Here is a 144179-nt window from a genome sequence, read left to right as displayed (position 1 = left end):
GCCTTGGCACCACATAAAAATAAAATAAAGATATTGTGTCCACCTATAACTAATAAATAAATATTTTAAAATGTACAGGCTGAAATACTGGCTCAACATGTTTTTTTTAAAGATACATATTTTAAAAGTTAATCACATAAGATGCTAATTAGAAATTCTAAGTTAACAATGGCAGATGCTTAAAAAGGTTTAGAGATAGTTCCAAAAGTTACACAAGCAAAAAATGTCTGTTACACTGACACAAAAATCTCACGCTTAAAAGTAAAAAGTTGTTTCTATGCAGAAAAAACAAATGCCATAAACCATCACAGTATAAAATTTATTTTCTGAAACTTATCTGAATATTCTTTAAAGAATAAAAATGTAAAGATTCATTATATATTTGACTACGATTGATTTACTTGGCTTACTGAAATTATCCTTAAACCTTTATTCAGAGGATACTGCTTCTATCAAATATATTTCTGAATATTCTTTAATTCTTAAACTGAGCTCACTGGTAGGAAATCAAAAGCATAAGAAACACCCCAACAAAGAAGCATACAATCATATTTACAGAAAACAGATAGTAGCTACTTAAATAGTATTTTACACTTACATTAAAAAAGTCTGAATACTTCAGTGGACTTTGCCAAGCCCTGAAGGCACAAATATTTTACAATCATTACAAACATTAATTATACTTGCTGGCTGTTCTCCACCTTAAATTTTTTTGGGGGGGGGGGGCGACTTTACTACTGAGCTAGATTCCTAGACCTTTTTACGATGGGGTCTCAAAAGTTGCTGAGGCTGTCTTTGAACTTGAAGTTCTTCTGTCCTTCCCAAATCGCTGGAATTACATGCATGAGCCACTTTGCCCAGCTCTCTGAGTCATTTTTAAAAGGAAATCTTTGAAAGGCATGGTGGTGCATGCCTGTAATCCTGTAATAGAAGGTTCAGGAAGGAAGATCATAAGTGTCAGCAATTTAGTGAGCCTCTTAAAAAAAAAAAAAGCAATCTGGACCCTCTGTGGCTCCCAGAACCATGGGAAAGAGCCAGTGACTATGACTGAAGAGGCATTTGACAGTTTTGGCTGGTGTACTGGCAAGAATGAAAGCATGGTTCCAGTCAGGTGTGGGCAGTTTCCATAAACTTACCAAACACTGGCTCTAAGATTTCCTGACTTTTGATACCTTTTCTACTAGTCCTGAGTAGATACTGTGAACTAGGTTAAGTAAATGTGAAAATAAATCACTTTCTTCAACCAAGACCTACAAAAATCTGACAAAATAATCTCTATTCCTAACCCTACTAACAATATTAGACAAGCAGAGACTTCATGCTATAAGGAAAAATAAGAACAAAAATAGCATTAATAATGACAAATAAAATATTGAGGAAGTAAACGATAGTGGGGAAAAATAAAAAATTAGAAATGTGGGTAAAAACTTCAAACCATTCAATACACATACCAGGAATTTAATGAAAAATTATAAAAACAATTAAGTGGCAAAAATAAAAGGCAACTTAGGTCTAATGGAAGGGCACATCAAATATCAAGCAAAATTAGTGAAAAACCAATACCCTGGATATGTGCTAGTCAAAGTTTTAAATACATAGGATAAAGAAAAAACTATAATATTTAAATAAAAGAAAATTCACATAAATGTAATAATTTATGTAAACAATATGTAAGAGTTTCTATTTCCACATCCATTTGTCATTATGGAGGATGTCACTTTGGTTTCTTAATTCAGAGCTGACTCAAGCATAAAAACCATTTACCTCTTTATTGCTTTAAATTTCATTTGTTTCTTCCCCCTAGGAATTTATTTTCAAACTACCAGAGATAAGCAAAAACTTAGCTAGAAAGTTATTTATAGTAGTGTTTTTCCTTTTCTTTTTTTTTGGGGGGGGAGGGCGGGGGCAGAGGTGGGAAAGGTTGCTGGAGTAGAACTCAGGGACACTGAGCCACAGCCTCAGCTCTATTTTGTGTTTCATTTAGAGACAGGGACTTACTAAATTATTTAGTGCCTTGCTTTTGCTGAGGCTGGCTTTGAACTCACCATCCTCCTGCCTCAGCCTTCCAAGTCACTTGGATTACACTTGTGAGCCACGATGCCCAGCCCAGAGCAGTGTTTTTCAATAGCAAGAAACTGGAAGTAATATAAATGTCAAAATGTGATTTAAAGCAATGTTTTCAACAGCAAGAAAGAGAAAGAAAAACAAATGTTATGTTAAATAACAGGTAAAAATACTATTTCTGTAAAACAGAATATAACTTGAGCATTAAAATGAGACCGATATTAGGGCTGGGATTTAGCTCAGTGATACAGTGCTTGCCTAGCATTCACAAAGTCCTGGAGTTAATCCTCAGCATTATGAAAACAAAACAAAACAAAACAAAAAAAAAAACCAGACTGATGAAAAAAAAAAAACCCTGCAAAATAGTCATGTATATTATAATTCTATTCCTCTAAATGTTGTCAAAGATTGAGGTAGTATATGCACCCTTACCAAAGGGTAAACTTTGATAAACACATATTATTCTTCTAATTAAAAAAACTACAACATTTCACTGCTATTGCCTTCTATGGTTCAGGGCTTTACTGCCTGGCATATAAAGGTATTATTAAACATTTCCATTCTATGAAAGTGAGCAGGCACAGAGGGCAATTACAGCTTAAATTCCACTCTCTTATATACTACAATGTGAAAGAAAGAACACTGGCTTAAGGATTCAGATTTCATTTACAGCTCCAGTTCTTCCAGTGAGTGGCACTGTTTGTACAAATTCAGCACTTAAATATTGTTGAGTACTGTTCACTTATTGCTCATTTCTGTATAATGTTAATGTGTTACTCTCTTTTTGAAGGGGAAAATGGGGATAAAATAATAACATAATTTTAGCATTTCAAAATATCTATTTACTCCTTTCAAAATGCTCACCTGACATTCTAGATACTGCCTTGAACACACAGCACACTTTTTTTTTTCCCTAAAAGTACAGTAGTTCCTTTATTCACAGCTAAATTTGTGCTTTCTGTGGTTTAGTTACCTTAAGTCACCGTGTTCCAACAATAGTACTATCACACAGTGAGGAATTAAGATTTTTATTTATTAATTTTTTGTGGTGCTGGGGATTGAACCCAACCAAAGCTTTGTGCATGAAAGCAAGCACTCTACCAACTGAGCTATATCCCCAGCTCAGGAATTAAGATATTTTGAGAGGGAAAGAAACCAATTCACATAACACTATTACTATATATTGTTATAATTATTGTTTTATTATTGTTGTTAATCCACTACTGTGCCTAATTTGTAAGTTAAACTTTATCCTAGCTATGTATGTTTAGAAGGAAAAAAAAGTATTTACAGAGGTTGGTACTATCAGCAAAATCAGACATATCTTGGCTAATATCAGCTATAGGTAAGGGGGAGACTACCGAACTGCACTATACTAAGACAACTTAAAAATCAATTAGACAGGGCTGGGATGTAGCTCAGTGATACCTTGCTTAGCATGATCAAGATCCTGAGTTTGAGCCCCAGTATTTAAAAAAAAAAAAAAAAAGGTATGATTCTATCACAAAACCTCAAGTATTTCCAATCACTTTTACTCATTAAATTCCCAATAAACTACAAAATAAGTTATAATTTAAAATATATATTTTATATATCCCTTACAGATTACATTTCTAGTGTCATTCATTTATCTATCACTGGAAGGCCAAATTTTACTTATTCATTCAACATAAACTCTAAATGCCTACCAAGAAAAGGGCATTACCCTCAACATTGAGGATATGGGAATAAATACAAATAACAAAGAGGTTCTTCATCTCAGAGCTCATATGCTAATAACAGGTACACATGATAACCAAGTACACAAAGCTTTAAATTTTCAAATAATGGTAAGTACCACAAAGAAAAAACAACGCAATTCAATGGCGGGGGGCAGAGAGGAAGCAAAAGAAAGGAACAGAAGACCCTCTGAAGAGGTCCAAGTAACAGGACCATGTAACTGAATAAAGAAGGAATTAACTGGCTAAGAAAAACTAAGAAAGCAAGAGCATTTCAGCCACGGTTAGAAATTAGTAAAGCAAAAACCCTGGTAAGACAACAGGCTTCACCAACTTTAAGAACAAAATATAAACCAGTGAGATGAAAATGAGGTTACAGGCTCATGACCAGTGATCTCATAGGTCATGCATGAATTCAAAACAAGATCCAAAAATGTGATGAGAAACATTGGAGAGTTTTAAACAGGTGTGCTGGGACCTAGTTTCTTCTTCTTTTTTAAAGGGGGGGGAGGGAAAGAGGGAAGTTTTTTTTAATATTTATTTTTTAGTTTTCGGCAGACACAACAGCTTTGTTTGTATGTGGTGCTGAGGATCGAACCCGGGCCGCACGCATGCCAGGCGAGCGCACTACCGCTTGAGCCACATCCCTAGCCCCATTTATTCTTAAAAGATCCATCTGGCTGCAGTCACACAGGGAAATTTCAGAGGGATCAGGATGATCAACTATTAACAATACAGGCAATATATGTATGACAACCACTTAGGGGTGGTGTGGCAGGAGGTATGAAATGTATATATTTGTGTTTACTAAAACATAAAAAGTTTTCCATTATATGACAGATGGAATTGTTCATCTGCTCCCTCTCAAAATGCCAACAAAATAGTAAAACAATTTATACAGGCAGAAATCACAAAGAAAGAAAGGGTACCACAGTAAATGAATGTCAAAAAAACTTTAAGACTGAAAAAAAAAATGCAACACAAAATAAACAAAAGTAATGCACTTCATCCAGAGGAACTCTGAACTAGCTCAGGATTTTGAACTTACGAGTCCCCTAGAAATGTAATGGTGAGTTTTAAGGTTCACAATAAGGACCAACTGAAACTCTTTACATAAATCTGTTAAAACCTTTATCCCACAGGAACAAAAAGATGAGAGACAAGAAACTGAGCAAAAGATCTGCATTCAGGAACTCAACTCACAGAAGTTAAGAGGTAAAATACTATTCAGAAAATAGATGCCCTCTGTCATGTACCTGAGGCACTTCTCTCTAGAGAAAATGAATGGCCTAGGAAAGAAGAACTATAGATAATAAAACCAACTACAATCTTACTGAAAATCACATTAGTAACAAATATCAAGTCTTTAACATGAATCAGTAATTTTAGAGATTTATCACAAGAAATAATCCTACATGGGCAAGCAAGTTAATTAAAGAGATGTTCCCTGAAATGCTGTTTATAATACTAAAGCAATGGAATCACAAAAAAGAAAAAGAGTAATTAAGTAAACTGTCATATATCTATACATTAAAAAAGAAACAATGACATAGTAAAAAAGCTCATATTATATGAAAGGGATATAAAATAAATAGAGCCAATATCCAGGGCTGTCTTTTTGCTCATATAGCCTTTTCCCCTATAATTAAAATAGATTACTTGCCAGTCAATAAAAATGGCTAAAGATTACAGTTCCTGAAATACCTGTATAAATCCTGAAAAATTTTAGAAAGATTTCAAAAATATTTATTCAGAAATTAGTAACATTTCTTTCTTTTAAAAAATCCATAGCTCCATCTTACTTATAATATTATTTCTAAAATTAATCCATTATCAGTTCTCCATATCCTTACCACACTATCTTTGAATAACATATCATGTGATAAATAACCAAAAATGTGGTCTCTTAAAATATTAAGTATGAAGGCAAAACAGTGAATAAAGAGAAATTAGTCAAAATTATAAACATGAATATTAGAAATAAATATCAAAATCTGTGCAAGTAGAAAAGGAACTACATTACTAAATGTGGGTATACATAAGAATTAAGTATGACAGTGGCATTTAACAAAAATAGAAAGTTATCACTCAGTGAGTAAGATTTTGTAGGAAAAAATGCACCCATACTGTAAGTTTATACACTTATATGGCAAATTTAAAGAGACAGAACCTGGTTTTGCTCAGTGGTAGAGCACCTGCTTAGCATGCATGAGACCCTGAGTTTGATCCCTAGCACTGTGTGTGAGTGCACTCGAACACGCGTACATGCATACACACATTCCCTTTGACCCACCTGTACAGTACTCTACTGAGAATGAGTCCTGCATATATACAGTTATGTAAACCAGTATTACCAGTATTTTCTCTGCTGTCCTACCTACAATACACAAAACAGTGTAATAATAAATGCAAATAACTTGAGGGCAATCTTACATCATTGGAAAAGGGGCAAGCTTAAACAATATTCGTGCAATGAGTACTGTGCAGATATTTTCTTCCATAACAAGTTAAATTATTTTATGTAACACTTTCAATGGTAAAATGATTTATATAGCAATCCATGAGGGGCAGGGATTTTGGCTTAGTGGCAGAGCGCTTGCCTAGAACATGTGAAACACTAGGTTCAGCACCACATAAAAAAGAACAAATAAAATAAACGTATGCTGTCTACTTATAACTACAAAAAAAATATTTTTTTAAGTTACCATATAGCAGTCAATGAAAAAGATCTTATAAATATAAATGAAATTTACTGGGTCCATTCTAACAGTTATCTGCTTACTTTTTATTTTTTACCAAAGTAAAAAGTTTCAAAAATCATGACTACTGATTTCCAAAAAATGATTAAATTTCCAAATATTTTCATTCATTACAAATGCTTTAATAGTGACTTCCTTAAGAAATATTAAATAGCCAATTCATAAATGGATACTTTCAAATTTATGTACCTTTTTCAAAAAAAAAAATAATGACACCCAGTCAATTGCACTTCATGTTCAAACGTGCATGAGAACTGTCAACTCTGTGGTATCACAGCTGATAGGAAAAATATAAATCTTCACCTCTGTCTCAATTTCAAAAGCAATGTCAACTGCTTAGTACAAAGAATGTCTAAATTACCTCAAATCATTTTCAGGTCTCCTAACAACAGAATCCCTAATTTCTAAATTATGATTTACAAAAAGTTCTGCTGAATTAATTCCAAGTTTATGTAAGAAAGTTCATTTCTCTACTTGTAAAAACGAAGTTGAACATAATTGAGCTAGTTTCTTTATAATACAATAAAATCCAGTCATTCCAAATAACAAAAATTCCTACAACGCTTTCTTTCATGACAGTTATTATCTCTGAGGAGAATGGAATCAGAGTTAGAAAAATATGGCTTTAGCTTTTGCTGTAGTCTTACACTGCAGCAAAATAGGAAGTAAAAAATTTCTTTTTGATTAAGTACAATGACTCCTGAGACAGATTCCCTGGGTCCTAATAATTTACTTTCTGTGACGGTGAGTAAGCTACTTTATCTCCTTCTACCTCAGTTCCATGTTTATGAATTGTGGATAATATTCTATCCTGCTACATAGGAGTAAATGAGCCGACTATGTTAAATGGCTAGAACAGTATGCCTAACACATGGTAAATGTTATTGTTGTTATTATCAGTCTCACCATCTATGAATATTAACTATGCAATCTGGCTGGAATGAATTGGGAAAAGAGTGAGTTGTTGGGGGAGGTGGTATTTGCCATATTTTCTACACTTTTAAGACATAAATTTCATTATTTATTTATTTGGTACCACGCATTGAGCCCAGGGATGCTTAACCACTGAACTACATATCCCAGCCCTTTTTCATATTTTATTTAGAGAAGGGTCTTTGTTAAGTTTTTAGGGCCTTGCTAAATTGCTGAGGCTGGCTTGAACTTATGATCCTCCTTCCTCAGCCTCCCAAGCAACTGCATAAATTCCATTTTTGAAACCAGTGATAAATGGCCAACATCTTAAGTGAGAAAGCAGTACAAAGGAGAATAATAACAAAGTTTTAGTCTTCCCTTCAATTTTCAAAAACATGAGACAATACAAGCTTTGGAGTTTGATATTTATTTTTAGCAGGAAGAATACGCTAATGGTGAAGACATCATTAGAAGATAACGCCCATGTCCAATATCTGCAACAGAAGCTCAATAGAAGTTAAAGAAATGTTACCAAAAGACTAAAGATAAAAACTGTATATTACTTACCCTTAATTCTGCAGACAATAAAACAAGTAACAATATATTTAAAAGTGAATTTCTACCACAAATCAAAGACTAACAATTATCAAATTCATCATTTTCAAAATTCCATCTTTTCCTTTCCATGTAGAAGTGAGCAACTTTTTCAAGGGCAAATCACAGTGCTAATAATCCACTGTGTTTTATGTGAACAGAAGAGGAGCAAATTTGAAGAGACTGTGCTAAACTAAAAGCTAAGAGTTTTGGGTGGAAGCAATCAAGTAGCTTTCTCATGGGTAACAAATGGCAAGCCAGTCTAAGCACCTTTTGGGCCCAATTAGAGATTGCTAAACTAAGAAATAAATTAAAATAAGTAAAAGCAACCTAACAGAGGCAGTATCATGCCGTACCTATAAATTTACAGTAAATTACCTGCAAATAAGGGGACTCAAACAAATTAGAAATTCTCTTACATATTAGCATAAGAAACTGGTACATCAGTAAACAATTTAACAACTAGTCAACTGGAGGACTTAAATTAAACTAAATCTAGCTCATCTATCCCTGACAATGCCTCAAAGGAAATATGAAAATATTTCTTTTTATCACCTCCTGCACCCCAAATCTTCTCATCAACAGTACCAATCACTATTTAAAAGAGCAATAACTTTCTAACTAACAGTGTTTGCGGGCCAGAAGGGTGTGAATATGTTAAGCATCAGAATCAGAGGTGGAAAAAAGAGGTAATTTCTTTTTAAAATTTGAAACAGCTCATGTTGCCCAGTCTGGTCTTGAATTCTTGGCCTCAAAGAGATGGATTAATTTGAAGACTGTATGGTATAGCTGAAAGACTGTATGTGCTCAGAATAGGGACTGAACAAATCTAATCCAATTTATTGCAAATAAGGCTTCATGCCTACTGTTATTTTTCTATTGTTTTTGTGCTTGAAAATAAGGATTTAAGTTGATAAACTTCTACTATCGCAATGGAATTTCACAAAAATAATTTTTCAAGTGCAATCCTGCTAATTCTAAATTTCAAAGTTTACTTAAACAGGTTGATTTGGTTAAAGTAGAAGGAAATCCATTGATGTTGAGGAAGTTACTTGGGCCACTGCCTAAAAAGGTCTATTTCCCAAAAATGCATGGTGTGCAAGAACTGAGATATGTTAAAATTCCTGCCCCAAAGTAAATGAAACAAATAAGCACTAAAAAGAAAAAAGTTACGCACTTCCAATTTATGCTCTTTCTCTGCAAGGGCTTCTTTTTGACAACGAAGAAAATCTGCTAACATTCGAGTGAGTTGCTTCCTATCATCTATTTCTGCCGCCAATCTGCCATTGTAATCTGCCAGCAACATACAAGCATCCTCTACCATTTTAGAAAGCCTTTCTCCAGATTCTTTATCTAAGAAAAGCACAGGATAATAAAATTATTATACAACAGAAACAATAACATATGTTGTTCCCAAACCCACCTCCTAAAAAAGTTCTGGATCACATCTTTTTCTTACCTGTTATTTTATCTAGCAGGGATACTTCTTGGACTTCGACAGGCAAAGAAGCTATCCTCTGATGAACTGCTGCATCACCTGAAGCTGCATTTTCTAGATCTTGTAAGGCTCTAACGAGATCTAGAGTCTAAAAAGTTGCATAACTTCAGAACCAAAATAAATAAAGCTTAATTTTGTTTTTGGTTTTTTTTTTTAGTTGTAGTTGGACACAATACCTTTTTTTTAAAATTTATTTTTATGTGGTGCTGAGGATTGAACCCAGCATCTCACACATGCTAGGTGAGTGCTGTGCTGCTGAGCCACAACCCCAGCTCAAAGCTTAAATTAATAATGACTTGAATCTTTTTTTCATATCCCTAATCCTTATGAGTTACCTACTAACACAAAGTTTCCAATACAAACTGCTTCCACAGACAATCCCATTTCTTTTATATACTAAGAAGCTACTGAAAATGTAAATGAGATAACGCCCTAGACCTTGAGGAGCTCACACTCTAGTAGTGAAGGCAGATGGTATAAAAATATTTATGAGTTTCAGACAAATGAGGTAAATGACTGATTTATATATATGGCAGATATCTATCTCCGTGGTAAATGGGAAAGTAGGCTATAATTTCAGCCAAAAGAATACAAGTTTTATGTATAATATATGCATTATATTATCATTGCACATTATATTATCACTGTAAAATTACTGAATTTTAAATTAAATTGGTTATTGCGGAAAGGGGGACACCAATCATCTAATACAATATAGAAGAGTTTCTCAAATTCTATTTCTAAATGCTGTAAGTAAAACATAAAAGAAATGTAGTTTTGGTATTATGTTCAAATATGATATCTTTTTTTAAATATTTATTTTTTAGTTATAGATGGACACATATCTTTATTTTATTTTTATGTGGTGCTGAGGATCGAACTCAGTGCCTCATGCATGCTACGTGAGCACTCTACTTCTGAGCCACAATCCCAGCCACAAATATGATATCTTCAACTATCCTATGGTTTGTTAATCAGACTATTAAAGTATTTAAAAAATTCCATGCATCTAATGACTAATATGTCCATGCTGATTAGCCAGGAAACAAATGATTTTATCACCTTTAGTAATACTATTTTTATACAACTATAATCAGGAGAAAAGGACAATTAAAATATTTTCATACTAGTTAAAAATAGAAGGAAAGGGTGATTCTTTGTTATTGGAGTTACTATTCATAAATATAACTTACTCCAAAGAAAAATAATTAAGTTTTATTTTTACTAGTCTCTATCCCCATCCCATCTTTTCTTTTTTTTTTCTTTTTTAGTTTTTAAGACTAGATTCAGAGACACTAAAACATTACATATACTTTTAAAATACTGCCTTTACTTTTTTTTTTTTGGTACTGAGGATTGAACTCAGGAGCACTCAACCACTGAGCCACATCCCCAGCTCTATTTTGTATTTTATTTAGAGACAGGGTCTCACTGAGTTGCTTAGCACCTCGCTTTTGCTGAGGCTGGCTTTGAACTTGCAATCCTTCTACCTCAGCCTCCCAAACTATTGGGATTACAGGCGTGTGCCACAGTGCCTCGCCTAATTCTGTCTTTATCAGGATCACATTTAGTCTCAGCTACTCAAAGAGACTGAGGAAGGAGGATTGCTTGAGCCTAGGAGTTCAGAATCAGTTTGAGCAACATAGAAAGACTCTTTACTTGAAAAAATAAAAATAAAAATAAAAAATGACATTGACAGCAAGTTACTAATGTTTATTAGCTATTCTAATTTAAAAGCTATCACTGAGGTTTAGCACACAGAAAATAAAAATATTGGGCTGGGGATGTGGCTCAAGTGGTAGCGCGCTTGCCTGGCATGCATGCGGCCCGGGTTCTATCCTCAGCACCACATACCAACAAAGATGTTGTGTCCACCAAAAACTAAAAAATAAATATAAAAATTCTCTCTCTTTCTCTCTCCTCTCTCACTCTAAAAAAATTTTTTTTAAAATAAACAATAAAAATATTAAGACTGTATGGGGAGGCTGGGGCTTTGGCTCAGCAATAGCACACCTGCCTGAGATGTGTGAGGCACTGGGTTCGATTCTTAGCACCACGTATAAATAAATAAAAGATCTATCAACAACTAAAAAAAAAAAGAATGAATGTGGAGCCAGGGTTGTGGCTCAGAGGTAGAATGCTCGCCTAGCATGTGTGAGGCACTGGGTTCAATCCTCAGCACCACATAAAAATAAAGATATTGCACCCACATAAAATTAAAAAATAAATATATTTTTTTAAAAGGCATGTTAAAAAATGATTTTTTGTCATAAATTATGAGCAAATAGGGAAAGATGCACATTTAGTGCTTGGTTGGTCCAAATGTCATGTTCTTACTACTTTTCTATTCCAGTTCTGTTTCATGATTACCATGAGGAGTTCATTATTCCTCATTCCTGACTGAACCAAGAGGTAGCTTGGCTCTGATCCTGACCGAGAGCCTTGGTCTGATTTTTCTTCCTCCTTAATTCCAAGACTGATATAAATCCATAGTCCTAGGCAATCATTTCTAAAAAAAAAAAAAAAAAAAAAAAAAAAAAATTTTGTTTTTTAGTTGTAATTGGACACAATACCTTTATTTTATTTATTTTTATGTGGTGCTGAGTAGGGAACCCAGGGCCTCACATGTGCTAGGTGCTCAAGCGCTCTACCGCTGAGCCACAACCCCAGCTCCTAGGCAATCATTTTTATCTTTCTTTCAAGCTCCTTTCATGAGGGAAAAAGCCCTTCCCAGCTTCCAGTTTTCATACAGTAAGTTTGGGTTCAATCCTCTAACTTCCATAAAGTATTGACAGTTCTTGTTACCCTACAAGATACCAATTCTTGACACCTCGTGTCTATCAGAGGAGAATGAAATGAGCTCAGGAGAAAACAGTCTCTGGCTCACACAATGAGTTGTACTTCTGTATTATTTCTAGCTCTTAAAGCTATTTACCTTGGGCTGGGGTTGTGGCTCAGTGGTAGAGCGCTTGCCTAGCACGGGCAAGGCCCTGGGTTCGACCCCCAAAACCACATAAAAATAAATAAATAAAGATATTGTATCCAACTACAATTAAAAAATAAATATTTTTTTAAAAAGCTATTTACCTTGTTTTAAGGCTGTCTTCATTTTGTCTTTTGAAATTTTATCTGTCCTTCATACGTATTTCAAACAGAAGAAGGAAATTTAAAGACTCAATGCCCACATTTAAGTTCAAAATGTCTTTCTAAAATTCATCTAATGGTTAAGAAGTGCTATGTTGTACCATCCTGGGAGGACTCAGGGTACGAAGATAATGATTTGAATTTATCTTACTTCTCCATAGACTTACATTGTGATATATAGTTTTAGTGAATGAATACATACTTACCACTCTAACACTCTTTTTTTTTAATATTTACTTTTTAGTTTTCGGTGGACACAACATCTTTATTTTATTTTTATGTGGTGCTAAGGATCAAACCCAGCGCCCTGCGCATGCCAGGCGAGCATGCTACCACTTGAGCCACATCCCCAGCCCCATTCTAACACCCTTATCTTTCAAAAGAGTTTTACACATTTGAAAGAAAAACACAAGAGCAGTGTCCATCTCTAAGAATGCAATTCTCTTTTTTTAAATCTAAGAATGCAATTCTTAATAGCATTTAAATCCTACAACAAAATATGCTTATCACATAATGTTTTATCGTAAAATAAACTCTTTAAATGGTGGATATCTCACTGTATCTAATCATACTTAGCAACTAGAAATCCTCTTAAATTAAAAAAAAAAAGAATTAATCAGAAGAAAAAAATATTTCTATGCAAAATATTATTTCTATAAAAAATATACAATATACAACATCCTACAAACATAAGCAATTTGTGGAGCAGAAAATAAAAGATATTTGGGCTGGGGTTGTGGCTCAGTGGTAAAGCACTTGCCTAGCATGCATGAGACACTGGGTTCGATTCCCAGCACCACATAAATAAACAAAATAAAGGTATTGTGTCCACCTACAACTAAAAATATTTTTAAAAAAAAGAAAGAAAGAAAAGATATTCATGTAGTTTCTTTCTTGTACCCAAAAACAATTAAATAATAAGGCTTGGTAATCACGCAAAGTAAAATATAACTCTTATCGGTGAAAATTTTTTACCTGTGGTGGTTCACTTGGAGATCCTAGAGAGGAACAGTTTTCATTTTCATCCACCTTTATTTGTTCATAAGTTCTCTTCCTAGGCTTCTTATCACCATCTATATTGAAAAAATATTTAAATTTTAATAAAAGAATATTTTAATGAAGAGATAATGATAAGAGATTAAGATTATAGGGCTGGGGATGTGGCTCAAGTGGTAGTGCGCTCGCCTGGCTTGTGTGCGGCCCAGGTTCGATCCTCAGCACCACATACAAACAAAGATGTTGTGTCCGCCGAAAACTAAAAAATAAATATTAAAAAAATTCTCTCACTTTCTCTCACTCTCTTTTAAAAAAAAAATTATATACTCACACAGAGCTTGCTTAAGTTGTTCTAATACATCATTTTCATATACAGATCTTTCTTCCCAAATAGATAACACTCTTCCAAGGTGCTTCTTACAACTTTCATCAGTTTCACTAAAGAAAAAAAAAATTAAAAATACGAACAATAATACATACTGCACTGGAAAACAATGATGATTTTAAATACAATCAAATATTCAACTCTTGAAAAAACTATCTAGATGTTTACTGAAAATCCTATGTGGCCAGCAATTCAGAATGATGCAGTCAAGACATATTGCTTAAGGAAAAAATTACAAAAACTAAACAAGTTTTAGGACTAGCTCCTATGAGTTTACAAAGAAGATGCCTGAACCTAAAGAGAGCTGAATGGGAGGCTACGAGAGATATTCAATAGGTGTCTTTAATTTACTCACCAAATAATTTTTGAGCAAGGAACTACCTTTGGCATGAAGATCAAACGGAGCTTTAGAGTAGCTATTATTTATAGGTGTTATGGAAGAGAACAAGGCACTAAAGACAGCAAAGAGATCTTGCCCAAGAGAGACAAGGAATAGTATTTGCGGAAATGATATCTAGTCTGAGATACGAAGACTGAATGTAGAGAGAAACGAGACATAGATTACTTCTACCCATTTAGAAGTAATCCTTCATCACAACTATCACAGACTGAGCCCCTATTATCTCTTGCCTGAATTTCTGGAACATTCTCACTAGTCTCCCAGCCTGTACTCCTTCACTCTACAAAATTTAAATCAGATAATATTGTTCTCAATCCTGTAAGTACAAACAACCATGCCAAGAATAAAATCAAAATTCTAGCACTGGGCCACAAGGCCCACATGCTCTGCTTCCTGACAACCTCATAGTCCACATTCCCCAATACTTATTTCTCCCATACAAATCTCCTTGCTGATCCTCAAACATGCCCAGCACATAGTTGTCTATTTCTGCCACGTATTCTCTCTGCCTAGAATCCTTTCCTTCTAGACAAATGGCTTGTTTCATCCTCTTTTTAGTCTCTGTTCAAATAGCCATCTCTCCAAATTATCTTATACTATGACTGGATACCCTCATACTCTCTATTTCTTTTTTTCCTGCTTTATGTCTCTTTAAAGCATTTGTCATCTGGCATTATAACAAATATTCATTTATATTCACTTATCCATGTAGCTACTACCTTTTGGGGCCTAGCACATAGTAGGCAGTTAATAAAGATTTTATTAAACTCTAGGAAGAGGCAATATATACAAAAGCCTTGGAGGTAGACAGAACTTAGAAAAAGTTGAGTTAGCTAAAAGTGTACACTACAAGCTGTTTATCTGTTAGAATAAGTCATAAGTCTGAAGGTAGGAGGTGCCATGAAGGAAAATCTTAAGTGCTTAGGCTTGATCTCAAAGGCAAGAAAATGTAACACTAGCTCTACAACGCTGGCTACATGTTCCCATAGGAATTAAAAAATAATAAAGGCCATTATAAACATACAAAAAAGACATTATAGCAACTAAAAGGAAAAGAAAGCAACTAAGGAAATGTGTATGATATGGAATATGGAGAGTGAAGGAGAAAGAAGAATTGGACATTTTAAGTTCAGTAATAAACAGTGTGAGATACTTAAGATGTACCCAAGCAGAAATGTAAAAAGACAACTGGACATACAGGTCAAGAACAGAAAAAAATTTGGACTGAAGAATAAGATTCTAAGTCATTAGGGTATAGATAATAACTAAATACACGCAATGTACAAATCACCAAGAGGCAAGTGAAGAACATGGCCCCAGAAGGCAGTGTAGGACTTAGCTCTAAGAAACACCAACATTTGAAAAGAAGGTAGAAGGCAGCATCTAAATTGGAAGGGAAATAATATCTATGTAGAAAGCAACATACAGCAGCATTTGACACTGTCATGTTTTAAAAATGTGTCTACTATGACTAAAACTGCATGGCCTGAGGTGAGCAGATTTTCACCCTTATATAAATCAACACAGACCACCACCATTCACCACTGAATTATATAATTTAGATGAAATTAATATTTATCCCAATGTTTGTCTGGTAATCTATCATACCTGCATATAATGTTCAGAAATAAGTCTTTAAAAGACTATAAGCCACAATATAGATTTCGTCCTTCAGAATTACCTTAGCAAAATTTTTCAACATTTTTGATTTTCTTAAATAAATACTCTTTATTTCCACAATATTTGGAAATGTTAAAACACACATCCAAATACCTAAAAAAAATCTTAAAATCATTAAAAATGATATAAGGAAAAGGAGAACTAAGTGTATCCAGATCTCCAGTTTATAGCACACAAATTTTCAATTCAATACCATCAATCATTCTCAATGAAGTTCATTCCAATACAGCAGTAGTTTTGGTCTATTAAAGAAAAGCTATCATTTAAGTACTCAAAATGTCTACCCTAGCAACAGTTGAAATTTCCTTCACAGTAAGCATTTAGTACATTTACAAATGCCAGTTAGAAGTCTTTCCAAATGAAAGCTTCAAAGAAATATGTGGTTTTTTTTATTATATGGATTAAGGCAAATCTTAGCAAAAGGAAATATTGTCCACATTTAAAACAGATCACCTAATACCCCCCAAATTGTCATACCTTGAAACATGCTTAAAAGCCTCCACTATAACTGGTGCAAAATCTTTTGTAAACTCCGGCCCCTTCCTTTTGCTGTTCTGAATGACATCATTGGCTAGGTAGAGAAAAGTAAGCTTCCTGTTGGGTTTTGCTGAAAAATTCAAAGAAAAAAAATTGATCTACTTAAAATATTCTCATTCAACTTAGACAAACTTTATCAACCCATAATTAAGCAGTTTGAGAACTACATAAGTCTACTAACCTTCAAGTATCATGTTCAACTCTAGCTTCTCATTTTACTACCAAACTTATCAAGTCACTGCTACTAACCTCACCAGGTTGACTACAGCTTCTAAAAGATAATCATTTGATGAAAAAAAAGAGAACCTAAGAAGCAAAGATAGATCAATGACAGATCTTTTCATCTCCTTGTAGTTTTACTAAGGCATCCAAACTACTTAACATATCTGATTCCTGGTCTTATCATCATTCCCAAACTAAACACCTTTATACACTGAAATCCTTATGCCTATACATAAATGCATCTCTATAATTCCATCTTATATTTATTTAACTGTATTAAAACCATTACCAACACTGTGAAATAGAGCCATTTAAAATAAGATGGTGACTATTCATGTTATTAAGATGGAACCCTAAATCTTACATTAAATTTAGAAGTGTTTTAATATCCATGTTGATTCAAAATCAATGTTAACTCATTGTGAAACAACAGAATACAAATGTAAAATAGGCTGAAAGAGGTACCGCTTCAATAAATTACATGTTTTTATTTATGCAATAAATATTTGCCAAGCTAACAGACTGAATGTTAGGGACACTATGCAAAGTTTAGATGTTTCCCTCTTTGGATTACATGACCTTAAATAAATGAACTTGTCTTGACAAAAATATTCCCCTACTCACTATATTACATGGCATAGTCACCTGAAGGAAACACAAAATTCAACAACTGTGGGTCATAGTACATTTTCACTAGGTACAATGTTAGTAAGAAGCAGAGTAATTCTGAAAATGACTCAAATAAGATTCATACACACATGGGCTAGGGTGTGTTTCACATGTAAGAGCACTTGCTAGCTTTGTGTGAGGCCCTTGGCGCAATATATATATACACACACACACCAAAAAAAAAAAGACATATGCATAATAAGAAAAAGTCAATGCTTAATGTAAATTTATGGACTATTTTCATGTTACAGTTTTACTAGAATTAAAGTTGAACCATTCATGGTAGTGCAATTATATTGAGAAGGAAAAGAGCTTGTGACAACCATAGTACAATGGTATAGAGAACCTATGATAAAGATCAATTATCCAGTGTTTATTCATGAGACTAGCTGATCAGGCTGCACTTACAAGATTTAAGTATTTAATTTATAAATTTAAGCCTTCAACGTATTAAAAAGTGGGTGGGGAGGGGAGGGGGGATAGTAGGGGATAGGAAAGGTAGCAGAATACAACAGTCACTAATATGCCATTATGTAAAAATGTGAGTGTGTAATCGATGTGATTCTGCAATTTGTATTTGGGGTAAAAATGGGAGTTCATAACCCAATTGATTCAAATGTATGAAAGATGATATATCATGAGCTTTGTAATGTTTTGAACAACCAATAAAAAAAAAAAAGTCACTTTAGAGTTTCACATCTTTCATGAGGGCAAACCAGAGCCAAACTTTCCCACAATAAACAATACATTATGAGAGAGAACAAATCAGACTTCACAAACTCAAGTCATGCCACTGTATATATAAGCTGATCTGCCTGTCTAAAGTTGTTGCTCACCTCTTTTCATGCTTTCAAAATTCACTGGCATGGAACAAAGGAAGAAATGGCTATAATAAAGAACAACTTCTGGTTCTTCTGGTCTCTAGTCTTGTTTATATAAACCACAAAGTCTAAATGGTTAAGAAGATATTCGGACCCTTTCCCATGAAAAGGATTATAAAGGCCAATGTCCCAGTACTCAACCCTGTCTCGTTTTTACCTACCCCAACCCTCTCAATCCCACTAAGAAAATGCTGGTATCATTCAAATCAGGTTTTCACCTTCTCAGCATCAAATCAGTTTAGAAACTCTAAATTTTCTTATTATCTAATTGAGAGACCACCTGCAGTACTTGGGTACCTAAACCAATGGGCTCCTTTTCCTAGTAGTATAATATTTATTCAACTTCTGCTACAGGCCACACTACTCTAAGCAATTTACATGTATTATCTAATTTAATCTAAACAATGTAAGGAACCATTATTAACCGCATTTTGCTTCAGTGCAAACAAACATGGAAAAGGTTATTTGCCAACAATAAAAGAGCCAGTAAAGAGCGAGCCAGGATTTGAATCTATAAAGTCCAACTGCAAAGGATTCCTTAATCAACTAAATTATTCCTTCTGTCATAAATGAAAGAAATTATCTCCTGAGATTATTAAGTAGCAACTCAAATCAAAATGTTTTAGAATGTTAGCAGCATCACTCCCAATAGCCAAAAAAAGGGAAGCAATTCAAGTTCTACAGATTAGCAAAATTTATTATATATATATATTCAACAGAAATTATTCAGCCTTAAAAAGGAAATGCTGACACATGCTACAACATGGATAAACCTTGAGGATGTTATGCCAAGTGAAATAACCTAGTCATGAAAAGATTAACACTGTCTGATTTACTTACATGAGGTACCCAGAGGAGTCAAATTCATAGGATGGTTTCTGGGGTTGGAAGGTGGAGGAAAATATTTTATTTAAATTGGGAATTTATTGTTTAATGGACAGAGCTTCAGTTTTGCAAAATGAAGAGCTCTGGAAACCCACTGCACAACGATATTAATGTACTTCATACTAATGAACTGTTCATTTAAATTGCTAAGATGGTAAATTTATGTTATGCTATTCTACCATAAAATTTAGAATATTAAAAGATTCATGAATAATTAACCTCTCAAAAATAATTCAGAAGTGCCTCTATGATGCATACTAAAATAAAAATTTACAAGACTTCAAAATGTATTTCCTAACAAATCTCAAAGGACATTCTATACTAGAAGTATGGATTCAGTATAAGGTCCAAATAACAAGATTTTTTTTGTTTTATTCTTTGTAGAACTCAGGCTAGAAATGAGAAAACTCAAAAATTATGACCTTACTTGAATTTTCAAGGAGGGGGGAAAAATAGAATGCTTCCATTTAAAATTACACAGAGCGAATAATTAATGGAAATAATCACAATAAACAATGCTGTAAATGACAAAAAAAAAAAAAAAGATTTCTCAAACAAATTCTGGTTAATTTGTTATAAAAGAAAAGGCACAAAGTTAACAAAAAGGCAAAGATTCCTTAAAAAAACTCTCTGTTGGTAACAGAATATAAGGTCAAACAAGGGGTGTGAGCTAGTAATTTCCTGTGTTTCTGTTGTTCACAGGGTTTTTCCCAAAGATATCTATTTTGTAAATCTTCCGTTCAATTCAAATAACATTTATTCAATGTTTGTTATATGCCAGGACTATGCTAATCATAGATCAAAATTAATCTTTCCTAGTTAATCAGTAGTTTGCAAGTTCTAAACAAAGTGGCAGATGCTAGGTCTCATCACTAAAATGCTAGTTAGGGGCTGAGATACCTATAGTTCAGTAGTAGAGCACTTGCCTATCATGTGGCTTCAATTCTCAGCACCACATAAATAAGTCAAACAAAGGTCCACCAACAATTAAAAGAAAATTAGAAAATAATAAAACATTATTCCTTCTTTCTTCTTTTATTTCACCTCTCTACAAATAAATCACAACACGAAAGCAATTATAAATATTATATCCTGGGCTGGGGTTGTGGCTCAACAGTAGAATGCTTGTCTAGCACGTGTGAGGCCTGGGTTGATCCTCAGCAACACAAAAAAATAAATAAATAAAAACAAAGGTATTGTGTACAACTAAAAAAATTAAATATTTTTAAAAATAAAATAAATAAATATTATGTCCCACTGCTATATTTATATAAATAAAGCACAAGCCAAACTAGGAAGAGTGGCCCACATTTGTAATCCCAGCTATTCTGAGGTTTAGGCAGGAGGATCAAAAAATTCAAGGTCAACCTGGGCAAAACAGCAAGACCCTGTCACAAAATTAAAAAACAAAAACAAACAAAAAAACAACTAAAGTCTGAGGATGTATCTCAGTGATACAGCATGGCCCTGAGTTCAATTCCCCAAATCAGGGGGAAGTCAAATAAGTACCACTTAATATTTATATTACAAAGCACTATTTTCTTATAGCCCACCTCCCTGAACTAAATCTTAACACTTCCTCCTCTCACCCCAGGGCCTTTTATTTTTTATTTATTTTTATTTTTTTTAAAGAGAGAGAGAGAATTTTATTTTATTTTATTTTTTTAAGAGAGAGTGAGTGAGAGAGAAAGAGAGAGAGAGAGAGAGAGAATTTTTTTAATATTTATTTTTTAGTTTTTGGCAGATACAACATCTTTGTTGGTATGTGGTGCTGAGGTTCGAACCCGGGCCGCACGCATGCCAGGCGAGCACGCTACCGATTGAGCCACATCTCCAGCCCACCCCAGGGCCTTTTATAACACCAGACACACAAATATACAAAATCTGTTCCACTAATATATGGTAACATAACATTACCTAAAAAGCTGACCATAGGGCTGGGGCTCAGAGGTGCGGTGCTTGCCTAGCATGTGTGAGGCACTGGGTTCGATCCTCAGCACCATGTACAAATATATAAAATAAAGATCCATTGATAACAAAATATTAAAAAAAAAAGCTGAGCATATTCCCCACAAGGGCCTAGTATCTTAAATTCAGTTCATCATACAAGTGGTTATATAATGTCTCACAAATATTTCAAATAAAAGATCAAACTATTAAGCTTTCAGAAGAAATCAGTATGCACTATTAGATAATATGAAACAAACTTGGGCAGTAAAAAAAATTAAAGAAATGTTATCTAGGTTCACTAACTCATAATCAGTTCATAATCTGATTTTATTTGGTAACACTGAGAAAGTGGGAGGAACATTACTTATTTTCTTAAATAGTAAAGACTACATGCCTACTCGTTTTCTATGGTCTACAAGATCATAGTCTAAATTAACACCCATGCTTTTATGAAGATTAAATTTAAAACTATAGTAGGTGACAATGCTCATAAATACAAAAAATGGCTAAAAATCTTACTGTTATCTATAAACAAAAGAACCACCTTTTAAAGAGAACCATCTTTTCTGTGTCTACACAGAAAACAGCAAGAAATGGAAGCAAATACACACACACACACATATATAACCATTGGAAGGAATCAGTATTACTACAAGTCTTACAGAAGAAAATCAGGAGAAAAGTCATTATCTTAAAACAAAAATCCATTATGTGGTTTTACTAACAACTGTTAGGACTTGGGGGTGATAACTTGGTGGCAAAATAAGGCACTTACCTAGTGTATAAACAGCCTCATTTATTTTCCTGGCACACAGAATTACTATAGACAAGAATGAAGTCACAGTAGGTACACAGTATGGCTTAGATATGAGGTATTCCCCAGAAGTTCATGTGTGAGACAATGCAAGAATGTACAGAGGTGAAAATGATTAGACTGTGAGAGCTACCTAATCAGTCCATTCTAGTGTGAATGGACTGACTGGGTGGTAACTATAGGCAGGTAGAACATGGTCGGAGGAGGTGGGTCACGCACAGGTCTTGAAAAAATTGTTCTTCCTGTAGCCCCTCCACCCCACTCTGCTTCCCAAACCCACCATGAGCTAAGCATCTTTCCTCTTCTGGGCCCATCTTCAACGCCATGCTGCCTCAACCTGGGTCCAAAGCAATGGAGGTGAAGGTCTAAGAACTCTGAAACTGTGAGCTCCAAGTAAACTTTTCCTCCTCTAAGCTTTTCTTGGATATTTTGATCACAGAGACAAAATAGCTGACTAAAACAATACATATTAAATGCTCAAATGTTAAGCATAATTTAATCATATTCTCTGAGTTGGGTGGAACCATAAACACATTTAACCAAAAGATATTTATGAATGATCAAAGTTTCATGCCACATATTCACTCACCAGATAATTATTTAATATATACCATATTCACCAACACTGCATCAGGTACTAAGTATAAAAGAAAGACAGGTTCACAAAAGCCTTTTTAAGCTCTAAGTGTAAAAATGCAACAGGATGTTCACAAAAGAATTATTCAAGGCAGAAGCTCTGGTACATGATCCTATCAGTACACTTGTTCATTATGTATGAGGGTAATGGAGTATGAAGCTAGGAAAAAAAACTGAGGATTTTAAATGAAATACCAAATTAATAAGGCTAAATTTCATTTTGTAAACAAAAAGCAAAGTTCTGAAGTTTTAGAAGTTTGCAGGAGGAAGGGGGGATGCAGACGGGACACCTTCAGGTACATTAGGAAAGCTCAAGTAGGTAAGTCTGAATACTGAGGAAGACCAGGAAAGAGAGAATTCAAGAGTAGAGTTGTAATAACAGAAAATTTGCCTTTTATATTCCTATATAGTCCCTCCTTGCCCATATCTAATCACTTGTTAAGGATTGCTTTGTAAGAAAGTGGAACTTATGGAAAAGTTCTATTCACTGACAGCAAATTTCTATTCTACAAAATCTTGGAATTGCAATTTCTCGTTTTTTTGAACCTCCATTCTAGTTCTCATTCAGAATGAATCAGAGATGTTACTCAATTTTAGGTGGGAAAAAAAGATTTGCATATTAGAGCTTAATGTAGAATGCTGCCACAAAAGCTGAGTGAAATTCAAGTGAGACATGAACAAAGGTTTTGTGCAAAATCTTCAATGTACTGAACAATTAATAAAAATAAATTAATTTAAAAAGCCTGTTCCAAACTCTGGATAATTTCCCACCTCTACCATTTCCATTTTTAACAATTTTTTTAAATTATTTTTTTCTTAATAATCCCCAGTTCTCTCTTTTGAGACCAAGGAAGGAGTCAGTTACACAGCCTACCTTCAATTTACTAGATTCTCTCCCAAGTAAACCCTGATTCTTTAGTTCAGGAAAACTTGGAGATAGATCTAATTCGGTCCTTTAACCCTTAAGAGATAACTTAATATTTAAGAATTCATAGAATTGTAGTATAACAAACTGAAAGTTAAAATAAATTTTCATAAATATGAAATTTTTATTTCTTGAATACTTTTTCTTTTTGGTACTAGGGATTGAACCCAGGAGTTTAACCACTGAGCCACATCCCCAGCACTTATTATTTCTTGAGAGAGGGACTTGCTAAATTGCATAGGGCCTTGTTAAGATGCTGACACTGGCTTTGAATTTGTGATCCTCTTGCCTCAGCTTCCGAAGACCTTGGTAGAAATGAGTACTTTCTGAGGCAAAAAAGAAAGGTCAGAAGGCTGTAGTTGTAGTTCAGTGGTAGAGTGCTTGCCTAGCACATGTGAGGCACAGGTTCAATCCTAAGCACCACATTAAGAAAAAAAAATACATATAAATAAAATGAAGGTACTGTGTCCATCTACAATAAAAGAAAGAGAAAAGAAATATCTCCACTGTGGAAAAGTACTTGGATCCTGAGAGTGTATTCTCTCAAACTGTTTCCAAGCCTATAAGTTCTAACAATTTCAGGACTTTTTCTTTCTGCCCTGTGGCATTATGAAGACATGTTCATCATCATAGCTAGAGAGGTGGTTGGAAGGCAGAAACTGCTTTGACTGACTTTATTTTCTTTGCCATAGAAAGTACATAATCAACAGATGATTCCTGAATGAATTCCATCTGTACCACACAGGACAAAGGGTTCAAACAGACACAGCTGGCTGCTTTGCAATAGCTGAGCTGGGGTGAAAAATAGATAAAGCTAATGTACTCCTGTACTGCTGCCTACATTAACAAGATTTTAGGCACCCATCCCTCGGAAAAGATTATATATTAAGGACTCATTGTATTTCTTCTTGCTTAAAATCTTTCAAATTTTTTCTATTGTTCTTCAGGTAACATTTTATATCCTTAACATGAGTCAAAGGTCCTACAACTTCTGTAGGATAACATTTTAAATCTTTAATGTGAGTCAACAGTCCTATGACTTCCATATTCAGAAATGTTATAATTTTATGTAGCTGAATCTATTTCCTACATAAATTCTGGCCTGTATCTTATTTAGGAAATCATTTGACAATCCGAGAAAAGAAGTAATTACATAATATTTCATGCTTTTCTTCATGCTTACACAATTGATATTTTTCAGTGTTGTATCTAATTCAACTAGAGTCAAATTTATATAAAGTATTATGTAGGAATCTAAGAATAACTTATTAATATTCTATTTCTTCTCCCATGGATTTGAAGTGCCTAATTTACCATAGAGTGATAAAGCGCATAAAACTGATAAGTAAATTGCATTACAAAAAGGTATAGGATTACATAAAATGAGTCTCCTCCAAAACTGTATTCTGCTCCATATATATGTGTGTATGTATGTGTGTGTGTGTGTGTGTGTGTGTATATATATATATATATATATATATATATATTCCTAATTCTGTACCAACATCATGCTATTATAATTAAAATGACTTTACAGTCTGCCTTAAACCCTAAAATGGCATACTACCTCCATTAATAGTTTTTCTTCAAAATCATCTTGACTCTTCTTCCAAGTTTACTTTTCCCAGTGATCTCTAGAATTAGCTTTACACTTCTGGCAAAAAAAAAAAAAAAAAGGCTGGGCGAGGTTGCTATACGCCTGTAATACCATCATCTCAGGAGGCTGAAGCAGGAGGATCTCGAGTTCAAAGCCACTTAGCGAGGCCCTCATGAACTCAGTGAGATCCTGTCTCTAAATAAAATACAAAATAGGGCTGGAGATGTGGCTCAGAGGTCAAGTGCCCCTGAGTTCAATCCCTGGTACCCAAAATGAAAAAACAGCAACAACAACAAAAAAACAAATTCCTTACAGATGCCTGTGGGTTTACAGATTAGTTTGGAAGTCACTGACCTCTTTGTAATAAATTTTTACTTATCTACATTACATGTTTTTACTCTTCTAAATTTTACCAACCAAAACAAAATGTACATTTTAAATCAATAAAATAGTGAAAATTGGTGTTGGCCACAGTTCCATTACATTAAGCCTGTAGCCAGGCACGGTGGCACACACGTGTAATCCCAGCAACTTAGGGGGCTAAGGCAGAAGGATCACAAATTAGAGACCAAGCTCAGCAACTTAGCGAGACCCTAAGCAACTTACCAAGATCTTGTCTCAAATTAAAAAATAAAAAGGGTTGGGGTATAGCTCAGTAGTTAAGCACCCCTGAGTTCAATCCCCAACATCAAAAAAATTAATTAATTTAAAAATAAACTTATTAGGGCTGGGGATGTGGCTCAAGCAGTAGCGCGCTCGCTTGGCATGCGTGCGGCCCGGGTTCGATCCTCAGCACCACATACAAAGATGTTGTGTCCGCCGAAAACTAAAATAAATATTAAAATTCTCATTCTCTCTCTCTCTCTTTAAAAAAATAAAATAAAATAAACTTATTAAAAATAGTAATACGAGCCAGGTGTAGGTGGCACATGCCTATAAGTCCCAGCAGCTCGGAAGGCTGAGGTGCTATAAGCAACTCAGTAAGATCCTGTCTCTAAATAAAATTAAAAAATGAGGCTGGGGATGTGGGTCCAGTGCCCCTAAATAAAATCCCCAGCACTCCCCCCACCAAAAAATAGTAATACAACTTGCTAAGCAAGAATCCTACAATAGCAAAGAAAATACTAGTAAAAAGTACTAGTCTAAGAGTTCCAAATGAAGGCTCAACATAGTAAGGGTATCAATTCTCACTAAAATGATATATAGGATTAATGTAAATCTTATCAAAATCCCAGTAGAATGTTTTCTTACAGATATATAGACAAGATTACTCTAAAATGTATATACAAAGGCAAAGGAACCAGAACATGTTTTTTCTGCTGTTGTATTTGTTTTTGTTTGTGTTTTTTTGCGGGGGGGGGGGGGGAGGTAACCAGGGATTGAACCCAGAGATGCTTAACCACTGAACCACAACCTCCAGCCTTTTTTATTCTGTATTTTTAGATAGGGTCTCGCTATGTTGCTGAAGTTGGCCCTGAACTTGCTATCCTCCTGCCTCAGCCTCTGGAGTTGCTGGGATTACAGATGTGCACCACTGCACCCAGAAAGGAACTAGAATAGTTAAAACAAATTTTAAAAACAACCACAGTGAGAGAAATCTGTCTGATTTCAGGACTTCTTATTATAGCTATAGTAATAAAGACTGTGTGATATTGGCAGGAGAGACGCATAAATCAATAACATAGAACAGAGAATCTAGAAAGAAAACTACACAAAAATGTTCAGGCTATTTTTAACAAAGGTGCAAAAGCAATTCAATGAAGGGGGAAAAATAGTTTTTCAACAAACGGTGCTGGAGCAAATGAGCGTATAAAAAATAAAAAATAAATAAATAAACCTTAACCTAAATTTTACACTATTCAAAAATTAACTCATAATGGATCAAAGATCTGACCATTTAGAGCTAAAAGGATAAGATCCATAGGAAATATACAGAAAAAGTTTCAAGATACTAGATCTGCTAATGACTTCTTAGCTAGGCCACCTAAAGTACAGGCAACAATAACAAAAAGATAAAAGCAGACTTTGACAAAATCAAAAGCTTTAATATCAAAAACATTATTAAGCCGGGCATGGTGGGGGATGGTGGCGCACGCCTGTAATCCCAGCAGCTCAAGAGGCTGAGACAGGAGGATAACAAGTTTAAAGCCAGCCTCAGCAAAAGCAAGGAGCTAAGCAACTAAATGAAACCCTGTCTCTAAATAAAATACAAAATTGGGCTGGGGATATGGTTCAGTAGTTGAGTGCCCCTGAATTCGATCCCTGGTAAAGAAGGAAAGTAAGGAAAGAAAGAAAGGAAAGATAAAAAAGAAAGAAAACATTATCAACAAGTAGAAAGAAAATCCATAGAATGAGAGAAAACCATATATGATTTGCATCTGATATATCTCCTAAAAGATTAATAACCAGAATATATATATATATTTTTTTTAGTTCTCAGCGGACACAACATCTTTGTTGGTATGTGGTGCTGAGGATCGAACCCGGGCCATACGCATGCCAGGCAAACGAGCTACCCTTGAGCCACATCCCCAGCCCCAGAATATATTTTTAAACTACAACTCAACAAAAAATTCAAAAACGGGCAAAGGACTTCTATAGACATTTCTCCAAAAAGATGTACAGATAGCCAATAAATACATGAAACAATGCTCAACATCACTAGTCATTAGGGAAATGCAAATTAAAACCAGAAACAGATACCACTTCATGTCCATTAGGATTTTTTTTTTTTTAAGGATGGCTATTTCTATAGTTTGAATATGGTTTAAGTGTCACATGTTAAAATGTAATCCCCACTGTGAAATATCAAGAGGGTGAATATAAAGATGAGATCTTTGAGAGGTAAGGTCATTAGGATGGAGCCCCCTTTACTGAATCTTGTAAAATGGCACAGCCACTATGGAAAACAGTATGGCAATTCCTTTTTAAGGCTGAGTGTGCGTTTGTGTGTATGTATAAAAATTTCATTTATCACAAGTTCAAAGCTAGCCTCTGCAACTCAATATCTCAAAATAAAAAATAAAAAAGGCTAGGGATGTAGCTCAGTGGTAAAAGTGCCCCTAAGTTCAAATTCAAACCCCAGAACTTACTGCAAAAAAAACAAAGAAAGAAAGAAATGACTAAAATGGTAAATCTGTTATGTATTTCTTGTAAGGAAAACAAACAAACCAAAAATAAGACATGCTCAAGGGCCAGTATAAAACAAAATTAGTAATTTATGCTGCTTCAATGAGCTTAGTAAAACATTTTTAAAAGTACAATGAAAATTACAATGACTACTTAGTACAGTTTGGCATGTTTGCCTTAACCAATGATTAGGACTACTGGTTTTTACTTACCTTTGCTTCTGCATCATCAAGGTATGTGTCAACACAATGTATGGGGAAAAATCTCAGTAATATTATGAAAATAATTTTGACCTTGTGGACCTATACATCCCTAAAAGTGTCTCGTGATCCACAGGGCTCTGCTGACCACATTTTAAAGGTCATCTCTCTAAGAATGCTTACGCATGAAAAGAGTAGAATAACATGACATATTATAAAGGCTAGAAATTTTTCAGGTCTTTATCAATGAAGAAAACATTCATAACTGGATTTTACCATTTGACAGAAGAAGTCAGAAGTTCCTAAATCAAAAACTTTAAAAGGTTTTTAAATAAAAAATAAATTATTCTAAAATTTCTTTCAACTCCACAAGCCTCAGACTCCACATACTTTCCAATATTCATTCTCTTAATTCATTTAACACATATTTATTCAAATATCTATGTGTGCAAGGATCTGACAAAATAAAGTAATAGATTTAGCCCTCCAGTAATAAATTCAACACAGAACCGTTAAAAAACAATGTGATAAATTCTCTAATAACAGTAGTAAAAAGAACTAGGGAGAAGGGCATGGTAGTGCATTCCTGTATCTCAGCCACTCAGGAGGCTGAAGCAGGACAATTGCAAATTTGAAGCCAACCTCAGCAACTTACTGAGACCTTAAGAAACTTGGCAAGACCCTATCTCAAAAAAATAAAAAATAAAAATGGCCAGGGATATGGCTCAGTGGTTATGCACCCTTGGATTCAATCCCTAGTACCAAAAAAATAAGCAGCAGCAGAAAATATATTCTTTACTCTAAAAGAATACACAATCAAGGGGAAAGCAAAGAAAAAAGAAAGTAAAAGAACTGGGAATATGAGATCTTTCTTTTTTAATAAGGAAAGAAAAAAAATCGTATACTGTGGTTGCTAAGATCGACAATAAGAACAAATCTTCCACACATTAAATTGTGAAGGAGGCCTGGGGATTTAGCTCAGTCAGCAGGGCCTCGCATGCACAAGACCCTGGGTTCATTCAATCCCCAACATCACCCAAAAAAAAAAAAAAAAAAGTGAAGAAGGAAAAAGAAACTCATGCAAAGTTTTGCTGTCAGACCTCAAACTGTAAATTTCCACCAGTGCATGACAAGTGCTTAGTTAAGATTAAAAAAAAAAAAATGTGTTAAATTTGTATATACTATATATAGGAAAAAATAGAATATATAGGTTTTAGCATTATCCACAGTTTCAGGCATCCATATAGGTTTTGGAAAGGACAAGAGGAGACTAATGCAATGGCTAAAAACTCCAAAACTTGAGGAAAGACATCCGTCTACAAATCTAAGATGATAAATGACTCAAAACAGGATAAATTCAAAAAGTCCCACACTGGATCACTTCCCCTATCTCTCCTACACTGAAGATTGAACCAAGGGGCACTCTACAACTGAATACATCACCAGCCCTTTTTATTTTGTATTTTGGAATGGAGGTCTCACTAAGTTGCCTTGAACCTGGCAATCCTGCCTCAGACTCCTAAATCACTGGGATTACAGGCATACATGCACCACCAGACCCAGCTGCACAGTGAGACACACTATAATCAAACTATCAAAACAAAGACACAAAAAATCTTAAAAATAGTAAGAAAGAAGAGATTGCCAGATACAAGAGAGCATTGATAAAATTAAAAGCCATTTCTCAAAAACTACAGCACCTAAAAAACAGTGAGAGCATATTTAGAATATTGAAAGGAAAAACAAAACAAACTGTAAACAAAGAATTTCATATCTGGCAAAACTACCCTTCAAATCTGAAATAAAATATTTCAAGAGAGACAAATATTTTAGTAAATTCACCTGATTTACAAGAAATGCTTAAAGGTTTACAGGCTAAGATGGAAAAAAAACACTAGACGGTAATTTATAGTAGTAAGAAATAATGAGTATCATATAAAAGTCAATATTATTCTGTTTCTGGTTTATAAAACCTCATTTTGTATATGATTTAAAAACCAACTGCATAAAGCAATTTACAAGTTTATTGATTAAACACAACATTAAAAGATGTAGGGGCTGGAATTGTGGCTCAGTGACAGAGTGCTTGCCTAGCATGTGTGAGGTCCTTGGTTTGAGTCTCAGCCCCGCATATAAATAAATAAATTAAAGGTCTATTGACAACTAGGGGGAAAAAAGTAATTTGCAATAATAACGTAAAGGAGGGACAAAGCCTTTCAGGAACACGAGTTTTTGTATGGTATTAAAAATAAATTGATATCAGTTCAAATTAAGCTTTTATAAATTTTGGTTGTTAAGTAGAATTTTAAAAAGAACCCCACTTCAAAAAACAGAACTAGGGACCACGGATGGGTAAACAATTCTTCCCAAGAGAGAATGCAAAATTGCAGAGGAGTTGTCACTACAGCCTGGAGACTAGGGGACAGAAAAGAAACAAGAAATCGGAGGAGTACATAAAAGCACACAGATACATTAAAGTGCAAGATTTTTTATATCATTCTTGATATTGAGTTGAAACTCACATAACATAAAACTAACATTAAAGTATACAATTCAGGGGCATTTCGTGGATATTTGTAAGGTTGTATAACCATCACCTCTATCTAGTTCTGGTACATGTGCAGCACCTCCAAAGATCACATGACATCCATTACCTAACTCCCCCACTTGTCTCCTTTATTTCCTGGCAACCAATTTCTATCTTGCAGATTTATCTATTCTAGTTATTTCATATAATGGAATCATACAATGTGATCTTTTGTGTCTGCATTCTTTTGCTTTGCATGTTTTTAAGGTTCATCCACACTGCAGCATGTATCAGTACTTTGTTCCTTTTTGGGCTGAATAATATTCCACTGTATGGATATACCACCTTTGTTTATCCATTCATCTGTTTTTTAGTGGACATTCAGGTCCATAACAGAGAAAAGAATCACTAAGTCGTCAACAAACTGATGGTATAAAATAGAAATAATGACATCTAAACTTATAAACACATTTGATTTACTGACTAAATGTTAGTAAATGTTAAGAGCTCAGGTTACTTTTATTCAGATTTTACTCAGGGTTTTCCACTGAAACAGAGCCAATATGATGTCTGTACAGAGACACAGATTTACTGAATTGTTTCATGGAACTATGGAGACTGAATTTCTGAATTGGTTCATGGAACTATGGAGACGAATCCCAAGATCTGCAGTTGACAAATTAGAGACCCAAGAGAGCCATCAATGCAGGTCTAGTCCAACCCCAAAGACTTGAGAACCAGAAGTGTCAGCAGTATACTACCGGTCTGAAAGCTGCAATCTGGAGACCCCAGGTGAGCAGTTGATATTTCAGATCAAGTCCAAAGGCAGGAACAAAACAAAGCCCTGGCTTCAAGCCAGTTGGGCATGAATTTTCTCTTATACATTGGAGAGTGAATCTTTGTGTTCTATTCAGGTCTTCAATTGACTGGATAAGCCCACTTACATTATGGAGGCAATCTACAATTCAAATGTGGAATTTCATCCAGAAATATCTTCAGACACATCCAAAATATCTAACCAAATGTCTGGGTACCTTGTTGCCCAGTCAAGATGACACATATTAACCATTACAAGTTTTACAGTACTTCATAACACTCTACTAAGAAAACTAAATTTCTTGCTGGTTTGGCAAAAATAGAATCCTTGGCTACCCAAACAAATGTAATTTGTTTTAAAGAATAATCTATAAAATAGAAAACAGTGTACCTTAGATTTGAGCAAATGATAAAGAGAAGCAGACAACTTTTGGGATTAAATGTCTAAGGTTTTTAAAATACATGTATGAAGATTTGAATTTGATGTCAACATATCTAATATACAAACAGATATATGATAAATTGTGGTATATATGTGTATTAAGAATTGTAATGCAAAAAAAGAGAGTACATGTATAATGGCATAATTTGGCATGAATATACTTTATATACAGAGTTACACAAAAAATGTGCTATAAATGGGTAATAAATGAGTGGAATGCATTCCACTATTGTCATGTATGTAATAAATGAATGAATGAATGTCTAAGGTTTTTATAAGCCTGTGCTTTGAAAAACAAATAATGTGCCTTGAATTGAACCAAAATATGCTGTCACAAATATTGACCAATTCACATTACTTTTCTAACTTACCAAAAACAATATCATTTTCTTCGATTTTAAGTCTTTGGAATCCCATAACACTTTCATCTATTAGCCTGCACTACAATCAAATAAGATACTATCATGGTTTAGCTAGGAGGTGCCCCCAAAGGCTCATTAGTGAGACAATAAAGAACACTCTGAGGTAAAATGACTGGATCATGAGAGCCTTAATCTAATCAGTATATTGATTCACCAGAATGGATTAACTGGGTAGTGATTGAAGATTGTGGTTAGGAGAAACAGATCACTAAGGGCATGCCTCTGGGGCTTATATTTTGTCCTTGCCAGTGACGAGCTCTCTGCTTCCTGACTGTCAGTGTCCTGGGCTACTTTCCTCTGCCCCACCCCTTCACCACAATGCTCTGTCTCACCTTGGAACTAGAGCTATGGAGTTGACCATCTATGGATTAAGACCTCTGAAATCATGAGCACCAAATAAACTTTCCCGCCTCAAAATTTGTGCTTGTCAGGTTTCTTGGTCACAGTGGTGAAAAAACAGATACATATAACACAAAGTTGGGCAATTATTTAAAACTTAAATATGCATTCCATGATATTATTTACAGATCTTTATAAAAGCATCAAGAAAAGGATACCTGAACAAGTTTGAGAACCACTTCCATTTAAACAATACAATAAAAACACATTTAAAATAAGATTGCCCAGTTTCCTAAGAGTTTTCATCATAAAGATGTGAATTCTATTTAAATCAATCAATCATATATATATATATATATTGCAAAATAACAAAATGTTTTTCTTGTAAAGGACAAGTTGATTCTAGAGTTTATACAGAAAAACAAAAGAATACTCAATGAAACTCTGAAAAAGAACTATGGAGGGGGGCAATAACCTTTCACACATGAAAATAATAGAGTATACGCTGAAGCTGTAGCTCAGTGGCAGAGCGCTTGCCTAGCATGCATGAGGCACTAGGTTCGATCCTTTTTTTTTTTCTTTTCAAAGAGGGGAGAGAGAGAGAGAGAGAGAGAGAGAGAGAGAGAGAGAGAGAGAGAGAATTTTTTAATATTTATTTTTTAGTTATTGGCGGACACAACATCTTTGTTTGTATGTGGTGCTGAGGATCGAACCCGGGCTGCACGTATGCCAGGCAAGCCCGCTACTGCTTGAGCCACATCCCCAGCCCCTAAGTTCGATCCTTGGTACCACATAAAAATAAACAAATTAAATAAAGGCATTGCATCCATCTACAACTACAAAACATTTTTTTAAATAAAGAAAAGAATAGAGTATTATAGTAGGACATAAGTACACATACACACAGAATAACAGTATAGAAAAATACTCATATATATAAAAAATTAATGTATGATAAGGCATTTCAAAAGGATAGAAATAAAAATGAACTTTTAAAGAATGATGTGATATTGGGCTGAGGATGTGGCTCAAGCGGTAGGGCGCTCGCCTGGCATGAGTGTGGCCCAGGTTCGATCCTCAGCACCACATATAAACAAAGATGTTGTGTCCGCCGAAAACTAAAAAATAAATATTATAATTCTCTCTCTCTCTCTCTAAAAAAAAAAAAAGAATGATATGATACACTAATGCCTATCATTTCTACTAAGGTCTCTTAAATCACCAGCTGAAACCATTAAGAAAACACTAGAATATTTAGTACCATATTTATAAATCATAATAGCAAAAACTGATATATCCTAAATGTGCATCAATAGAATGGTGATATGAATTTTGATGCAGCCATAAGATGGAATACAATGCAATCCTTTTTTAAATGAGGCAACACCATATAGGTATGCTGTAAATATGTAACAATTCAAAAGACATATTAAAGAGAAAATGCAAAGAATAAGGAAATCTTTAATACTCTACAAGAAAGAAAAACATTGAAAAAAATTGCAACAAAATTCCCTCTCCCTCTTCCTTTCCTTCCCCTATCCCCTTCCTCTTTCTGGGGGTCAAACCCAGGGACCTCACACATGCTAGGCAGGCATTTTATCAAGGAGTTACATCCCTAGTTGATTTCTTATTTCTAAGTTTTTGACAAGTTCTTGTTATGTTGCCCAGGTTGGTCTTGAACATGATATCTCCCTGCCTCAGCCTCCCAAGTAGCTGGGATTATATATGATGTGCCGCCCCACCCTGTTTTGCCTTTTGAATTTCTCTATTATGTGCACATTATTACCTATCCAAACATGAGTACAGTTTAAAAACTATACCTGAAAAATCCAAGCATTTACAATATCATAATAATTTTTTTTCAATTTCTCAATTATTATAGATAGAAAGAACTAAAGAGAAGCTTTAAGAGAGAGAGTAAGACTAAGGGGCACCTGATAGCCATGAATCATCCCACAACCCAAAAACCAGGGTGCAGGGGCACAAGCCTGTAATCCCAGTGGCGCAGGAGACAGAAGTTCAAAGCCAGCCCAGCAATTCAGCAAGCCCTAAACAACTTAAAAATAAAAAGAGGGGGTAGGGCTATAGCTCACTGGCAGAGCACTTGCCTCTCACGTGTGAAGCATTGGGTTCGATCCTCAGCACCAAATAAAGGCATGCTATCCATCTACAACTTCCAAAAAAGAAAAAAAGAAAAAGAAAAAGAACTGAGGATGATGCTCAGTGGTAGAGTGCCCCTGAGTTCAACCCCCAGTACCAAAAACAAAACAAACAAAAAATGACCCAAAAAGTCTAATTCATCATTATAATCCCCTTAATACATTCTTTTTTTTTTAATATTTATTTTTTAGTTCTCGGACACAACATCTTTGTTGGTATGTGGTGCTGAGGATCCAACCCGGGTCGCACGCATGCCAGGCGAGCGCGCTACCGCTTGAGCCACATCCCCAGCCCTCCCCTTAATACATTCTTACAAACAGATTAAAATGTATCCTAAACCATTTTAAGTCTTTCCATACATCAAAAACTAAAGGCTTATCTAAAATTCATATTATCCAACCTTGCTACAAAAAGGATTTCTGAACTGAAATGTTCTACATAAAATGTCAAATGTTCTAACTAAATCTACATTCAAATGATTAAAGCAACAGGAAACACTGCATTCTTTGTGTAGCTCCTAGCAAATTCTACTCATAGTTCAAAATTAAATAAAAGAAGCCTTCCCAGATTCTCTAAACTAAACTAAATGTCCAATTATATTTCTCCTTTGTATTTCTGTACTGTTAACTTATTTAATGGTCTACTTCCCTGGTTGGTATGTAAGCTCCATGAAGATAGCTATGTCTGTTTTATCTGCTGAATCATTATTAGTCCACGACAGAGGAAGGAGTTCAATAATTGTTTTCTGAATAAAGAAAACCAACAGGAGAGGTCTAGTTATCCATTCAACAAAAAATTTGTTTAAAAAAAAAAACCTATAAAATTAAACAGCCACATTATGTTTGTTTCATGCACAAATACACCCTTATTTTTATTAGAAATTCAAGGTAATTTGCTTAACCAATAGCAAAATAACATCAACTCATATTATTTTAAATTTATGTTATAGGAAAGAAAAGTTAAATAAAATTACTTTTTTTTAAGTCAAGGAAAATTTGATAAATTCACTAAGTTTTCAGGGGAATCAATAGTTTAAAGGGAACATGGCTGCTCAAGGCAAAGCAAAATATTCTAGGTTCTTGATCTTACCACCAAGTCACAGGAAATGATCTAGTTCTCAACAAATAGTCTGTGGATCTCTGAGGGTCCTCAAGACCATTTCACAATTATGCTAAGTTACCATTTGTCTTTTTTAACTCTTGTACTCTCATACACACGCAGTGGTGTTTTTCAAAGATCATGTGATGTGTGATACAGCAAGACTGAATTCAGAAACAAACTTGAGAATCCAAGTGCTTTCCATTAAGACATTATAGAGATTTGCAGGGTCTAAGTATATTCAGTGGTAAAGTGCATGCTTACCATGCAGGAGGCCCTGGACCAACACCATAAACACAAAAAAGATTTGTAACCACTCTCTAATTTTTTTTTTAGAAAATATAATTATAATTGTTCTGCATTTGAGGTGTAGTGAAATCTTTGCTGTTCACCAGATGTAATGTTTTAGTTCCTTACAAACAGGGTTGGGGGGGGGAAGGGCGTGCAAAAACTAACATTGAAATTTTGAAACAGCAGCAGAGTGAGTGAATTTTATTTTTTGTTCATTGTTGGTGGTTTAAAAAAAAATCCCCCCATGTAATTATTGTGAGCACCTTGCTTTGTGGTCACTGTAAACATTTTGGGGGGTGGGACAGGGAGGAAAGTAACAATAGTCCACATGTCCCTGGCATCTGTTCAGAGCAGTGTGCAGAATGTAATGCTCTTTTGTAAGAAACGTTTTATGATTTTTAAAATAAATTTAGTGAACCTATTTTTGGTGGTCTTTTTTTTTTTAATTTTTTAAGACATTTTTCAATGGTGGCTGAATTTCCCAATCCACCCCTGAACTAAACACTAAGTTTGATTTTCAGCTCCTCTGTTGGATATAAATGCATCTCTTGGATATAGACAGAATATATTGGCAAATTTGGTTCTGGTGATTTCTTGGTGGTTTGAAAGTCCATTGCTTGGGAAGAGATTCCATCATACACATACTCATGCTTATAATAAGCTGGGGATTATTTTTGGGTTTTTTTGCAAATGCTTGCCCCTACTTTTCAACAGTTTTCTATGTTAGTTGTGAAGAACCAAGGTGGTTCAATACTACAAATTGATATAAGTATATATAAGTATATATCAGATGCCTGGTTGGCAGCAAGTTTTATTAATCGATAACACTTGGTTATGGAAGTGGCTAATGCAGAATAAATTCTGATTATTTTTATTAGATAATTCCTCAACTATAGACTTTAAATTGTCAACCTGCTAGTGTCTATTAGTTAAACTTTGTAAAAAGTATATATATATACACACTTGTTTTTCCATTGTATGCAAATTGAAAGAAAAGATGTACCATTTCTCTGTTATATGTTGGATTATGTAGGAAATGTTTGTGAACAATTCAAAAAAATGAAAAAAAAAGTTCCTGTGGATGTTTTGTGTAGTGTCTTGGCATTTGTATTGATAGTCCAAAATTCATTTCCAAATAAAACTCCCATGATGCTAGAAAAAAAAAAAAAAAAAAAGAAAATATAATTATTTTTCATTCATAATGTTATTTTGTTAACCTGATCAATTTAGTATTGTCATTTCTAATAAGTTAAATAATTAGTAACTATTTTAAATGTTTTAATTTCTAATACAGCAATTACCAATAGATTTAATCCACATTAAAAAAAAAAAAAAAAGACTTGAAGTGCTCAATATTTTTTTTTCTCCCAGTGCTGGGAAATGAATCCAGGTTCTCATGCATGCTAGGCAAGCATTTTATCACTGAGCTACAGTCCTAGCCCTTCTTTATTTTGAGGCAGGATCCCAGTAAATTGCCCAGGCAATTTAAACTTGTGATCCTACCCCAGCCTCTCAAGTAGCTTAGATTACAAGTGTGTATCACCATGCCTAACTTCATAACAATTTTTAAAAGTAAAGGAATCCTCAAACCAGAAAGCCTCAGAAATTCCTAGACTGGAAATTTCGATGAGATAACCAATTTGATCTTTTTTCAATGAATAAATTTAAAATGAAAAGGAGAGGCTGGGGATGTGGCTCAAGCGGTAGCGCACTCGACTGGCATGCGTGCGGCCTGGGTTCGATCCTCAGCACCACATACCAACAAAGATGTTGTGTCCACCGATAACTGGAAAATAAATACTAAAAAAAAAAAACTCTCTCTCTCTCTCTCTCTCCTCTCTCACTCTCTCTTTAAAAAAAAAAAGGAGAAAACATAAATGTAAATAGATTTAAGGAATATGGTAATAAATTGCAATAAGGAAGCTATTTGGATCCTGAATCAAACAAATGGCTAAAAAAAAAAAGAACAAAATAATAAGGAAAAAAATGCTTTTTGAATATCTGATAATATTTTTAAAAACTAAATTTTTTCAGATGTTAAAGGTTAAAATCGTGAAAGCTAGGCAATGACTACAATGGGAATTTATACCTGTTTGACATCTTTTATAATAATAATTTGTTTTTTAATCAGCCTACTGGCTGATAATTTAAACCTGCCATCAAAATGTTACAAAAATCACTTTATACTACAAATCTAATTAATGGAAAGGAATGTGAAAAACCTTTAAAAAGAAAGTAAAAAAAAATATACAAACCAAAATATAATTTGACAATTATCTTCAAAGATGCAGAAAATATGATTAAGTTTATAAAGTCAGCTTGAAAACATAAAATCCTTTTAAGTATAAAAACTTAGAAAGAAAATATAAACATTGTCTACTTGTTCAACTCTAACTCTAAAAGAGAAAGAAGTAACAGTATCAGTATAGAAGCCATGGAATTATCAATTCAGAATCTCCATTTCAATGATTTATATTGCTATATGTTTTTAAAGCAACTGACAAATATTCTTTAACTTTCTACTTTCTAAAACCAAATAAAATAAAGCAGTTAAAAATATACAGTACAGAGGTAGAATGCTTGCCTAGCATGTGGGATGCCCTGCGTTGGATCTTTAGTACCACAGAAAAATAAATAAATAAAACAAAGGTATTGGGGCTGGGATTGCTCATCAGTAGAGCGCTTGCCTAGGACTTTCGAGGTCCAGGGTTCAATCCTCAGCACCACATAAAAATGAATAAATAAAATATTGTGTCCAACTACAACTAAAAACCAAATATTTTATTAAATAAATAAATACACACACACACACACACACACACACACACAGAGTACAGGGCTGGGTCAGTAGCTCAGTGGCAGAGCACTTGCCTCCCATGTGTGAGGCACTGGGTTCAATCCTTAGAACCACATAGAAATGAAACAAATAAAATAAAGGCATTTTGTTTATCTACAACTACAAAAAAAATTTTTTTAGATATGTACAGTACATAAAAACCAGCATCTAACCTATAACATTAGTGAATATGAATTCAACAAATACCCAAGAACTTTCAACAAAAGTAGTCTGCTGGGGCTAAGAAAGCTAAAAATTGAAATAAGAAAACAACACAAAGAAGCCCACTACCTTACTTCATAACCAACATGACACACACCCCCAGTCTACAACATAATATAAAGTGGTAGTTTCCAAGTCCACAATCAGTATGTGATTGCCATTATCATTGTGCTACATGAGACTAGGATGTTGAAATTGAAAAACAAAACTGCAAGGAGGTGAAAGGACACAAAAAGTACCCTGCAAAGGTAGTCACTGTCAAGGAAAGGAAACTCTTGGTAGGCTAATTCAGACCAATATTAGAATTGCAGCAGCAGTATGTTCACCACCACCACCACCACCACTACATTCACCATCATCGCTCTTCCTAAAGCATCTATTGATATGCCTTTTTTTTCCCCTAATTATGAAGGATTTTTTTTTAAATGGAAACATCCTTAAACTCAGTTAACAGCACATTTTATCATTTTCACATATTTGTACCTTTTTAAAACGTTCTGTGGTATTGGAATTGAATCCAGGACTTCACATATTAGGTAAGCACAGTATCACTACAATGTAAATTCTTTTTCTTTTCTTTTCTTTTCTTTTTTTTTTTGGTGGTGCTGGGGATTGAACCCAGGGCTTTGTGCATGCAAGACAAGCACTCTACCAACTGAGCTATATCCCCAGTCCCAATACAATGCAAATTCTTGACTTTTCAAAGTTTACAGATACAATCCTTTTTATTTTTATTTTGAGACAGGGTCTTTAGTTGCCAAGATTAGCCTTGAACTCGTGATCCTCTTTTCTCAATCTCCCAAGTAACTGGGAGATGCAATACTGTGATGGGCTTGTTTTAAAACATATGAAATATTAGATAGCACAAATCCCATTGCATTTCCTCTCTTCCTATGACAATTACTATCTTGGAATATAGTGTTAAACACTGCTATTCATGATTTAACTATATCTACAGCTATATGTAAACAAAAAAGAGTATCATTCTTACATGTGTCTAAACTTTACCAAATGGCATTCTGGTCTATACCTAATGTTTTCTTAGCTCAAGATTTTGTTTGTTGTTTCTTAATTCAGTCATGTTCTTTCATGTAGCTCTAGTTCATTTATGAAAACTGTTGGACAGCATTATACTATACGAATATAAAAATATGGTTGCTCATTCTTTAATGGAATGTTCAAATTGTTTCCATTTTTGTTACAAAGCTGCAATAAAACAATTCTGTAGCATGTACTCATTTCTAGGATATATTCCTAGAAGGAGAACTGCTAAGTTAAAGGGTATACACCTTCAATTTCATTAAAGGTTATTAAATTGACCTCCAGAATTATTTTACCTTTTTGCATTTCCACCAAGCAGTGTTAAGCGTTACTGTTTCTCACTGGGTGTGGTGGCCCACAACTGTAATCCCAGCAACCTAAGAGGCTAAGACAGGAGGATCTGATGTTCATGTTTGGGGCCAGCCTCCACAACTAAAAGTGAGGTCCTGTCTCAAAATAAAAAGGACTGGGAAGTGGCTCAATGGTAAAGCAACTCTTGGTTCAATATCTAGTACCAAAAAAAAAAAGAGTTACTGTTTCTTTTCATCCTCAGCAGTTCTTGATACTGTCATTCATTTTAATTTTGCCAAACTGATGAACATAAAATGATATCTTGCTGGTTTATTTTTTCCTCATTACTAAGTATCATTTGTTGGCATTCAGGTTTCCTCCTGAAAAGTTTAAAAACAGTACTGTCATTTTTCTAATAATTTTTAACAGTTCTTAAGGTAGTCTGGGCATTAATACTTTATTGGTTGTAGGTGTTTCTACATACTCTCCCCCAGCCCCCAAAAGGATAAACCAGGTGCTGATTTTGAAACCTAATAGTGCAGAAACAAAGTCAATTCCTGACTTCTCAAGTTCACAGTTACTTTGAAGACCTTCATATCAGTGTTTTGCAAACGTTTTTGTCCACTCATAGGTGAATTCCTCCTTCAAAGTCAATACACATACATGTCTACATAAACTGAAAAACAGGGCTGCAACTCAAATTTCTTCTAAGGGATGACATTTCCTTAACCACAGCAATATACAAGACAAGCACAGGCGGTCTCCATTCTACACAGTCACCACCATATTTTAGCTTTCATATGAGTTAGTTAGTAAGCATCTATTTTGATTAATGTTTGTTAAGACTCTTCACACTTAATAATCATCATGTCCATCAGGATGTCTGAAACAATAAAGAAAAGTGCCCACTCAACCCAATGAATTAAGAATAAAGATACAAACTCAGACTAAGCAAGTGGAAAAGTGGAATTTTTTCTTTTCCGTTGGCACTAACATAAACTGTTTTTCACAAAGGTGCTCTGCATAAGTGAAATGATTTTGGATATTTCAGCAAGACATCTGCTCAAAAAAGTTTACTACGGTTACAAGAACACTGTCAAATATTCTACAAAACAAAGACACTGCACTAGAAGCATATACTCATAAAGCAAAAACAGCCTTTAGATCATTAGCTCTAACTTTTTCACTTTCAGATGAATTATCTACAATAACAGAGGTTAAAAGAAATTTACCAACCCATATCCTCTAAAAAAAATCTACAAAGTCAGGGTTCTTTTTACTGCATCACGCGTCTTCTTATTTTAGACTCCCAGTTCTAAAATTGATCTATTAATTTTACAAGACTTGGGTTCTAGAAATTATGGAACCAATTCCCAAGCTCACACCAATATTTTCCTTTCCATTTCCCTCCCCATCCTATATTATAACTTCAGGGGGGAAAAAAAAAAAGGAATACCGACTGCCTGAGTTTCTGGCCCCAGCTGGGTGCAGAGTCTCGAGCCCCTACTGCTGTACCTGCATTAAATTAGTCGAATTTTTTAAAAGTATCATTCCCTTCTTTATTCAATAAATAGGTACTAAGCGCGGACTTTGCAGGAAGCGCGATGCACGCTGCACCTACAAGCTCGCGGACCACCGCGCGAGGGCACGAAGACAGATCTCCCGAAGTCGGAGTCGGCGGGGCCCGAGTAGGGGCCCTCTTGGGAGCCGGGCACCGGGGAAGGGGGATAGGGGATCCCCGGAGCGCCAGGGAAGCCAAGAGGCGCAGGAGACTCACCTTTCCGCAGCTCCCGCTCCCACACGGTGACGATGGGCCGCGAGTGCTTGCGGTGGTGGATGAGCCACAGGGACAAGGTCTGCACGCTCTGCTGCGAGTTGCTCAACTCCGACAGCTTCTTCTCCAGCGCCGCCTCAGAGAAGGCGGACATCCCTCCAAAACCGCGTTCACGCCGTCCCACGCGGTAGGGCCAAGGGGAGGAGAGTTTCGCCCCCTCACCCCACCCTTCCCCACGCCCTCACCACCGACGCCGCTACATCCAAGTCCCTCCGCAAACCAGCAAGATGGCGTCCGGCCGGCAGTGACGTCACGGCTGGCCACCACGCCCCTCTCGCTACTAGCCCTGGGAAAGGAGGTACCGCCCAGAGGCGGGACCACCGGGCGGAAGGGGTAGGGCCTAAGCTAGTGCCTGGGAAGTGGGCGGGGACAGGACTGGAGACAGGGCATGTGTTTGGGGGCCTACAATCCTTTTGGGGAATACTGTCTCTGCAAAATAAGCAGTTATTACAGATAATTACACTGGTGAGCACATTGATTTAAATCGGTACAGCCACCTTGGAAGTCTATTTACATGATTCTTACTTTGATAACTACGCCATTATCTCAGCTATTCAGGAGGCTGAGGCAGGAGCATCGCAAACTCAAGACTAGTCTATGCTTCTTAGGGAGACCCTCTCTTAAAATAAATTTTTAAAGGCCTGATGATGTAACCCGGTGATAGATTGCTTGTCTAGCATGCATGACACCCAGAGTTTAATCCCCACTGTTGAAAAACAAACAAACAAAAAAATAGTATAAACCACACTGGGGCAGGTGCCTATGGTCCCACTCAGGAGTTCAAGGCCAGCCTAGGAAACACAGCAAGGCCATGTGTTTAAAAGAACAAACGAAAAGAAAAAGAAAATACACCAATAAGGGGATGGGAGTGTAGCTCAGTTATACAGCATGGTTTCCTTGTGGGAGGCCCTGGAATCAATCCCCAGAAACAAAAAACAAAAATGACCCTGGGATCAATCCCCAGAAACAAACAAACAAAAAAAAAAAAAAAAAAAAAAACCAGAAACAATAAATAAATAACAATCCACTTGTCGGTCTGTGGGAATTTGAGGTCTAAGCCAGATGCTGAGGACAATCTTCCCAAGGGGTCCACATGGTTTAAAACGGGTTTGGCTGGTTTTTCTTCTCCAGGCTCAGCACTTAGCCTATTCTCCTCATGTACATTATCCATCATACCGGTGAGCTCTGCCTTCCATCACTACTACATTGCCCTGGGTGCCTAACGTTATCGTCAACACCAAGTTTCTTGAAATCCAGAAGCCAGGCAACATAAAGTCTGTGCCCTTGACTCTGTTCATCCCTACTTCTGGGACTACTTGCCCATCTCTACAGACTATTCCTGTTTCCAGGAGAGGCTACAAAATAACAAAGCCACTTTATACCTCCAGAAACACATGGTCATGATTCTCCTGCCCATTTTCCTGTATTCTGAACATCTGCTGGAGTGTGTAGCCCCTGAGTGTTTTAAGTTGCTGAGGCTGGCCTTGAACTTGCAGTCCTCCTGCCTCAGTTCCCAAGTCTCTGGAACTACTGGCTATATTTTCATTGTTTATGATAATAATATGTTCATGTAGGGGCTGGCTCAGTGGTAGAGTGTTTGCCTTGCACAAGTGAAGCCCTGGGTTCAACCCTCAGCGCCATGTAAAGGTAAATAATAAAGATATTGTGTCCAGGGGCTGGGGATGTGGTCAAGTGGTAGTGTGCTCACCTGGCAAGCATTAGGCACTGGGTTCGATCCTCAGCCCCACATAAAAATGAAATGAAGATATTGTGTCCATCTATAACTAAAAAAAAATTTTTTAAATATGTTCATATATTACTTATATAGTTAAAAATAATTTCAGAGTGCTGGGAAGGTAACTCATGGGTGAGCAAGTGCTTTGAATGTACAAGGCCCTAAACCCAATCCCCAACAATGTAAAAAAATTAATTTTCAAAAATATCATCATTAATCCATCAAATTTTGACGTGGTATTTGCCTTAACTATGGTAATTCACAAAGGATATCAAAAAACTGAACATTATCACATTCTAAATATTAAGAAACTTCCAAAAAGATAATAAGAAACCACAGAAATTCCTAAACCAGATTGAACAGTACTTTGAGAAGTACTATTCAAGAACATTGCACCAAGTATTCATCAATATGTTTATTCATCTGTTTGGTTATAAGACAGGTTTATTCATCTGTTTCGTTATAAGTACAGTTTATCTTGCCCATTTTTCATGCAATAACTGGAGGTTCAAAGAGGAGAGATGAAGTAAGTCTCCTTTCGCCTTTTCTCACTCCAATGTCCACTCCTGTGTCATCCTTCACTTTCCCCACTGAACATCCCTGTTGATCCAGTTCACTTAGCCTAGTTTTGAAAATTAATGCAGACTGAGGTTAACCTACCTATCTTCAGAGACATGTAAATATATTTAACACTATTCCCTTCCATGAGCTCTGCAGCCACCAAAATTGCTACTTATCTTCTCCCAATTTGTGTCTTCACCTGTGATTTCAATTCTTCCCACTGTCTATTTCAATTGTACCTGAATTTTAAAAACCACCTTCCATTCCCACCCAATCCAATCCATGTAAGATTCTTTTCCTGTATTATCTACTGATTTGTATTCCTTCCTTTGCGATTAAACTACTAGTCTAAGTTATTTATAATTTAGTATATATTCTCCTCCTACCTCCAGCTAGATTTTACTCTCAGTGACTCAGTTGAAGCACCAACTCTTAGGTCTTCCTTGGTTTGCAATCTGACTTGGCTGTTTCTGATCGGAACTCCCACAGTATTCTGTACATGAATGCCTTGGCTATCTGCTTTGGCCTGTTAGATCTATACTTACCAACATTGTTTCTGATTGCTGTGTTTTCAAAATGTCTATTATAACTGTTTTTGATACTTATGGCTAATTTTCATATCTTGTCTCCAAATTAAAAGAAGACAAAATTATCTTTATTCACAGAAGACATGACCTTATTTCACATGTTTAGTATATAGAAATCTTCAGTGACTCAAGAGGCTGAGGCAGAAGGATCACAAGTTTGAAGCCAGCCTTAGCAACTTAGGAAGATCCTGTCTCAAAATAAAATAAAAAGGACGTTGGGGGTGGGGAAGGATGTTGGATGTGACTCAATGATAAAGGTCTCTGGGTTCAAGTCCCAAAACTTCCCCCCACACACATACACAAAGATATAGAAATCTTAAACAATCCACAAAAAAATATTAGATCTAATAAACAAATCCAGCAAATTTGCATGATATAAGATCAGCACACAATATACACTAGCAACAAAATTTGAAAATGTAAACACTTAAATGTACATATTTAAGTATTCCACTTAGCATGATAGTCTCCAGATACATCCATTTACCAGCAAATGCCATAATTTCATTCTTCTTTATGGCTGAGTAATAGTCCATTGTGTATATATACCACATTTTCCTTATCCATTCATCTGTTGAAGGGCACCTAGGTTGGATCCATAGCTTAGCCAGTTTAGTTTTATCACCAATTAACCAACAGGTATGAACTGACACTGTCCTCACCAGCCACCTAATTAGGTTCTCCATGATCTTAGACAAGGAGTTTTTAAGTTCTGGAGAAAATTAAAGAATAACCTTAATGGAAAGGACTTTAGCAACTTCTGTTATAAACTTAAATGGCATAAACTTGTAGAGTGTGGATATAACATTAGTTTTTCAAGGTAGAACATACGCTGCCTTAAAAGAAAAATGTTATAATTACATCCTTACAGATTTCTCTGGGCTTTTAATACCATTAAAAAGATTCCAGGAAACAAATAAATGAGGATATTAAGTATTCATTGTTACATCTGATGATTTAATAGCTCATTTTCAACAAAAGGACTATGAAGTATTGATTTGAATTAAGCAACAGAGGATATTCTCTCTAAACTTTCTTTTTTCTCTCTCTCTTTTTTCTACATGCCCTTCTGATCAAGGAACTCTTGATAATGAAATGGAATTTCACAGAATATGTCTCACGGGCTGCTCTTTAGTAAAATGGGGAATTGCAAGTAAAAAGATAACCTAAGTTGCTGACAGCTAGGCTCTATTGTTCCTAACAAAAAATATTCTCAGAGGATAGAAAAAATAGTTAGAGAAGCCTTTTCTGCAACTGCAATTGAGAAAGATAGTCAAGGCCACCCTAAAACCATAAAATTATTAATATAGTATAAATGACTGCAGTTCCTTTACCAATCACAAATCTCTAGACCCACCTTAACCCTATGGCCCTCTACATAAAAATTACCAAAGCTTTACTGAATCACCAAATTACCCTTGCTTCTGAACTGCATCAATCCAGGACTCATGCTATAATCTCCTTAGAGCCCTTCAACACAAGTTTCAATCTTATAATAAACACTTACCAATTAACTCTTTTTTTTTTTTTTTTTGGTATCAGGGATTGAACCCAGGGGTACTTAACCTCACCCTCACATGCCCAGTCCTTGTAGATGAACACAATACCTTTATTTTATTTATTCATGTTTGTGGTGCTGAGGATCAAATGCAGGGCATGGGAGGCAAGTGCTCTGCCACTAAGCCACAACCCCAACCCCCTTCCCAGTTCTTTTATTTATTTATTTGTTTGTTTATTTATTTTTTGAGACAGGGTGTCACTAAGTTGCTTAGGGCCTTGCTATTGTTGAGGCTGGTTTTGAACCTGAGATCCTCCTGCTTCAGCCTCCGAAGCCCCTGGGATTAGAGGTGTGTGCCACCATGACTTTTTATTTTTTATTATGAGACAGGGTCTCACTAAATTGGGAAGGCTGGCCTTGAATTTACAAATCCTCCTGCCTTCAAAGTAGCTGAGATTATAGGGGTATGCCACCATACCCAGCTAGGTATTTCCTTTTACAAATTGGTTTAAATCAATAAACAAAATGAAGCATATAGTATAATGAAAAATTAATCAGCCAATAGATGTTACCACATGGGTCAAAAAAAAAGTGGTATTAAAAGTGAATCTTGAAAACATTATGGAAAGTGACATAAGCCAGCCTTAAAAGGACAAATATTGTAGGATTCCATTTATATAACGTACCTACAGTAGTCAAGTTCATTGGGACAGAAAGTGGATAGAGGTTACCAAGGGAAGGGAGGAAGGGAATAGTAAGTTTTTTAATGGATAGAGAGTTGCTGTTTGAGATGATGAAAAGTTCTGCAAATACATAGTGATACTGGCTGTTAATGCATTTTCTGCCACTGCATTGTACATATTTAAATAATTAAAATCACAAATTTTATGTTATTTATATTTTACTACAAAAAAAGAGAAAAACTGATTTCATTTTTTATTATAGAAAATTTCTAGAAATATACAAAAGTTAAAAGTTCATGAAAGGCTGGGGGTATAGCTCAGTGATAGAGTGTTTGCACAGCATGCACAAGGCCGTGGGTTTGAGCCCAAGCTCTGGGGAAAAAATCAAAAAACAAAAAACAAAAATAAGCACATGCAAAAAATAAAAAATCACCAGTTCAATAATTATCAACTCCTGGCCAAACTTTCTACATGACTCTCCTGTGTTATTTTGCAGCAGATGTTGTATCATTCAGTCTATCATTCAGAATTTCAAATCCATAATAAATTCAATTTTGTTTTGTTTTGTTTTGTTATTGGCACTAAGGGACTGAACCCAGGGATGCTCTTCCACTGTGCTACATCCCCAGTCCCTTTTATTTTTTTAATTTGAGACAGTCTTGTTACCAGAAGTTTTGTCCTTATCCCCAATGTTAATCCAATAATGAGGACATGGTCTTGAGAAAAAGAAAACAACAAGTTTTACTGCTTTACTAGTAAAGGAGAAACACGGGGGACCCCTGTCCCAGAGTCTGTGATTCTGACCATCAGGGGGAACAAAGGCCTTCTAAAGAGGTGACTCAAAGGCTACATTCCAGGTGTCCCCTGTCAGAGGTCATAATTCACTTGTAGCCTTGAGAGAGCTATTTCTTGGGTCTTCTGGTGCCATCCCTGAAGTCTGAATTACTTCATTCCTGTGGTATGTGTGCTCAAGGACAGATAACTTGGCCTAGGACAGGAAGAAAGTAGGGTAATCTTGCTTCCCCTCAAGGTTAGGGAAGGGGAGAGGAAAAAGGGAAAGGAAAAAAAATATATCAGATTTAAAAAGATGCGGTGGGGCTGGGGTTGTGGTTCAGGGGTAGCATGCTTGCCTGGCATATATGAGGCACTGGGTTCAATTCTCAGCACCATTTATATAAATAAATAAATTAAATAAAAGTCCACCAACAGCTAAGAAAAAAGATTTTAAAAAATAAATAAAATAAGCTGTAGTAACAAAGCAGCAAGATTAAGTCCAGAGCATGAAGTGGAGCCCTGTTACAGCCTCACTAAATTGCTCAGGGACTCACTAAATTGCCAAATCTGGCCTCAAACTTGCAATACTCCTGCCTCAGTCTCCCAAATCCCTGGGATTACACAAGTATGACACTCACTGTGCCTGGCTTTAAGCAAATTTTTACCAGGAATTTGTATTATTCATTTAAAACCCAGCTCAGATACTACCTCCTCTGTAAAACCTTTCCCCAGCTGGGCATGGTGGTACATGCCTATAATCCTAGTGGCTCAGGAGGCCAAGGCAGGAGGATCACAAATTCAGAGCCAACCTTGGCAATTTAGTGAGGCACTAAGCAACTTAGTGAGATCCTGTCTCACAATATAAATAAATAAATAAATAAATAAAAATAAAGTAAGGCTGGGAATGTGGCTCAGAGGTTAAGCACCCTTGGTTCAATCCTCTGTATCCCCCCCAAAAAAATCCTGATCACCCCCAGAGTCATCATGACCTACTCCTTCCTATGTATCTATAATTTTTCTCCTTGCTCTTAAACAGGGTCTCTCAAATATTGATTGGCATGATTGCTGTTTTGAGGAAGATATGTGATAATTTGAGTAAGTCGTTCCCCCACAAATGTTCTTGTGTTGGAAACTCAACCCCCAAATTCATATGTTAATGGCATTTAGAGGTGAGGCCTTTGGAAGGTAAGCAGTATTAGATGAGGTCATGAAATATCCCATCTTATTATTAGTCACTTTTTAAGAAGAGAAAGTGAGACCTGGATATATGCTTGCTCTATTTTGCCATTGCATGCCCTCTGCCACACTATGATGCAGCAGGAAAGCCTTCCTTATATGCCAAGCAGATGGTGGCACAATGCTATTGAACTTCCCATCCTTCAGTACCTTGAGCCAAATAAACTTCTATTATTTGGGGGGTAGTGGGGATAGGTATCAGGGATTGAACTCAGGGGCACTCAAAACACTGAGCCACATCCCCAGCCCCATTTTTTATTTTATTTAGAGACAGAGTCTCACTCAGTTGCTTAGTGCCTTGCTTTTGCTGAGGTTGGCTTTGAACTTGGGATCCTCCTGTCTCAGCCTCCCAAGATTCTGGGATTACAGGGGTGCACCATTGTTCCAGGATAACTTCTATTATTTATACAATACCAAATCTCAGGGGTTTTGTTGTAACAATGGAAAATGAATTGAATGGGAGGTTGTCCTCTGTATTACATGCTGCTTAGCACCATCCTGCCTTCTACTGACTATATATAAGCAGCAAACTATGCGCCCTCCTTTGTGACAATCTAAAAATGTCTCCAGGCCTTGCCAAATGTTCCATGGTGGTGGGTCTATCACCCTCCATGAAAATTACTTAAAACCACCCTATCGAATTGTACTACGAGATGTTTTTTCCCACATTTCTAAGGTCTGAAAGAATTGGGATACCTATTCCTTCATCTTAATGTAGCCAATGTCTGCTTCTTGCCGAGAACATCTTGGGAAGCAGATACAAGGCCAGTGAGCTTTGGCAGATCTTGACACAACGTCACAGAAATCTCTGACCAGCCTTTCATGCTCTTAGACCCTCCCTTCTACAATATCATAACTATTATTCCTCCAACCTCTGTTAAAAAGGAGCTTCCTTTTGTCACAGTTCTTTGGTGGTAAAGCTGTTCACTCTCTGAGTTTACACAATTGTCCCATCTTCACCCTCTGAATTCTTAGAAAATGAACCTGACTCCTTGGATGAGGATGTAGCTCAGTGCTAGTGTACTTACCTAGCATGCACAAGTCCCTGAGTTCAATCCCCAGGACTGCGCCTCTACCCAAATAAGGAGCCTAACTTTACTTCCCCAAAACAGCCTATAGATGTATGAAAACCACCATTATATTCAGCCATTTGGTCCTTCACCAAAGTTTTATTTGAAAAAGGGAAAAGTAACCTCTGACAAGGAGAACTGGCCGGGCTCCAACAGCTTGCCCTCTGTGACATTAGGGGGTGGTCTGGCATTCACATGTCTGGTCACAGTATTTTCCTGATGAAAATGCTTTCATAGAACACCTACATTAGACAAGCCCACTGTGTGATCTTGAAAGTGTGTCATAAACAAAACAAAAACAAGACCACTTCCTAAGTCTTATCTAGGCACACACATACACAAAGCAAGGTGGGTATGTAAATCACAGAATTACCAAAAATGGCCTTCTCCCCACTGATATGAGTGCTGATTCTTCCTTCTTGCCTCCTTCTGAGACCGGCAAAGGACCTGTAGTCCTTGTAGATAATAATTGTAGATAATAATCGATCAGGTCAGGTTCAAAAGATAGGGACTGATTATCAAAGTAAGGGAAAGGGTTTGCTAACACCTCTGGTTGTACTTTCCTGCTCAACTGGTTGCTAATGCCTCCTGAGATCCAAACTATCAACACAAGCAATTACCTCCTGGGCTGCTCCTTCCTGCCCTTAAGCACATTTTGTGGGAGGGAGGAAGGGGAAGGGGAAATCTGGGATCTACAAAAAGGCAAGACACACCCAGCTCTGTGCCCTGCTCTCTCCAGAGAAGTCTGCCATCTCTGTTCTCTTTTTCTTTTGTTCATTCTTTTTTGGGGGGGGAGCATTAAAGTACTATTTTATTTAGTCTGTAAAACCTTAACTAAGATATTTTAGTCAGTTTTATATATTTTTAAAATTTTCTCTATTTAGCTATACATGACAGTAGAATAATTCTGACACTTAACACATAAATGGAATATAACTTCTCATTCGGTTGTACATGATGTAGGATCACACTGACCATGTAGTCATATATGCACAGAGAGTATTGATGTCCAATTCATGCTACTATTCTTCCTACCCCAATACCCCCCTCTCTTCACTTCACTCCCCTCTGCTTAATCCAAAGTACCTCTATTCTTCCCTAGTCCCCTGACCCTTATTATGAATTAGCATCCACATATCAGAGAGAATATTCAGCCTTTGTTTTTTGGGGATTGGGTTATTTCACTTAGCATGATAGTCTCCAGCTCCATTTCATTTACTGGCAAATGCTCTAATTTATTTCATTCTTCTTTAAGGCTGAATAATATTCCATGGCATATATGTACCACTTTTTCTTTATCCATTTGTCTGTTGAAGGGCACCTAGTTTGCTTCTATAGTTTAGCTCTTGTGAGTTGAGCTGCTATAAACATTGATGTGGCTGCATCACAATAGTGTGCTGATTTTAAGTCTTTTGTGTATATATTGAGGAGTGGGATAGCTGGGTCAAATGATTCCATTCCAAGTTTTCTAAGAATCTCCATACTGCTTCCCAGAGTGGTTGCACCAATTTGCAGTCCCACCAGCAATGTATGAGAGTGTACCTTTCCCCCACATCCTTTTTTTTTCCCCCCACATCCTTGCCAACACTTATTGTTGCCTGTATTCTTGATAATTGCCATTCTGACTGGCATGAGATGAAATCTTAGAGTATTTTTGATTTGCTTTTCTCTAATTGCTAGAGATGTTGAACGTTTTTTCATATATTTGTTCATTAATTGTATTTCTTTTTCTGTGAAGTGTCTGTTTAGTTCCTTAGCCCATTTATTGATTGGGTTATGTGTGTGTGTATGTGTGTGTGTGTTAAGTTTTTTGAGCTGTTTATATTCTCTTTCTTAAGTAAAACTTGCTTTCTACACTTGCCTCAGCGTTTCTCAAGTGTTTAATCTTCATTCCGATCCTGATTTCCAGGACAGGTATCACTCCTAGATAAAATCCACTAAGAATTATCGTGTTTCCTGAAAGCTTCCAATTCAGAGCAAGCCCCTTGAATCCTCCTCCAAATCTCCCAAGTTAAACTCAGTACTCTTTATGCACACTTTCATTGAGATGCTCCATGATTCCCCCTGGTGTACATGCTCCCTCATTGCAACAAGCCCCAAACCCAGTGTGTTCAGCTATGAGTGTGTTTCTGGTGATCTGTGGCTGAGAGCGATGACGTACTCAGATCTGAGCCAGGTACTGGGAAACAAAAATAAATAAAACAGACAACAATTTGTCAGAGCTTTCAGGGAGGCGAAGAATGAACCATGTATATGATAGAGGCTAGTGGTACGGAGAAAAGGAAAGCAGGGTAAGGAATTGAAATTTTCCAATTGGTTAGCCAAGGAAAGCTTTACTGAAGTGACACTCCAAGATCTGGAGGATGGGAGGCATGAGCCACATAGCTATTTTAGGATGTGCAAGCAAAGGAAAGTCCAATGTAGAGGTCCTAGGATGTAAGTGTGACTGGTGCTACTCGGGGACAGCAAGGAGCATGAACTCATGCAGCTGGAGTGGGGTGGTCAGAGAAGAAAGAAACTGGGGACAGTCAGTAAGATGGGTGGAGGGTGAGAGCAAGGTTCACACAGAGCCTCATAAACTGCTGCAAGGATTCTGGCTTTTACACTGATCAAGGTGGGAAGTTATTGGAAAGTGTTGACCCGAAAAGGGCATGGTTGGATTTATGTTTTAATTAAAAACAGAAATACTTTAGCTGATGTATTAAAATGGTGGGAGTGTGGGGACAAAGATGGAAGCATGGAGAATTATTATTGGTAACACAGGAAGTGAGGAGCAGGCAGATTCTGGGTATACTTTGAAGATAGAACAAGTAGATTTATTGATATGGGGGTAGGGGTGAGAGAGAAAGTCAAAGACCATGCTAAAGTATTCAGCCCAAGCTAAAACTGCAAGGCTGAAACCACCATTAACTGAGACAGGGAAGACAGTGGGAAGGCATGGATTTGAGGAAAAAAAAGAACAGGAATTTATATTAAATTTACATTAACCAGTGGATATGTTGAGTAAGCAAATTCAGAGAGTTCTGGACTGGAGTTGTAACTTTGGGAGTTTGGAGAGGACAGTAGCATCTAAAGTTATGAGACTGGATGAGATCACCAAGCAGGGACATGTAGACTGATGGAGGTCAAGGACTGAGCTCAGGGTTCTCCAGATGTTCAGAGGCTGAAGAAATGAGAAGAAATGAGCTTGTCTCCCTCCCCCCTCTCCCCGCCAAAAAAAAAAAAAAAGTCAAAACAACCATTAACATGGGAAGAAACCAGTAGTGTGGAATTTTGAAACTGGCAAGAATGCATTTGATTTGCTAACAGATCAAATAAAATGAGGTCTGAGTACTGACAGTTGGATTCACAACATCTTTCTTGGACCTTTTCTTTTTGGAAGAAACATCTGAGCTCTTAATAATTTTTTAAAATAAAATTTTACTTTCTTATATACCATGTAATTTACCTATTTATCTTATTTCCTGGGTACCTATTTTTACTAGAATGAAAGCTTGATGAGAGTAGGGATTTGGGTCTATTTTACCAATTAACAGAACACTGCATAGAACAGCGTGTGGTCATAGTAGAAGCCCCATAAGGATTAGTTGAATCATGGCTTTCAGATCCATCACAATGTTGACTTCACATCTAGGAACATGTTCCTTTGGCAATGTTTCCCTAAAGTGATTAGAGCATGTTCTAGCCAAGTCTTGGAGTATTAGGATGACTCTCCTGAGTTTATAGCCTGGCATTTTATGGTGTGGTTAGCAAGCCCTGCTTGTTTGACAGGCATATGCAGGCAGCTACCAAATACCTCCCTATCTGGAACCATACACTTTTCCTATGAATTGAAGAAATAAAAATTCATGGCCAACCAGTTTGGGATGAGTACTACATCTCCAGTAGTGGAACCCCACTCCTCAAAGGGAATAGAGAAAAAGGACATCAGACCTCAGACTGGGACATCTCTTTTAAGATAGGGATGCCCAAAAGGGAGGGTAGGTAGGATGGGTGTATGGGGACAGGAAAGATGGTGGATTGAGATTGACATCATAACCTTGGGAACATGTATGACTGCACATATGGTGTGATGCTACATCGTGTACAATTATAGAAATGTAAAGTTGTGCTGCAATTGTGTACAATGAATCAAAATGTCATATATACCTAGTTAAAATAAATTAAAAAATAATAGTACCTCATATTAAAAAAAAAAAAATATAGGGTTGCCCAGCCTGAGTTCCTTAATTTTTCAGCATTGAAGTCTGGAAAACAGGAGTTCAAGCCTTGGGCTGGGGATGCAGCTCAGTGGTAGAGTGCTTGCCTAGCATGCATGAGGCTCTGGGTTTCTTCCCCAGCATGTGGGGGTGGGGGTGGGGGGGAAAGAAGTTCAAATCTCATATTGGCACAAAAGTAAAAAATCTCACTGAACTTTATTTTTTCATCTGTAATATCAACCTAATAAGATCTATATTGTGATATATTGAGAGGCTGTTATCAGAATTAGAGAGAATTATGTTGTGGACTACAGTAGACCTTACTAAATGCCATTCATATATTTTAAATTCCATAACCCCTTCTAATTTTCCAAGTGTTTTATAATAAGATAAAGAAGGAGTAAAAAGGCTGGAATCTGCAATTATGTGTACATCTGTAATCCCAATGGTTGGGGAGGCTGAGACAGGAGGATCACGAATTCAAAGCCAGCCTCAGCAATTTATGGAGGAATTAATCAACTCAGTGAGACCCTGTCTCTAAATAAAATACAAAATGGGGCTGGGGATGTGGCTTAGTGGTTCAGTGCCTCTGAGTCAAATCCCCAGTACCAAAAAAAAAAAAAAAAAAAAAAAAAAGAACAACTACAATATTTGTCCTTTTATGTCTGGGTTATAACACTTAGCATGATATTTTCAAGACTCATCCATATTACAATTTTATTTTTAAATTGCATTTTTTCTCACAAGACTAAAATCCTGTGGGATTTACCATTTTATGTCATGAAAAGTTACCTGCATCTTTTTCCAAGACCACTCAATTCATGTCCATGGTCCATTTCTTCTATCAAAGAATAGGAAAATCTTTATATTTATTTAAACATTTGGATCCATCATTAGCACTTGAAGTTCTCGTCACATAGAGCTCCAATTAAATCTTCTTCTTGATTTGTAAAATATTCAAAGTTGCATTGAAATTCCACAAGGAGGCAGGCTAGTTCCATTAAATTTGGCTTCCTGCAAGATTTCAAATACATTCTAAATGTGATGTATACTCTTAATGGAATATTATTCAGCTTTAAAAAGGAATGGTTATTATGACATGTGCTAAAAAATGGATGAATTTCTTTCTTTTTCTTCTTTTGTACCAGGCATTGAACCCAGAGCTACATCCTTATTAACACTGAGCCACATCCTCAGACAGGTTCTCCCTGAGTGGCTTAGGGCCTTCACCAAATTGCTGAGGTTAGTTTTGAACTCCTGATCCTCCTGCCTTAGCCTCCTGAGTTGTTGGGATTACAAGCAAATACCACCACACCTAGCAGGTGAATGTACCTTAATGAAATTACATCAGAGGCAGTGGCACAGGCCTGTAATACCAGAGGATTAGGAGGAATCATGAGTTCAAAGCCAGCCTCAGCAAATAGTGAGGGCCTAAGTAACTCAGCAAATCCTTGTCTCTAAATAAAAATATAAGCACCCTGGGTTCAATTTTTTTTTTTTTTTACAAAATTGTAAAAAAAAAAAAAAATCACACTAAGTGAAACAACCCAGTCACAAAAAGACAGTATGTTCCATTTACCTGAGGTTTTTAAAGTAGTTAAATTCAGAGACAAATTAGAATGGTGTTTGCCAGGGTCTGTGGAAAGGGGGAATTATTGCTTAATGGGTATTGAGTTTCAATTTCAGAAGATGAAAAAGTTCTGGATATGAATATGGTGACAATTGTACAACAATGTGAATGCCACTGACTTTACTTTAAAAAATGGTTAACATAGTAAATTTTATGGTGCATATTTTGTCACAATTAAAAAGATTAAAAAAATCAAAAACAAAAAGAAATTTACAAAGTCTCCCTCTTGACTGTATATCTTCCCAGAAATCTGAATACACACCACACATCCATGTATGAATTACTTGATGTGATAAATTATATACTTAAAAGAGAAAAATCTACTTGTTTTTTTTTTCAGGAAATTTTTTTTCTTTGCAGTAGAATTCTATAAGCTTTACTTATGGATAAATTTGTGTAACCACCACTAAAATCAGGGTACGGAATGGTTCCATTACCCCATAAAGAACGCCTGTGTTACCGCTTTATAATGCTGTCCCCAACGTTAACTCTGGGAAACCACTTATCTGTTCTCCTCATTGTACTATCATTTCCAAAATCTCATACAAATGGAAATTTCCAGCATGTAACCTTTTGGGTCTGCCTTCTTTCACTTAGCAAAATGCCTGTGACAGGGACGTTGTTGCCTATACAGTAGTCCACTGTTGTTTTTTTATTTTTATTTTTATTTCTTTAGTTGTTGATGGACTTTTTATTCCTTTATTTATATGTGGTGCTGAGAATCAAACCCAGTGCCACACACATGCTATGGCAAGTGCTCTACCACTGAGCCACAACCCCAGCCCTAGTCCACTGTTTTTAATACATTGTAATGTTTCAGTATACAAACATGCTACAATATTGTTTTTCCATTCAACTGTTGAAGGACATTGGGTGCTTTCCAGCAGCTTGTGATTGTGAACAGAACTGTTGTACAGGTTTTTGTGTAAACTTAAGTTTTATTACTCTAGGGTAAATACAAGGGCCAAAACGCAGGCATGTGTTGAACTTTGTTAGAAATTTCCACATTGCTTTCCCCCCAGCAATGTATGAAAGTTCAGTTGCTCCACATCCTTGCCAGAATCAGCTTGTCTATATCTAAAAAGATCCTACTAGAATTTTGATTGAAATGGAAGCATTTATTATGTTGAGATTTTAATCAATAAATCTGATACATTACAATTTTTTAAAGTTTTCAGCATAAACATCCTGTACATATTTTGCTAAAATTACACACAAGGATCCAACCCAGAAACTTGAGCTTGCTGGGCAAACATATTATTTCCTAGCTACATCCCCAGCCCTGGAATTATTTATTTTTTGGAACTGAAAATTGAACCAGGGGTGCTTGCCAGGTTTCCAGCCCTTTTTATTTTTAATTTTGACACAGGAATCTCACTGAGTTGCTTAGAGCAAAACTAAGTTGCTGAGGCTGGCCTTGGAACTTGTGATCCTCCTACCTCAGGCTCCTGAGTTGCTGGGATTAAGGTCTACGCAACCATGTCTGGCTGGAATTTTTGTTTTTAAAATTTAGCTCCTAATTGGTAATTGCTGACTTTTGTTTGTTGACTTGATATTCTGTACAATGCTAAACTCAGTAGTTTTAGGAAGGTTTTGTTTTTTTCCCCAGAATGGGGACAAAACCGGGCCTCATGTGTGCCAGGCAAGCATTTTATTAGAGTTATATCTGCAGCCCTCCTGGGGATTTTCAATATGTCATCATGAATAGCAACAACTTTATTCATTTATCCAGCTTACATGCATTAAAAAATTTTGGAGGGTGATTTATTGGGAAATGAACTTTATCACTGAGCTACATCCCCAGCCCTTTTAATTTTTTTGAGACAGTGTCTCACCAAGTTGTTGAGGCTCACCTATAACTTGGGATCCTTGTATGTCAGCCACCCAATTAATAATTTTTTGCCTTATTTTGATGGCTAGGATTTCCAGAACAATTATTGAAAATGATTGGCGGGAATTGACATCCTTACATCTGCTTTTAGAGGAAAAGCGGTTCTCTTTTGCTAGTCTGATGTTAGCTATAGTTTACTGAATTTTATTTTTCTCAGTCATAATTGGTTACCTTTTATCAAATGTTTTTTCTGCATTGATACACTCATGAGTTTTTTCTTCTTAGTCTTCAGTTTTCTGGTCATTCTTGTCAGGTTTTTATATCAGGGTAATGTCCTCATGAAAGGAGTTGGGAAGTGTTCTATTCTCTTTATAAAGATCGTTTAATATTGGTGTTATTCTTCTTTACATATTTGGTAGAATTCAACAATGAAGTCAGAAATTTATTTTCCAGAGGCTCACTATAACTTGTTTCTTTTACTAGTTACAGTACTATTTATGTTGCTTATTCATCTTGGATGAGTTTTACTAACTTTTGGTTTTTGAAGAATTGGTACATATGATCTAAGTTGCCAAATTTATATAAAGTATGCCCTTATCCTTTTATTTTGAACTGAATAAAAATGAAAATGCAACATATCAGAATTTGTGGGATGTAGTTAAAGCAGTATTTAGAAGGAAATTTATAGTATTAAGATGCTTATTCTGCTGTCATGTACAACTAAGTAGAACAAACCAAAAATTTTAAAAAGATGCTTATATTAAATACTTCAAATCAATATTCTAAGCTTCCGGTTAAAAATGAAAAACAAATTCAAAATGTATAAAAGAAAATACAGAAATAAATTGAAAACAGATCAGAGAAAATGAAACAGCTTATTTGAGAAAAATCACTTTGATATATTCTATAGTTGAACTAATGAAAATAAACCTATTTGTTCTTAAACATATGGCCTGCTTTTATGATTGTGACTCTATTTGTCTCATTTTTTTTTTATTCAAGATATCTTTATTTGTGTCTTTCCAATCAGTTTCACAATCCCCTCTCTCCTGAATATCAGTTTTTGGTCTGGATCCTATAGCTCCTTCATCTTCCTCTCATTTTTATTCTCCTACAGAGCTACAGGAAATACCTGCTTAGGTCTTCCACATACCCATTAATGGGTTCACACTGAAGTGGGAACCATGGTTCTATTCATCTTGTTTTGGGGGACAGGTCCAGATACCCCCATCTTCAGAATCTCTGTGGACAACATACAAGTTTCTATGTTCTCCAAACTCCTAGATGAATATTTCCAGTTATTATAGGAACTTCCTTATCTTGCACTAATCTTATGTGGCACTACAGTAGGGTCTAGATGTTTCTGAAGCAGAGTAATCATTCAGCTAAAGGAGCAGATGCTTTATTTCATCCTTACAGGTGCTCCCAACCAAGTAATTATTTTATTACTCATATTCCTTTTTTAAAAAGTTATAGTTGGACACAATACCTTTTTATTTTATTTATTTATTTTTATATGGTGCTGAGGATTGAACCCAGGGCCTCACATGTGCTAGGAGAACACTCTACCACTGAGCCACAACCCCTGCCCTTCCTTTACTGTTTGGGTAACAGAATGCTCGTCTCTTAGAAGGTCATAAGTAGGAGGTGGGACATTGTTCAATTGTTGTTGATTCTCATTAGAATTTAGACAAATAATACTTCTTGCCAGGTGTATTGGTGCACACCTTTAATTGCAGTGACTTGGGAGGCTGGGGCAAAAGGATCACAAGTTTCAGGTCAGCTCTGGTAATTCAGCCAGACCCTCAGCAACTTAATGAGACCCTGTCTCAAAGTAAAAAGTAAAAAAAAAAAAGTCTGGGGACATGGCTTAGTGGTAAAGTGGCCCTGGGTTCAATCCCAAGTACGGAAAAAAACCCTTAAAAACCTCTTTTTTCTCATCTTTTCGGGCTGGCTGTTTAAAAAAAAAAAAAAAGGGACACCTGGGAAGAAACTGTGGACCAATAGTCTTTGAAATACCATTTATGATAAAGAATTTAGAACCAGAATAAGGTTACCCCTAAAATAATATATATGTAATCCAGATACTATAATCTAGATTATAATTTAGAAAAACAGATTTATCAATTTTACAGAAACAGAAAGTAGAATGATAGTTACCAGGGTTGGGGTGGGAGAGTGAGGAATTATTGTTTGATGGGTATAGAGTATATTTTGCAAGATGAAAAAAATTCTGGAGGTCCAATGCACAACAATGTGAATAGATTCAACACTACTGAAATACACACTTAAAAATGGTTAAGATAGTAAAACAGAATAAAGAAAATGTGATATCTGATATTGAGTTGACAAGAAAAATTTATTTTGTAGGAAAGAAACATCTAGATATTGCCACAGATGGCCCTGGTATGTCCACAGTACCAAATATAAAAGGACAATTGCTCACAATGACAACACTGAAGCACTGAACGATACCAAAGTACTTTCTGAAATCCAAGAAGTCAAATTACACTTAGAATGGGTTCTGATGTCCTCACATAGATCAAAGTTTAATACTCTGACATTGGGAAAACCAGATAACCAATCATTATTAGAGCTTTTGGTGATATATAACTTGGTGATAAGCAAGTCTTTTGGTGATAAACTTACAATACTCATCTGGCATATCTCCACACAAATAGTTAAAAATCCAATTTTTTGGTCAAGTGACATATTGCTTGAATTCATTAAATATATTTGGACTTCATTTATACAAACCAATGCATAATAAGTTACCATATGAAAAGTGCTCACTGTTTTTACAGGATCGTTAATACTTTGGGAAAGATGTGTATGAATGAACTCTATACTACTTTTGCCTTTTAAAACTTGCATCTAACATTTCTGCTCAATATTACAACCAATTTTGTGATTTTTTGTAAGAAATCAACAAGTCTTCAATTCTCAAATTCTTCTCTTTTCTTCCTCATCATAGCTTAAATTCAGTACAGATCAATAGGTATCTTAGGATTTGTGTACATTCTTACTCCTTAACACCAACAGTTCTTCAGAGGCCTGAAATCCAGTATAGGAATTACTGGTTACATTAAGTTCTACAAAAAGCATTAAAAACATTTTCCCTGAAATATACAGAACATGTCATGCCAAGTCTCTTTTTTATACACTAAACTGGAAGTATTGGTGATTTGCACACATTTCCAAAACAAAATAATTTAAACATTAAACCGTACCTTCTATTTTATTTTTATTTTTTCTTGCTACCAGGGATTGAACCCAGGGGGCTTAGCCATTGAGCCATATCCCCAGCCTTTTTTTTTTTTTTTTTTTTTTTTTTTTGAGACAAGGTCTCTCTAAGTTGCTCAGGACTTTGCTAAGTTGCTGAGGCTGGCTTTGAACTTGCGATCCTGCTGAGTTGCTAGGATTACAGGCGTGCGCCACCATGTCCAGCTAAACCATACCTTTATGTTATTAACATAACTGACCTTATAAGCATAACAAATGGCAATATTCAATACAAAAATCACAAAATCCACTAGCTTTAAATGCTGCATTTTGTAGCACAAACTCATCTTCCTATGACCTACTTAAACTATTGACAGCAATATTTTTTAAGCTACTCTAGCATTCATATCCTAATTAGAAATTTATACGAAACACAATTTTATGTTCAAATATGGAAATAAGTAACATAATTCCAAAACCCAAAAGTATCCCAGCATTCTGTAAAAAGAAATAGCCCCAACGGCTACATCCATGGTCACTAGCATCATTGTGCAGCATCTCAGGTACCTAAAAGAGAGGGGGGGGAAAATAAGAGTCAACATTTAAATTTTTAGAACTACAGATTAATTTTCCAAAAATTTTTTAGGATAGTATACCAACTTTTATTTGTAGTTGAATATACTATGGGCAATTCATGAAAATATACATACTAACTCTAGGTAATGTTAATAGCACTTCCTAGTAGTTTAATTAACAATGATTATTGTGTTTTGAGCAAGTGAAAATTTTTATTAGTCCAGTTTGCTCCACTGTGAAATAGAAAACTATATTAATTGTCCTGCTTCAATTGATTGCCTACATATCTGAACTAAACACAATGCGTGGCTCACCTGAGTTCAGAGACAGGAAACCTTACACTACATAAAGTTTCAGCAATAAGATTGGCTGAGATTGTTTATGTGAACTTTGGTGACAAAAGAATATATAACTCCTTTGACAATAATGACACTTTCAGCATTCTGAAATACACACAGCATGCCAACAATGTGGCTTGTTCTAGGTTTCCTACAAATCTATAGACAATTCAGTGCCTAATATCAAGATTCTACTGTAAAAAGATATATCAGAAGGGACGAGTATTTATATGTATCTGGATATACATTAGGTAGCATAAAAATGTGCCTGTAATTAATCAACAATCACTCAAAGGAATCTGTATTTTTATATCCCACTTTTAAAAATTTAGAATCATTTATTACTGCTGCATTTAACATAAAACCTTTTTGTGAATGAACTTTTACTGAATATTTCTTTTGTTTAAATAGTCAATGTCTGACTTCTTAAAAACTTACCATATCAACCAGAGCGACATACATGAATAAGCCAGCAGTAAGTGCAAATATCCACATGGAAACATTTTCAGCATAATGACCAATGAAAATTCCTGTTGCCATCCCAAGATAGGCCAGCATGGCTGACAAAGCGTTGTAAAGCACAGCCTGCTTAACGGTCATGCCAGCCTTCAATAAAACAGCAAAGTCACCTTTAATAGAAAATAGGATGAAGTAAGTGCAAAGTCATTTTTAAGATACCTTCTCTGATTTAAGAAAATTCTCCAATTTAGAGAGAAAGAAATACCCAGCGTTAGAGCAGAGTTAATCACTAGAAATCATCCTAACAGTTCTATAAACTAAAAAAATCTTTAACCAAAGTTTTCTTGAGGCTTGCACTTTTGTCAGTGAATAAATACCATGAATCTACTGACTATTGAGCTTTTGCTCTGCTTCAGGGAGCTTAGAACTGGCAACAAAGGGGGAGGAGAGGGTGGAGAGTACACATGAAATCATCAGCAAAAGATAAAAGCACAATATAATTATGAGCTAATGAGTGTAATGTTACAATTTAAAAGGCGAAAAAGAGATGGAAATAGTTCAAAGAGGCCTCATGAGGCATGACGGATCTAGAATATGGAACACAAGTGAGATATTGAGGCTTATGAGTCGAATAGTTGAACACATGCCAAGAAACAAAACAGAAAATGTTATCAGGGGTATGCGAACGAATGTGACCACAAGAAGAAAAACTAGAACACAAACTGGGATCCAAAATAACTATGAAGGTTTCAATTACCAATGACAAAGAATATTATTTAAAATACAACTCATTAGCCAAGCATGGTGGTGCAGGCCTATAATTCTAGCAACTTGGGAGGCTGAATTAGGAGGATCACAAGTTTAAGTCCAGTCTCAGAAACTTAGATCCTGTCTCAACACAAAACAAAACTAAAGCCCCCCACCAAATCTCATCAATTCCCTCTTTTTTCAGCTATAGTAGGATGCTCTTTCCCAACTTCCCTCGTTAATGGAAGATGATTCCTTTGTATGGTATAGTTTCATTCACAGTGTGTGTATGAAGACAGTTCACTGATGTCACCAGTACATGACATAGAAAAATATTTGGTAGAGGAAGAGGGTAATCAGGTACCTCTTTGGCATACCCACACAGGCAACTGTGTACCTGTAGGATTCAGCCTGAAAACAAACTTGGCCAAGGAAGAAAGGAAAGCTGACTGGGTTAGTAAACTTATGGGAAAGGATGGAAGTTAAGAAGAAGCCTGCTGGAAAGCTCATCAGCAAAATCCAGCAACACAAAGACATTTTACTCCTATGGCAAATACAGTTTACATGGTCCTCTTCTTACCTAACTCATGAGGCAACTCATGACAAAACACAGCAACAGAAGTACTTAAACCACTTGACAAGCCTTCAGTGAAAGCAGCACCTGTATAAAAATCAACCAGAAGAAAATTGCCACATGGGTTTGTGTGTCTTTTAATACTGGCACCTAAAGTGGGGTAAAAGAAATAAATTATATTTTGGCTGTACAACCTTCCTACCCTACTATCTTCTTAATAAGAAATCTAAGATTACATTTCAGTGGGTCTAAAATACCCAGAGGAGCACAAACAAGTATGACAGAGAAGGGAAGGTTCAACTATGCCTTAGAAAGAGAGGATCTTTTAAACCTGAGAAGTAACTGCTACTACATAAAACACTCAGTCAGGAATATAAAATAAGCTGATCTAAAAGGTTTGGAAGAAAAACGCTATCAAGGGTGTAAATGTTTCACTGACCTCACTCAGGACTTCACTATATAATTAGACTTGTTTATATTCATTATTTCATTATCTCACAAGGAGACTCAAATTGCTTACCCCCCTTAACAAAGCCAACATATTATACAACTGATCAGTTATCAACCACGACTGTGCATTTGGACATTAGTCCTTTGTCTGCTTACATCACATGCAACAGTTTGTTGAAGGAAGCACAACAGACTCCAGAGTATCCAGAGCCCAGGTTCCTCTTGGTCTGGCTATAAAACAGCACTGTCTCCTTGGGCAAGTGTCACCTATCCAGACTTCAGTGGTCTAATTTGTAATTACTTTTATGATTCCTTCTAGATTACTAACATTTATAAACATTTTATTATCTACCAATTGTGATGTAACAGCTTAATACAAAAATTCTGCAATTCTTCTTTGGATATATTGGTAACTGGACTTATCAGATACATGAAGATTCCTTTAGCATAAAAGAAAAGATGGAAAAGATTTTACCTTAATAAGCATAGATTTTATTACTTATAAAGGAACTTCAATGTATAAGGGAGAAAAACGTCTCACATGCTCCCTACAAGTTCTAGCTTGATGTTAAGACCTTTCTAGTGAAGAACTTTTGATGGTTCCAATTTATGCAACAGGCTAGGCACAGTTTTTAGCACTTAGTTCCGGCTAATATTTATTAAGTACTTCATTGTCAAAGTAGCCAAAGGGGAGAAAATCTTTGATCATCTTGGAAACCATTAATATCCTCATCTAAACTAACTTATTTTTTTTAAATGGCAAGATATACTTTCTTTTAATTTTTTTTCTTAGATCTTTATTTTATTTATTTATATGTGGTGCTGAGAATTGAACCCAGTGCCTTACACATGCCAGGCAAGCGTGCTACCACTGAGCCACAGTCCCAGCCCAAAACTAAACTATTTTTTGGTTCAATTTGTTTAATGTAACATTTTCTGAGTCAATCAACAAGGAACCAATATATAGATGTATACCAATTGCTAGGCCATCGCTGAAGTTGTGCAGGCCATCCCCCATTATCACCATCCAAGCCAACGTGGCAATGCCAGCATCTTTCAGCTCCTCCCGAGAGTAGCGCTGACTGTGACTATGGGGGTGATGGTTTTGGTGGTGATGGTGATGGAGAATATGATGATAGTCATGATGATGGTGAATGAGGTCATCTGACTGGCCCAGTGTATCATGGAAATGTGAATGGCATTTGTTTTTGCACCCTCTGGGTACATATTCATTATAGACTTCCTGAGGATGAGCATGAGCTATCATGACCTCTTCTTCTTCCAAGATTGCTGGCTGCTGAGAATCAAAGTGGGAGGGCTCTTGTGAGTCTGCTCGTAAATAGCCTTCAGGTCCTAGGAATCAACACAAAGGATATTGGGACAAAGTCAGAAGATTTCATTAATGCACTTGATTACATTTCAGACATTACCACTGACAATTAAGGTCAACAAATGATCTTAAAGCATGATAACTCTCCTACACCTACTGACCTAAGCATATGTATTTGTTGATAAAAGAGATTAACAGATCTTAATGAATTTTAGAAACTGAATGACTTAACAAATTAATGTATTCAAACATTAACCTTCAACAGCTATTTCTTCATTGTCCTTTAATTTCTTCTGCCTCCCTAGAGGTTAAAAGATAAAATTTTTCTGATCATTTTGATCCGTAGCACCACATATAAATAAATAAAAGTTAAAAAAGATGAATTTTTCTGATTATAAAAGAATCACATAATTATTTTTGAAAACTATATTGTTAGATATTTAAAATATATTTTATTTATTTATTTATTTATTTAAGTTTTCGGCAGACACAACATCTTTGTTTGTATGTGGTGCTGAGGATCAAACCCGGGCTGCAAGCATGCCAGGCGAGCGCGCTACCGCTTGAGCCACATCCCCAGCCCTTAAAATATATTTTAGAAAATTTTTTTTTAGAAAAATACTGTGAAATAAAAAAATATGCACAATCCTGTCATCTGACTTATTTTTTAAATAATAAAATTCAAGGAAAAACAAAATAATCTGAATTATTTCACCATCACCAAGAAGCATTTATTATGTGGGCAAAGAAAAGCAAATACCAACAATAAAGTTGTTCTTTATTTATTCTAGAATCAGTTTTTCTTTATCCTATAATCAATTTTCTTGAAGGCATCCCTGACCCCTTGGTCCAATTCTTGAGTAGCTACTTCCTCCCATTATTATACATTTCAGTGAACTCCATTAAAAAATTTGAGAGAATAGCTTCAGAAAGAAGAGTGAAAGCGTTTATCTTGATCTTTAGGAGAAAAAAACCCCAGCATGTTGGAAAATTTAGAGTGAACAGAAAGCCTTACAGACAGGCAGTAGTAACAACAGAAGTTTTTGATCCTGTAGTCAGTCAGTATCCACTGAGCACCTATATCATGCTGAGCATTTTGGCCCTGGGGATAGATTGAAGATAACAGAAATACCTGCCTTCAAGAAACTTAAATATTTGTGGGGAAAGAGCCACTTAGCTAGGAAGTACTTGTACAAACAAGTAATCTGAGGCACTGGTAAGTACAAATTAGTAAAGGGTAACATGAAAGAGAGTTATTGGAAGATCTGTATTTGAGTGATGAGGAAAGCCTTTGAGGAGGAGGCATCTGAGCTTTTAAAGGATAAGAGGAATTTATATGAAAATCTGGGAGAAGGGCATTCAAGCTGAAGGAACAGTGAGTACAAGGCCCTGAGACAAACCTCCTGTGCTCACTGTAAGAAAAAAAGGACATGAGGCTGGAGCAGAGTTGAACAATGAGAGAGATGAAGGGCATGATAGGACTTCAAAGGAGTTTGATTTAAACTATGAATCTTGGGGCTGGGGTTGTGGCTCGGTGAAGAGCGCTTGCCTAGTACATGTAAGGCACTGGGTTTGATCCTCAGCACCACATAAAAATAAATAAATAAATAAATAAATAAACAAACAAACAAATAAATAAATAAATGTATTGCATCCAACTACAACTAAAAAATAAGTAAATAAATGAAATTTAAAAAAAATTAAGGTACTATGTCCATTTACAATTTACATATATATGAATCTTAACAGTGTCCAACAAAAATGCCAAACCAACAGTCATTACAGAAAAATAGTAACTTTACAGTAGAGAAAGATGGGAGACAGAACCTGAGCCAAGTGATCAAAATTAGCACCACCTATAAGTGACAGAGCTTCATACTGGACAGCACATTATGTTACTAAAAAGGGTACAACACCCTTTGTGGAAGCGACAGAGCATCATATTGGGTGGCACATCATGTTACTACAAAGGGTACAACACCCTTTGTTGTACTTCCTGCCCAAACTCATCATTTAATCATTAAAAGACATTAGACAAACTCAAAATGAGAAGCAATTAAATGGAACATTTGATTCTGAATTGTATTCTGGACCATTTTTTTTCCCAGAAATTAAGATAACTGGAAAAAAACAAACCAAAAAACAAAACAAAACAAAACAAAACAAAACAAAAACAACAGAACAAGTTGTATAGACTATAGAATGACATTGCACCAACAGAAATCTACTGATTTTTTTAAAAAATATTTTCTTTTAGTTGTAGTTGGACACAATACCTTTATTTCTTATTTATTTTTATGTGGTGCTGAGGATTGAACCCAGGGCCTTGCACATGCTAGGCGTGTGCTCTACCACTGAGCCACAACCCCACCCCAGAAATCTCCTGATTTTGATAAGTGAATTGAACTGTGGTTATAAACAAAATGTCCTTTTTCATAGGAGACATACTCCGAAATATTTAGAGGCAAAGAAGTGTCACATCCACAACTTATTCTCAAAGTAGTTCAGGACAAAAAAATGTGTGTATGTGCATATAGACAGAAATAGAGTGAATGACAAATAAATTTAATAAATAAATAGGGCTGGGGATGTAGCTCAGTGGTGGAGTGGCTGCCTAGCATGTACTAGATTGGTCCTGGGTTCAATCCCTAGTGCAATAAACAACAAAAACCAAATATGTAATCAATAAGTAAACAAGGAATCTAAAATAGGGAAGGGGATATTAGAATTCTTTCTATTATTTTCAAATTGTTTCTTTTCTTTTTCTTTTTTTAAAGTATATATTTTTTAGTTGTTAATGGACCTTTATTTATATGTGGTGCTGAGAATCGAACCCAGTGCCTCACTCATGCTAGGCAAGTGTTCTACCACAGAGCCACAACCCCAGCCCTTAAATTGTTTCTATAAGTCTGAACTGATCTCAAAATAAAAACCTGTAGGGATTGGGGATGTAGCTAGGTGGTAAAATGTGTACTTAGCATGCATGAAGCCTTGGGTTCTATTCCCAACAAACCATCTCCCCACCAAAAAAATACAGAAAAAGAAATGTAAATATACACAGAAACAACTTACTAATTGAAAAATTTTAAAAGTATGAGATACTGAAAAAAAAAAAAAGAATATAATCACACCTCTTTCAAATAGTCTGAGTTGCCTACAAATCCCAGTGCAACCCACTCTGCCTTGTTCCTGGCCCTCAGATTCACTCATAGGGACTTACGATCATCTGTATCTACTTTCTCCTCATTTGTTGAAAGTTGAGATTCATACTTGGACAACTGCTTCTTAATCTCCACATCATCGTCATTTTCAGGTTTTTTTTGATTCTAAAATAGTAAGGAAACGCAATACTTTGAAATACTTGATTTGATATAGGAAAAGACAATACAATTAACACATTTCTACCAGAATGAAAACCATCTAAGGACAGGGCCTGTAATGATTTGCATAGTACTTACTAGTGAATCTTAGGTACGGTAGCTGTCAGAAAATTAAAGAATGCCTCAGTAATATGAAATGTAGGAAAATCACACATTAATCCTCCTGAAACTAATACTGAATGCCTCCTAGATTATCTACTCTAGCTGTGGTCTTACACAAGCAGCACATCATCCCCTGGGAACGTGGCAGAAAGGCACACTCTTAGGCCACAGCCTAGAACTGATGAGTCAGAATTTGGATTCTAATTAGATCCCCAAGTGATTCATCCCCACATTAAAACAGAAACTCTACCTTAGGTTATTAATTTAGAACCAGTTAGAGGCATATCCTTCAGGTACTAGATGATCTGCTACCCAACTAGGCATGGAAACCCCATACTTCTCATAGTTTTCATAACTGAAAAACTATACTAAAATACTTTTCCTATCAAAACACCATTAACATGTTTTCTCTTTTTAAACAAGTCTCTGTCACAGCCTTGAAATTATCACTAGGCCTTTTTTTTTAATCACCCCAAATACTGTGTTTGAGAGATTGTCCTTGAGTCAAAGCAACATTTATATTATATAAAGGTCACACTGACAATGGTATCTGTGTATTACCTACTTATGTAGAATATTTAAAATGATGAAAATTATCATACAAATAGTGAATTTCTTATTTGTACTACCTCTGAGTATGACTTAAACAATTGCCACCAAAACTGAGGTTATACTTTACGTTTAACAGCATGTAAGATATCTATACATTCTTAGGTTACAAGAGTTTTTAAACAAACATAGACCAAACTTTATATTTATCCCTATCATGGTGCCTCAGAGAAAGTACTTAGATATTTGTGAAAATAAATGAAATCAAGATTTTTTTTTTTTTTTTTTTTGATGCTGGGGATTGAACCCAGGGCCTTATGCATGCGAGGCAAGCACTCTACTAACTAAGCTAAATCCAAGCCCAAATTCAGGATATTTGAAAAGAAATTTTTTTTATAGTTGTGGATGGATTTTTATTTACTTTTTTATGCATTGCTAAGGATCAAACCCAGTGTCTCACACATGCTAGGCAAGCACTCTGCCACTGAGCTACAGCCCCAGACCAAATTCAAGACATTTTTTAAAGTTTGATTTAAAACTTTAAATCAAAGTTACTTTTTGATTGACAAATAGTAATTGCACATATTTATGGAGTGAATTAAGGGTATCTTAAATAATTTTTGTTGGTGCTTTATTTCTCATTGAATAATGACTTTAGAACTTAGAGCTTAACAAATTCTTTTATTCCTTAAGTATTAACAACTTATAAATATTTCTGTACTAAATAATGACAGCTCAACATAAAACAAGATAGTTTCTGCTGTCATGGGGCTTATCATCCATAGGGAGGGGATGTTACACAGATAATTATATAATTTTTTGCTTGCAATCTTTGTTACATTTTACAAAAGAAAAACATAGGGTGTTATTAGAGGCTATCATAACAAGACCTACATAAGTTTCAGGACAAGCTTTTGAAAAAGTATGATGATTGCACTAAGACTTAGGGATAAGGAGTTTGCCAGGGAAGGGTGGAGTAGGCAGTATTCCATGCAAGGCGAAAAATGAGGAGAGGCTCTGAAGCATCAAGGGGCCAGCATCATCCTGGAACTAAAGGTACAAGGTGGCTGGGGCCTGGTAGGCCAGAGAGAGGGTGGCTAGGGACAAGGTTGAGGCAACAGAAGTAGTTCAGACTATGTAAACCATGTTACAAGTGGTAGCCTGGGGCTGGGGTTGTGGCTCAGTGGTAGAGTGCTTGCTTAGAATGCGTGAGGCCCTGGGTTTGATCCTCATCACCACTTAAAAAAAAAAAAAAAGTAAATAAAAAAATAAAGATATTAAAAAAAAGAAAAGAAAAGAAAACGAGTGGTGGCCTTTGTCCACAAGGAAATGGGAAGTCACAGAAGGATTTTAAATAGTGGTGTATAATCTCATCATCTTTTTTGGGGGGGGGGTGCGTGTGTGTGGGTACCGGGGATTGAACTCAGAGGCATTCAACCACTGAGCCACATCCCCAGCCCTATTTTGTATTTTATTTAGAGATAGGGTCTCACTGAGTTGCTTAGCACCTCGCTTTTGCTAAGGCTGGCTTTGAACTCATGATCCTCCTGTCTCAGCCTCCCAAGCCCCTTGGATTATAGGTGTGTGCCACGACACCCAGCTCTCATCATCTTTTCATTTAAACAAATCACTGCCAGCTCTGTGAAAACTGGACTGGGAGAGGAGGAAGAGAAAATCATGTGCACAGGTTAGTTAGGAGGTAACAGCTGTCACTAAGGTTAGAGATAATCAGGCCTAGATTAGAATGACTGCAAGGAAGAAGGAGAGAAATGGAAATACCATGAACTTACTTATTTAATAAAAACTGGCTGGGTATGGGGAAGAGAGGGATGTCACAAATGATTCCCTGGTAGCAAGTAAGTTTAAAGATGAACTCTTATAAGGGTCCAACTATATAAATATATATCTAGTATGAGATAGAGATTTCAGACTGACTTAAAATTATGCAATATAGAATCTCCCAGGAGCGTAGCTTGGCTTTATGAAGGAAAATTCCAAGTAAAATGCCCTATTATGGTACTGAAGAACTCTCAACATTCACCATTTAATGAGTTTTTTTTTTCTTTTTGAGGGAACAAGATTGGTATTAAGTATCAACCACTAACATCTGGATGTCCTTGACCAAAAATAAACTCAACATATTCTAAACAAGGAAGAGAATATATGTTTGTAAGACTCCCATGGAAAGACTGTGTCTAGAAATTACACTTACTTGTTGCCCCCTAAGTGCTTATATACTAGGAGATAGTAATTTTTGAAAAATATTTTTAGCTGTAGATAAGACACAATACCTTTCTTTCTTTATTTTTATGTGGTGCTGAGGACCAAACCCAGTGACTCTTATGTATGAGGCAAAGGCTGAGCTACAACCCCAGCTTGGAGATAGTATATATTCAAGCCAGACTGGTAAAGCAACTGGGAAAGGGGAACATGGAAGATTACTTCTTAGATTAAAAATGAATAAACTGATGGGTATGGTGGTGCATACATGTAATCCCAGTGGTTCAGGAGGCTGAGACAGGAGGATCCCAAATTCAAGGCCAGCCTCAGCAAGTTAGCAAGGCTGTAACCAACTTGGTGAGACCCTGTCTCAAAATAAAAAACAAAAGTGCTGAGGATGTAGCTCAGTGGTAAAGTGCCCCTTGGTTAAATCCCCAGAAACAAGGTTGGGGGTGAGGGGCAGTGAGGAAGCAATTCACTTTTTTTTTTTTTACGTATTTTTTTTTAGTTGTATTTTTCAGATGGAAACAATATCTTTATTTTATTTATTTATTTTTATGCGGTGCTAAGGATCAAACCCAGGGCCTCACTCATACAGGGCAAGTGCTCTATCACCGAGCTACCACCCCAGCTTGGAAGCTATTCTTATTAGTACTTCTTCCCTCCAAATTTAAGTCTACTAAAGAGAAGGTTTAAGGCTGGGTGCAGTGGCGCACTCCTGTAATCCCAGTGGCTCAGAAGGCCAAGGCAGAAAGATTGTGATTCAAAGCCAGCCTCAGCAACTTAGTGAGGACCTAAGCAACTTAGCAAGACCTTATCTCTCAATAAATTTAAAAAAGGGCTGGGGATGTGGCTCAGTGGTTAAGTGTCCCTGGGTTCAATACCTGGTACAAAAAGAAAAAAAAAAGTTCAAAAATTGCAATGTGAGATTTTACTAACTGCAAAACCCATAAGGGCAAATGTTCATGGGAGGGAGGAGGCTGCTCTCCTGTTCACACATGCACTTGATTCCCACAGTGAGCTCAATGCAAGAATCAACTGTGTTAGTTTTCAAACCTCTTCATGCCAGTTAAACTTGTTACTATAATTGCACAATTTAATTACATGTTGCTCAAACTATGACATGATGTGAGAATAGTTACTTCTATGAACATGTAAGTCGAATGCTTTTAAAAAACTCAAAGACAAGTTGCTAAAAACAAAAAACCTATTAAATCATGTAAGATAACCACTGTATAAAATATTTAAAATTTCCAAGATCTAGATTCTACATTTAGAATAGCTTTACAAGTTTGTAACCTCTTCTTCAATTTTACAGAAACTAAAATGGGAAATTGTACATGAAATGTTGCATGGTTATTTTAAAAACATATATGACATATAATACAAAACTTCAACTCAAAGAAAATCCTGATCAACATCAAATGAGTGTAGATATTTTGTTAAATTAATGTGTCTGGGATGCACACTCATCACTTTAAGAGTCCCTTCCAATAATCTTTCAACTGATTTGCCTGACCACATCAGATAGAAAGGCAGATGACCTTAGGGGACTCAAAAGGTATTTTTGCCAGAAATAAAAAACTTAACTTGGCTTCATACTATTTCATGGTCTAATTTGCAAAGAGCAAGCCTGTGAAAGTCACATACCTTTTTAAAGAGAACAATCAGCTACTGGGTAAATAACTTAAAATTAAACACAATAGTTAATCATAAACACCAGTAAGTATTTGTAACACTTCTAGTCTTGAAAATCCAGCTTGTGCCTTGTGTTTGGTAATTTATATGAATGCTTATCGTTGCCTTTCTTATTTTCCCATGAATTACAAGGAACAGTGAAGATAGAAAACTCCAGGATTATCAAGATACAGAACTGGGGCTAGGGTTGTGGCTCAGGGGTAGAGTTCTCGCCTAGCACGTGTGTGGCCCTCAGCACCACATAAAAATAAAAAAATAAAGGCACTGTGTCCAACTACAACTAAAATATAAATTAAATAAAAAATACAGAACTGCTCTACAGGAATGTCCTCAGGAATAAAAAGTACCTTGAAGGTATAGAACCCCTCTTGAGCAATGATCATATACCCTTCATGAGATACTCTAACAATCTAGTTAGAGTGCTACTCTAAACGAATGTCTGATGCAGTGAGTACTCAGTATGCATTTTCTTACCTTTTTCTTCTTATCTTTAAATTGCTTAATCAATGTAAGTACGTGTTCAACAAGAAACATGAAATACAAGCCTCCTAGAGCCGTCAGACCTTTCCATGTAGAATCAAAATAGGTACTTTCTTCTATGTTTTGAGAAGACAGATGACTGAAAAGTGGACCTCTTTTCATTTCCATTGCTGGTTCTTCATGGCTATGACTATGATGGTGACTTGCATGAGACTAAAAGCAAAATGATATGTAATTTGTAAATTCATTAGTGTCATAAATGTCAGAAAAATTGGTTGGGTAGTAGGGTCAAATTTGAAATCATTTAGAGTTAGGCAATTAATGGGGTACTTCATAGTTGAAGGGACAGTAAAAATGAAATGCCCAAGTATGTTATGTACCATGCACTTAATAGAGTAGTGGATCTGTTTAGTGTAAAGACAGATACATTCCCCAGAAATCCTCATAATATAGATAGGGAGTATTCTCAATGTTTGACAAGTTGCCATAAACACAATTAACAGGGAAATGCTATATTTAATAAGACATTGTATCTACTGCTTATACTTCCAACTGAGAGGTTCATAATGGGGTCACCAGAAGGGCCTTGTAAGAATCTAGTCTGTGTGTAGTGATAGTCCTGGCAGATATCTGAGATTTAGGTTCACTGACCCAGGAGCCAAAGCTGAGTGGAGTAATAACAAGCTATTGCTACTACGCGTGAGGGAACCCGATGTGGAGCACACAACTGAGGCCACAGGGACACCCCATGCCAGGGCTACATCGTGTAGCATGTATTCCTGAACATCTGTCATCTGGTTGTCAGAGAGCCCGTCATAGCAAAATAGTTTTCTTTCACTATTGAATATAATATGAATTTTGTATGTTCTAGGAATGGAATGATTTCATTTTCCTACTTACCTGAAAAATCTCTAAGGGAAATTTAAAAAGTGAGATCCAAATATTTTTGGCCTGAAACTTATCCCAAATATTTAATGGGCAAATAAACTCACTTTACCAAACTTGTTTTACTTAAGAATTCACTCATGTTATAAAGTGTGGAGTTCTAAAAATAAATAAATTAATTAATTAAACTCTGAAGAAAATCTCTAGGTTTCTTGGGAACATAAAGGTCATATATTTTATTTGTGTGTCTATTACATAAACAGATTAATTCTCATCCATCATTACAGTCTGTCACAGTACTAATATCTGAGCAGAATTTTTTTTAATTAAGTAGGTTCAAAAAATTAAGTCCATATTTAGCAGATTTCCTTATAAAGAAAAAAACAAGTATTAAAGTCTAGACAAAAATGTATATTTCAGTTACCAAATATATTTTAAAACTAAATTCTCTAAATCAAATTTCTAACATTTTATATGTAATGATACAAAGAATTCTAATATAAACCAAATATACACAAATATTTTCAATACTGAATAAAAACACATTGGTAGAACAAATTACTGTACTTACGTGTGGAAGAAGGTGTAATAAAGCATCGCCACTCAAAGTCCCAACGGCCAATGCCACAAGGAAACTTAGGAGAAATTTGAAAAACACTCGATTCATGAGAGGCACCAAGATAACCCCCAGCAAAGATAGGAAACTGATGATGGAAATGGCTATAAAGCCACCAACCCAGGCTGTTGTAACAGAGCAAAAGAAAAACATAGTCAATAAACTTCTAAATGGAGACCTTTGGAGAATGACATAAAGCAACACTGAAAAACAAAAAAGTTATAAAGATACAAAAATTCAGTGCAAAAAAGACTGTGGCAATAGCACCATAACCAGAAAAAACAAAACAAAACAAAACAAAACACTGACTGCTCAAAGGAACAAGCTGGCTGGTAATTAAGAACCCTCCAGGTGAGGGGAATAAGCCTAGTGGAAACGCTTCAAGTGGGGATAGAAGGAGGAAAAAAGCATTACCAAGGATGAATGCTAGCTCAAGCTTTTGGATTCCCATTATCCATAACAGCTAAGTTAAGAAGGCTGGAGTTGGGCAGACAAAGAGAAGAAAACAGGGAACTCAGTGATTTCCCCAGTAAATAAGGCAATTATTTCTTCCCCATTATTACTTTTGAACAATGTGACCCTACATTACAATATGGCTTATCTTAATTTTATTTACCAAGAACTAGGTTCCTAAGCAGAAGAGATAAACTGATTTCCCCCCTAAATAGTATATCATGATATTTAAAAAGCCCAAATTTGAGATGATCCTGATATCTCCTGTGGGATGATTTCCAACAAATCATCATCTAAGTTTTCTTTCTTTCTTTTTTTTTTTTAGAGGGAGATTAACATACTTGCTTTCTTCACATATAGGGCAGAGAACAACTAAAATGATACAGGTAGAAATGTGTTAAAGAATGAATAGATGCAAATGTAAGAACAACATAAATGTCTCTACTGGAAATTATTTTTTACATAAAAAATGCAATTCTACCTATTTGTAAAGAATAGGTCTTTGGAGGGATTTCAGCTTTCTTTTCACTTGTTGTATGAATCAGACAAGATCTAGCATCAATTTGATTGATGATGGCTGGGCAGAGATAGTTGAACTCAGTGGCATTCAGTGGAATTTGGATGCCCATGCCATGAGATGTAAGCAGCTTTGAAGCATTGAAACACTGAAAGAAACAAAGCAGTGAGTCACCAAAAGATACTACCTTTAGAGAATTTGAAAATTCATTCTGACAAAACATTACCTTTACCTTATTAAAGCTATTTCTTCATTTGTTTAAGTCAGTGCAAGTTAAAATCAACTTTTGTTTTCAGTACTTTGGAACTTGCCTCTAGGTGTGTGGAGATCCTGTGTCACATGGTGATATGCTACCCTCTTCTGCTTACTTGGGAGAAGCAGTTACATCACTAGTCACCTAGGGAGAAAGCCTCAAGTAGAACAAGCTTGGGGATAAATGGAGATTCACAAGCCTGTTAACTCATTGTATAAACCTATTAAGGAAATGAGCTTTAATTTCGAAATGGGGTTCATTAGAGATTGAGAAATATATTTTAGTACAAACGCTATCCTACTTGTTCCAAACAAGCCCAAGACATGTTGTTCTCCCAGCAATGACCCTACTTGCAAAAACTTAGCTCAGTTCTGTCTACATACCTGGCAAAATAATGCTCTACAATGAGAATATTAAATTATTCAGATTATGCTTGTGGAGGGCAATGCTGGTTAATAAATGAACTTGTACAGGCACGAAGATGTTTTGAACAATTTAATTGGATGACAAGCTCAGTTTGAAGAGAATTTCCTCTGTGCCATTTAATCTCTCCACCAAAGGAGTGGGGTGAGGTGGAGGGACTCAGAACTGGCTATAGTACCCGTTTCTCATCTTCTATAAAGACATTTCAAACTCTCATAATTCTCGGCCAATCCTACTCAGAATGAACTTCATCACCAGCATTGCTATGGCAATAGTGAGATTCTCCCAAACACGGTACAGTTATATGCTGGTTTGAATGAAGTACTTCTTTCTTTCTTTCTTTTTTGACATCTCTCAGCCAAGGCAAATTATGAAAAGTCTGAAAATCTATTTTAGAAAAATCATGTGACCTCAAAACCTTCTGATGAGATCTTTCACTTGCTCAGCCCAAGGACATTCTTGGTAACTACTTAATTTCATGCATTTCACAAATCATTGTGATTCTTCTGTCAAGGAGGCACCATAGTTTCTCTCTGATGTTCTTAAACCCCTTTCAACAACACTTTTCCCTAAAACACAGATTGTAACTTGTACTTTTTCAACCCTCCATTTTCTTCTTTTTTTAAATGGTGCTAGGAACTGAACCCAGGGCCTCAAACATGGTAGACACTCTATCACTAAACGATATCCCACTCCCTGCTATTTTTCATTAATAATATTCATCTTTAAAAGACTCCACCCCAAAATATCTTTTTATAGATATCTGTTTTATTTTTACTTTACATTGCTTATAAATAAGACAGAATAGCAGCGACAATCAGACGAGCAGTTTTAATAATGAGTAGCATTTATCTTACCTCTTGAGTATTGTCATTTATGTTTCTGGAGTACACAAAGCCCTTTCTGGGCTCACTCACAGACTCATTGATTTTCCTACTAGCCAGCCGGCCCACCCGGGTCTTTTCTGTGATACTGGGTGGGGTGGAACTGCTTACGTCTTTGGGGAGTTTTCCAGATTTCAGAGTCTCTACTGTCTCCAAAAAGTGAGTCCCTTCAGAGACAGTGTTATACACAGTTGAGGTCACTACACTGGCACTGACGCTCTCCTTGACATTTCTTCTACCATCAGTGTGTTCTGGTCGGTGAGATCCTTTTCCCTGGCTGTTTCGAGGATCTTTACTTGAAGCATCAGAGTCATGGTCTGGGCAAAGAGCTTTCCGATTATTTTTACCAGAAGCAGCATGATTCCTGTGAGAGCGACGGTCGTGGTCAGGATGATGCTCGTGGTCATGGTGTATATGGATTCTTTTAATCTTATCTATGCCTATATTCTGAAGCAATTTTCTGAACCCTTCAACTGATAAGGAATTGTTCTCCCCATAGCGGTAGAAGAGCTGTTGCACATGATGTTGCTGTGTGGTAAATGCCAAGTCAACATTAATGCCAGATTCCCAGTTTGGATTGATTTTCTCAGTGGTCTGAGAGAAAGCAGCTGCTGATTCTAGTTCTTGAAGGAGATTTGTGACGGAAAGGGCTAAGATCAGGACCAAGATCACAGATAAATTCTTTGCCATTGCACCTTCCTAGAAAAGAGAGAAAAGAAAAACTCTCTACCTCACTCCTGTAACAATTTGAAACTTCATGCTGAAAATGAATGTACAATGTATGACCATACAACCTTAAACATGTCTGATCTCATTTGAAAATGAATGTCTAATCATATAAGGTTTACACAAAATCATTTAATATGATTAGTGTGGTGCAAGGTACTGTGAAGATACGGAGAACTAGAGTTCTAGGGTCTCCTCTTGCATTGTTAAAACACACAAAGCAAGTGGAGAACAGCTTAGTGCTAACAGGCAACTAATTCAGCAACTAATTCAGACATTCCTGTAGCCACAGCCATACTGGTAACTACTTATTGTGCTGGGAACAGTAATTCAAAACAAAACCATACTTAACTAACTCCACCAACACCACCATTTCATGAAAGAATCTTTTAACACACACACAAAGTAGAATAATCATCTCAGAATTCACATTTAAGGGCTGGAGTTGTGGCTCAGTGGTAGAATGCTTGCTTAGCACATGTGAGGCACTGAGTTTGAACCCCAATACCACATTAAAAAAAAAAAAAACTAAACTAAATAAACAAAATGAAGTTATTAAGAAAAAAAGAATTCACATTTAAAATTTTTCTTAAACTGATAATAGTCTCCTTATACATAAATTCGTTTAAGGTCCCTTTCCCTATCCTACTCCTCAAAGGTACTTAATTTTACCATTTTTTTGTGTGTTTTCATGATATTTTATAGCCATACTCAAATAAATGTGTACTTTAAACACACAAATGAAATCTTTCTCCCTACCACTCAACAATGAATTAGACATGTCATGTGAGTATACACAGATTACCCTGATTCTTTTAAATGACTGCATAAGAGCTCTTTAAATAAATTAAACTCCCTGAAAAACTCACTATCTTATTCTTATATTGCTACAAACCAGTGAAAGTTTTATCATAAACTATTACTCATTCTCATAATAGTATTTAGAACACAAACACTATTCCCCCAAGAGGATTTAGAATGTGAGTTGGGGCTTAAAAAGCAGAGGAAGGTATCCTCAGTTCAGGACCCAGCAAATGTTCAGGACCAATGGTAAGTGGTGGCCAAACCCATGTCCCTGCAAAAGACCCAGAGAGGGAGTTTCACTAAACAAAAGCAAGGGGCAACCAGCTATTCTATTTTGGGCCAACTCTCACATTCATGACCTCATCTGAAAAGCCTATGATACCTATTTTGCAAGCTGAATGAGGAAAACACAAATGAATGATGTGGCAGTACTTGTTAAACTCATGTGTTACCCAAGTGCTGATTACCATCCTGGGAGCAGTGGTATAAGTAGGGTAGGACTATACTCCTGAAGCTTCAGGGGCAGAAATTTTGAGAATTCACCTAACAGGCAAAAGAGAACTATTAAGAAATCATTCCAACAAAACAGAGAGGGGTGGAGGGAGGCAAACCAGTGAGGGGCCAGGTGAGGGATGGGTGGGGACAAGAACAGAGGCAGCTCCAGGCAGCTTCTTGCTTTCCTCCAAGGAGAATGGGGAGGGCAGCCTCAGACCCATCTCTGATCTTCTCCAGGGCAAGTTGCTTGTGTTGGAGGGAAAAAGAAAGCCAAAGGAAATGGCCTTGAAAAAAAGGGTGAGTGGTGACAACGGAAAAAGAGGCACAATGCTTTCTTTCTTAGGGCTTTTTATTTTTTAAAAAGTCAATACTTCTTATGGGACAGGGGTATGACAGAATAAAAATATATATAGAAAGAAGACAAAAAAGGAAGGCTAAGAAAAATAAAATTGTAATTTAAAGTTTTGCATACCTTGCCAGGCCTATCACTCTCCCAACTCTGTCACTCCTAAATTCCTGGGAAATCTATAAATCTGAGAGTAATCATAAATTCACACGCTTATTTAAATCACTGTTAAATTAGCCTGCGCAATAAACAGGTTAATCAAAGAGGGACATGATATTTTAAGGAACCTATAATTTGGGGGCTTTCCAACCAAATTATCTGACCAGAATAACTGATCAGATAATGGAGATCGCGTCGGCCTAAGGATCCTGAAAACGACCGCACCATCGGAAGCTGGTCTTGTGATCACCAGCCTGATGTCATCCCCATATACCTTCCCAAGCTCACCCCTTACCAAGTTTCCTTTAAAAGAGGGGCAGGGAACCCCAAAACCGCGCCCCTCACTCTCCAGACGGCCCTGCATTCTTCCTTTGAATGTTTACCTGCTTTCTTAAACAAATTTGTGTCCCGGCGCGTGCTGAAATTCTTTTCCATCGCGAATGCCCAGGTCCCCAATTGTCCTGAGTCGAGGTTTCCCCCGCTCTCCGGGAGCTCCTCGAACGCACCTCCCGTGACAGAATGAAAAGTACAGACCACCTCCTCAGAAAGTCCTCCGCTGGACCCCGATGCCCATCTTCCCACCCTAAGCTGGGAAGACCCGCTCTCCAGGTGCTCCTGGCGGGCTCCCTCCAGCATCCCTTCTCTACGGTCCCACTGCCTGGCCCCAGGACCCTGTCTCTGTTAATCCCCCGCCTGCAGGGCTCCCTTCCTGCCGCCTCACTCTAGAACTTGACGGACTCACCTCTCGCCGTCCCACCGCCCGGGCCCTCGCGCCGGTTCGGTTCTACGCGGGCGGTTCGAAAGGATGGGAACCGACCCGCGCTTATCTCTCCCAGCACCTTTACAGGGCACAAAGAAGCGACAGTCTCATCGGCCCGGCGGCCCCTCGGTTTGCGGGTACCGCCGAGCAGCCACTGGGAAGCCGCGCCCCGCGCCCCTGCCTCCCCGGAGCAGGACAATCAGTAATTAACGCCGCGCGCAACGCGAAGCCAGGGATCACCGCCTCCTGCGGCCAGTAGCACGGCGCACGCGCAGCTCGGCGCCGGAACCCGGTCTCCAAAGGCCGATCCGCTTTCCGCGTGTTCGCCAACGCCGCCGGGCTCTCAGGGGTACAAGGGGCGGGGACGCGCGGGGTTGGAGGTGTTGGCGCGGTTCCCAGAGGACAGGGAGCAGTTGGCGGGTCCTTTTCTTGTTCCCATCTGCGTCCCAGCGCTTCTCTGAGGCCTGAGACTCGCTTGCCAGGGCTACCCGGGCCAGCCTCTTCTGCCGCAGGGAGCCGGACGTTAAGGGACCGCCCTGGCCCAGGAGCCCCGGTACTTCTGGAGGTCCCGAGGCACTCGGGTCGGACTTGGCTGGTGCACTGAGCCCAGGTCCTGGAGATGAGAGTAATAGTTCCCGGCCGCGCCAGGGTTGGGGCGTGCGCTGGAGAATCTGCCCGGCCAGACGGGGCGGGGCCTGCGGGGGCGCTGGTCGCTTTGGCCCCACCCCCGGCCGCCTCCGAAACGTGGACTGGCAGACGCCAGCGGGAGAGGCGGCCGCGCGAGTAGTTCCGCTCCCTGGGCGGAAGTGCGCGCCGCAGTCACGGCCGCTGACCAGCTGTCGTCATGGTGGCACCAGTGCTGGAGGCGTCTCACGTGTTTTGCTGCCCAAACCGGGTGCGGGGAGCCCTAAGCTGGAGCCCCGGGCCGGGAGGACTTCTGGCCTTCGGCACGTCCTGCTCTGTGGTTCTCTATGAGCCTCAGGTACGGAGGGTACTAGTCGCCCGATCGGCTGTGCTTCCAGTAGTGGAAGCCGAATTCTCTGTCGGGTCCGCCCGGGGTGGAGGCCTTGGCGAAGAGTCTCCTCTGGGTTTGCGGGACTCGCGGCTTTTTGCGCACTGTCAGTCTAGGGCCATCGTGGCCCGTGCCCTGAAAGTGGCTTGTGAGCTCCTCCCTGAAGCCCTCCTTCCCAGGAACTATAGTACTGGTAAAAAATTCCTTTGGGTTAATTGAAATGTGGGTGTAGGTTAAAGCCACCATTCCACAGGTGCAATTTCAGTTCTGTATTTGCCTCACTATTGGTTACTAGACTTGCTGTATCAAATTTCACAGAAATATATGGATATTTTAGCTACGGAAATGCATATTTTACATAATGTGCCATTTGGGGAGAAAAGTCATAGGGAATGGGGATCCTCACCGCTGATTATAAGGCAGGACTTAATCCATTCCCTCAATTTAAAGTCATTTAATTTGCGGGGACTGGGGGAGGGGCGGGGGCTGCTTACCCTACCAAACTTTTCAAGTGAGTAGTTTTTGCATGCTACCCAGAATTCATTGTGACCCCATTTCTTCTGGATAATTTAAGATTATACAGTGAGTGTTGCATCTGAACAGGAACCTCATAAAAGGTGCAATGCTGAACATTAAGATGTAGTGCAGGAAATGGCTGCGTGTATATCTTACCGTACTGTCACTGGAAGAGGGTCCAAGGAATTCCCTGAGAGAGGGGTATAACTTGACTCAGTACAAGTGGGGCCTGGTGGGGTAAATGACCTACTCGATGGAAAAGATTTTCAGCATAGACCAGCCAGAGACACAAATTATTTAAGCAAGAAGATGCACAATCAAGGGGGAGTGTGGGCTGTCATCTGAAGAGAGCAGGCCATCTCAAGAGAGTTTTTGGGTTCTTTAAAAATATATATACATATATATGTATATATATTTTAGTTGTAGATGGACGCAATACCCATATTTAATTAATTTTATGTGATGCTGAGGATAGAACCCAGTGCTTCCTATGTGCTAGGCAAACACTCTACCACTGAGCTACAACTCCAGCCTTGAAAGAAAATTTGATGAGGGTTGGACTTGGGAAGGTATGTAGGGATGACATCAGTCTAGTGATCACAAGAATGATTTCTGGTGGTGTGGTTGTTCTTAGGATCCTTAGGCTGATATAGTCTCCATTATCTGATCAGTTATTCTGATCAGTAGATAATGTTGGAAAGCCCTCAAGTTATAGTTTCTTAAAACATTGTATCTCTCCTTGTTTAGTCTGTTTATTGCATGGGCGAATTGACAGTGCACAAGGTAATTTTCATGAGTGAGTGAATTTATGGTTGCTCTTAAGATTTACAGTTTTCCTGGAAATTTTTCCCGGTTGGGAGAAGAACTAAGATGGAAAATGACAGACTTGGAAAAATATGTGGAACTTTGATATTTCTTTGTCCTTCCTTTTTGTCTCCTTCTTAGCTATTTTATTTCTTCTAGCTACGTCAGTACTCCTTACTAATTAGATTTAAAATTTTATTATCTTCATACCCTTTGTAGATTCAGATTTCTGGATGAAAGTTTTTTTATTCACTTCTCACTATCTTGAGTTTGTCCATCTCTTAGGGTTTTTGTTTCTTAGTTGCCACAAATTCTTTTTTTCGGGGGGGGGGGGGCGGGCGGATACTGGGGATTGAACTCAGGGGCACTAGGCCACTGATCCACATCCCGAGCCCTGTTTTTGTGTTTTATTTAGAGACAGGGTCTCACTGAGTTGCTTAGTGCTTCGCTTTTGCTGAGGCTGGTTTTGAACTCTATATCCTCCTGCCTCAGTCTCCAGAGCTTCTGGGTTACAGGTGTTCACCGAAGTGCTCAGCCTCTGCCATGCATTCTTAAGTAGCAAGAGAAAGAACATAAAACCAAAGATAAACTTTATAGTGACCGTCAATCAAAGACTGACTCAGCTGTGGAAGTCCATCTTCATGCAGAAGCTTAATGGATTTTTTTCCATGCATTCTGTGTTAGTCAACTTTTTGTTGCTCTGACCAAAATGCCTGACAGAAAAAAACTTAAGAGGAGAAAAGATATATTTTGGCTTGCAGTTTTAGTCCGTGGTAAGCTGGCTCCATTGCTTGGGGCCTGAAGTGAGGCAGAACTGCATAGTGGAAGAGTGTGGTGGAGCAAAGGTGTTCAGCTCAAGACAGTCAGGAAACAGAGAGGAAGGGGATAAGGACCCTTAGTAACCTATTTCTTCCAATCATGACCCACCTGCCTACAGTTTACCTCCCAGTTATCGATTCAAATTATTAATCCATCAAATGGATTAATCCATTAATGAGATTAGAACCCTCATGATCTAAGCCCCACCTCTGGATGTTGCTGTATTGGGCACTAAGCCTTCAACACATGAATTTTTCCAAATCATATAACACCTTCCATCACATTGTTTTTTAATATACAAGCAAAATTTTGTATTTATTTACTTTTCAAATACATCAATATGTCTGATTAGAACATCCTCTATGATAGAAACTCTCTCACACACATGAAATAATGCAATAATTTTATACCCCTGTACAAAGCACAAAATGTTTTCCACCATTATTGAAATAAACACTCTATAAAAGTGCTAATTAGCTCAATTCACTTTTTGCAAATTATCAGTTATGACAGTACACTGAATACATGCAAAAAAAAATAAGCTGAGATATTGTACTCCTAAAATTCATGTTTTGTAACATTTGCTTTGGTTTGTGATTCAGGCTCTCAGACTTCCTTTTATTTTAAAATTTTAAAATAAATTAATAAATTAATTAATTTTAATTAGATATATATGACAGCAGAATGCATTTTGATTCATTGTACACAATTGCAGCACAACTTTTCATTTCTTTGGTTGTACATGATGTAGTGTTGCACCATATGTGCAGTCATACATGTACCTAGGGTAATGATGTCCATCTCATTCCACCATCTTTCCTGCTCCCATACCCCCTCCTCACCCCTCCCTCCCCTTTGCCCAATCAAAGTTCCTCCATTTTTCCCAAGCTCTCCTGTTTCCATCACATTTGTAAGGCTAACTTGTTGGCCATGTTAGGGGATTTTAATATATGAAAACAGAAGTATATTGAATTTAAGAAGTACTTGGTTTTATTAAGTATTTGCTGGTTGAAAGTTTCATTAAATATGGGGGTGGAGCATGTGAAATGCTTAAATAAAGTTTTGGGAATGATGCTCAAGTAGCACTTTTTTCATATTTTTTATTGATGCATTATTGTTGTATATATTGATGGGATTTATTGTTACATATTCACACACATACAATATAACAATATAACTTGACTAGTATCACTCCCAGCATTTCCCGCTTCCCCCCTACCTCTCACCCCTTGATCCCTTTCCTCTGCAGATCTTTCTTTGATTTTTAGGAAATGCACCCCCACCTTTGATTTCCTTTTTCCTTTCTGGCTTCCACATATGAGAGAAAACATATGACCCTTAATTTTCTGAGTTTGACTTATTTCACGTAACATAAAAGTCTCTAATTCCATCCATTTTCTTGAAAATGCCAGAATTTCATTTTTCTTTATGGCTGAATTAAAGCAGCATCTTTTTAAAATTAATTTTTTAATTTATATATGATAGTAGAATGCATTACAATTCTTATTACACACATAGAGCACATTTTTTTCATATCTGGTTGTATACAAAGTATATTCACACCAATTCATGTCTTTATACATGTGCTTTGGATAATAATGTCCATCAATCCCACCATCATTTCTAACCTCATAACCCCACCCTTCCTGTCCTACCTCTCTGCCCTATCCAGAGTTCATCTATTTCTCCCACGTTCCCCCTCCCTATCCCACTATGAATCAGCCTCCTTATATTAGAGAAAACATTTGGCATTTGGTTTTTGGGGGATTGGCTAACTTCACTTAGCATTATCTTCTCTAACTCCATCCATTTACCTGCAGATGCCATGATTTTATTCTCTTTTATTGCTGAGTAGTATTCCATTGTGTATATATGCCACACTTTTTTTTTTATCCATTCATCTATTGAAGGACATCTAGGTTGATTCCACAGTATAGCTATCGTGAATTGTGCTGCTATAAACATTGATGTGGCTGTGTCCCTGTAGTATGCTGTTTTCAAGTCCTTTGGATATTGACTGAGGAGAGGAATAGCTGGGTCAAATGTTGGTTCCATTCCCAATTTTCCAAGAAATCTCCATACTGAAGCAGTACCTTTTTAGGGACCCTCTGGGCTAGCCTTAGGCTGGGTGGTGATTACATAGATAATGAGTAATTACTGCTTCCTTTCTTGAGGATTTTTCATTCCAGTGGGAGAGATGGTAAAACACTGTAAATTGTTTCCCAACCTCAAACAACTCATGTTTATGTAGATTAGTGCACATTTACCTCTGTGTTCCTTTTTCCCAGCCATGAGATTCTGGTTGGCATACAAACAGATAGGAAGCCTAGATTGTTTAACCTGGAAGTCAGTGCTGTTGACAACGGAGAAAGGTGCTATAAAGAAGAAGGCACCAAAGAATTGAAAAGAAAAGAAAAAAAGAGAGGAAAACTTAAAAAAATAAAGAAGAAGAAATAGACACCGTAGTCATTTAAAATTTTCACTAGTGGATGAAGTAAGAACGCTCAAGTGTGGGACCATTTGGTAAAAGCAACAGGGTGAGGATCAGCTGGGAATCTGGCAGGAGGCCTTGCAGGGATCTGATATATAAGTTCCTTAGTAGTTGTGGCCTCATGACTTTGTGTCATTGGGGTTAAAGAACCTACTTACTACCTGGTCAACCATGGAATGGAGAGTGAGCCCTTAATTTTATACATTCATTATGAATTTCTCTGACAGATTCTTTTGTTAAGGAAACCCTGAAATTGGTGTAAGCATGGTAGAGATAGTGGTGCAAAAGAAAGAGATTGATTGTTTAACCTGGAAAGTTAGGACAGGTTCCCCAGAGGAGAAGGATACGGGCCCTATGGGAGGGTAAGCAGAACTAGGCCAATGAAAACCTGAGAGTTTAATGAAAGCACAGGACACTGGGAATGTGAAGAGTGTTGAGAAAGGCAAGAGTGATATGGAGTGAATGGATGACTTACCCATAAAGTTTATGAATTGCAGAAGGCAGCTCTGTTGCTGTAACTCTGATCTTTTTATTAGTATCAAAAACACTGAAATCTCATTTCTACTAATTTTTTAATTCCTCTGTAGGATAATTCTAATTTACTAACTGCTGTTTTCTTCTTTAAAGAAAAGGGTGGTTGTTACCAACCTGAATGGTCACACTGCTCGAGTTAATTGTGTACAATGGATTTGTAAACAGGATGGCTGTAAGTATTAATCTGATTGTTAAATCTCAGTTTAATGGTTTTCTGATGAGATATAGTTAATCATTTTTCTTTCATTACTTCTCTTAATGTAGCATTACCTTATCTGATTAGTTCAGTTGGAAAATAGAAGAAAAGTGGAATGCCCAGTGTAATATTTGACTTCTATTTTTACTTTATGGTGGTTGGAACATAGATGACACAGCACTGATTAAGATGAGGGGCAAGACACCCCCTCCTCTGTTGCCTACATCTTTTTAAAAAATTTTTTTGTAGTTGTGGATGGACAACGTTCTTTTATTTGTTTATTTTTATGTTTTAAGGATCAAAGCCAGTGCCTCACATGCTAGGCAAGCACTCACCACTGAGCTACAGCCCCAGCCCTACCCATATCTTTGAATGAAAACCTGTAAGCAGGGCCTAGGCTGATATTTTCATTCACATCCAGTCCCAAAGTACAGCTTTCCAGCAGCCATACAAAAATGATATTTCAATAGATTAAATACAGAAGTAATTGTGAAAATCCAGCTTCCCTCTAATAAAGTCAGACATTAAGAAATTTGTGGAAATGTAAAACATGCCTCTCTTATTATTTTCTTAAAAAACACTGGTATTTTCCAAACCCCATAAAATGTTATTTTTGTCAATACATAATGAGCTTCATTATCATTTTTAAGTAAACTATTAATCAAGTACCTTTCAGATTTCTCAGTCTTGATTTCATATGGCTCATATAATCAAAAGTCTTTTGGAATCCTCAAAAGTTCTAAGAGTGTGAAGGAGTCCTGAGACCAAAATATTTGAAAATTGCCAGACTACTGTGGATTATTTTTTTTCATCCCCAAGATTCACTGGCTCCATATTCTTAATTAACATATTGATTGCTTTTAAGTGGTACTTCCAAAATCCAGTGGAATATCTAAAAGTATCTTGAAATATATGTACTGTAATATTGTTGTAGAATCTGAATTAAGTTTATTTTTCATTCTGATCTAGGCACAAATGTAGAATTTCTTGAATTAATGAGACTTTGCTATGATTTTATCTATGACATTTAAAAATGTTTAATAAGCTACTTATTTCAATTGGTAAAACAGGATTGGTCATGTATCAGGTTAGTAAAAACCACTAAATAATACAAGGAATGGCTATTAATGCAGATGTGAAGACCATTAAAATTATATTAGTTGTAACGATGAGGCATCAAAGACTACTTGATTCTCTGTATAGGAATTTGTTATGAAATGTTAATTTGGGCTTGTGTACTTGATCTCTTTTTAAAAGTGAGGTTACATGAAATGAATTGATTGTGTATCACTGTAATCTATAACTATTATGATTGATTTCCTCTAAGAACAGGGATCTATCCCCAGCTAATTCAGATATCCTTTCCAGCCACTGCATAGGGACATATAAAAATTTAATAATACTACTTCATATTCTTAAAATGTCTGATTTTATTATATTACTTTTGTGTACTTTATTATAATTATTTTCAAAGTCATGTAAATATATGGCTACATGACTTTGTGGTGCATGAAGAGATTGGAGTCCAAGATCCGAGTTGACCAGTAGCAGAGTTGGGACATGAGTTTGCGACCTCTGGAGAAGTCTAACAGAGTTTGTTTACTTATTTATTTATTTATTAAATATTTTTTAGTTGTAGACAGACACAATATCTTTATTTTATTTACTTATTTTTATGTGGTGCTGAGATCGAACCCAGTGTCTCACATGTGCCAGGCAAGTGCTGTACCACTGAGCCCCAGCCCCAGCCCATACTTATTTATTTTTTATGGCTGAAAAGATTTTCTAATAATCTTTGGACTATCTCCCTGTTGCTTCCCTAAATATCTAGCACATAGGGCAGAGGAGATAAATAAATGGAAAATGTAAACTATGCCAAAATTATGCTATTTTCTGCTTTTCTGGAACTTCTATTTTTTTCTGTATCACCACGAAATTGTTAATGTTTAAAAGAGCTATTTTGAAGTATATGTCTAATCTAAAAAGTAAGTTGGATGTTTGATAGCAGCAGCTGATTGTAAAGTCTCATAAGTTATTCCTGCCAATAGTGTTTAGTGTGGATCAAATTATGAGGAAATAATCAGACAAATCCATATTGAGGGATACTACAAAACGGTCAGTCTGCACTGTCATTGTCAGAAAAAAGAAGAACTGTGAGACTATTCTAGATTAAAGAAGATTATAAAAATGTTGTTATGAGGTATGATCCTTAGTTAGATTCCAAATCTAAAACAAAAAGTTATGAAAAGTGTTACTGGAATAATTTGAAAAATTTTAATATGGACTGTATATTGTATTGTAATATTGTGTCAATGTTAAAATTCTCGAATGTGATAATTCTATTGTGTAAATTAGGAAAATGTTCTAGTTCTTAGGAGATACATGGAAAACTCTTTGCAGTCACAGAGTTTGCAAGTTATTTTTTCCATCTTTTTTTGTTGGTGCTTTATAATTGTACATAATGATGGGATTTGCTGTTACATATCTGTACTTATACACAGCATAACAATATAATTTAGCCAATATCATTCCCTAGCTCCCTCCCTGCCTCCCACCCCTTGATTGCTTTCCTTTTCTGATCTCCCTTTGATTTTCATGACATCCAGCCCCACCTTTGCTTTCCTTTTTCTTATCTATCTTCCGCATTTGAGAGAAAATATACAACCCTTGACCTTCTGAGTTTTGACTTGTTTTGCTTAACACAGTGGTCTCTAGTTCCATCCATTTTCCTGCAAATACCATAATTTTATTTTTATTTATGGATGAATAAAACTCCATTATGCATATATATTTTTTCTTTACCCATTCATCCATTGATGGACATAGCCTGGTTCTATAGTTTGGCTATTACGAATTGTCTGCTATAAACATGAGTATGCATATATTGCCAGATGATGACATTGATTCTTGAGGGTAAATACCAAGAAGTGGTATAACTGGGTTATACGGTACTACCATGAGTACATGAGTCTAGCTTTTCGAGGAACTGCCACACTGATTTCCATAGCGGTTACACTAATTTACAGTCTTACCAAGAGTGTAAAGGTGTTCCTTTTTCTCCACATCCTTTCCTTTATTTATTGTTATTTGTGCTCTTGATGACTGCCATTCTGACTGGTATGAGATGAAATCTCTGTGTAGTTTTAATTGCAGCTTAGTTTTTAATGGTTTGAAAAAAAATATGTACAAATTTAGAAAGTATAAGACATAAGGCAAAAGTTAATCTTGATGAATCCAGATAAGAAATGTAGGAGAGTTCTTGTATGTTTTCCTTTCTTCTTCTTTTTTTTAAATTTATTTTTATTTTTTTATTTGTTCTTTTTAGATATACATGACAATAGAGTGTATTTTGACATATTATGTGTACATGGAATATAACTTATTCTAATTTGGATCTTATGTTTTGTATAACTGAATTAAAAAATAACTGGGGTAATGAAATAAATAAAAATATTTACTAAGATATGATTTTTTTTTTTCAGCTCCTTCTACTGAATTAGTTTCTGGAGGATCTGACAATCAAGTGATTCACTGGGAAATAGAGAATAATCAAGTGGGTAGACATTTATAAGGAAACATTTCTGTCTATTTGCAAACTTTCCCCCTCATTTTTCCTGTCTTTCCTTTATGAAGTTCCATCATTTTTGTTTATCTGTAATCCAGATGCTGTATTTTCTGTACTTCATAGGCCCTATATCCCTTCCCATATTCAGCTCTGCTCCAATATTCATATGCTTGCTTTCTTTTTTTTCCTCCCCATATTCATGTGCTTTCAGTCATCTCTGTGAATTCCATGTCATTTTGGAATAATTTTCAAACTGTTCTTACATGGACTGTTCTGTTTTCGGTGATAGTAAAAATTGTTACTGTGTTAACAGGGCAGGTACTGCCACATGAATTTAGGCCTACGTAAATCCTGAGTGATATTATCTGTACTGCATGGTATGGATGGTCCTCTACTGATGAACAATTAGATTGTTTAAATCTATTAGCAAAGATTAAAAGTGAAAAAAGTTGGTATATTAGATATCTGAACATCTACCATGCAGAAGATACAGATAAGGCAGAGTCCTCCTACTCATGAGTCATGTACATAGTTTTGAAGGCAAAATGAACTGGAATAATTACAGGTCAGGTGATTCCATGCATAGATATGCTAACTTGTTGCCCAACAACCTTAGTGCTATGGGAGTTCAGAAAAGATTTAAGAGGTGGCCTTTGTGTTGAGTGTTAAAGTGCAATATGAGTGCCCTGGGGGAAATTAAAAGGGAAAGGATCCAGGTGGGGAAAAAAATAGCAATTTTATTACATGTATGAATCTTTTCCCCATCTCTTAAATCTCTTAGCATCCTTTGTAACTCTGAGGAACAGTTTTGGAAATGTTACTAGATAATACATTGTGGACAGTAGTTTTAGTGAAATACAATAGAAGATCATGTCAGAATTTGAATACTAGCTCTAAGTGTTTGTTCTTTATTAGTATGCATTTGGAAGTCAGCAACAATTTTTAAGCCCAGGAATATGAGTATCAAAAGAAGATTAATCTGATACCAGAATACCAAATTAGTATGGGAAAAAATATAAAGGGAAGGATATGGGATATATTTTTGAAGGAAAATGATTTTACTATTGACTGATTGGTTGTCAAAACAGTGTTGATCTGGGCTGGGGTTGTGGCTCAGTGGTAGAATGCTTGCCTAGCGTGTATGAGGCACTGGGTTCGATTCTTGGCACCACATAAAAATAAATAAAATAAGGGTATCGTGTCCACCTACAACTAAAAAAAATATTTAAAAAAAAGAGTGTTGATCTGATGGCAGGTAAATAAACAATGAAAAATGATGTGACTTCCTTTTAGGGCCCTGAAAGAAAGGTGTTTCTACAGAGAAAAATAGGGAAGTAGGAAAGACGATGTGGAATCAGTTGTAGACATGTTATTTAACTGTAGGTTAGATAACCTGACTTATCCTAAAAAATAGAAGGCAGATATGGAGGTAGATTTTGGAGCTACCTGAACTTGAGTGGGGGAATGTAGCAAACTTGGCTCCTGTTTAGACCAATCTTGGCAGAAGAATCCAGAAAGGGGTATTTGAGCATTTGTTTTTGACACTTTGAGGGGAGACTTGGAAGACTCTTTCCTCAGTGCTGTCCCTCTTGTCTCCTGACAATAGAGGATTTCAGGTTAAGCAGTCGTATCTGATGGCAGACAGCAGATGTAGAAAGGGGGAGAATGTGAGGCCAAACTGGGAGGAAGAGGAGAAGAAGGGGGCTGAAAGGCATAAAAGAGGGATGAAAGAATAAGGATTCAGAGGAAGGAGCCATATACTCTAACCTCCTTATGGGCTTACATGTTCTTCCCCATATGCGTTTCCTTGCACATGGGTGCTCAGTGCACTTTGACTGCTGATCAAAGGAAATCTAGAGCTGGGGGTATAGCTCAGTTGGTAGAGTGCTTGCCTCACATTCACATGCACGAGGCCCTGGGTTCAATCCTCACCACCACAAAAAAAAAAAAAAAAAAAAAAAAAAAGAAGAAGAAGTTTGGTGTAATAAGAGGTTTGGGTCTTTGAACAGTAAGCATTGTTTCTTAAAAAGCTAGTGAACTTGAGAGATTACTTCTGTTTTGTATGTGTGCACACGCATGCGTTTGCTTAAAATTTTCTGATGCTTGCACTATAACCCTGCTTAAATGTGTAAAATGAATATTTTCATTATATTTAATTTTTTAGAGGACAATAATATAGGCTCATGTAAATAAAATTTATAAATACAGAAAATTTTAAAGAAGGAAAAATACTATACAAAATCTGAGCATAGTTAACTTTCTGAATAACAACATTCCAAATCCTTAGTTCTCTGTGTGTAATTATGCATAAAACAGATTGTACTGTATGTGAACCATTTGGAAATATTTTTTCAAAGAAGCCATAGGTTAATGATTAAAGTTAGTGTACAGATCTTAATGCATAAGTATTAGCTACTTTGTTCAGTGGTAGATTTTTGCTTAAGTAATTGGGAAAACAACTGAGCAGACATTGAAGAAACACTTATTTCATCAGACAATTTAAAGAAAAGATCTTTCAAAGGAAGTAGTGGAATCTTACACATTTGAAAGAAATTCACAGACCTGGGCTTGGGAAGCACCTCAGTGTTAGAGCACTGTGTAGTATGCCAAGGTTCCAGGTTCAGTCCCTAGTACTCCCAAACAAACAAACAGAAAAAAAAAAAAAAAAAGCAGTGAAAAGGATACCAGAAGAAATGTTGCAGGGCAAGTAGATCGATTTGATGAGCAAATTCCCATTTCTGTGTTCCATTTTTCTGTTTTGCAGCCATACTTGGTATAAACATATTCACATATTATCACCAAAAACATTTTGACTTCACAGTGAAAAAAAAAAAAAACAACTGAAAGAAACTACTAAGATAACAGGGTTAACATAACTAAAATTTTGACAAACCGATTTGTGCCTCTTGTTATGGTCCACTTGTATAGTAATGCTGTTAGAATATATATCCTGAATCTATTCAAAATGTATATTCTGAGTTTATTCATGAGGAAACATCAGATTAATCCTAAAAGAAGGACATTGCACAAAGTTGGACTATATTCTTCAAAAAATGTCAATGTCATGGACATATTTCCATGGCAGTAGGCATACATTTATCTAAATTAGTAGGCATACATTTATCTATATTATCATTTTTATTGTATACATATAATGTATGTCTACTCTAATTTATTTCATCAGTTATCTATTGATAATTTTGGGTTGCTTGTGATTTTTTCACTATTATAAACAGCATGTGGTGAAGATCCTTGTTGTTCATTTGTCTTTTACTGTTACTTGCTATACTAGTACTATTCTTAGAGTCAATTCTTTAATGTGACATTGCTGAGTTAGAGGGTGTTTATTTTTGTGTGCTGTTAACATAGACTTCTTGAATGTATTCATTCTCTTCAACTTGGAGGACCTATTTCTGCGCCATACATTAATTGGCACCTTTAATCCTATGATCCCAGCTAAATAAAGGTGAAACTGATAATTCCTTTTTTTAATCATAATTCTTTTGTCTTTCATTCTGATTCAGCTTTTAAAAAAAGTTCATCTCCAAGGCCATGAAGGACCTGTTTATGCAGTGCATGCTGTTTACCAGAAGGGGTCATCAGGTGCTGCAGTACACACACTGATAGTTTCTGCTGCTTCAGATTCCACAGTTGGACTCTGGCTTAAAAAGGGTTCAGAAGGTAGGTCTGGAGGTATTATAATCCTGATGAATGAAATAGTAATTATCAAATGAAAGAAAACTAGAGGAGCATACCTACAACTTTTTCAAACATTCAGATAACTTTAAGAATGCTACAATTGTAATCTAAATGTTTTTCTTTTACAATCTTTTCAAAATTCCCCTACACCAAACTGACAATGTAAATTCCTTCTAAGCTTTACCACTGAGTTATATCCCAGGCCCTTTTTATCTTATTTTTTAGTTTGAGACAGGATCTTACTAAGTTACTGAGTCTGGCTTGAACCTGCAATCCTCCTACCTTGGCTTCTTGTATTGCTGGGATTACAGATGTGCGCCATCATGCCTGGCCTTCTAAGCATTTTCATGAGTCATTTTGTTCTGTGTAACCTTGTTAGAATTTAGTCATTTAATGTCACCTGGTCAAGTAAGGGCTTAAGATTGACTTCTCTCATCTCTCAGCTGACAGCCAGGTCTGTGATGGTCAGAGATGGTTGTTTATGGTATGGTGTTTTTTAATTTTTTCTTAGTAACTTGCCTTCAGACGTTGAACTTTGGAGATGGATTTGCTCTGGCTCTCTGTTTATCCTTTTTGCCTAATACTGATGGTGAGTATCCTTGTAAGTATATAATAAAAGATCAATATATTTATATATCTCCATACGACTAGAGCCTAAAAGACATGTATCTTAATTTTATATTTGTTTGTTTTGACTTTTTTGGGGGTGTTTTTTTGGTGGTACTGGTGGTGAGACCATGGGCTTCACACATTAGGCTGCATTCTGTCACTGAACTATACCCTCAGCCTTTTTTTTTTTTAATATTTTTTTTTTAGTTGTAGATGGACACAACATCTTTATTTATTTATTTTTATGCAGTGCTAAGGATTGAACCCATTGCCTCATGTCTGTGAGGCAAGTGCTCTACCACTGAGCCACAACCCCAGCCCCATACCCTCAGCCTTATATCTAAAAGTTTTCATGAAACAAATTGAGATGTGGATAAAACACTTTTGTTACAATATTCAAATGATCTAAGTTTAGAACATAAGGTTGCAGGAGGCTATTAGGAAATTTGTAGCTGTTGAAAATTTAAGTAACTTAATATATACTGAAGATTGATAAAGCTGCTTATGTTTTATGGTTCTAATTTGGGAAAAGTGTTTAATTCTTTAGAAGGTAAGGTCTGAGATAAGTTGAAAGTGTACAGAAGATGAACCATGTGAGCCTTTCTCTCAAGATGACAGCCTCTTCAAATCTTGCATGGTGATAGTTTGTCGAGCCCTCTTAAAATCTCCAAATAGAAAAATTTTCCTTTTGCTATGCAACTCAATTGTACCTATCTTTTCATTTTCCTCCACAAAAGTGATAGCCAACGTGAGGCAGTCATTCACTTTGCCACCTCTGTTACTAGGACAGGAATGATGAAGAAAGATAGGGCCTAGAAGTGCCAGTCTTTCTTGCATTCTGCAGCAGAAGCTGTGACTCTATAGTTTCATGTTATGTTCCCTGTTGTGCAAGGGTTCCTTGAGAGAAGGATCTGGAAGCATCTGGTTTTTAACATAGAATTTCATTTCTCTTCATTTATTGAGGCCAAGTGACTGGAGTTTTTGTTTTGATTTAAAGTGAGACGACCTTTAAAAACACATTTGGTAGCACAGTATTTCCTTAGAAAAGAATCCAGGTTTTATCTTGCTCCTGAGTCATTAGGGCTGTCCTTAGATAGTGTGAATTTGTTTTTTATCTTATTAAAGATAGCTCATTTTAGTCACTCTTTTCAAAGCTTTTTAGCTACGTATTTAATTACTTACTACTTGATCTTTTACTTTGTTTTAATATTGAATTCAGTCTTTAATAAAATGTAAAGTTCTTGAAGTTACAAATATATCTGTACATCTTTGCACTAATAGTGATGCTGTGCTCAGAGTAGCTATTTATTATTCAGTTGGACTAACAGCTTCTCATATTGGTCTTTTGGCTTAGATGGCAAAAATGTACCCTATTTGCTCTTTTTTTTGGTATTGGGGATTTAACCCAGGGGTGCTTTACCACTGCATCACATTCCTGCCGCCACCCCCTCCCCTTTTTTTTTTTAATACAGCCAAGAATGTAGATTTTATTTATCTATTTATTTTTGGTGTTTATGTATTTATTTAATTTTTTAAATTGATTTTATTTTTTAAATACATGACAGTGGAATGCATTACAATTCTTATTATATATATATATATATCACAGTTTTTCATATCTTTGTATATACAGTGTGTTCATGCCAATTCATTTCTTCATACATGTACTCTGGGTTTTTTTTTTTTGCAGTACAATTCTTATTACACATATATACCACAATTTTTCATATCTCTGTTTGTATATAAAGTATGTTGACATCTAATTCGTGCCTTCATACCTGTACTTTGGATAATAATGTCCACCACATCATTCCTGCCCTTTTTATTTTGAGAGAGTGTCTCACTAACTTGCTTAGAGCCTTGCTAGATTGCTGAGTCTGACCTGGAACTTGTGATCCTCCTGCCTCAGCCTTCTGAGCCACTGGGAATATAGGCATACACCAGCACTCCTGGCTCCCTACTTGCTCTTGGGCTTCTTTTACATTGCTCCTTCTATCATAAGTAACATAGATACTACTTGTCCGAGTTTATTGTTATTATTTGTTAAGTAACCATTGACTAATATGTTTTGGAGTATCACATTTTATTCCTGGACATATTCATTGAACATTTTCAGTTTGTTCAGTGGTGTGGGAAATGGAAGTCAGGATACTTTACAGAGAGTTTAGAATCCATGTAGGTGATCCTACTTGTGATGGGGTATTTACAGTCATGCCTTTTTTTTTCTTCTAGTACCAATATTAGCATGTGGTGATGATGACTGCAAAATTCATTTATTTGTTCAACAAAATGATCAGGTAAATAATGATATTTATTAAGAGACGAGAATTACTATCCACTTAGTCACATATCTTAATACGGACTACTTACAAATTATAATTCAGGAATGTTAAAATTCAAACCAAAATCGTCCAATAGGGGAATCTTTCCTTGACAATTCTTCTATTAGATAGTCTTTCTTTTTTTTATTTGAACATCAAGTAACTTTAGCCTTAGCCACCAGGCCGAGTTGTTGGGGGAAACAGGTAATCAGGTAATTTGGTTCTGGAGAGAAGGAAGATGCCATGGTAGTGCTTTTTTTTTTTTTTTTTTTAATTTCAAATGAGGTATAACATACCTGTAGTAAAGCCAGTGTTTATTTATCCTTCTGAGTTTTACCTACACTTTGAGTGTCTAAACTAAGGGAAAGAAATTCCAGGAATTAGGTTGGTTAACTCTAGGCCCAGTTTCTGTTCTGTAGGATCCAGTGTTTTTATATACTGTATCCATAGCATGTCATTTTATCTTGTAAACATTTAAATTACTTGATATCTATAGATATTGTGTTATCAACTCAGAGTTGCTCAGTTAATGACTTAAGTATTACATGATGAGATTTTTTTTGTTCCCAAATGAGTACTTTATCCTGTGTTTAATCAGGTAGCATTCTTAGTAAAAGCAGTAGGACCGACTGAGATAAAATGAAGTCAATATATGTGAAAATGTTAAATTATCAAGCCCAGTGATTTTCATTATCTTACTAGTTTCAGAAAGTGCTTTCTCTCAGTGGACACGAGGATTGGATAAGAGGCGTGGAGTGGGCAGCCTTTGGTCAGTATGAAATTTTGCTAATGTACAGCTGACGGGAACAAGTATGTGTAACTTCCAAAAAAGCAGTCTCCTGTGTTTTAGTTTGTTTTGTTTTAGTTATAGTTTATTTTTTTAGTTACAGGTGGATGCAATATCTTTATTTTTATGTGGTGCTGAGGATTGAACCCAGTGCCTCACACATGGTAGGCAAGCGCTCTACCTCTGAGCCACAACCCCAGCCCCTCCTGTGTTTTAATTTTAAAGTTTTCTTTATGTCTTACATATTTCTCTTGTCCCAATTAGTAAAGAGAATACGTATCTCTCTGTTAACTGTTAATTGGTGGTAGAAGATGAACCAGGTTGATGTTTCAAGATGATGCCAACTATATTGTCTACATGCAGGCATTCTTGAAAAGTTCTTGGTAGAACCATCTATGAATAACATTTATTATTGCATCTGTGTTTGTCAGTATTTATTAAAATGAATGTAGATCAAATGAATGAAGGGTTTTATATCTACATTTAAAAATTATACCATCTGTTTTTTAATTAGGTAAAGATCTTTTCCTAGCAAGCTGTTCACAAGATTGCCTGATAAGAATATGGAGGCTGTATGTAAAATCGACATCTTCAGAAACTCAGGATGATAATATAAGACTGAAGGAAAATACTTTTACTATTGAAAATGGAAGTGAGTAACTGAAAATATTTGCTGTACTTGAGTCTACTGGCTGAGTCATTTTATCTATTTCAACACACATCTATGTGAAGGTTCATTTTTTTAGAAGTGTTGGATTCCTATCTGAAACTGATATGGTTTTGGTTTTTATTCGTATGTGAAATTGAGTTATTTTTCATATTTAAAAATTATTTTTCTTCTAACTATAATGTTTAATGTTTCCCAATAAATTAATTTGTAAAAGGTTTCTAAATTTGCAATTTTAGCGTAGAAAGAAATAAGGTAATAGTGTGAATTACTCATACTTTTGTTGGAGTATATTCTTTTTGCATCAAGGATTAAACCCAAGGGCATTTAACTACTGAGCCACATCCCTATCTCTTTTTATTTTTTATTTGGGACAGTCTCACTTGGTTGCTTTACAGCATCATTGAGGTTGCTGAGGCTGGTCTTGAACTTGTGATCCTCTTACCTCAGCCTCCCAAGCCGCAGGGATTACAGGTGTGTGCCACTGCCCCCAGCCTGTTGGAGTGTATTTTTAAGAGACTAGCTAAATCTCTACATTGGATTACTTTTTTTTTAATATAGCCAAGAATGTAGATTTTATTTATCTATTTATTTTTGCGGTTTGTGTATTTGTTTAATTTTTAAAATTGATTTTATTTTGATTTTCTTACTGTCTAGCATTAGAATTTTACCCTTGCATGGTAGATACTGTTGAATTGTTGAATTTGAAAGAGATTTTTTTTTTTACATGTGTATCTAGATTATAAAATTAGTTCTCAGTAAGCATTGTTCACCTAGGTATACGGTTATAAAGCCTATTAGAGTTGAAATTTGGGTACAGAGTTTTGTGAGAATAACAAATAAATGATATGACCAGAATATTATGAGTAGCTATACCCAAATGTAAAATTGTACATTAATTATTTTGTTTTAAATTATCTTAAATTATTTTGTTTAAATTAATGTTCCTTGTTTCTGCATTTATTTTATTTTTTAAAAATGGTATTTTAGGTGGTATCTTGATAAGGAGTGTGGAAACAAGGAGGCTGGCCTTTCTTTGTTTGCTTTTAAAATATATATATGTAGGGACTGGGGTTGTGGCTTAGCAGTAGAGTGCTTGTCTAGCATGTCCAAGGCCATGAGTTCGATCCTCAGCACCACATAAAAATAAATAAAATAAAGGTATTGTTCAACTACTTCTAAAAAATAAATATTTTAAAAATATATTTGTATATGTAGATATTTAAATTTAAATTTATTTATTTTTTTGCTGTGTTGGGGATGGAACCCAAGTCCTTGCACATGCTAGGAAAGTGCTTTTAACATTGAGCTATACCCCTAACCCTGTTTTTTCATTTTGTTTTGTTTTGTTTTAGCAGTACTGGGTATTGAACCCAGCATACTCTATCACTGAACTACATACCAATCCCTTTTTTGAATATTTTTTATTTTGAGACAATGTGTTGCTAAGGCTGGCCTCGAACTTGCAGTCCTCCTACTTCAGCTTCCCAAGGAGCTGGGATAACAAGCATGTACTACTGTGCCCTGCTCCCAGCCCTAATTTTTAAATGGACACAAAAAAATCATAAAAATTGTGCATGTAATGTTTCAATACAATTATAGTGTATATGTTTTTGCTTTATAATCACTGTATAACAGCTGTTTCAAAAAGTTTTTTTTTTTTAGTAAAACATTCCTTAATATTTGACCAGATAGAGAAAAATTCATTTTTAAAACTTTATCTCTTATTATTTTGGAGAGTTGGTAAGGTTAATAAAATTTAGAATATTGGTTCTTTTTGTTGAATCTCGTCTATTATGTTTTATTCTAATTTTTAAATGTAGTTGCACAACTGAATTGGTCATGCATATATTCTTTTTAGCAGATATTTGAGGGAAAAAATACCTTCATTGCTTTTGTTGTAGGTAGTAAAATAACATTTGCAAATACTCTGGAGACTGTGTTGGCTGGTCATGAAAACTGGGTAAATGCAGTTCATTGGCAACCTTCATTTTACAAAGGTAAGAAGAAAAACATGCAGATCCCATTTCAGTTAACTCTTGCAGTATTTTAAGCTCGTCAGCTGAAGTGGAGGATTTTTATGAGTGTTATTAGAAATCTTAAGATATAATACATTTTCAAGTTGGTGGAGTGTAAGACTACATTCCTGGTGTGGTGAATACTGAGTTCCATTGACAATTGCTCTCTTAATTGGGTGAAGTATGATCTTTGTTGTGATGCTGAAACTACCACACCTCCATTAACTTTATTTCTTAAAAGTTTCTACCTAGTCATTAAGAGATTTTAAGGAAAATTGACTTTCAAGCTAATTTCACAGGAACCTTTCGCCTTGGTAATAAAGTTGATAATACTGAGATATAATACTTATGAAAAAGTAAGAACTTTTTCCCTTCTTTCTTTTGCTCATAAGTTCCATTTATGGAGTGGTGGTTTTATCATGCCCAAGCTGGTGCTGGGTATAGAGCTGAGCAAGGCCTGGCCTTATGGTTTATCCATCCCCTTCCCCAAGATAAGAATAATGGTAATTAATACTCAAGGAATCACCATTCAGCTCTTATTACATGCTATATTTCTCACTGTTTTAAAATTTTTTATTGTTCTCTCTCTTTGGGCCAACTCTGATGCATCCCATTTGGCCTTTGTTAGTGGCTTCTTTTATTTCCAGCTCATAATACCTCAATTTTTACTAGTCTAATAAGCCCCTCTATTGTCAGTTAACATAGGACTCTGCCAAGGGTTACTGCTTCACCTTTTCTGCACTATAGAACCAACTAGCTGTACTTTTAGGAACTCAAGCAAGGTTAATTTAAAAACAAAGTCCAGTCTTCTCTTTTATTAATAATTTGAAATTGCATTTTTACTGTTAAAACAAGAGTAAGCCATTATTTTGGACTCAGCTCTTATACCAGACCACAATTGACCAGACTAAAAATCAAAGTGAGTCACACATGTTAAAGTTCCACATCACCAAGCTGCAGCTAAGCTCTTTATCTTACTTTCTAAGAGAATTCAGGATTAGAGAGATTGTGGCCAAATTTTCCATAGTGAAAAACAATGTTAGATTTATACATACCAATAATTCCTGTATGTTCTTTTAAACCTCCCCTTCCATCCTTCTGTAGAGGCAACTACAGTACTGAATTTAGTGCCTATCATTCCTATGCATATGTTTATTCTTTTATTGCACATTTGTATACCAATAAATAATATTGTTTTTATTTATAATATATCAAAACTTGATACCTATATATTTTTATTCTTTTACAAGATATGTTTTTAATTTAAAATGTTTGGAAGTATATCCATGTTGATTCATGTGATTAGTTATTTTTTTAAATTGCACTATAATATTCCATTGCTTGAATATACCATAGCTTGTTTATCTGTTCTTCTAATGGTTGGCCTTTATGCTATTTGCACATCTTTGCTATTATAAACAATGCTTCAGTGAATGTTCTTGTAGTATGCTTATTGTGTTGTTTCTGATCATCTACAAGCACAGTGCTTGTTAATCACCTAAAGGTACTGGTTTTTATTCTTTAGATGGTGTTCTACAGCAGCCAGTGAGATTATTGTCTGCCTCAATGGACAAAACCATGATTCTCTGGGCTCCAGATGAAGAGTCAGGAGTTTGGCTAGAACAGGTAAAATGTGGATACTTAAGGAACAGAAATTTGGAATTTGTAAACTAAATATTTAAATCCTAAATCTGTATTGTTAGATATATAAATATGCAGTTTTTGTATACATTAAATGAGTTAGAACTTGAAATCTGTAATCCGTTTCCATTGTAAAAAATGGTCCTATTATACTTGAGAATATATATTCTGCAGGGAATAGTAGTTCATATTTATTATGTAGATATAACTTGTTAATTGCTGTGCTCAATTCTATTTCCTTATTGATTTGTCTGATTTTCTGATGGAGCTATCAATTACACAGAGAGCATGTAAAAATATCTCATAATCCAATAGCGGATTTTACATTTCTCCTTATAGTTCTGTCAGTGAGGCAATGGTATTAGCTATGTCTAAATTAGAATTGTTATATTTTCTATGTGACTTGAAACTTTAATTAGTGTTATTTACTATCTTTACTTCTAAGAAAACTTTTTAATCTTAAAAAGAAATGGGACTATTAAGTGAAAATTGTTTTCTGTTATTGTGTAGGTTCGAGTAGGTGAAGTAGGTGGAAATACTCTGGGATTTTATGATTGCCAGTTCAATGAAGATGGTTCCATGATTATTGCTCATGCTTTCCACGGAGCACTGCACCTTTGGAAGCAGAATACAGTTAACCCAGTAAGAAAAGCACTTTTCAAGCAATTCTAATCACATCGAGTGAATATTCAACCTAGCTAAATAGTGTTTTACTTATAACACTGTACAGAAGCATAGAAGAGGCCTTTAAGTTGACATCACTTATTTCTGTAGACATTATACTGTGTTTATAGTAGGTAAGAAACTCATGCTTTTCTAAGAATAGTACAGCAGCATTGAAGAATTGAATGAATTCTGGGGTTGTGGCTCATTGGTAGAACATTTGCCTAGCATGTGCAAGGCCCTGTGTTCAATCCCCAGCATTGCCCCCATCAAATTTTTCTTGTTTTATAAATGAAAAATAGGGCTGCTATATATGGATACTATATAAGTATATTTTAAATTAAATAAACAAATAAGAACATTAAGATAAATGTTACAGTGTATTCTGAATATGTATCTAATGGTTTCTTTTATAAAGTAGAAATTCATACATTTGTATAACTTTTAGTTTGTGGACTTGAAATAGTTGTGTCACCTATGAGGTTTTGATTTCTCAGTTTATAGGGAGAATCTACTCTTTTTCTTATATTCTCCATTTGGAGTTGACCTTTAAGATTGATGAACAATTACGACACTATTAAGGTAGAAAATGTTTTTTAAGATAAATTTTATTTCCTTAACTCAGCTGGTCTTTGAGGGCTGTCACAGAATTAAAAGCATTAGATGAGTAAGGAGAGACACAAGCCAGAAGATAGATTCTCACTGTACCTGTGCTTTACAATTTGACTCATCAAGTGTTAAGGGTGATTTGTTTTTCCAATGGGCTTCTTTTTTTTTTTTTAATATTTTTTTTTAGGGCGGTAGCATGCTCGCCTGGCATGTATGCGGCCTGGATTCGATCCTCAGCACCACATACAAATAAAGATGTTGTGTCCCCCGAAAACTAAAAAAATAAATAAATATTAAAAAATTCTCTCTCTCTCTTTAAAAAAAATTTTTTTTTTTAGATGTTGATGGACCTTTATAATGTTCATTTCTTTATATGCAATGCTGAGAATTGAGCCCAATACCTCACACATGCTAGGCAAATACTCTACCACTAAGCCACAACCCCACCCTGGAAATAGGCTTTGTTTTTTAGAGCAGTTTTAGGTTAGTAGCAAAATTGAACAGAAAATTCAGAGTTCTCTATATCTTCACCCCAGCACAGCTTGCCCCAATACCAATACCCCAAACCAGAGTTGTACATTTGTTACAATCAAGGGTGTTTTTTATTGTTGTTTTTAGTACTAGGGATTGAATCGAGGAGTACTCTAGTACTGAGCTATATCCTTAGCCCTTTTTATTTTTATCTTTGGCACTGGAGATTGAACCCAGGGGTGCCTAACTACTGGGCCACATCCCCACCCCCCACCCCCCTTTTTTTAATCTTTTTTTTAGTTGTTAATGGACCTTTATTTTATTCATTTATTTATATATGGTGCTGAGAATTGAACCCAGTGCCTCATATACAAGGCAAGTGCTCTACCACTGAGCCACAACCCCAGCTCTACTTTTTATTTTTTGAGACAGAGTGTTGCTAGGTTGCTTAGGGCCTCACAGAATTGCTGAGACTGGCCTCAAACTTGGCAGCCCTCCTTCCACAGCCTCCTGAGTAGCTGAGATTCCAGGCATATACCTCTCTTGCTTAGGGCTTCACAAGTTGCTGAGGCTGGCCTCAAACTTGTGATCCTTTCTTAGTCCCTGGGATTACAGGCATGTGTCATCACACCCAGCTTGGTGGGTGATTTTTTAAAAGCAAATAAATACTGCCCTTTAGGATTGTTACTGTGGAAAACTATGCTATTAATCTAAAAGAGCTGTCCATTGCTCAGAACTTTTTTATTTTATTTTATTTAGTTGTAGATAGGCACAATATCTTTATTTATTTTCTTATTTATTTTTATGAGGTTCTGAGGATCGAACCCAGGGTCTCACACCTGAGAGGCAAGTGCTCTACCACTGAGCTACAGCCCCAGCCCCATCACTCAGAACTTTTAAACTCACATTAGTGTTAACATTAGAACCTGATTCTATGTCATAGAAGAAATTAATATTTTTTTCTTTCACTTTTTTTAATACCAGATTACTGATTATATTCATCAGATTTGGCTTTGAATGACCTCCCAGTTATTGATACAAATTTCATTTTCCTCTAACAGAAATTTTTAACTAAACATTTTTTAGTTATAGATGGACACAATATCTTTATTTATTTATTTATTTTTATGTGGTCCTGAGGATCAGACCTAGTGCCTACACATGCTAGGCAAGTGCTCTACTACTGAGCTGCAACACCAGCCCTAAAAGTTTTAAATTTTTATAGTACCTTATAGTTATACGTAATAGTGGAGTTCATTTTAACATAATGATACATGTATGGAATATGATTTGCTCTATTTTAGTCCATAGTGCTTTCTCTTTCCCTTCTTTCTTTCCCTACCACTATTCCCCTTGCATCTATTGCTGGTCTCTTCTATTTATTTATTATTATTTTAATTGATGCTTTATAGATATACCTACAAGTGGAACTCAGTGTGGTATATTCATATTAGTGTGATTTTGTCACTTTCGTTCCACAACTCCTCCCTTTTCCTATCCCTCCTCCCTCTTCCTGTCTCTCCTCCCTCCCCTTCAGTCTCCTCCCTCGACGCCACTGATCTGCCCTCTATGTTCATGGGATCCCCCTTATCTCCCTATACTTTGCTCTAGCTTCTACATATGAGAGAAAACATTTGAACCTTGATTTTCTGAGTCTGGCCTATTTAACTTAGCATAATGTTCTCCAGTTATGTTTATTTACCAGCAGATGCCATAATTTCATTATTTTTTTATGACTGAGTAAAATTCCATAGTGTACACATACCACATTTCCTTTATCTATTCATTGTTGATGGGCATCTGGGCTGGTTTCATAACTTAGCTGTTGTTGAATTGTCCTGCTATAAACATTGATATGGCTATGTCACTGTAATATGCTTTTTTTTTTTTTGTACCAGGGATTGAACCCAGGGGTAAATCATTGAGCCACATCCCCATCCTTTTTTATGTTTTATTTAAGACAGACAGGATGTTGTTGAGTTGCTTAGGGCCTTACTAAGTTGCTTAGGCTGACTTTGAACTCACGATCCTTTTGCCTCAGCCTTCTGAGTCGCTGGGATCACAGGTGTGCATTACCATGTCCTGATGTAATATGCTGGTTTTAGTTCTTTTGGGTAAATACCAAGGAGTCAGGTAGCTGGGTCATATGGTGGTTCTTTTCTTAGTCTCTTCTCCAAAGTGGTTATACTAATTTGCAGTCCCACAAACAATGTATGAATTTATCTTTTCCACATCTTTGCTTACATTTTTTATTTTTTGTATTCTTGATGATTGCCATTTAATGGAATGAAATCTTAATGTAGTTTTGATTTGCATTTCTCTGATTGCCAGAGATGTTGAACATTTTTCATACATTTGTTGGTTGTTTTGTATTTCTTATTTTGAGAAATGTTCTTTTGCCTGTTTATTAGTTGGGTTATTTGGGTTTCTTGGTGTTTCGTTTTTTGAATTCTTTATATATTCTGGATATTATTACTGTTCAAGGTTATGTAAAAAGAGACTCTGGACCATGCATATGACATTTTCTGTATTTTCCTATTGGTATTTATTACATGGTTGTTGCTCAGTAGGTGAATCAAATAGGTTTGATTCTGTCTATTTCTGTCCTTTAAATCTATAACTCCTTTTACTTTAAATCTATAACTCCTTTTACTTTATAAAGCAAGCCACACTCAGAATCTTATTTTATATAATATTTTTTCTTTCATTGTTAAGTTTGACAAAAGCAGAGTATCTGTACACGCAGCATTGTTTTGCATGCTTTACATTGTTCTACACATTTTGCTCATTTAATCAATCCTTTTTTTAAAATTTTTTTAGTTATAGATGGACACAATACCTTTATTATATTTATTTATTTTGTTTGTGGTGCCGGGGATTGAACCCAGTGCCTCATGCATGCCAGGCACTCGCTCTACCACTGAGCCATAACCCCGGCCCCTTAATCAATGCTGTTGATATTTCTATGAGATAGCTGCCATTTTTGTAATATCTTCAGGCACAGAAAGATGAAGTCAATTGTGTTGCTAGGACATTCAGTGAAAGATGAATGGAGAGAAATTTCCCAAGATAATTGCTTCAGAAGGTACAACACGTATTTGAATGTTTAATTAATATGGTTGATTAGAAAAGAGATGCTATTATTTTGTGTGGATTTTTTTTTTTTTTTTTTTTGGTGCTGGGGATTGAACCCAGGGCCTTGTGCATACCAAGCAAACACTCTACCAACAGAGCTATAGTCCCAGCTCCTGATGCTATTATTTTATGATCCTGTCTTATATATTTAGCTTTTCAATTTGTTAGGGGGTTTCCATCTTTCCTGTTGCCAGACATGAGTGCTTTACTTTGAGTGGTGGTGGCCTTTGATTATTTTGATATGTGTCATGAGTACTTTTATTACAGAAAGAGTGGAGTCCAGAAATTGTCATTTCGGGACACTTTGATGGTGTCCAAGACCTAATGTGGGATCCAGAAGGAGAATTTATCATCACTGTTGGTACTGATCAGACAACTCGACTTTTTGCTCCATGGAAGAGAAAAGACCAATCACAGGTAAAATATCTTACTACTTGACTAACCACATTAAAAAACTTCCACAAGTAAGTGAAAAACAACATTGTTAGCTATTAGAAAAGTGCAAATTAAAACCATGATGAGATATCATTATATATTCTTAAGCTGAACTAAAAAAGAGTGACATTAACAGCTGCTTGTAGAAATGTAGAGTGACTATAACTTTCATACTTTGCTAATGGGAAAGCAAAATGATCCCGCCACTCTGGAAATTTGTTTGGCATATTCTTAAAAACTTATATTCGTCTCCTGTTTGTAATTCAAATAATAATTCAAGTGTTGGTTGTTAAAATGTATTTTGCTTCAATTTCACATAAAAGTTCTATGTCTTTTAAGTTTAACTCATTAGGAAGCATTGTTAAATCTATAGTAAAAAATAATTTCTGAAGTCATCTGGTGTTAGATAGTAGTGGTTGAGGTTGGGGGTAGTAGCCTTTTTTTCTTTTACTTTGGCAATTCTGGGGCGATTGAATATAGGGTCTCACACATGCTAAGTAAATGCTGTACTACTGAGCTATATCCCTAGCCTGAGGGTAGCTCTTGTTCAAGAAAATTCTTCGTCTTGACCATAAGTTCAAACAGTCACAGGAAAATTTTACCACTAATAAACCCTGAACTTCTATGTGTGAAAGTTAGAATCTTCACCCTTTATTTCTTTTTTAAAAATTTTTTTATTTATTCTAATGTTTTATATATTACCTTCTGAGAAGTGTCTGTTCAGTTCCTTTGCCCATTATTGATTGGGTTATTTGGTTTTTTTTTTGGTTTTTAGCTTTTTGAGTTCTTTATATACCCTAGAGATTAGTGCTCTATCTGATGTGCAAGTGGTAAAAATTTGCTTTCATGCTGTAGGCTCTCTATTCACCTCACTGATTGTTTCTTTTGGTTTCTTTTGCATTTCATTTGTTAATTATTGATTTTAATTTTTGTGCTATAGGAGTCATATTAAGGAAGTTGGGACCTAATCCGACACGGTGGAGATTTGTTCCTACTTTTTCTTCTATTAGACACAAAGTCTCTGGTTTAATTCCTAGGTCCTTGATCCACTTTGAGTTGAGTTTTGTGCATATTGAGAGGTAGTGGTTTAATTTCATTTTGTTTAATGCAGTTCCAGTTTTCTTAGCACCATTTGTTAAAGAAGCTGTCTTTTCTCCAATGCATGTTTTTGGCAATTTGTCTAATATAAGATAACTGTGATTATGTGGGTTAATTTCTGTGTCCTATATTCTATACCATTGGTCTACCAGTCTATTTTGGTGCCAATATCATACTGTTTCTGTTACTATTGCTCTGTAGTATAGTTTAAGGTCTGGTATAGTGATGCCACCTGTTTCAGTCTTGTTGCTAAGGATTGCTTTAGCTATCTGGGTCTCTTTACTTTTCTAAATGAATTTCATGACTGCTTTTTCTATTTCTATGAGGAATACCACTGGGATTTTGATTGGAATTGCATTAAATCTGTATAATGCTTTTGGTAGTATGGTCATTTTGACGAATATAAATTCTGCCTATCCAAGAGCAAGGTAGATCTTTCCATCTTCTAAGGTCTTCTTTGATTTTCACCCTTTATTTCTGACAAAAATTCATGGTACTGAATAGGAGTCAGGTCATGAGAGCTAGTAAGGTTTGCCAGTGGTCTTGCTGCCACAGTAACACAATCGATCATTTGGAACATCATCTGTAGTCAGTTGAAAATACAAGTCAAATGATTGGGAATGCTTTACTGTGGCTCTTGTTGATGTGCTACTAGGACTGCTTAGTTGTTTATTTTTGCTTGAGTCTGCCCCATGGTCACATTTCTACAGTTTTGCATCTGATATTTTGCTTGTTGAAAAGAATAAGATTTTTGAAACATATGGCCATTTTCATTTATTCTGTTTTAATACCCAGGTGACTTGGCATGAAATTGCAAGGCCTCAGATACATGGATATGACCTGAAATGTTTGGCAATGATTAATCGGTTTCAGTTTGTATCTGGAGCAGATGAAAAGGTTCTTCGAGTTTTTTCTGCACCTCGGAATTTTGTGGAAAATTTTTGTGCCATTTCAGGACATTCACTGAGTCATGTGCTTTGTGACGTGAGTATTCTTCTAAAGGTTTCGTTTAAACCTAGTCACTTAATTTTAAATTCTAAATATTTTTTGCTTTGGGCTGTAAATGGAGTATATAGAAAAGAAAAGAAGCCATATCACTTATTATTGGTTTGACATATGTTTGTGTGCACTGTGGTATATGATGGTTTAAATATTAAAACCAGAAAATTGTGTAGCAAATGAGCTCAAAACCCTGTAAAGTGGCAATATGATGTTCATTTGAGACATGGATATTATGTATTGTCATGTGCTAGCTACCTATGATAAACTATACAAGATGAGAAATTATCATCTTGCTTGTAAGGTTGCAGTAAGGGGGCAGTCTAACTAACATAACATACCTGTAATTATTAGATGAGACCATTAACTGCTAAAGCTCATGGTATAAAAGTTTCATAGAAGGAACAGGTCACTGCATTGGAGTAATGACAGCATGTTTAATGAGACTTCATTTGGGTTTTGTAAGAATAAGTTTTTGTTTTGTTCATTTACACCCCTCTTACTAGAGATTTGATCTACTTATAAAAATACATGGGTTATAAAAATCACAAAGTAATTTTGAAGGAAGAGAAATTAAGTAGGAAGATAGTTACATTACACAGAAATGTGGATCTTACAGTCCTTTTCCTAGAACTGGGTCCCAGGTTTGGTTCTGAGCTCAAAAGGTTAAGTACAGTTTTATAGGCAGAAGGAAGGAGAGAAAGAGGAGAGAGGTAGCCAGAGTTTTTGGGGTGTTTGTTGGAATGAAGAGGGAAATGCAAAAGTGGGAGAAGTCAGATCAGGGAGGATTTTGGGAGGCAGGCACACTTCAGACTGTGGAGTGCCATTGGAAGCCCCTTCACAAAGAATGTAGTGAACAAGTATTTTGGAACAGGGAGAATTTTCTGGGAGCCCAGAGATTGAAGGCACAGAAACCAGCACTGATCCAGGTAAGACTGGAGAAGAAAGTGAGAATCATTTGAAATGAAATGCCCTGGAATACTCAGTGCATTGTGCCACAGCATTTCTTATTTATGTAAAGAGGTTTTATGATTTTGTTCTGCCCATTTCTAATAATAATGGGCGTCATGAATGAGATCCAAAGGGAGGTCTTGATTGTGATTCCTATATAGTGCTAACATTTGGGGATAGAGGGATAGTTAGTTTTAGGATCTCTTTAGTTTCAGGGATTGAAACGGAGTTTCATGGAATTCCATGAAAGCCTTAGTCCTAGGTATACATTCAATTCCTAAAATACAGGAATCCCTGACAGGCATGGTGGCAGATCTCAGCAGCCCAGGAGGCTGAGGAAGAAGGATTGCAAGTTCAAGCCAGACTCAGCAAGTTAGCAAGACCCTAAACAACTTGGAGAAACCCTGTCTCAAAATAAAAAAAGGGCTGAGGATGTGATTCAGTGATTAAGCACCACCCCAGGGTTCAGTCCCAGATAACAAAATAAATAAATAAAATACAGGAATTGTGTAAATTGTAATGTCTCTTGATCTCTTTTAGGTTTTACTCCCATACTAAGTGTTGGGATAGGCATATGGGAAAGCTTGTTATTGTTCTTCCCATGCTATGCTATTTCTCTTGAGTTTTGAGTTAAGCATGCAGTTCCTCGTGTTCCATGTAGTTGTTTTTGACAGTGGTTTAAATTCATATCACTCAAGTTTGTCTAGTTCCAGCTCCTGTATTAAAGTTTAAATTGTAAGAAACTCTTTAACATGGTCATGGGCCAGTTTTAATGATTAGTATATTTTTTCACATGTAATAACTTGATTGCTTTTAAATCGTGGAATCTAGGCAGAGTACTGCCTCGTCAAATGGCATTCTTATCAAGTTTTAAAGTAGTTTTCAATTACTTAAATATGTTTTTGAAAATACTGTGGGGGCTGGGGTTGTGGCTCAGTGGTAGAGCACTTGCCTAGCCTGTGCGAGGCCCTGGGTTCGATCTTCAGCACCACATAAAAATAAATAAATAAAACAGAGGTGTTGTGTCCAACTACAACTAAAAAATAAGTGTTAAAAGAAAGAAAGAAAATACTGTGACTGTCTCTTTCTAGGATTGGGTATCATCAAGGATGTGCCTTTGAGGCTTTCTTTGGAGGTGGAGCTCTGGCCGTCCGTCCATTTTTACCCTGCTGCATTTCTTGTCAGACCCTGAAACCCACTAAGCTGTAAGGGTTTTATGTGGAAGAGAAGAAGCTGGCTTTATGGATTGGGTTAGGGTGTGTGTTGGAGAGTTATTGCTTGAATTGCAATTCTTGGTTCAAGAAGTAGAAGAGTGGGCAGGCGTTCACACTAGCTGGTCTTGAAATGATTTCTCAGCCTTATGATCATGGTATTATTGTAATGCCTAAGAAAACCAGTAGCTTTTAGTGTTTAAAACTTACATTATCCTATTTCTTATTCCAGCAAGACAGTGATCTTCCTGAAGGAGCTACTGTTCCTGCATTAGGATTATCAAATAAAGCTGTGTTCCAGGGTAAGGCTCTGGTCTCAAATTATTCAACCTGTAGTGGTACCTAAAACCTAGTTACACACTTGTGTGGAATGTACCTAATGACTGCTGCAGCTGATTTTTTTTTTTTTTAAATCACAGTCAACACATCTGTTTTCTCTCATCAGATTTTTGTGGTAAGTGTATGAGTGAAGACCACTGAAAATAGGAATAGCTTTCAGTCTTTCACAGAGCACTATAGTCACAGATAGGAACATAGGAAACTTGAGAATCTGTTGTGTAGTTCAAAAAGTTAACTAGGTCAAAGAAAATGGAAGGAATCTTAATGGAAACGACTAATGTTTTCAAGAGCTTATTTGGAAAAAAACTGGAGTGTACCTTTGGCTTTGGAATCACGTGGCCATAGCTTTGAGATACACCACCTTGAGGTGCCACTGCTTTCTTATGGGCAGCATTAGTATTGAGACAGTATAAGAGATATAAAGACAGTGACTCCATTCATGGTGCTGATGTATTTCTTTAACCTAGGAGACATGACTTCTCAGCCTTCTGATGAAGAGGAGCTGTTAACTAGCACTGGTTTTGAGTATCACCAGGTGGCCTTTCAACCCTCCCTACTTACTGGTAAGAAATGATGAGAAGATGATTTAATAGAGTCACTAGTACACATGTATGGTACCTGTTGCTGCTGACTTGAACAGGTGCTATAGAATTTAGTTTATTTGGCTAAAAATAGGAAAAAAAAATCATTGCAATACTACAAATTTATTGTAGAACCTCCCACTGAGGATCATCTTCTGCAGAACACTTTGTGGCCTGAAATTCAAAAACTGTAAGTTAAATTATAGTTACCTCTCTGGTTTGATTCTGTCATAATTTGGGGATTTTTTCCCCCCTACAATTTGATTTTCTCCTAACCTGCCCACATTCTCCTTCCTGCTCTACAGAACTTTCAGTAGCTCTTCAAACAAGTGAGAATCACAGCTTACATTGATATTTATGATATTTAGTAGCTTTATTGGTCCTAAGTTTTAAAGTAGAGAAGCATAACTTTTTTTTCCTTTTTAAGTTTTGTTATGCTAACTGGTCTTTTTTGTTCTTGATAGTTCCCCATCATAACATTTCCTTGATTGTTTATTGTATTGTCTGAGGGCAGAAGGTGAAAACTTGTATCTTAATCTGATTATTTGAATGAGTTCTATTACTTTAGGGAGCTGTCATTTTTCTTCAGTCTTCCTGTTTTTTCCCAAAGTATTTACCTAGACAAAAATGTAGTGTTTGTTAAAAGAAATGTGTGTTGCTTGGGAGAATGATGTTATTCTTTTAATTTTTAAAAATGTTGCAGCATGAGGTTAGGTATGTTTACTAATGTAGAGGTTATTCATTTTGTCTTTAAATTTTAGATATGGACATGGTTATGAAATATTTTGTGTTGCTTGTAACAATTCAAAGACTCTGCTTGCTTCAGCTTGCAAGGTAAGAAGTTTTACTTTTGATTCGACTTGGTCATAGGTTATTTATGTCATTAGGCTTTTGCAAGTATGGTAGAAATTTAGGCAGAACTCTACGTCAAAGGCCACTGGTGCCTGCTTTTCCTGAATCTTACTTTCTCTTTCCCTTCTTTTCCTTTAAAAACTTGCAGTTACCTTTTAAATCTATTTTAGCTACACATTTTTGTTCTTTAGAGTCTACCCTTGAAGAATGCAGGGACTAGGGTGCTAACTCCTGTGCACAATTGAAAATCTGCATATAATTTTGTGTATGTGCAGGGGATGGGTGTTGCCAGGGAATGAACCAAGGGCCTCATGCATGCTAGGCAGGTGCTTTACTGCTGAGCTATATCCCAGCCCCATCACATATGGCTTAACTCCTTATAGTAACAAAAGGACATGGCTATGAAGTTACTAGAGTAGTATAGTAATTATGTAATAGACGTGATATATTTTATGGTAGTAATGAATGATAAAATAATCCATTACCTACATATATTATGCATTTGTGGCATAACTTTTTTTAACTTTAATTTTTTTGTTCTTTTTAGTTATACATAACAGTAGAATGTATTTGACATATTATACACACATGGAGTATAACTTCCCATTCTTTTTTCTTTTAAATTGTTGATAGACCTTTATTGTATTCATATGTGGGGCTGAGAATTGAACCCAGTGCCTCACACGTGTGAAGCAAATGCTCTACCACAGAGCCACAACCCCAGCCCTAACTTCCCATTCTTGTGGTTGTACATGATGTCGTGTATTCATAAATGAACATAGGAAAATTATGTATGATTCATTCTACTGTCTTTTTTTTGGTACCAGGGATTGAACTCGGGGCACTCAACCACTGAGCCACATCCCCAGCCCTATTTTGTATTTTATTTAGAGACAGGGTCTCACTGAGTTGCTTAGTGCCTCACCATTGCTGAGGCTGGCTTTGAACTGTTGATCCTCCTAACTCAGCTTCCCAAGCCACTGGGATTACAGGTGTGCACCACCGTGCCTGGCCTCATTCTACTGTCTTTCCCTTTCCCATTCCCTTTATTCCCCTTTGTCTAATTCATTGAACTTCTATTTCCTTGCCTTATTATGTGCTAGCATCTGAATATCAGAGAGAATATTCAGCCTTTGGTTTTAGGGGATTGGCTTATTTCACTTAGCATGGTACTCTCCAGATCCATTCATTTTCCAACAAATGTCATAGAGTCATTTTTTATGGTTGAGTGATATTCCATTGTGTAAATATATCACATTTTCTTTATTTGTTCATCCGTTCAAGGGCACCTAGGTTGGTTTCACAGCTTAGCTATTTGAATTGAGCTGCTATCAACATTGATGTGGCCATGTCACTGTAGTGTGCTGATTTTTTAAAAAAATATTTTTCTAGTTGTAGATGGACACAGTACTTTTATTTGTTTATTTTTAATTTTTTATGTGGTGCTGAGGATCAAACTCAGTGCCTCACACACACCAGGCAAGTGCTCAACCACTGAGCCACAACCCCAGCCCTAGTGTACTGATTTTAAGTCGTTTTGTGCTCTGATTTTAAGTCTTTTGAAAACTTTCCAAGTTTTCTGAGAATTTCCATTCTGCTTTCCATAGTGGTTGTACCAATTTGCAGTCCCACCAGTAATGTATGAGTGTACCATTTCCCCCACATCCTTGCCAATATTTATAGTTGCTTGTATTTTTTTAATATTTATTTTTTAGTTGTAGTTGGACACAATACCTTTATTTAATTTATTTATTTTTATGTGGTGCTGAGGATCAAACCCAGGGCCTCACACGTGCTAGGCAAGTGCTCTACCGCCAAGTCACAATCTCAGCCCCATGTTACTTGTATTCTTGATAATGGCCATTCTGACTGGAGTGAGATGAAATCTTAATGTAGTTTTAATTTGCATTTCTCTAACTGCTATAGATGTTGAACATTTTTTCATGTATTTGTTGATTGATTGTAGTTCTTCTATAAAGTGTCTATTTAATTCCTTTGCCCATTTATTGATTTTTGATTTTTAAGACATGCCAAACCATTTTCCCAAGTGGTTTTACATTTTACAGTCCCACCAGCAGTGTATTGGCTTTCCAGTGCTTGGTACAGCCAATCCTTTTACCTTCAACCTTTCTAGTATATGTATAATAGTTCAGTGTGGCTGCAATTTGCATTTCTTTAATGACTGTTGATATTAATCATTTTTTCATGTGCTGATTTCCCATCCATATTATCTTCTTTGGTAAAATATCTCTTCATATTTTCTGCCTATTTCTTTGTTAGATTGTTTGTATTATTGAGTTTTAAAAGTTTTTTTATATATGTTGGATATAACTTTATCAGATATGTACTATATTGGTAAGTTTTCCTAGTAGCTTTTCTTTTCATTTTCCTAACGGTGTCACTCAGAGAGCAGAAGAGCTTGTGTTTTTGTGAAGTCTAGTTTATCTTTTTTTCTCTATTGGGTAATCTTTGTCATGTACTGAAGAAATCTTTGCCTAACCAAGCTCATAAAGATTTTCTGTTACATTTTGTTATCAGAACTTTATTGTTTTTAAATTTACATTTAAATCTAATGAGACATTTTAAAATAATTCTTCAATTTTGCATGGAGTACAGATTAAAGTTGATTTTCTTTATTGATATAATATCCAGTTGGTCCAGCATCATTTGCTAAGGAGACTGTCCCTTTGCCCCTGTACTGCTTTTTTCCCCTGTCCATTTACATATGAGGGCCTGTTTCTAGGCTTTGTTCAGTTCCATTGATCTGTGTTGTTGTGATGCCAATTCTCTCAGTGACTGTTGTGTTTTTTTGTAGTACATCTTCTAACTCTTTTTGTACTCTAGTTTGGTTATTCTAGGGCCTTTACTTTCCATTTCAAAAACAGTTTGACAGTTTCTACAAAAAATGCAGGAATTTTGATGGGCATTGCATTGAATCTATTGGGAAGAATTTGGGGATAATTTTAACAATACCGAGTTATTTATTTATTTATTGGATCAGGGATGCTTAATCATTGAGCCACATCCCCAGCAGTTTTAATTTTTTATTTTGAGATAGGGTCTTGCTAAATTGTTTAGGGCCTTATTAAGTTTCTGAGGCTGACTTTGAACATGTGTTCCTCCTACCTTAGCCTCCTGAGCCTTTGGAATTACAGGCCTGCTCCACCATGCCCAGCTCAATATTTAGTATTTTAACATGTGAATGAAATAAGCCTCTTGTTTATTTAGGCCTTCATATTTCTCTTACCAAGTTTCCCCTGTTTCACCATGTTAATATCTTAAAAGGAATATTTGTAGTTTTCAGTGTTAGGTCTTGCACATATTTTGTCAGATATATTCTTTTTTATATATTTTATATTATTACTGATAATATGTGGAAATATAGTTGCTTTTTGTATATTGTGCTTATGTCCTACAACTTTGTTGAACTCATTTATTTATTACTATTATTTATTACTATTTCTAGAAATTTTATTTTAGATAAGGTAGGATTTTCCACATAGATGCTTATGTTGCTTATAAATGAAAAAAGTTTTATTTCTTCCTTTTCTATATCAATGTTTTAAAGTTTATAGAAACAGTGACCACAGAGATCATAATCTTGGTCTCCATATCAGGAACAAAACATTTAGTCTTGGTCCATTAAAAATGATGTTTGCTGTAGTTTTTTCATGGCTTTTATCTGGTTGCAGATATTCCCTGCAGTTCTGGTTTTCTGAAAGTTTATTAGAAATGGATGCTAGATTTTGTCAATTTTTTTTCCTTCATCTATCTCTTTTTTTGTTTATCATTTACATTGAATGATTTATAAAATGATAAAATAATTTTTATTCCTAGAGTCAAACCACACTTCCTCTTAATGTTTTGTCTTTTTATATGTTGTTGGATTCAATTTATTACAGTTGTTAAAAACTTTTAATAGTTCTTTTTTAAGTTTTTCAATATATATTTTTAGTTGTTGATGGATCTTTATTTAATTCATTTATTATTATGCAGTGCTGAGAATCTAACCCAGTGCCTCACACATGCTAAGACAAGCACTCTACCATTGAGCCACAACCCCAGCCCAATAACTTTTAATAGTTCTTGAGGGGTATTGCTCTGTAGTTTTTGTTCATCATAATGGCCTCTTCAAGTTTTGGTCTTAGAGTAATGCTAGCCTCATGCAAGCATCTCCTCTATACTTATCTTAAATTGTTTTTGTAGAATTTCTGTTATACATTTTAAAAAAAATTTTTCAAAGAATTCCCAGGTAAATCCAGCTGACTCTGGTTTTTTATGAAAAGGTTTTTAACTACATGTAATTCCTTTAATAGATATATATAAGGCTATTTAGTTTTTCCGAGTTTTCTTGAGTTCATTTTTGTAGTATATGTCTTTCAGAAAATATGTCCCTTCATCTGAGTTGTCAGATTTACTGACATGATTATTCATATTATTCCTTTATGATACATTTAATATCTGTAGTAATGTTACCTTTCTTATTTCTGCTATTGGTGATTTGTGTCTTTAAAATTCCTCTCCACACACTTCCCCCCAGCTTTTTGTGGTTGTTTTGTTTTAATTTTTTTAGTGTTCCTGCTGTCAGAAAAGTCTTGTTTCTCTTTTAGTATTCAGTGATAATAATGGTGGGTAAAGAATTCTTGGTTTACAGTTGTTTTTTTCTCTTCAATACAGTAAAGATGTTGCACCATTTTCTTTTGGCTTGTGTTGTTTCTGATGAGAAGTCTGCTTTATTTTTTCTTTGTTTTACAATGTTTTTTTCCCCTCCAGCTGTTTTTATAGTTTAATATTTGTTGCTAGTTTTAAACAATTTTATTATTGTTGGTATAATTTTCTTCATGTGTCTTATGCTTGGGTTTTATTGAACTTAATGGATCTGAAAGTTTGTTGTTTTCATCAAGTATGGGAAATTTTTAACCCTTATCTTTTCATGTGTTTTTTTGTTCTCATACTTTTGGAAACTCCAGTTATATTTGGCTGATGTAGTTGTTGAATGATTCAATAATGCTCCTTGTTTTTTCCCCTCTCTGTGATCCATTTTCTCTCTCTGGAATAGTGTTCTTTGTTGCCAAATATTTATTATTTTGGAATTCTGTCATTTCCTGTATTTTGTCTAGCTTTTTATTTTTTTTCACCCAAGAGTAAATCTGCACTGTAATGTAATCCCAGTGGCTTAGGAGGCTGAGATGGGAAAATCATGAGTTCAAAGCCAGCCTCAGCAACTTAGTGAGGGCCTAAGCAAGTCAGTGAGAACTTGTCTCAAAATAAGATATTATAAAAAAGGGCTGGGATGTGGCTCAGCGGTTAAGCACCCCTGTGATCACCCCTGTGATCAATTTTCAGTACAAAAAAAAAGTAAATCTAGCCCTTCTTAATCTATATTCATTAGAAGTTGAAGTCTCTAAACGGTTAATTACAAAGTTAATACATATATTTATTTTTCTTGTAACAAATTAAAACATGATTACAGCATTGGTTTAACATTTCTAATCCTAATTTCCCTCTCTTTCTAATTTCCCTCTCTTTCTAATCCTAATTTCCCTCTCTTTTCCCAGGATTAGCCTTCATTGTTAACCTGCTAAGAGTTGTTGTTTTTTTCCACATTTAACCAAGTACATAAAATGTATTCATAAAAACAATATGTTACTTTAAAAAATGTTTTATTTTTTGTTTATTTCTGCTTAAACAACTTCATTGTTTCATCTCTTTATAGGCAGCCAAGAAAGAACATGCAGCTATCATTCTTTGGAACACTACCTCTTGGAAGCAGGTTCAGAATTTAGTTTTCCACAGTTTGACTGTCACGCAGATGGCCTTCTCACCAAATGACAAGTTCTTATTAGCTGTTTCCAGAGATCGAACCTGGTCATTGTGGAAAAGACAGGATACAATCTCACCTGAGTTCGGTAAAACATGTTGTGATTGAGAATGTTACTAGTAAAACAGTTATGTCTATTTTATCCATGGTAAGCAGCTATTGGGTTAAGACAAGTAGATAACAGGGCAAAGACAGAGTCTAATGAATGTGAGTTCTCAGATGACTGAGGAAGACCTGGTCTTGCATGTCATATCTAAATTCTTACTTCTTTGGGACTTTGTAGTCAGATGGCAGGGTTCAGACATTGCAGTTAAAAAAACAAAATCTGTATGGAGAAAGTTAATTTTTGTAAGTAGTCATAGATTACTGCCACAAAACCAGGTAGATGACATTCTGAGCTTAGATTTTATTGAAATGAAATAATGAAGGTACTTCTAAGAAACTTGGAATTGAATGGTTTCTGTTTTCTTTATGAACTGTCTTATGAATATAATAATATTTTAAATTATGAAACTTAGCGATACCATTATCTTTGGCCTTTTCCTGCCCTTCCCTGCCACTTTGATCATTAGGAGGGGTTTGGTAGGCATCTGTGAATTACATGACCCTGGGCAATGTCTTAACCCACCCACCCACAATTACTGTAAGATTTGCATAGATTTTAAAAAGAAAAGGAATAATAATAATAATAAAAAAAGCTTTGTGTCATTGCATCAGTGTCCTATAACTATTCCCTATTTTCTTTGGGGGGTTAATTTTAGAGGGTGTTTAAAGTATATTTGTATTTTTAATCCTATTATTTTCCATGGATGTATGACTTGCATACAGCTTGATTTTGTGATACTTCTAGTCTCTTAGTTTCTTATATCTCAGAGAATATCCAAGACATATAAGACATGCTTATAGGATGGGTTAAAACAGCTAATTGGTACTTGACTTACCATGGTTCGATGTAGGGTTTTTTGATTTTACAATAGTGCACAAATGATTTATGTGATTTTTTTTTTACATTATGTGATTTCTACATTTGATAGAACCCATACTTTTAATTTTGAGTTTTAATCTTTTCCTGTGCTAGCCATATGGAGTGTGATGCCGGGCAGTGGCAGCAAGCTGCAGCTCCCAGATAGCTGCATGATTACAAAGATAAACAGTTCACATTCTACACCATATTGTTTTGCTAAGATATAATGTTTGATAGGTTGGGTGTATTAAATACATTTTCAACTCAATCTTTTCAGTTTAAGGTAGCTTCATCAGGACATAATACATTTGTAAGTTGAGAAGCGTATATATTTTCTTTTGCCTCACTAGTGATTTATTTCCTCACATGCAGCATGTGTGTTTTTTTTAAAGTTAAAATATTATTAATAATACACGTATTAATTTGTTGTATCTTTGTGGATTATGGATTAATAGATCTACTCTCCTTCCCTCCTCCTAAGCAGTTACATGTTTTAGGTCTAGTCCATATAAGGGCTAATTTCATTAACATTTAAATGTTACATGGAAAGTGTTTTCTGTAGCTCTTCCTTTTTTAAGAACATTATTATTATTATTTTTAATGCTGGGGTTCAACCCAGCCCCTTATGCATGTGAGGCAAGCACTCTACCAACTGAGCTATATCCCCAGCCAAGAACGTTAATCTTTTTTTTGCAAATCTGGCTACTTCCAGAGTAAGGATGCATTGCTTCTGGCTTCTTCCATGGGTATACATTGAACTTTTAGTTATTGTTTGGAAGAAGTTTGTTGTTAGTCACTAGAATACTAGTCAGTATAAAAGCATCTCCTGCTCGAAAAACAGCAGTATGCCACAGCCTTCTGCTGAGCTCTCAGTTGCCTGGCCTTAGTCTATTACAAAAGTGAGAATATGTAAATAGATTACTGAATTGCATGATATATTTGGTACTTAAACATGAACTTTCTAAAAGTTTTTTTTTAAAAAAAAAAACAACAAAAACTGCTTTCTGTGCTTTATGAGTGATGGTTACATATTTTTTTCAGACCCAATTTTTAGTCTCTTTGCATTCACCAACAAAATCACTTCTGTGCACAGTAGAATTATTTGGTCTTGTGACTGGAGTCCTGATAGCAAGTATTTCTTCACTGGGAGTCGGGACAAAAAGGTAATTTTTTAAAAATCTAATTTTCTTTGAAGTGAAAAATAACATTTTTATAAGTGTATTTGAATTTTTTAAAAATCACATAATCTTGCCTTTCTGATACAACTTTTAAAAATCAGATTATTTTGTGTTTTTTATATACATACATGATAAAAGCTTTTTTTAAAAAAAAAAACTTGTTGCATTCTGTAAATACTTGCTCTGAAATATCAAAAATATGAAAGGAAGACCTTTCAGACAAATGACCTTCATCAGATATCCCCAGTGGGAGAAAAATAATAAATTGAACAGTTCAAGTCTAAGAAACTAGGAGCACAGGAGAGGGAAGGAGGGAACATAGGTGGAAAAAAGTTTTTAGTTTTTCTGATTCATACTTCCATGAACTTAAACATTTTTCTATAATGAATTATTATGGTCCTTTTATTCAGTGATAAAAGAGGGGCAGAATGTGACCCAAACTTGGAAAAATAACAAAAAACAAGCTGTATGTTCTTTTTTTTTAATAATTTATTTTTTGGTTATAGGTGGACACAGTGTCTTTATTTTATTTTTATGTGTGCTGAGGATTGAACCCAGTGCCTCACGCATACTAGGCGAGCGCTCTACCTCTGAGCCACAATCCCAGCCCTGCTATATGTTCTTGAATGTGACCTTTACCTTTGTCTTCTGGAAAATGTCCACCTGGCCTCCATTCTTTCCTTTTTTTTTTACTCTTTAAATTGTCCTCTCCTTTTTCTGCACTCCTACAGACTGGAAGTGGTGAAGCAGCTTAGTGCTTTCTTTTCTCTCCTGCCCTCTACAGTCATAGACATGAAACAAATTACTGAAGCAGAGAATTGGCACGGGCATGGTGTCACTCAGGTTAAACACTTCAGCATCTTTCTCCAGATCACTACTTCTGTTCACTTGACTGTTCCTCTTTTCCCTGGTGTTTATTTTCCTGTGCTATGCTGGATGCTGAGGAAGCAGGGCTGCTTCTACCCTCCACAGACACACTTAGTAGATGATCCAGCCATAGCTCTCACATGTATCAGAGCTGGAACCAACCAAGCAGCATTCATTGCACCTTCTCAGAAACATACTTCTGCTTTTGGTCAGAGCTTGCTGCCCAGAATCTTGCTTTGGACCTGCAATTTGCAACTATTGTTCATTTCACTCCCCTTTCCTTTCTTCGTGACTGTTCATATACCCTTAGGCATGAGCTTCCAGGGAATCCCCATTTCTTGTGAGGGGTACCATCAAGGCTAAGTCCTCCTGATCTCTGAGTTCATTCTCAGATGCAGAATGAAGAGCTAGAGACTTGATAAGTCTTCATAAATTTTGTGGTTACTTCTTGAGGAAGTGTTTATGCCCCCTCAGTAACGACATGACTGGTGGAATTTCACTGGATCAGAACTGGTTTGTGAGTATAAAGACATATTAGACACCTCCACGATCCCTGGGCAGGACAGTCCATCTGTAGACTTAGTTGAAGTCTCAAAGACTGGGGTCTGCTGCACTGTGTCTGTGATTCTGGAAATGCTCTGAAGTTCTGGAACATTAAGCACAAATATAAATGCTGAGTTTTTTAAACACTAGAGGAAATGTGTTTCACTATTCATACCATCAGAATTCTAATACATTGCTAGAAGGCTTGCAAAAAGAAAGCTTTAACTAATGTGACCTGTCTGTTAGGTGGTTGTCTGGGGTGAATGTGACTGTGGTGATGACTGCATTGAACACAGCATTGGCCCCTGCTCCTCTGTCCTGGACGTGGGTGGGTCTGTGACAGCTGTCAGTGTCTGCCCTGTGCTTGACTCTTCTGGAAGGTTAGTCTCTGTGGTAGAGGGGCTTGGTTTTATATTTGCTTGAAGGGGATTTTTTTTCAATATCATTTCAATTCATGGGTTCTCTTTGCTTCTGAGTTGCTATTATTTTTAAGATGTTTATGTTTCTCATAAAATTTTTAAATTGATAGAACTCAGTGATTGGTAAAATACACATTAGGACTGTGACTCTAAGGGTTTTTATTTCACTGATAACAGGACTGTAGTGCCTTCTCTGTAACAAGCATCTTCAGTAGAACATGGGTTCCTACACCCAGTTTGGGAAACACTGGCTCATGGGCTTTGCCATCTTGAAGCAGAGTTAAACCTGTGTGCTCTTTCTGTAGAGAAGGGCTCCTTGAGGACACAGTACAGCAACACATTGTATCTTGAGTGGGCACCTTTAAACAGAGTCCTTTATAAGCCAGGGACAGTTTGGGATTCTGTGAAGAGCTGCTTTAGAGTGATGGTGGAGATAACAGGAATGGAATTCATGCCGAATTAATCACTGTCATCCTCCTTCCTTAACAACAGATACGTGGTTGCAATTGGATTAGAGTGTGGAAAGATTTGCTTATACACCTGGAAAAAGACTAATCAAGTTCCAGAAATAAATGACTGGATTCGTTGTATTGAAACAAGTCAAAGGTATTGTCTCATATTTGCTTCCATCAGATTTAGTAGAAATTACAGGGTTTTTAGTGGCAAATTTTGTGCCACATTTCCATGGAGAGGAATAAAAACCTCTGTGGTGTTTACCATTGAGTGGTACCTCTGGAAATTAATGTTTGTTATTATATTGGACTTTTTTTTTTTTAAGTTTCCTTGATCAGATTGCCTGTTTACATGATATTGTGTTAACAAATAGCAACCATTTGAGATGAAAGTGGATTTAAAAAATTTTGTTTTATTTTGTTTTTGGTGGTGCTAGGAGTAGAATCCAGGGTTTTGCACATGCTGGGCAAGTGGTTTACTGCTGAGCTACATCCTTAGACCCCCAAATAGTTTTCCTAATAATGTCTTTTAGAATTTCACTATACAGATTTTTTAGTAAAATTTGATATAAAATGTTTGTGATGTTTAGAAATATTACAGATTGTGCTTTGGTAGTCATGTCTTTATAATTGAAACTATATTGCCTATTCCATAATGGAGCAACTGCAGGTGCCCCACAGAATCCCATGACTTGCTTTCAACCACTGCAAGGGCTTCCTGAGCACAGGCCTTTACCAGCCGAGTACATGTAAACACCTGCTGTTTATAGCCACCTTCCTACACCCAGTCACCTAGATAGCGGAGAAAAATTTTAACTACTTTAAACCCATATTAGCCCTTAAAAATGTCTATACTTTCAATAAGTTACTGTCATTTTGTATCACATTTTGGTAGGATTCTTCAACCTTCATATATTCATACTGTCCTAAATATAATATCAAATACAACTTCAAATGACAGTATTGTGTTGAGGGTAGATGGCTTAATGGAGAGAAATTGTGAGCCTGTCTTTTACAAGATATTATATATAGTGGAGCTTGTCTCCATGTCAGCCAAACATGTTAGTGCTCCTTCTCAATTGTATTTGTTAAAATGAGATTATGCCTTTTTTATCATATTCCCTGGGCCTTCTCTCCCATCTCTCACACTGACGTTAGCAGTTGACACAGTTCATGCTATTGGTTTGCTCAAGAGAGAAGAAATGCAGTGAAATTTGAAATTTTGAAATTTTCTCTTTTCCTAGGCTGCCCTCCCATCCCTTTTTCTTCTTTCGCCTTGCCTGTCCACTGCCTCTGACCTGGTACCCAGACCACTTCCAGGGCTCCAAGGTGGGACGCTGGCAGGAAACTCCTTAGAAAGCATAGAAAGCGGATGTGTGTAGAATTTGGGTTTTTTTCCCCCCAAGATTTTTTTATTTATCAGTACAGTGACTTAAATTTGCAAGGTAGACTAATTCTTGACTTAATAATTGTATTATTTGGATTGATATTCCAGTTACTAAATTTCAAGTTTTTGCTGGTAATGAGATTCAAAGTAATATAAGCAACATTATCATTTTGTTTGATACTGGGAATTGAACCCAGGGGTGTTTAACTACTGAACCACATCCCCAGCCCTTTTTTGTCTCTTATTTAGAGACACGGTCTCACTGAGTTGCTTAGAGCCTTGCTAAGTTGCTGGAGCTGGCTTTGAACTTGCTGCCTCAGCCTCCCAAGCCACTGGGATTATAGGCATGTGCCACCATACCTAGTAAGCCACATTGTCTGGGTTGGCTCTCCAGACTCCTTATCTTTTATTTAAAATTAAATTATTGCTTAGAATTAAACACAGGGCCTTAAGCATGTTGGGCAAGTGCTGTACCACTGAGCTTCTGCATCCCCAGCCTTCTATGTCTTTTAAATGTGATATGTTAACATGTTAGGTTTAAAGGAAAATACCAAAAGAAAAAAGAAGCACATCATCTTATATAGCCAAATAAGTATAGTCCATCAGAATAATTCTCCTGAGAAGAAATATGTATGTTTCTTTCAGTGATGACATTTTTTTCATTCTTTTAATGAAATGAGATTACTTTAATATTGATCAATAATAAATGAGATTCCATTGATGTTGCTGTCACTTAAAATGGTTTTGAAATTGTATTCAGAACAAGAGAATCTGTGATACAAGTAAATCACTTATAACATTATACCTTATATATTATATTTTTTTTACTATTAAATTTTTATAACTTTATTTCATTTATTAATTTTTATGTGGTGCCAAGAATCGAACCCAGGGCCTTACACGTGCAAGGCGAGTACTCTACCACTGAGCCATAATCCTAGCCTCTATACCTTTTATATTATTACTTATTTAAATCTTTTACTTCTTTTTTAAGCTTGCCATTCATATTTATAAAGCTTGGTATTTGTATTTAAGCCTTCCATTCAGATTTATTTGCAAAACTCACCTCCCAGTGACTTAACTGCTTTCAGTAATCAAATTCATCCTCAAAGGAAGATGAGCTTTCAGTGAGTATGCAGGTCAGTCTCCATATTATGAAGCATTTCTTCTAGAAGATCTCAGAAAGCACTGAGGTACAGTGGCATTATTAGACTAACCACTTGCAGAGCTCATAGTCATTTGGTTGCCTAAGTTCTGGTGGGCTTATATGAAAAAATGTCTTTCATTACTTTGAAGTTGTACTTCATTTTTACAGCATCTGAATGTGAATTTGTGTGCTCTTGTATTGTTTTCAATATTCACTGCCTTAAAACCTATTTAGGTTTTTCACTTTATTTCTTTTTGGTTTTAGGTTCTACTTTGTAGGTTAAATTTATCAAGGATATTTCATTTTCACAGTGATTTATTGCTAATCTATGTTTGATAACATTCTAGTTCTGCCTTTTAAGGGACCCATATGGGATGGGTAGGGAGCATTAATATGATCATGACCAACTTCATGCAATTGGAGGGCATGTTGAAAACCATTTTATTATTATTTATTATTATGCAGGTCATTGTCTTTCTTTACCCAATAATAAAAATATGAGTAAAAGTCCCTCCATTTGTCAGGGATGTCAAAAGGATAATCTAGAATATATTGCAAAGTTGAAATTTAAAAAAAAAAATTACTTGTGGTAATGTTATTTGAAAGACTGACTTTAATAGTCCTTTCATGAATTTTACTAATCATTAAAACATTTGACAGAAAGTCATTGTCTGTTTCTTATTCTTTTTGGTGATATCATTGGCCAGTAAGTAAGACTATGTTTTAATAATTTTAGTCTGACTGATTATTTATTTTTATGTGTTGCTGAGGATTGAACCCAGTGCCTCACACTTGCTAGGCAAGCACTCTGCCACTGAGCTACAGCCCTGGCCCTAGTCTGACTGATTTTTAATAATTTTTATTGGAAAACTATAATCGTATATAATAACGGATTTGTTGTCACATATTTGTATACGCACACAATATTTGGTCAATTTAATGTGACATTGTGGTTGAGTACTTATCTAGCATGTGCAAAGCTCTGGGTTTGATCCCCAGCACTGCAAAAAAAGAGTAAGCAGATTAAGATATTTTTTAACTTAAAAATAAAATTGCTAAAATATTAGTGAGGGTATTTAAAAACCTGTACATTTAATTTTCAAATTTTATTTTCATTTATGTAAGAGTATGCTAATTAAATTAACATGTGGGTTAGTACCCAGTTGTTTTAGTCAGCTGTTTTGCTGCTGTGACTAAAAGAGGAAAAGTTTAAGGGCTCACAGACAGAGGTCTTAATCCATAGAAGGCCGGCTCCATTCTTTGGGACTCCAAATGAGACAGACATCATGGTGGAAGAATCTGGCAGAGGGAAACAGGTCACATGTTGATCAGGAAGCAGAGAGAGAGATAGTCTCCACTTTCCAGATAAAACATATATACCCCAAAGCCACTCCCCCAAGTCCCACCTCCTCCATCCACAGCCTACCACTTCAGTTATCACGCAGATAATCTCTAACAGGGGATTAATTCACTGGATGGGTTGAGATGCTTGTAATCCAATCATTTCTCCTCTGAATCTTCTTGCATTGTCTCACATGTGAGCTTTGGGAGGAGACTTCACATTCAAACCATAGCACCAGTAAAATATTTTGTAGTCATGGCATACATTAATTTTATGATTTCTTTATCTTGGTTTTAGCCAAAGTCATACCCTTGCTATCAGAAAACTGTGCTGGAAGAATTGCAATGGAAAAGCCCAGCAGAGTGAAGGAGAAGGTGCTGACTGGTTACACTTTGCGAGCTGTGGTGAAGATCACACTGTGAAGATATACAGAGTTAACAAATGTGCACTGTAATGGGCTTCATTATCACATGCTTACAGTCATTGGTGTCTTAAAATGTTTATCATGTAAATAGATCACCTTTCACCTTCACAATGAATCAAGTTTCATTTTTAAGTCTGAAAGCAGTCCTTATTTAGGTCCTAGATCCTTTGAAATTGATGAAAGCTGTACATCCCTTTCCTTGTTATAGAATTTATATGTATATTTACACATACCCAAGACCTTTATTTATACTTTCAGAGATTCTTGGATCTACTTTCCATATGTCCCAGATTAAGAACATCTAGGGCCTGAAGTTGTGGCTCAATGGTAGCGCGCTTGCCTAGCATGTGTGATGACTGGGTTCGATCCTCAACACATCCAAATAAGTAAAATAAAGATCCATCAACAACTAAAAAAAAATATTAAAAAAAACAAAGAACAACAGCTATACTTGATCACATTTGCCTGGTTTTGTGTTATTTTGGGGCCTTTTCATTTACCCCTCTGAATCTGTTTTGTGTTGCTGTAACAAAGTGCCTGGTGCTGGGTACTTTAAAAGAGGCTTATTTAAATCAGAGTTCTGGGGTTCCAAGAACATGGTCCTGAAATCTGCTTGGCTCTGGTGAAAGCTTCATGGCAGATGGAATAATAATGGTGGGAGTGTATGTGGAAGAAAGAGGTCATTTGTTGAGGCAGACAGAAAGGGAGATTCAAGGAAGGTGCCAGACTTGCTTGTAACAACCCAATCTCATGAGAATACACTCCAGTGAGAATGTGCTCCTGTTAGAAAAGTATTATTCTCACCTGCCACTTGGCCCCACCTCATAAAGGTTTCAGCACCTCTCAATACCACCACCCTGGGGACCAAGCCCCCAGCATGTGAACCTGTGGGGAACACATTGGAATCATATCTAAACCATGCATCCTCTTTGGGATACATCATATTTATTACCTTCTTCAGAAGGTAGACATAGAAAATAAAAAGAGAATAAATCCAGATTGTTCAATTTTTAACATTTTTTTTGTAAATAAACACACCACACCCAGTGTGCTAACTTGGACTTGACCCTTTCTTCCTAGTATACACCAGTTATTCTAGGAATTTGGCAAGCAGTCATAAGTTTGAACTACAGCCAATCCTTTATTCTTTAAAGGTACGTAAGTTCTGCTTTTGTGGGTTTACTTAAAGTAGAATATTTGGACATTTAAACTTACAGATTTAGGTTTTGAAAAATAGAGTTCTGAATCATCTGAATGTATACAGTAGTTGAAGCCATGAGAGGGTAGAATATTTGTGCCCTGGGGAGGATGCTGAGGGAGGACAAGGGTGCCAGAAATGATCTTGGAGTGCCAGCTGAAGGTTAGAGGTAGGCCAGGACTGTGAGATATGAGGATGGGGGCTTGAGTCTAGCCCTGTTGGAACATAGAGTCATCAGGCAAATTCAGTATGTTGAAAAAAGGAAGGTGAGAATTTTGTGCCATTGTTTAATATGATATTTTGCTTTCAAAGGTGTTCAGTTGTGTTTTCTAGATGGAGATTTTTAGGCCTGTGCTATACAATATTTCTGGTTCAATAGTGAGCTACATATATAATTTTAAACACATATAGCCACATAATAAATGGAAACAGGTGAAGTTTATTTTAATATTAAATTTACTGTAATACAATATATACAAGACATACAGTTGACCCTCTGTATCCATGGGTTCCACATAACATGGATTCAACCAGCCACGGATTGAAAATAGTAGGAAAAATTGCATCTCTTCTATGCTTGTGCAGACTTGTCTTATAGTTATTCCTTAAAAAATAAAGTGTAACAACTATTTACATAGCATTTGCATTGTGTTAGGCATTGTAGGTAATCTTCAAGTAATTTACAGAATGCAGGAGGTTATATTCAAATATAGTACCATTGTATATAAGGGACTTGAGCATCTTTGAATTTTGGTATCTGCTGAGGTTCTGGAACCAATCCTCCACATATACTGAAGGGCAATTTTATTATCACATAAGTTATTTATGAACTATTTTATACTAGGGGTCTGTCTCAGTACAAACTAGCCACATTTCAGGTGCTCCATAGCCACTAGAGGCCATCCATTCTTGGACAATGCAGTTCTAGTCTATTTTCATCTCTACAAACTTGCCTTATATCCTCAGCTCTGAGTGTGTGTGTGTGTGTGTGTGTGTGTGTGTGTGTGTGTGTGAGAGAGAGAGAGAGAGTGTAAAAGAGAGAGACCAGAATACCCTGCCCTGCAAGATGCCATTTCTGTTCTTGTTCACTGAAGAATTTTTATCTGCATTGTCTCATAGGGTTTTGTTCTGACCTAAGTGCACACAGAATTCCAGAGCAGATTCAGTGAACTAACTTAGGCTTTTGGAACCTTTAACAGCCCAGAACTCAACACCTTAAGGTTACCTGAAAGTAGGCCTTGCCTTCCAGAGACTGAGTTTCAAAGCTGACAATTTTCCAAAGTTGTACTGAAGCATCTTCCTCAGTAATCACCTGTGTAATTCCCGTTAGTAAGCATTCAGAGGACTTGCTATGCACTGGGGCAGTCTGCATGATAATTCATGTGAATTCTACACCCTCATGTCAATCTACTAATGACCACCTTTTTAATCATATTGCAGTAATTTGTAATATCTAAAGCAAAAAGTTTGGAAACTTCACTCTGGAGGAACTGAGGTGTATTCTAGAATCCCCAGCCTGTCCTTCCTCTTGTCTCTCTCTCCTTTCTTAGCTTAATTTACAGCATCAAATTTCAGATTAATGCCAAGCACCAGACTAAGCATTGCTGTTTTCTGACCTATGCAACTTTCCTAGATAGAGGAGAGGTGTTTGGATTGTTTTGAGTATCTGTTTGCTTTGGACAGCCAGCAACCAAATCACTTCTCAGTAATTTCAGAGGAAAGTAGAATTGATTATTAAGTCCAAATGGAGAATGTGGGAATTGGAAAAGGAAAAGCACAGAAACATTCTCCTTTTCACGTTAGAAATTGTGGCAGCATGAGCAAATCCTGGGTTGTCTGTAGTAAGACCCTATTGCTAACCTGCTCTCAGTCCCTGCTGAGCTGTATTTTAAAGGTAGAAAGGGAGAGAGCTTCTGAATGAAATTTTCTTGGACAGCTCTTAAGCTTGATGCATAGAGTTACCTGGCAGGTCGGTTCAAAACTGATTGCAGCCAGTCTTGGTGGTGCATGCCTGTAATCCCAGCAACTCTCAGGAGGCTGAGGCAGGAGGAGGATCACAAGTTTGAGGCCAACTTCAGCAATTTAGTGAGGCCCTAAGCAACTTAGGAAGACTCTGACTCAAAATAAAAAAAAAAATAAAAAGGGCTAGCCATATAGCTAAGTGATAAAGCACTCCTGGGTTCAATCCTTAGTAACAAAAAGCAACAAACAAAACAAAGAAAAAGAAAAAACTGATGGCTGGGCCCCAGCCCCAGGGTTCTGCATTCACTGTCAAAGAGAGGGCTTGAAGATTTCTATTTCTCTCTAGTTGCAAGTGTCAGCAGACTGGCAACTGGAATGTCAGGACAACCCCATAATTCTCAGGCCTCAAGCCAAACCTAGTAAATATTGATCTCCAGGGGTGGTGTCCAAGAATCTTTTTCAACAGACTTTCAGGCAACTGGATACACCCAAAAGCATGAGAAGCACAACTTGTAATCTGCTAGAACACACTACAACATCATGTTTTGACCACTGCCTCTCATCACTCCTCTGGATGGTGTCACTATCCTGGAATCTTTTCTGTTTGAGGCTCTTATTATTTTGGTATATACACATAACTGTGGCCCCAGAATCTACATGGCAGCCTCAAGGACATTTGCAGGTGAGTTGAAGCAGGGTGCTATGTGCCTCTGTTGCTGGTGGTGCCCTGACTTCATGTGGTCCTTATTAATTGCTCAGGTTTTCTGTCTTAACAATGATGGAACACCTCAAGCTGCCAGCAAACTGAGGTGAATTTAGAGTTCTCCAGTCCCTGAAAAGCCTGTCTTCTTAGATGTGGTCCTTTCTACATAGACATAGCACATGGATGTCTATGTAGAAAGGACCACATCTAAGAAGACAGGCTTTTCAGGGACAGGCTGGTTTTCTGGGAAGGGAAACTTGGTAGATGTGGGAACAGCTTCCAGGCTACTCCTGGAATTATTGAGTGAAGTATTCATATTAGTTGCAGGATTTCAACTCAACATTAAAACCAAAACAACAGAAAAGCAACTAACAGACAAAAATGGGTTCCTTTAGGGTTAAGCTCAGTGAGGTGATTACAGGGAATCTAGGACCATAGTCAGTGGTTTCCAACAGAGGATTGCTGAAGACTCCAACCACCAGATCCTGGGTAGGCCTGGGCCTGCTGTGGGTAGAGTGACAAAACTAAATGTCTATTATGCAGCCCTTGTTAAACCAGGCTACTAAATGGTGATGGAGGTTGCCCTAACCAAAATGACATGACTAACAATGGGCCCTTTACTATCTTTCAGAAACATTTTCGGTAGTGAACACATGTCCTGTGTATGCCTTTGTGGCCACATTTCTCATTTCTATGGCAGTTCAAAAATGCCTTTGAAAAACCAAATATTGAACTTTAGTCATTGATGTGTTTACTGAAGTTCCTACAGCAATTTTACCAAGAGGTCTGCAACTTTGAAGTACGCAAAAAATCAGAATGATGGCTGGACAGAAAGACACATGGACATTTATGCAATGAAGCAAGTACCATAAAATATTAGAGGTAGTTTTTGTACACGCATATTCATAGCAATATTATTCACAACAGCCAAGAGATGGAAGCAGCATAAGTCTCCATCAGTGGATGAATGGATCAACAATATGTGGTATATATGTACTATGTTTGCATATCATCCTTTAAAAGGAGGGAAATTCTGACATGATGATGGATAAACCTTGAGGATGTTAAGTGAAATAAATCAGTCATGAAAGATAAAAACTGTATGATTTCATTTATATGGTACATCTAGGGTAATCAAATGCATAAAAATAAAGTAGAACGGTAGTAGACAGGGGCAAGGATGTGGCAGAGGAACCGGGGAGTTGACTGTAGTGTTTCATTTTTGCTAGATAAAAAAGTTGTAGAGAGTTCATCCATCGTCCTCCCTCTGTGAGCCTTCTGGGTCCTGCAGTATGGCAGAGCCTGCAGAAGCCGGAGCCTGGATCCGCGAGTTTCTGGAAACCTTCAGGGACACTTCAAATCTACAGAGTAGAAACTATCCTGCCTCAGATCCACATGGCTAGATGGGAAGACACACAAACAAAATGAAAAAACAAGGAAACGAAGTGCTCCAAACAAACCAAGCTGCTCCCATAAGAGAATCCATTGAAGAAATGTCAGTGAAGGAGTTCAGGATGTATTTAGTAAAACTGTTCTACACCTTAAAGAATTGTATAAGAGAGCAGCTACAGGAGTTAAGCAGTAAAATAACAGATTCGCTTCAGGAGATGAAAGATCACTTCTGTAAAGATACATTAGAGGTCCTGAAAAGAAATAAAGAAGAAATTCTTGAAGTGAAGGAATCACTAAACCAACTTAAAAGTTCAATGGAAAGTATCACCAACAGACAAGACCATTTGGAAGACAGAACCTCAGGCAATGAAGACAAAATATATAATCTTGAAAATAAAGTTGACCCCACAGAGAAGATGATAAATTGCGTGACATTCCCTCACCCAGACACCATGCCTGAATAGCAACTGCTAAAGCCAACCGAGTGGAGCTACTGTGACTACTTCTGGGCTGATAAGAAGGATCCCCAAGGCAATGGCACGGTGGCTGGGTTCGAATTGCTGCTCCAAAAGCAACTGAAAGGCAAACAAATGCAGAAAGAAATGTCTGAATTCTTCCGAGAGAGGATAAAGATTGAAGAAGAATGTGCAAAGAACTTGGCTAAGCTCTCTCAGAACTCCTTGACTGCACAGGAGGAAGGCTCCTTGGGAGAAACCTGGGCCCAGGCAAAGAAGAGTCTGGCAGATGAAGCAGAGGTTCATCTCAAGTTCTCCGCCAAGCTTCACAGCGAGGTAGAGAAGCCCCTAATGAACTTTCGTGAGAACTTCAAGAAAGACATGAAAAAGTGTGACCACCATATCTCTGACCTCCGCAAGCAACTCGCCAGCCACTACGCGTCGTTGGACAAGGCTCGGAAAGCCCTCACAGAGCTGCAGAGAGACCTGGAGATGAAGACCCAGCAGCTGGAGATCAAGCTGAGCAACAAGACAGAGGAGGACATCAAGAAGGCATGGAGAAAGTCCACACAGGCTGGTGATGACCTCATGCGTTGTGTGGACCTCTACAACCAGGCGCAGTCCAAGTGGTTTGAAGAGATGGTGACCACCACTTTGGAGCTGGAGCGGCTGGAGGTGGAGAGGGTAGAAATGATCCGGCAACATCTGTGTCAGTACACACAGCTGCGGCATGAGACAGACATGTTCAACCAAAGCACAGCCGAGCCTGTGGACCAACTGCTTCAAAAAGTGGACCTGGCCAAAGACAGAGAGCTGTGGGTCAGAGAGCACAAAACGGGCAACATTCGCCCCGTGGACATGGAGATCTAGACACGCCTGTGCGGCCCCGGGGGTCCTGCCCAGGAGAGGGGCTGGGGGTCCCGTGGAGAGGGGGTGGTAGCTCCCGCTGGGTGAAGCTGCCCTCCCCCGCACTCTCCTGTCCACTGAGGAGGAGAGGAGAGAGCTGGCAATTCCAGAAAGGGTGATCTGGATGGTTCAGCTGGGGAATCCCAAATATTCCCAGGTCAAGAAGACAGACCTGCAACCCTGCCCTTGTCTCCAAGACTGAAGCCCCCCCAAACCCCGTGCCGTGCTCGTTGCTCTGAGAACAAACTGAGGCTGGAACTTGGTGGTCCCTGCTGAGTTCCATAGGGGTGGCCATCAAACACTTGTGCCCTTGGATGCCCCAAAGCCCATCCTCCAGCTGGTCCCTTTATCTCTGGGGCTTTGGAAGATCAGGGAAGGGCTGTCTCTGCCTCCAAGCCAATGAATGTCAGGATCAGAATCATGGATAGAAGGCGCCGTCAGCTCAGCCTGCACCTAGAATCCTTTACAGCCTCTCTCTATTTTTCTCATTGCGTTCTGGGAGCCCAAATCTGGCTTTTCTTGGCCACTTTTCATCCCCGTGGATCTTGGGAAGGCCTGTTTTCTGTCTTCCCTGACCAACCCTGCCCAGAGAGGTCAGGATGGAACTACCTCATTCTGCAAATTAGCCCCAAGTCAGAGCATTGATTCACGGTTCCTATCAGACCAGGCATCATCTCTGAAGTCTCTGGAAAATCCCGATCCCTCCATTGCTCAGCTGTTTTCTCAAGGCAGTCCCTACCCCCACCCTGCCACTCCTGCCCAGCCTCACTAGAAGGAGCTTTCCAAAGTTCTCCTCCAGGGAGACCTCCTTCAGCTGTGTGCATGTCCAAAAGCTTTGAGAGATGGAGATGAGCCAGAAACCACATGGGGTCTCCCATGGTGTCCTGTCCAATACTTGGCTACCCTGACCCCCGCTCTCCCAGGCTGCCCACCAAAGGCTTGATAGGGCTAGGTCAGTCCCACATGGGAGACAGGTTAGGGCAAGTCTTTGTCAACTCCATCTGCTTATGCATGATAGGGTTTGGACTGCTGTCCCTTGTATGGGCATTGCAGACTCTCTCTCATTTGCTATCCAGGTGTGTCCTGCCACCTGGGCCTCCAGCTCCTCTGAACTTTCCAGAGCCCTGCACCGAGCCCTCGCTTGGTGCCAGCACCTTCTTTCCCTCTGTCCATCTTCCCTGTAGAAGCCTGAGCCAAGCGTGACTCGGGAAGCTTTTCAGCACTACCCCTGGGTTCAGCCTGCCACTTTCTTTCTCGACTACAGCAAACACCATCTACCCCATCTTAGCCTAGAGAACCAGCCTGAGGGGGCTGGGAGAAAAAATTGACACAGTGAGCAAGGAACAGCTTTTAGCCAGAAACCCCTGTTCTGAGAGCCCATCTTCATCTTTCCCATTGATGGCTTTTGGCTTGACCCTTCCATCTCCCATGGGGGCAAAATTCTACAAGCACAATTCACTAATCTTTCCCTCAATTTAACATTGCTAATAATGGATGTTAATCTTGAATCCTTCATCATCTCTTCCATTGAATTAGAATGGCTTTCTCATAGTTTATTTTAGAAAGATGTTCAATATACTAAAGCAAACCAAAAAAAAAAAAAAGTTGTAGAAGCCAGGCAGACCTGTAATCCCAGTGGCTCAGAAGGCTGAGACAGGAGGATTGTGAGTTCAAAGCCAGCTTCAGCCTAACCAACTCAGTGAGACCCTGTCTCTAAATAAAATACAAAATAGGGCTGGGGATGTGGTTCAGGGGTTGAGTGTCCCTGGTTCAATCTCTGGTATCCCTCTCCCTCCACAAATGTTACAGATATTGCACAGCAATGAGAACATACCAAATTGCCAACTTAATGTTTAAGATGGTAAATATTATGTTTGTTTTACCACAATTTTCAAAAAAGTGATCCAAGGCACACCATTTCCCAGAATGTTGTTATGCATTTTTTTAAAGTGTCATAAAATAAAATATATCTGGGAAACACTCGGCAAAATAAAGTGAGATATCTTGAAGCTGTGCTTTGGAGGGCCATTACACTATCCTTTAAAAACATATTTATGTAATTTAAATTTGCCTATAAAACTTTTTTATTTGTTCTAATTATACATATATGGAGTATAACTTCTCATTCTCTGGTTGTACATCACGTAGAATTACACTGGTCATATAATCATATATGCACATAGGATAGTAATGTCCGATTCATTCTACTATCTTTCCTAGTCACATTCCCCATTCCCTTCCCTTCTTTCCCCTTTTTCTTATCCTATAAAACTTTTTAAATATTTATTTTTTAGTTGCAGTTGGACACAATACCTTTATTTTATTTATTTATTTATTTTTATGTGGTGCCAAGGATCGAACCCAGGGCCTCGAACGTGCTAGGCAAGCGCTCTATCATTGAGCCACAACCTCAGCCCCCTATAAAACTTTTACTGAAGAAAGAATGAAGCCAGTTGGGGTGGTGCATGCCTATAATCCCAGCAGCTTGGGAGGCTGAGGCAGGAGGATCATGAATTCAAAGCCAGCCTCCAGATAAGAGTCGCAAAGTAATCGATGAGTCGGGTATAAATGGGTTTGGATCCAGGTTCACACTGGCTCTCACTGTGGGCAAGCTTCCCCTTCTCTTCTCTATAAGTAAAAATACTAATGTATCAGTCTGGCTTACATTCAATGGTGTGTGAAAGAAAATGCAAAACTGTCTTTCAGTTTGTACAAGTTAGAAAATTTCTCTTTAAAATAAAAGAAGTTCATTTGGGCTGACCAAAATAGGCATGGAACTTCTTAATATGATCTGGGTCTCAGGTTCACTTTATTCTGCCATCTGTGGCTTCTACCTGCCAGCATGGCTGCTTGTCCTCCTGCCATGATCTCTGCACTCCAGATAGTAGAAAGGAGGAAGACATAAGGAAAAGCCTGTCCCTAACTTTCAGGACGTCCTAGACAGTTCTGCCCAGATCTCCTGGGCCAGAGTTTAGTTTTGTGGCCATACCTAGTGTTAAGAGAAAAATGAGAAACTAAATCTGTATTATAGATGGCCATCTGCTCATTGAGAATTTGGGTGTTTCATTCTGGGAGAAAGAGAACAAATGATAATCTCATTTCATAAAAAGTAACCACTTCGTAGATTGTTTTGAGGATTAAATGGGTAATGCATAAAAATAATAAGATAATAATACTTTGCATCTATTGCTATTATGATTAAATACAGCTCAGTTCATGCCACCTCCTTTCTTTATTTCCTTCCTTCTTTCTTTTTGTTTCAAATACTTTTAGTTGTAGATGGACACAATACCTTTATTTTATTTATTTTTATGTGGTGCTAAGGGTCAAACCAGTGCCTCACTAAGCAAGGGCTCTACCACTGAGCTACAACTCCAGCCCCTAAAAGCCTTCCTTAATCTCTTTGTTTCAAGTATTCCTTCCTTTCTCTGAATTACATAGTATTTGATACAAATACATAGTACTTTTGGTATCTGCCACTTTATTCTATTTGTGTATATGTCTAAAGCTATTTCAATAAGATGCTTTCTGTTTTAAGAAAGTCATCTCCAATAGGCAAAAGGGATTATTGGCTCACATAACTGAAAAGAGTACAGTGATAGGACAGGTTTCAGGAATAGTTTGATCAGGTTCCTATTTCCCTTTCTTTAATTTTCTCATCTCTGCCCTTTCCAGGTCATCTTTCTCCTAAGAGTTCAGAGGAATGCAAACAGTCCCTGAGATTACATATTTTTTTGCATATAACCTTTAAACATCATGTCCCTAACTTTCCTCTGACTGGACTATCCCTATACCAATGACAGTGCAGGAGAAAGCCACACATTGAGTGACTGGGGCCTGCATGTTGGATGTAATGAAACATGAGATGACCTATCCTGGAGCTGGAGGCATAGTCTGACCACATGGCTGCTGTGTTCGGGTGGCTTTCTAAAGCAAAACCAGGGGCAGTGGGTACTGGATGGGCAACCAATGCAAGCTCATTATAGAAGCCTACCAAAGTCTAAACATTGGGGCATTAGATGGTTTTCTTTTTGTCCACAGCATCTAGCACAGTGTATTATCACATCTTTGCTGAATCCACGGTAAACTTGAGTTAACTTGACCACACAGATAGTTGGGAGAGAAAGCATTTGCAAATATAAATAGAATACCTGGTATCCAATCCTTTCCTTGTCTTGGTGGCATAAAGAGGAGGCAAAGAGTAGGAGGTAGGTAAGGTATCAGCACAGAGTGGACTAAGAAGGGGCTGGCTGGTCTTGGCCCATGGACTTGCTCCTGAATGAACACAGGGAGAAGCCAAGCTCCCAGGGAAGCAACTTCAGGAAGATATTCTGGGTGTTCCTGCCCTCTCAGTCCTGTGGTCTGCCTAGTACTGGTGGGTTTTTGTTGTTTTGAACATTTTGAGTGTAGATATAATGGAGCCTTGTTCCCAACCATGCCATGATTTCAAGCTGCCCTTTTAGCTTCTATTCACAGCAAAGGTCTCATTTCACTCCAGGGGAGGGAGCTTCCTGGGGTTTCTGGTCCCTCTTTCCACTGCTCTCAAGTTGCTTCAACCAGGGCACACTGCCAGGCTTTAGCAGAAACCTGTCCCTCTGCTGTGCCAGCCTTCTTGTTTCCTAGCTACCTTAATATCTAGCTCTGCAGGATCTCTTCCTTAGGGAGGTGTATATTTCACTCTAACAGGAAATACTAAATGAATTTCATTATCCAAACCAAACTTGGCCTTCTTGGAAATACCCACCCCCACATCTTGACAAATTGGTAGACGGTTTGATCCATCCTAATTGTAGCCACACTGCCATCTCCATCCTTGCCACCAACTTCCTCCAAGACTGAGAGGCAAAGGTCTTCCAGGGCTGGCTTGTGAGACAACCTCTAATCCTTCTCCTAATCGGCCTCTCAGCCTCAGAGATGTCCATGGCATTCGGCTCTGGTTCTCTCCCTCGACTCAACCATCTATGGCATGAGGCAGGCAACACTTAAGTGCCACTGATCCCATAGCTCCACCAGCTTCCTGAGCTTCTGGGGTGCTCTCTTCACAAGTCCTCCATATGACTCCAGACACTGCATCCATCTTGAGCTCTGCACCTGAATTTCCACTTATAAGTCCTGATTGAAGCTCCAAATTGTCTCCCTGTGCCTGAGCCCCATCCTCCCTGCATTCACTTGATCTCCCCACGCCACAGCACCACATACTCCCAGCCCAGTCCTACCTACTTAGGCTTCCTTTATTTCTGAATTCAAAACTTCTATACTACCCGGGGCCTCAGATCAACACTCACTGCTCTTTACCAGGAGAAACACTCAGTTCAGCACTCACTGCTCAACCTCTGACAGTCCTGTCTACAGCCTCCCTGAAATCAACCCCTCCTCAGTGCCACCAAAGATCCAGTCACTATACTACGGTGAGACTCCCTAACATCTTCCTGTCCCTACCTGACCAAGGCCAGGTTCCTGCTCCACATTGCAATCTGACTCCACTCATTTCTCTTGCTCTCCATCCCACCCTTCATCCCCACCGAGCTCCAGAATGTCCCAGCCTCATTGAATGTCCTGCTTCTGGAATCTGCTGAGTCATTTGTTATCTCTAGGCTCTTGTGTAAAGGTAAAATTTCCAAGCTGATTTTAAGCCGCAGAGCCTGAGTTAAAGTGTAAAAGACCAGGCATCCTAAAGTTTTCAAAGTGCAGAGATTGGGTTAAAAAGTAAAAGACTAGGTATTGTTAGAGTCCCTCTGCTACCCCCAAAACCTGTAATCCCTGTAGCTGTTAGGACAATACTGGAACTGCCCAGTAAATATTTCCACTGACTTTCTGGTTGTTTAATAGCTAAGGGTTCCGAGTTGCTTGGCACGTAGGCATTGCAGGACCTAAACCAATCAGTTTGAATGTGTACCCCACTTAGGAGCACCAATCACCCCTGTCCAATCTGTTCCCGCCAATGTATGCACTAATCCTGACTCAGGGTTATTTTTCAATTTTCCCGCGCCTCATGATGATTTGTTCTGAGGTATGCAAAGCCCCCCACCCTCTCCAAAAAGTGTACTTAAGCTCCGCCTGAACTCTGCTCTGGGCTCTGGGCTGCTCTCCCTTCTTGAGTGAGCACAGAGTCCCAGCACGCTGGAATGGATCCCCAATAAATCCCCTTTTGCCAATTGCATGGAGTCAGTCTCTTGGGTGGTCTCTCCCTCCGACGTTTCGCCAGACCCTTACATTTGGTGCGTTGGCCTGGAACAGTGCATCGCAGGACAGGGAGACCCCAACAACAGACTGCTTCAGGGGGTAAGTAAGGCTCCTTTCTCTTTCTCTTTCTCTCTCTCTTTCTCTCCCTCCACTTTCTCCTTCTTGTTTTTCTTTCACGATCACTCAGGTTCGGTGTCTGGCTCAGTGGAGAGTGTGAGCTCTCTCAGAGGGCATTCGGTTTGGTTTCTGGCTCAATGGCGGGCGTGAGCCCCCAGAGACCATGAGGTCTCAGAGCCTTTCTGGTTTTGGGTTGGTAGCGTATGGTTTCCAGTGGAAAATGTGAGTTTTCCCTGGCTGTGGCTGGCTGTGGCGGACAGACGTGTCTTTGGAGTCACGGGCCACGATCCCCAGAGGGACGCCCTGGGGATCGGGGAGGGACAAAGGTCCCTCGTGGGGGGGGGGGGCGAAAACGCCCCCATCGGTGCTGCCAACCCGTCTGGCTTTGCCGGCAATTCTTTTGTTTTCTCTCAGGTTGAGTTTACTGCCTGTCTTTAATCTTTGCTTCTGGACTCGTGTTAAACGTTTACTGTGTGTGTGTCCGTGTTTCGTCACGTTTGTGTTGTCTCTCTGCACTTCAGAGTGGCCCACCCTCAGAGTTGAATGGCCCCCAGGAGAGTCCCTCCATCTCTCTCTCTAATCTGCAAAGTCAGAGATATTGTCTTTCAGCCGGGCCACATGGCCATCTAGATCATGGCTTCTAACCTTTCAGGACCTCTGCGAATCTCTTCCTGCATGGGTGGGGTCCGCACAGTCCGCTGGGAGGATTCCACCCGGCTGTATGGCGGATCTGTCCTGTCCCTGTTCCTCCCAGCCCCTCCACCCGCCTGTCCTCTCTGCCCCCTGGCCATCTTCCCTCCCGGGAGGGGGGGAGGTGGGAGGTGCTCCTGCGGGCGCCGGGACAGGCGGATGGAATTGGGGGTGAGGTCGGCGGGGGACTGCCCCTCCTCCCCCTCCTCTGCCTGCAACCGGCTGCCACAGGGCCAATTTACACCACAGCGGGGCGGGCGGGGTCGGAGATGGAGTCCGTGGGGGACTGCCCCGCCCCCTGTCCGCCCAGCGAGCAGGGGAAAAAAAAAAGCGGCTGGGGGCACCCGTCCCTCTCCCTCCCTCGTGGGGGTAGAAGGGACCAGGTCCCCAACCCCCCCCCCAGTGTTACAGCCCTCCCCGGCCTCAGTGATCATGGGGCCAGGGAAGCGAATGGGTCTTCCTGGGGTCGGGCTGCTTGGAATTGCAGCCCAAGGCGGGTGATAAATTCTGTCTAAGACTAAATACTAAGACTAGGGAAGCAATGTTTTCTTTCCCTCCGGTAATCGGCTTGAGTGCAAATAGAGATGCCTGCTGGGGATTTAACAACTTTGACATCTCACTTTGACTTTTCTCAAAGCCCTGTCCTCATTATTAAATTGGTGTTAATTGGCTTTAGAGATGGGAACCAAATTTTCAGTCACAAATTTTAACACTCCCGAGGAGACTTTTAAGGAGTCTCCACTCTGTTTTCTTGGGGAAGCCTAGCACTCGAAACAACTGTAAGCAGAGGATGAGCTTTTTGGGAGCTGGTTACTAAAAAGTTAGGAAAAAAAAATGCCTAG

General features: G+C 36.9%; 3 protein-coding genes and 1 pseudogene across 6 annotated transcripts in view; 2 read left to right on the top strand and 2 right to left on the bottom strand.

The window, feature by feature from the left end:
* Nucleotides 1-43072, bottom strand: part of Rprd1a (regulation of nuclear pre-mRNA domain containing 1A) — a 61347-nt gene extending 18275 nt beyond the window's left edge. The window contains exons 1-7 of one of the 3 annotated variants that reach the window (XR_013342366.1): nt 42858-43072; nt 16628-16757; nt 14017-14123; nt 13665-13762; nt 9507-9633; nt 9225-9400; nt 6076-6159 (exon numbers count right to left, since the gene is read on the bottom strand). Coding sequence is in view for 2 of the 3 variants with exons in the window: in XM_077792279.1 (XP_077648405.1) it covers nt 7921-7947; nt 9225-9400; nt 9507-9633; nt 13665-13762; nt 14017-14123; nt 16628-16757; nt 42858-43008 (816 nt within the window). In the remaining variant the exon portion in view is untranslated. Of the gene's footprint in view, nt 1-6075; nt 6160-7870; nt 7948-9224; nt 9401-9506; nt 9634-13664; nt 13763-14016; nt 14124-16627; nt 16758-42857 lie in introns of those variants that run through there. The other 2 variants (XM_077792279.1, XM_077792278.1) reach the window with 2 other exon arrangements.
* An 18004-nt stretch (nt 43073-61076) lies between these two features.
* Slc39a6 (solute carrier family 39 member 6) lies at nt 61077-82397 on the bottom strand. The gene is made up of 10 exons (XM_026400008.2): nt 82147-82397; nt 78848-79573; nt 77279-77462; nt 76300-76469; nt 74838-75056; nt 69635-69740; nt 66060-66437; nt 64641-64721; nt 63293-63483; nt 61077-62507 (listed from the first exon to the last, which is right to left on the bottom strand). The coding sequence occupies exons 2-10, from the start codon at nt 79562-79564 to the stop codon at nt 62355-62357; spliced, it is 2199 nt and encodes a 732-aa protein (XP_026255793.1). The 5' UTR covers nt 79565-79573; nt 82147-82397; the 3' UTR covers nt 61077-62354.
* A 560-nt stretch (nt 82398-82957) lies between these two features.
* On the top strand, nt 82958-131507 carry Elp2 (elongator acetyltransferase complex subunit 2). Of its 2 annotated transcripts, XM_026400006.2 has the most exons (22): nt 82958-83146; nt 88434-88512; nt 92019-92089; nt 95626-95782; nt 96312-96389; nt 98642-98706; nt 99433-99499; nt 100032-100169; nt 102089-102184; nt 103728-103828; nt 104354-104485; nt 108989-109138; nt 111050-111238; nt 113648-113717; nt 114222-114317; nt 114468-114525; nt 115097-115169; nt 120904-121096; nt 123014-123135; nt 124807-124940; nt 125472-125585; nt 129605-131507. In XM_026400006.2, exons 1-22 carry the CDS (start codon nt 83009-83011, stop codon nt 129759-129761), a joined length of 2478 nt encoding a protein of 825 aa, XP_026255791.2. In that variant the 5' UTR covers nt 82958-83008; the 3' UTR covers nt 129762-131507. The 2 variants fall into 2 exon arrangements, 1 of the variants encoding a protein (XP_026255791.2); XR_003301799.2 differs by lacking the exon at nt 124807-124940 and having other exon boundaries at nt 129605-129691.
* Nucleotides 131508-135402: 3895 nt separating this feature from the next.
* On the top strand, nt 135403-136311 carry LOC113190644 (growth arrest-specific protein 7 pseudogene; annotated as a pseudogene).
* Nucleotides 136312-144179: the final 7868 nt, after the last annotated feature.

Source organism: Urocitellus parryii, chromosome 13, assembly GCF_045843805.1.
Source record: "Urocitellus parryii isolate mUroPar1 chromosome 13, mUroPar1.hap1, whole genome shotgun sequence".
In the NCBI taxonomy this organism is placed as follows: Eukaryota; Metazoa; Chordata; class Mammalia; order Rodentia; family Sciuridae; genus Urocitellus; species Urocitellus parryii.
This window is presented reverse-complemented; position numbering and strand designations above follow the sequence as displayed.

Excerpts from the sequence above, each read along its gene's own strand:
- Slc39a6 (XM_026400008.2), bottom strand. The coding sequence starts at position 79,564 with ATGGCAAAGAATTTATCTGTGATCTTGGTCCTGATCTTAGCCCTTTCC. Across the intron at positions 76,470-77,278 it reads GACCTATTCTTTACAAATAG|CCTGGGTTGGTGGCTTTATA; the intron begins GTAGAATTGCAT and ends CTGTTACAACAG. Across the intron at positions 63,484-64,640 it reads TGAGTTGCCTCATGAGTTAG|GTGACTTTGCTGTTTTATTG; the intron begins GTAAGAAGAGGA and ends TTTCTATTAAAG.
- Elp2 (XM_026400006.2), top strand. The coding sequence starts at position 83,009 with ATGGTGGCACCAGTGCTGGAGGCGTCTCACGTGTTTTGCTGCCCAAAC. Across the intron at positions 96,390-98,641 it reads CTTTTTGCCTAATACTGATG|TACCAATATTAGCATGTGGT; the intron begins GTGAGTATCCTT and ends TTTTTCTTCTAG. Across the intron at positions 102,185-103,727 it reads GCAACCTTCATTTTACAAAG|ATGGTGTTCTACAGCAGCCA; the intron begins GTAAGAAGAAAA and ends TTTATTCTTTAG.